Source organism: Stegostoma tigrinum, chromosome 36 (genome assembly GCF_030684315.1).
Source record: "Stegostoma tigrinum isolate sSteTig4 chromosome 36, sSteTig4.hap1, whole genome shotgun sequence".
Taxonomy (NCBI): domain Eukaryota; kingdom Metazoa; phylum Chordata; class Chondrichthyes; order Orectolobiformes; family Stegostomatidae; genus Stegostoma; species Stegostoma tigrinum.
The window spans coordinates 22,173,761-22,295,656 of record NC_081389.1 but is presented as its reverse complement, the minus strand read 5'-3'; the positions used below and the strand labels follow the sequence as shown (position 1 = coordinate 22,295,656).

Sequence of the window (121,896 nt, the reverse complement as noted above, 5' to 3'; positions counted from 1 at the left end):
AGTCCTCCATTTATCCCAAATCACCATCTTTATCTGGTCATTAATATATTGTGGACTTCTGAAGAAGGGTCACTAGACATGAAATGTCAACTCTATTTTCTCTCTGACAGACTTTCTCCAGCAATTTCTGTTTTTGTTTCACATTGTGGAAATTTCTTGTTAACACAAACTAGCTATAGCATTTTCAACAGCATTTCAAAAGTAGTTCACTAAACTGTGAGGCGCAGTGGATGTTTGGTGGTCAATATAAGTGCTATACAAATGCAATTCTCTTTCTCTAGTCTTTGGATAAATCAGGACAAGGGGCTTTGTTGGAACTACATGGTCCAATATCGTACAGACACTGGAGAAGGATAGCTAGTTGGTTGAGTTTTTGGCCCCAGCAAGAATCAACAGCTTCAGAGCAGGAAGACAGACATGTGTACGAATGAACAAATGAAGAGGCAGGGCTGGTGTACTGCAATGGTAGTGTCCCTTTCTCTGAGCCAGGAGGTTTGGAGTCAAATCCTATCTCCTCCAGGACTGTAACAGAACATTTATGAACAGTTTGATTAGAAATATCAACAAATTAGAAATATCTCCAAGTAAATTGGTCATTTTTCAAGTCGAGCTTCAGCCGCAGCTCCCAGACTAGGCCCAAGCGAAAGGCGGAACGATTCTTCAGCGATGACTATTACCACCGGAATACCAAGGTGTGGAGCCTTCACGCTGTTACCGCCGGGGCGGGATCGCGGCGGAGCTTCATGTGGCTCTCGGCGGCGGCTCAGAGAATCGTCCGGCTCCAGCCTCCGGCCCAGGTCCAGGCCGCCCGATCCCTGAGGGGCTCCAGAGGCGGCAGGGAGCCCGTGGCCGAAGGGAAGGAGTTGGAGGAAATAATCAGGTGAAAAGAGTTCATTCGTTAACTCTCATTAACTATTACATTAACTCGCACTGACTACTGCACCGTTAGTTTACTCTCATTAACTATTACACTAACTCACACTGACTACTGCAGCATTAGTTAACGCTCAATAACTATTACATTAACTCAGACTGACTACTGCAGCGTTAGTTTACTCTCAATAACCATTACATTAACTCGCACTGACTACTGCACCGTTAGTTTACTCTCAATAACCATTACATTAACTCACACTGACTACTGCAGCGTTAGTTTACTCTCATTAACTATTACATTAACTCGCACTGACTACTGCAGCATTAGTTTACTCTCAATAACCATTACATTAACTCGCACTGACTACTGCAGCGTTAGTTTACTCTCAATAACCATTACATTAACTCGCACTGACTACTGCACCGTTAGTTTACTCTCATTAACCATTACATTAACTCACACTGACTACTGCAGCGTTAGTTTACTCTCAATAACCATTACATTAACTCGCACTGACTACTGCAGCGTTAGTTTACTCTCAATAACCATTACATTAACTCAGACTGACTACTGCAGCGTTAGTTTACTCTCATTAACCATTACATTAACTCACACTGACTACTGCAGCATTAGTTTACTCTCATTAACCATTACATTAACTCGCACTGACTACTGCAGCGTTAGTTTACTCTCAATAACCATTACATTAACTCGCACTGACTACTGCAGCGTTAGTTTACTCTCAATAACCATTACATTAACTCAGACTGACTACTGCAGCGTTAGTTTACTCTCAATAACCATTACATTAACTCGCACTGACTACTGCAGCGTTAGTTTACTCTCATTAACTATTACACTAACTCACACTGACTACTGCAGCATTAGTTAACGCTCAATAACTATTACATTAACTCAGACTGACTACTGCAGCGTTAGTTTACTCTCAATAACCATTACATTAACTCACACTGACTACTGCAGCGTTAGTTTACTCTCAATAACCATTACATTAACTCAGACTGACTACTGCAGCGTTAGTTTACTCTCATTAACCATTACATTAACTCGCACTGACTACTGCAGCGTTAGTTTACTCTCAATAACCATTACATTAACTCGCACTGACTACTGCAGCGTTAGTTTACTCTCAATAACTATTACATTAACTCAGACTGACTACTGAAGCGTTAGTTTACTCTCATTAACCATTACATTAACTCAGACTGACTACTGCAGCGTTAGTTTACTCTCAATAACCATTACATTAACTCGCACTGACTACTGCAGCGTTAGTTTACTCTCATTAACTATTACATTAACTCGCACTGACTACTGCAGCGTTAGTTTACTCTCAATAACCATTACATTAACTCGCACTGACTACTGCACCGTTAGTTTACTCTCAATAACCATTACATTAACTCACACTGACTACTGCAGCGTTAGTTTACCCTCAATAACCATTACATTAACTCACACTGACTACTGCAGCGTTAGTTTACTCTCATTAACTATTACATTAACTCACACTGACTACTGCAGCGTTAGTTTACTCTCAATAACCATTACATTAACTCGCACTGACTACTGCAGCGTTAGTTTACTCTCAATAACCATTACATTAACTCGCACTGACTACTGCACCGTTAGTTTACTCTCATTAACTATTACATTAACTCGCACTGACTACTGCACCGTTAGTTTACTCTCAATAACCATTACATTAACTCGCACTGACTACTGCAGCATTAGTTTACTCTCAATAACTATTACATTAGCTCACACTGACTACTGCACCGTTAGTTTACTCTCAATAACCATTACATTAACTCGCACTGACTACTGCAGCGTTAGTTTACTCTCAATAACCATTACATTAACTCGCACTGACTACTGCACCGTTAGTTTACTCTCATTAACTATTACATTAACTCACACTGACTACTGCAGCATTAGTTTACTCTCAATAACCATTACATTAACTCGCACTGACTACTGCAGCATTAGTTTACTCTCAATAACTATTACATTAGCTCACACTGACTACTGCACCGTTAGTTTACTCTCAATAACCATTACATTAACTCACACTGACTACTGCAGCATTAGTTTACTCTCAATAACCATTACATTAACTCGCACTGACTACTGCACCGTTAGTTTACTCTCATTAACTATTACATTAACTCACACTGACTACTGCAGCATTAGTTTACTCTCAATAACCATTACATTAACTCGCACTGACTACTGCACCGTTAGTTTACTCTCATTAACTATTACATTAACTCACACTGACTACTGCAGCGTTAGTTTACTCTCAATAACCATTACATTAGCTCAGACTGACTACTGCAGCGTTAGTTTACTCTCAATAACCATTACATTAACTCGCACTGACTACTGCAGCGTTAGTTTACTCTCATTAACTATTACATTAACTCGCACTGACTACTGCAGCGTTAGTTTACGCTCAATAACTATTACATTAACTCACACTGACTACAGCGTTAATTTACTCTCAATAACTATTACATTAACTCGCACTGACTACTGCAGCGTTAGTTTACGCTCAATAACTATTACATTAACTCACACTGACTACTGCAGCGTTAGTTTACTCTCAATAACCATTACATTAGCTCAGACTGACTACTGCAGCGTTAGTTTACTCTCAATAACCATTACATTAACTCACACTGACTACTGGAGCGTTAGTTTACTCTCAATAACTATTACATTAGCTCAGTAACTATTGCAGCATTAGTTAATGCTCAATAACTATTACATTAACTCACTGACTACTGGAGCATTAGTTTACCTCAATAACTATTACATTAACTCACACTGACTACTGCAGCGATAGTTAAAAGTTGCATTGACAAATGGTAACCATAAGAACAGAATGTTCAAACATTTGAATAACCTCAGTTTAAACTGTTGTATGCTTTGTTAGTAATAGTTACCAAAGGTGTCCTTTGAGTTGCTGAAGTAGACTTTCGAAATTATTGCTCTGTTCCACCTCTCATGTACAGAGCTGAGAAACGGAAAACGAAAGCCATTAAGTATCGGAGAATTCGGGCAGAGTTGGGTCTTTCTGGTCCTCCCCCACGGACACTAACAACACAAGCAATGCAGCAGATGAGGTAAGAGTTAAAGCCAGGACTGTTAGCTCTAATTTTGACTGGTGTTTGTTAGTCTGTAAAGTCCACTGAAACAGTGAGAGGCTTGGTGACAACTATGACGAGTAAATGCCCTGCCTAAAACTGTAGGGAGCAGAGTGAAGAGGTACACCCCCCACCCCCACCCAAAAAGACTTTCCACATCAAGTACATGTTCACCTGCATATCCATTGTGGACTCCTCTACGTTGGGGAAACCAAGCAGAGGCTTGGGGTCTGCTTTGCGGAACACCTACGTTCGGTTTGCACTAAACAACTGCACCTCCTAATCATGAACCATTTCAACTCCCCCTCCCATTCTTTAGACGACATGTCCATCCTGGGAGTGCCACAACGATGCCACCCGAATGTTGCAGGAATAGCATCTCATTCCGCTTGGGAACCCTGCAGCCCAATGGTATCAATGTGGATTTCACAAGCTTCAAAATCTCCCCTCCCACTACTGCATCCCAAAACCAGCCCAGCTCATCCCCGCCTCTGTAACCTGTTCTTCCTCGCACCTATCCCCTCCTCCCACCTCAAGCTGCACCCCCATTTCCTACCTACTAGCCTCATCCCACCCCCTTAATCTGTCCGTCCTTCCTGGACTGACCTATCCCCTCCCTACCTTCCCACCTACACTCACCTCTACTGGTTCCCTCCCCGCCTCTTTAACTTTTCTGTCTCCTCTCCATCTATCTTCTCTATTCATCTTCGATCTGCCTCCCCGTCTCTCCCTATTTATTTCAGAACCCTCTCCCCCGCCCCCTTTTCTGATGAAGGGTCTAGGCCCAAAACGTCAGCTTAAGATGCTGCTTGGCCTGCTGTGTTCATCCAGCTCAACACTTTGTTATCTTGGATTCTGCAGTATCTGCAGTTCCCATTATCCCCAGAAAATTACTTGGGTCTCTGGTTTTAATGTTAATTAATTTGATTTCTAACGTGTTTCAGGTTTTTGAGGGCACAGTCTCCAGAAGAGTGGAGTGTGGCACAGCTGGCAGAGGGATTTTCAGTGAGTGAAGATGTTGTCTTGAGAGTACTGAGAAGCAAATTTACCCCTTCATTAAAGAGAAGAATGAAGCAGGATACAAATGTTCAAGGAGTGACTCTGACTCTCCTACAGGGAGCAAAGCAGCTGACTGCCAGTTCTCCAAATGTAAAAGCACTGATTGAATCTAAACCAATCACAGATCACGGTGTCCGGCCCAGACTCTTGTGGGACACAGTAACACTTCCTGCACAATCTAACCTAAATGGCAGAGTGCACAAAGCCATTGGAAAGGAACGTGGCAGAATGGATCTTGTCCAACAGAATGTCTACCAGAAGCGCCAATCTCAGAGCAATGCTGATGTAATGAAAGTCGGATTTGGAAAAAACGTGGCTGCTTGTGCTGAGAGGGAAGAATACAACGAAACCAGCAGGATGTCTGATGGGGAACAACCACTGGGTATCCCAGAGACTGATGAGGATTTGCAGGCGTTCAGCGCAAATGGGTCTGAAAACCAAATTAAAGTTGTACAGAAGGGTTGTGAGTTTTATGACCAGGAAGGCGACTTTCTGTATAGGGTTAACAACGTGGACTCCTTAAATAACCCTAAAGAGGAAAAATAATTTGTACAATAAAGTCACTCATGAATCTAAGATTTGCATTACTGTAGCACATTTCACCATTTCAGACACAAGCTCTTTCCAAACTATTCGAGTATTTGTGAAGTACAGTCACAGTCACTGTGTAGGAAACAGGGCAAGCAATTTGCACGTAGCAAGCTCCCACAGTCAGCAATATGACAATAATCAGATATATCTTTGTTATTTTCCTTTGTTGAAGAATAAATATGGATCAGGATACTTGACAGCACTTCTCATCCCTTCATATATTACTCGAGGATGCATTGTATCCACTTTAGGTTAGGTGTGGCTTCAGTTTCCTGTTAGTCCTGGAAGTGGCATCATTGACAATGCAGCACTCCCTCATTGGAGGGGTCACATTTTGCAGTTGGATCTCTGGAGTGGAATCTGAACCTGTGTCTCCCGAAACCTGAAGTATAGCCCAGTTTTTGCAGCCCACCTTTCTCTCATACGGCATTGAAACAAACCCTCCAGTCCAATTTATCTGTGCCAACTAGATATGCCAATCTGACCTAGTTCCACTTGCCAGCATTTGGCCCATATCCCTCTAAACCGCTCTGTTCATGTACTCTTATAGATGCCTTTTAAATGTTGTAATTGTACTCAGCTCCTCCACTTCCTCTGGCAGTTTGTTCCATACGTGCACCACCCTTTGCATGAAAAGTTTACCCCTTAGGTCCTTTTAAAATCTTTCCCCTCTCACCTTAAACCTGTGTCTTCTAGTTTTAGGGTGTGTGTGGTATTCTGATTTGTAGAGCTATTTGAAAGACAATTTCCGAAGATTATCTCTGTCATTAATGAGTTACCTTCCCCTAGGTTTCCTTTTAGAAAGACCAAGTAGTTGTTCATTAACTGTAGCAGATGTTTTCTTCAGCTAGTGGTTCATTTTGATCTTGGAATTCTGAATATTTCTGTGAGAAAATGGCTTTTCCTCTAATATAGCTTTTTGCTGTGTCACTTGGATGAAAACAACTGAGTGTACCGTTTTCAGCCTACGAAGCTTGACTGCTGCCTGACTGCCATTGGCTGGACTCCATCACTTCACTCAGGGAATGAGACTGTGCTAATTTCTGTTGAGCTTTTAGCTGCTACAGTTCATTTTGAGATTCAGCTTTAGACTTTGCCAAGGCATTCTGTGTCTCCAGGAGCTCAATAGTCTGGGCTTGTAGCCTTTGATGGAAAAAGCTCGCTAGAGTTTGTGTCTTCCTGATGGATTTCTCTTTCAAATGAACAATTTCTGTATGTGGACACAGTTTAAGGATCTCTCTTTCTCTGGCTAGTTTATCATCAGCTAAACATAATTGGCATGGAGCGATTGGACCGAAGGGTCTGTTTCCATGCTGTATGACTATATAATGTTTAAGAGACTTTTGGATAAGTTCATGAACAGGAAAAGTTTGGAGAGATATGGGCCAACTGCAGGCAGGTGGGACTAGTTTAGTTTGAGAACATGATCTGCATGGACTGGTTGGACCGAAGGGTCTGTTTCCATGCTGTATGACTATGACTATCTATTCCTCTACTTGGAAGTTGTTGTATTTCTTCTTGATGGGCTTTTGCTGGGAATTTTCTCTGAAGATGTCAAGCTCACGTTTATCTTCTCTGTATTGAAAAGATTTGTTGCGAATGATTGACTTCTGCCTACATTGGTGTGGCATCATCCATCCCGTCTCAAGTTTCAATAGTCTTGAATTTGTTTTGAACTTCTGAGGCGTCTTCCTTGCATGACTAGAAGATCTCATAATTTTATAAATCTGGATATTTCAGATTCTACGGTCACTTTAAAACTTTGAAGCATATTTGAGGCTTTGCTTGCTTTCCTTAATGTTTGAATTAGTAGGAGATTAATTCCTTGCTTCCCAACAGGGTCTGATCAGTGTATTCTGAGAGCTGTTGCTTCATCTAACTGTGACTGTAGTTGCTATCCCACCTTAGCAGATTCTGCGTGATAAGTAGACTACTTATTCATTCACTTTCTTCAAGAAACGACTGATTCTCCTCAGAAGAGACAGCTGGATTCTCAATGTCCCAAAGTACAGGAAGGTTGACAATCTTGGATTTCCTTCTCTGTGACTATGTTTTGAAAGACCATGTCCCTGACTTGTATGCCTACTTGTACTGGACACTGCTCTTTTTGGTGCCTTATTTTCCCACCATTTCCTGCTCATACTCTGAGAGAATTGGAGAATCTGCCCTCACCACCTTGTAATGCCAGGACTGGAGAGTCTTTGGAGTCTGCTAACTATAGAAATTGAAATCTATACAAGCAGCACTGCACAATAAAGAACTGTAATGACTAAGAACTACATGAGGTCTTAACCCTTTTTCCTTACTAACAAAGTGTAGCACATATCAGACCTCTTACTTTTGTGCTGCACTTTATTTATAAGACTATTAGACAGGAGCAGAAATTAGGCCATTCAGCCCATAGAACATAGAACAGTACAGCATAGTACAGGCTTTTCGGCCCACGATGTTGTGCTGATCTTTTTACCCTAATCCTAAGGTCTATCTAACCTTCACCCCTACCTTATACTATCATCCATATGCCTATCTATTAGCTGCTTAAATGTCCCTAATGAGGCCGACTCCACTACCCTCTCCGGCAATGCTTTCCATGGCCCTACCACTCTCTGAATAAAGAACCTACCTCTGATGTCTCCCCATGTCTACCTCCACTCACTGTAAAACTATGCCCCCTTGTAATAGCTACCTCCACCCTTGGAAAAAGTCTCTGGCTGTCCACTCTATCTATACCTCTGATCATTTTGTACACCTCTATCAAGTCAGTCTCCATTGAATCTACCCTGCTATTCGATCTTGGCTAATAGATTTCTCAACCCCGTTGTCCCACTTTCTGTAACTCTTGATCCCCCTTTCTCGCTTCCCTCAATAACCTGGGATAGATCCCATCAGGACAAGGGACTTGTCCACCTTAATGCCTTTTAGGACACCCAACACTTCCTCCCTCCTTATGCTGACTTGACCTCGAGTACGCAAACATCTATCCCTAACCTCAACATCTGTCATGTCCCTCTCCTTGGTGAATACCGATGCAAAGTACTCATTAAGAATGTCACCCATTTCCTCTGACTCAGCGCATAACTTTCCTTCTTTGTCCTTAAGTGGGCCAATCCTTTGTCTAGTTACTCTCTTGCTCTTTATACATGAACAATCAGACCCCCACCCCCTCCCATCCTTCTAAACTCCATTGAGTATGGACCCAGAGTCCTCAAATGTTCCTGATGTGATAAGCTTTCTGTGCTCCAAAGTTTAATGGAAGATATTCTGAGCGTTTTTGGTCTCAACTGTAACATAGCATTAATATGTCTCTCCAAAATCCAATTTAAAAGCAGATTCCCTGCAGTTACTTTAATCTTTGCCCCCCAGCAGTCAGAAATTCTTGCTGCCGTTTTGGCTGACTACTGTATTTACTTTAAGGATGAGGTTGAGAGTAAATGTGGTTAGTTGTGGGCAACATACAGGACTTGAACAATTTCCTTTGTGTCCTAACATTGGCTGAAGCTGGTCTTTGAACATGAGATTAGTTCTTCTTGGGCTGAGTAGTGAGATATCTGAAGATTCTACTATTTTATAATTGAAAGGAAACAGAAAATAAAATTCCCTTGATACTATCCCCATCAAATGCTCCTAGAACAGGACGACATTGAGTTAAATACAGGGTAAAGCTGCTTCTACTCTTTTAAATTGAAAGTAAAGCAGGCTCTGCACTATCCTCATCAAAAACTCCAAGTGGGGACAATTGGATTTAAAGACTGAGTAAAAATGTCTCTACTCTTTTAAACTGAAAGTAAAACTGCTCAACTCTTTTCAACAAAGCAAAGTTCTCTTGACACTATCTCCATCAAACATTCCCTGGAGAGAGACCAGCTGAAGATTCGAAGGTAACCTCCCTCAGCCATCTAAGGCTGCCTGACAAAACAGTAGCTGCGGTTCCTGTGTCAAATTTAAAGTGCGTGCAGAGGCTACTGATGGCAACATTTGGATTCTAGTGTTGTCCATCCTAGTCTATAACTTGGACATGAGTGAAAGTTTGTTGAGAAAATGTGCCTTTAAAAATGCGCGTCTTGTTCGGTCGTAATACAAGTTTCTGTAATGACCAAGGAGCCGTAGTTTGATTGCATATAACTATTTATGGGCTGGCAAGAGGGGACATCCTACCCGAAGCTTTACAGGATTCATTTCCATGTGATCTGAGGTTACTTGGCTCCCTTGGACATGCTCCACTTTGCAGAAGTAAAGGTACAATATAAGTTGACCCTTCACAGTTGAATAGCCTTTCTCTGGCATAAACTTTTGTATGTCTGTTATTTTGATATTTTGCTGGATATTCCAAACACACTGGAGATCTGAAACAAATGCACAAAACGCAGGAGAAACTCAGCAGGTCTGGCAGCATCTCTGAAGGAAGAAACAGAGTTAACGTTTTGGGTGAGATACGACTCTAGATGTATGCAGTAGTGAATCAGTCTCAAATATAAACATAAATAGACAGTGAAGAGTTTTCTAAGAAAGGGATCTTGATCAAATGGGTTAATGGGCTGAAAAATGGCCGATGGAGTTCAATATGGATAAATGTGAGGTCTTGCATTTTGGTATAACAAATAAGGATAAGACATACAATTAATGGTAGGGCCTTGCATAGTGCTATAGAACGTGGGGACCTAGATGATCAGGTACATAATTCTTTGAGTTTGCATCACATACAGGTAGGATGGTTAAAAAGGCACTTAGCACATTTGCCTTCATTAAATATAGGAGTGGGAAGTCATGTTGAGGTTGTGCGGAGTACGGGTGAGGCCTCTTCTGGAGTACAATATCTGGTTCTTGTTGCTCTATTATGGATAGATATTATTAAACTAGAGATGGTTCTGAGGAGATTTATCAGGATGTTGACAGGTATGGAAGATTTGAGTTATAAAGAAAGATGGATAGGCTGTGAGTTTTTTCACTGGAGTGTTGGGGTGACTTTATAGAGATGTATAAAACAATGAGGAGTACTGTCTTTTTTTCTAGACCAGGGGGCACATTTTTAAGGTGAGAGGAGAGAGATTTAAAAATGACATGAGGGGCAGTTGTTTTTACAGAGGGTGGTTCTGGTGTGGAATGAATTTCCCCAGGAAGTGGTATGCGTGCAATTACAACCTTTAAAAAAAACATTTGAATAAGTACGTGAGTGGAAAAGGTTTGAGGGATATGGGCCAGGAGCAGGCAGTTGGGACTAGTTCAGTTTGGGATTATGTTCGGCATGGACTGTTCGGACCGAAGGGTCTGTTTCTGTGCTGCAAGACTGTATGAGTGCAAACCAACTCCATAAGACCATAAGACATCGGAGTGGAAGTAAGGCCATTCGGCCCATCGAGTCCACTCCACATTAAACTCATACACTGTGCAAGGAAATGAGTACTGAAGAAGACAGTACTAGACTCAAAACATCATAATTTTGTCTCTCTACCCATAGATGCTGCTAGACCTGTTTCTATTGCTGCGTTTTCCTCTCTGAGTTGATTATTCTTGGTGTTTGTGTGTGAGGGTCTAATAATGAGGTTGTCCTCTTTAAGCTGTCCTTTGCCTGCAGTGTATTTCCCGGAGTTTGGGTGCTGTTTCTCGCACCCAGTGTTCCGTCTGGAACTCCCTGCTCTTTCTGGGAAGTGTATATTTTCTCTGCTCTGGCTCTAGCTGCAAATACGCCGCTTCGTTCTCGCTGATCCGGATGCGGAAGGTGAAATGAGTTCGGACGTGGAGCAGGTCCTGGAAGCTGCTGATTTTGCAGCAAACAAGCACAAAAATCAACGGCGTAAAGACCCAGAGGGGACCCCCTACATCAATCACCCGCTGGGTAAGGACGGCAAAGAACCCTGAGATCGGATCCCAACACCCAGCTCCAATCTCAAACCCAACAGGTTTCTGTAGTTGCACATTAAATATGGGAAAAACTCCATGAAAAAAAAGCACGTTCTATACATTAAAAAAAAATACTGGGTTAATCAAAGAAAAGAATTTGGACAAATTTTGTCTTAAAATCAAATGCGTTTGGGGGAATTCCCCCTTAAATAGCAGGGTGAGGGTGTGGAGCTAGTTACGAGCTGAATCGGGGGTCTCTAAAATTTAATTCATTAAAGAACTGGGCTTGTGTTAGAGGGCTGCCATCGCCCAACAGTGGACTAACACTTTACAACCTTCTGGGCTCAATATTTTGATTTCAACCCCTCCGAACTGTGAGCCCATTCCTTCTGTTTTAACTTTGCTTGTAACATTCTCTGTCACCATGTCCTCTCTCCCTTCCCCCTGTTCCAGTGGGACTGTCTGCTCTTTCCAGTCTGGCAATGAGACACACCATTGTTCACATTCTGACCACTTAGTCTGTTCTGTTAATATCCTTTCTCCCCCAGCACGTCCCCCCCCCCGCCCCCTCTATAGCATAAAGCTGTCCCCTCCACACTTCATTTCAGCTCTGATGAAGAGTCATCTATACTCGAAACATTAGCTCTCTCTGTCTCTCCATGGATGCTGCCTGACCTCCGAGATCTCCAGCATCTTTTGTTTTCAGTTGACCGACGCCGATTGACTGACTGGCAGAAATGCCAGAAGAATTTTGAATGCCAGTCCAAAGATGTAAAGGTTGGGTAATTGGCCATGTAAAATTGCCTACGGTGTCCAGGGATATGCAGATTAGGTGAATTTGCCATGGGAGGATCGGAGTGAACTCAATGAGCCAAATGACCTGCTTCCGCCACAGTAGGGATTCTATGAATGTTGTAATAGGAGAGGCTGTGATTTGAGAGTGGAAATGTAAAAGGGAATCAAACTTTGAACTGGTAGCAGGCATGAGAGCTGAGCTATAGGCTCATTGATGTGGTGCTTGTACATGGAAAATAGAAGCAAAAATTGTCTATTTGGCCCATCCAGCCTACTCTGCCATTCAACATGATTGTGGTTGAACCCCTGTCGTGATGCCATTCTGTCCTTGACACCTTTAGCCTCTAGAAATCTAACTATTTCTGAAACTGTGTAAATTGACTTGACCTCCTCAGCCTTTATGTGGTCGAGAATTCTACATGTTGTTACAAATAAAAAGGAAAAATAAGTCGGAATAAGTTTCTGCTAACTGTTGGCATTTATTGTACAAGGTCAGAGATCATATTGATAATTGAAATTTGTTAAAGTTTGTAAATGGAATTATTTTTCAAGCACTGAAGTACACAAGGCTATGGGCAAGTGCTAGATAATGGAATTAGAGTAGTTGGCTGCTTGTTTTTGACTGGCATGGACTCAGGGCCTTTTCTATGCCATAAACCTCTCTGACTTTAACATGTTAAGTCCATTCATTGCAAGGCTGTTGACTGCTGCCTCTGCTGCAATCCCAGAATCTTACAGCACAGAAGGTGGACATTTGGTCCATTGTTAATACGCCAGCCCAGTGAAACAGCAACCCAAATAGTGCCCACAACCTCCTGCCCCTTTCTCCATCACTTTGTACATTTTCATCCTTTGAGCATTTATCCAGTTTCCTTTTGAAAGTTCAGCTTCTCCCATCCTCTTGGGCAGTGCATTCCAGATCATCATAACTTGCTGATCCCTCAGGCCTTATCTTCTATTCTAAACTGGTGCTTATTTCTGTACCACCATCAGACATAAGTCACTACAACGAGCTGTTGCTGATTTCAAACAAGCTTTACAAAACCTTTTTTTCATCAGGCTACCTCTAAACATTCCTATCTCCTGTCAGCCTATTTCCATCATCTGTCTTATCCACTTGTGTTTCTTTATCCCCCTTCTGAAGTTTCTTGACACCAAAGATGTTACATAAATATATGTTATTGTTGTTGTATGCATGATGGACATTAGTTTTGCATTCACTTAGAACATAAGTACAAGGAGCATGAGTAGGCCATTCAGCCCCTCAACCCTGCTCTGCTATTTCAAAATCTCAGCTGATCTCAGCCTCAGCTCCACATTCCTGCCCCTTCCCATTATCCTTTAATCTGCTACAAATTGAAAATTGGTCTATCTCCTCCTTAAGTTTATTCAGTGGCCTGCTGACTGTCCTTTGATTCCTGACCCTCTGAGAGAAGTAATTCCTCTTCATCTTATGAGTGATAATGGGAACTGCAGATGCTGGAGAATCCAAGATAATAAAATGTGAGGCTGGATGAACACCGCAGGCCCAGCAGCATCTCAGGAGCACAAAAGCTGATGTTTCGGGCTCTTATCCCTGTTTTAAATCTGACACCCCTTAGCCTGAAACTATGACTTCTCTTTCTAGACTCGTAGAGTTGGAAACAGACCCTTTGGCCCGACTTGTCCATGCTGACCAAATAGCCTAAATTAATCTAGTCCCATTTGCCAGCATTTGGCCCATCCTCTCTATATCTATGTTGTTGCTTCCCTTTTAATATCTACACACCTCATTAGATCACCTTGCATTCTTCTAATGTTGATTGTGATAAGGATGTTGCTTAGTGGGATTTATTGTTTATCTGTTTGTTTAAAGGTGTTGCCCGAATTTTGGCCCACGAAGCTGGAATTACAGATGTGGTTGTCTTACAGGTAAATGGGGAAGGGGAGCACCATTGGTTAGCTCAGTTGATTGGATGGCTGATTTGTGATGCCACCCTGTTCCCACACTGCCTGAGGTCACCACGAAGGTGAGATCTTCTCAATCTCGCCCCTTGTCTGAAGCGTGGTGACCCTCAGGTTAAACCCTCTGAAATTATGGTCTGGGACAATGGGGACTTTACAGATTCTGCACAAAAAGATCATTAATTAAATCCTTGCTTTGTCTTAAAATAACGACATTGATTTTTAACATAATTTAAACAGAGCATCATTGCACTGTATTAACGTATCGGCTTTGGGTTTATAGCACAAAACCATGCTGTTCAGCATAACCATTCTGCCTGTGTTTATGATCTGTGCATATCGCCTTCCACTTTGCACAAAGTAAAATACTCCAAATGCTAGAGATCTGAGATAAGCATAGATAAACTGGAGAACCTCAGCAGGTCTGGCAGCATTGGTGAAGACAGAAATGGTTAACATTTCAGCTCAATGTCATTTCATCTTACTCCTACTCACCATTCCAGCACAGCATTCTAAAAATGTTCCTTTCACAAGGTTCAGTCAGGGCATTTGGAAAGGAATTAAATGGTTCTCTGAAACACAAGGTTGGGCACAATGATGGGCAAGTGGTAGGGGAATGGCATGAAGCGAGCTGTTCATTCGGAGAGCCAGTGCAGACACGATGGGCCAAATGACCCCCCTTTCAATCTGTAACAATTTTGTGATACATCATTATGAAAGACGCTGACCATGCTACACTCCCTCAGTCTCACCTTAGACTATGTATTCCAGTCCTAGGTGAAGTGTGAAAATTCAGAGCTGAGTATGTTAGTACATGGCTCATTGGGGCCAAAACAACAATTGAACTGTGATGTGTGGAACAACTGAGATTTATCTTTCTGTTTCTCACCTTTTGTCAAGGCCGCACTTCTGCACGACACTGTTGAAGATACGGACACTACGTTTACAGAGATTGCAGAGAGGTTTGGAGAGAAGGTGAGGAGTATTGTTGCTGAAGTGACAGACGATAAGTCTCTATCAAAGGAGAAACGGAAGGAGTTACAGATCCAACATGCCCCTCACTGCAGCTACGAAGCTAAACTAGTGAAACTGGCAGATAAACTGTACAACCTGAGGGATCTCAAACGCTGCACTCCAGCAGGTCAGCAATGCAGTCCTTTTTGTTTTTCTCCTACCAGGTTCCCAGCGCATGTATAATTGTTATTGTGTTCCCTGAGTCCTAGCAATTATTCTTTCATCATCTCTACAGGAAAGCACAGCCTGAGTTCCCAGTCCCTCCCTGCATGTTGGGTAAACCCCACTTCAGCATACAAACTAGACTGGCAATGCAGTGCAGAAGTGGAGGAATGCTGCACTGTCAGAGCTGTGAGCCTTAGGAAAGAGCCCTGCCTACCTATTATGGTGGCTCAGATATGGTAATTAGCTAAATCTATGAGGAGCCGTTGCCATTATGCTCTCATTGAGAGAGAAAAATGGTTTTATAGCATCAAGGCATGGGCTTAGGTCTCCATGAACTACCGCAGTTTCCAAGGAATTCAAGCTGTGCAGTTGGCACCATTCTGCACCACACTCTGAGTCATAGAGTTATAGACGTTTACAGCACGGAAACAGGCCATTTAGCCCAACTCATTCATGGTTTCTAACTAACAGAGCTAACCAAACCCCACAGTGGCTAAAGTAAATGTTGAATGATATTATTTGAAGAACCAAGATTAGCCCCAGGGTCTGGGCCGAGGAATAGAATGGGAAAGAACAGAGGGTTCGGGTACCTGTGGAGGGAATGGACTTGACTTTTGCTCTGCTGAATCCCTTTTCAGGATGGACAGAGAAACGCGTTGAACAATATTTCATCTGGGCTTCCCAAGTGGTTGCTGGACTTCGAGGAACGAATCAGATCCTTGAAAAGAGCCTGGATGCACTTTTCAAAGAAAGAAATATTCTTACTGGATAATGAGGTTTTGTTTGAAATTGATTACATTTTAAGATAGAAGATCGTGCAGTACTTTACCATTAGGTCTATCATTGTGGAATGAAGTTTTAAATGACAAGATAATAATCTCTAAATTTAAATATTCAAGAATGTCCTTGATGATCAGATTGAATGAATATATCAATGCTGCTCATTTACCTTGTGCTGTGAATCCCTCCCTGTTTTATTGTCTTTAAAATAAAACATTTTTGTTCTGTGGGTTACTATTCTTCTATCATCACATCTTTATTTTGATGCTAAATGATTGATTTTTGACACATTTTAAAATGTACCTTGTAATTTTCATCCATAAAGATCTTGATAGCAGGTACATTTTATATGGGAGGGTGTTTCTCAATTCTTTTCATCCAACACGTGCAAACCCAACTCCATGTTTGAGTCTTCACCCTGAACTATTAAGGAATCCACACAAAAAGAATTTCAGTTTGCCAGAGGTGACAACACATTAATTCAGTATGGAAACTGTACTTTGTATAAATTCAGAGAACTTAGGCACCCGTTTATAGATCCAAGGAGGTCCTCAACCAACACACAAGTACCTCAGGAGGTTAGAAAGGCCCAGCCAACTGATACAGAGGGCTGGTAAGCCTCCTGAAAACTGCTCCAACCAGACCTTCCCTACATATTATAGCATTGGCTTGCACAGTTCTGTGCAGGTAAGCTGCCATTGATTGGTTCACCAGGTTGAATTAACAACAAGTCTAATTAGTTGCTAATGTTCTGGAATGTCTGCCTGGCTCCCACAGAATCTCCAAATGCTTACGTATCTTCCTTAGCAAGGATATCTTCTCCTTACAGCATGGCAGCATGATGGCTTAGTGGTTAGCACTCCAGCCTCACAGCACCCAGGGACCCAGGTTCGATTCTGCCCTCAGCAACTGTCTATGTGGGTTTCCTCCCACAGTTCAAAGATGCACAGATTAGGTGGGTTAGCTATGGGAAATGCAGGGTTATGTGGATAGGGTAGGGGGTGATCAGGCTCAGTGTGGACTCTGGGCCAAATACTCTGCTTCCACACTGTAGGAATTTTATAATTCTAAGGATAGTGCTTAAATTAAGGACTGTTTGTTCAAGAAGTCCATTATTTTCATTGACTCAGGCACCCGTGGTTCACGGTAGCAGTTTGCAATTTGAGACAGTTTTCCTGTACTTCACCTCCATATGTTACTGTACAGCATCAGGGCCATTTTATGATAAGATCGGACCATTCCTCATTTAGTACATCCACATCGATAGCTGCAAGGATGGTGGAAGTGCAGTGAGGATCTTGCAACTGCTCCTGGGTTTGCAGGCTTAATTAAAATTTATTATAGTTTTGGTACAGGTGTTATATTTCACGATAAAATACATTTGGACAAGTCCGTGAATAGGAAAGATTTGGGGGTATATAAGCCTGGAGCAGACAGGTGGGACCAGCGTAGTTTGGTGATTATGTTTGGCATGGGCTGGTTGGACTAAAGGGTCTGTTTCCATACTGTATGACTCTGTGACTCTAAGAGTGGGAGTGGGCAACCTGAGGCAGCTGGCAGGAGCAAGAACAGGAACAGGCTGCAAGGTGGCAAGAGCTGGCAGTGCAGGTCAAGGTCGAGCCCTTGAGTACAAGCCCAGCATGGCCATGTACTTACAGACTGAGGTGTTGAACTGCAAACTGTGTTTCTTTGTTTTTCCACGTTTTAGTAAGAAGGATTGTAATGTTTATCTTTTTTTACTTTGTTTTTCTGCTTTGTAGCTAATTGTTTTTGTACTTAAGATAGTACCATTATGTTGACACTTGTAAACCTCATTGTGCTCATGTGAGTACGTGACAATAAATCTTTTTCAATTCAAGGCTAGCCCATACCACGACTATCATCTCTTTAAGGGATGTAATTGAAAAAGAAGATTCTCCAGCATCGGCAGTTCCTACTATCTCATTTAAAAAGAATGTTTTTTTCTCATGCAGACATGTCAAACCTTTTCCGCAATTAACTGGTGTTTTTTAGAAATGTGTAACACCCAGTAGTGTAAAACTTCATGGAGAGGATAAACTGATGAAGCATAACCTGCTAGGTTGGAATCAGGACACATCGGCGAGTCTCCTTAACTTGGTCGTAATGAAGAGTTACCAACATTGGGGAAATGTTAGGGATTGGGATGGAAAGATTGATGTAGAGTGAATGGAGTTGTGGTTTGTGTTCAGCTGTGAGTTTGATCTCCCCAGTTGGCTTACTGTGTAAACCCAGCAAAGTGGTGACCAGTTATAGAGATAATGGGAACTGCAGATGCTGGAGAATGGTCATGGTAAGGAGTGCTACAAAAAACATAACACTTCGTGTATTGCTCACTGTTATCAGAAAGTATCTGAGTGCAGGCTCCAGCTGAGCTGAGGTTTGGGCTCCAGTTTAAGCAGAAGCAGAACAATTGCCCCCCAGTTCCCCGGCTCTGGCTGTAAACAGTGACTCCATGTGAGGCCTACTGTTCCCGGGGAAGACTGCGCGCCGGTTGCTAGGAGACGCGGCGCCGGAAGCGCCAAACATGACCCCGGAAGCGGCTCCTTGGGATAAGATGGCGGGCCGCTGGGATGCTCCAGAGCTGCCGGATTTCGACGTCTTGAAAAGAATCGCCAGGGATCAACTCATTTACTTACTGGAGCAGGTGGGAGAAAGGCTGACATCTTCCGGGGAGGGGAGGGCGTGACATGCCGGGGTGGGTGATAAGTGACACGGCTAGAGGGGAAAGGAGGGTGTGACCCCCCCGGCCGTTTGGGAGGGAGACAGGGAGACGGTGACGCCGGTAGTGTAGTGTAGTGAGAGGCGGTTTATAGCCCATACGGTAATGTTTAGCGTGTGGGGGTGGGGGGAAGAAGCGATGGAGTGACCCCTGGTGGGATGAGTTGACCGATGGATAAGAAAAACGGACGGGTTGACCCTTGGGGGAGGGGTTATTGAGTGAATGTGATCTATATGGACTTCAGTAAGGCGTTTGATAAGGTTCCTCATGGTAAGCTGGCTAGCAAGGTTAGATCGCATGGACAACAGAGAGAACTGTCCACCGACTCCCACAGCTACCTAGAATACACCTCCTCCCACCCACCCTCCTGCAAAAATTCCATCCCCTATTCCCAATTCCTCCGCCTCCGCCTCATCTGCTCCCACGACAAGACATTCCACTCCCGCACATCCCAGATGTCCAAGTTCTTTAAGGACCGCAACTTTCCCCCCACAGTGATCGAGAACGCCCTTGACCGCGTCTCCCGTATTTCCCGCAACAAATCCCTCACACCCCGCCCCCGCCACAACCGCCCCAAGAGGATCCCCCTCGTTCTCACACACCACCCCACCAACCTCCGGATACAACGCATCATCCTCCGACACTTCCGCCATCTACAATCCGACCCCACCACCCAAGACATTTTTCCATCCCCACCCCTGTCTGCTTTCCGGAGAGACCACTCTCTCCGTGACTCCCTTGTTCGCTCCACACTGCCCTCCAACCCCACCACACCCGGCACCTTCCCCTGCAACCGCAGGAAATGCTACACTTGCTCCCTCCCTCCCTCACCCCTATCCCAGGCCCCAAGATGACATTCCACATTAAGCAGAGGTTCACCTGCACATCTGCCAATGTGGTATACTGCATCCACTGTACCCGGTGTGGCTTCCTCTACATTGGGGAAACCAAGCGGAGGCTTGGGGACCGCTTTGCAGAACACCTCCACTCAGTTCGCAACAAACAACTGCACCTCCCAGTCGCAAACCATTTCCACTCCCCCTCCCATTCTTTAGATGACATGTCCATCATGGGCCTCCTGCAGTGCCACAATGATGCCACCCGAAGGTTGCAGGAACAGCAACTCATATTCTGTCTGGGAACCCTGCAGCCTAATGGTATCAATGTGGACTTCACCAGTTTCAAAATCTCCCCTTCTCCCACCGCATCCCTAAACCAGCCCAGTTCGTTCCCCTCCCCCCACTGCACCTCACAACCAGCCCAGCTCTTCCCCTCCACCCACTGCATCCCAAAACCAGTCCAACCTGTCTCCGCCTCCCTAACCTGTTCTTCCTCTCACCCATCCCTTTCTCCCACCCCAAGCCGCACCCTCATCTACCTACTAACCTCATCCCACCTCCTTGACCTGTCTGTCTTCCCTGGACTGACCTATCCCCTCCCTACCTCTCCACCTATCTTCTTTTCTCTCCATCTTCGGTCCGCCTCCCCCTCTCTCCCTATTTATTCCAGAACCCTCACCCCATCCCCCTCTCTGATGAAGGGTCTAGGCCCGAAACGTCAGCTTTTGTGCTCCTGAGATGCTGCTTGGCCTGCTGTGTTCATCCAGCCTCACATTTTATTATCTTAGAGAGAACTAGCTGTTTGGATACAGAACTGGTTCAACAGTAAAAGACAGGGGGTCGTGGTGGACGGTTGCTTTTCAGACTGGAGGCCTGTGCCCAGGGATGTGCCACAAGGATTGGTGCTGGGTCCACTGCTTATCATCACTTATATAAATGATTTGGCTGTGAACATAGAAGGTATGTTTGTAACTTTGCAGATTATGCTAAAATTGATAGGGAAGAAAGTTACCTCCGAGTACAATGGGATCTTAATCAGATGGATCAATGAGTCAAGGAGTGGCAGATGGAGTTTAATTTAGATAAATCCTGAGGTGTTGCATTTTGGAAAGGCAAATCAGGTCAGGACTTATACACTTAATGGTAACGTCCTGGGGAGTGTTGCTGAATAAAGAGACGTAGGAGTGGAGGTTCATAGTTTCTTGAAAGTGGAGTTGTAAGTAGATAGTGAAGAAGGTATTTGGTATGCTTGCCTTTGTTGGTCAGTACGTTGAGTATAGGAGTTGGGAGGTCATGTTGCGGCTGCACAGGAGATTGGTTCAGCCACTTTTGGCAAATTGTGTGCAATTCTGGTCTCCCTCATATGGGAAGGACGTTGTGAAACTTGAAAGGACTTAGAAAAGATTTACAAGGATGTTGCCTGGTTTGGAGAGTTCGAGCTATAGGGAGAGGCTGAATAGGCTGGGGCTATTTTCCCTACAGCGTTAGAGACTGAGGGGTGACCTTACAGATGTTGATAAAACCATGAGGGGCTTGGCCAGGGTAAATAGGCAAGGTCTTTCCTGCAGGGTTGGGGAGTCCAAAACTAGAGGGCATAAGTTTAAGGTGAGAGGGGAAACATATAAACGGGACCTAAGGGACAACTTTTTCATGCAGAGGGTGGTGTGTATACAGAATGAGCTGTGAGAAGTGGTGGAATCTGGTACAATTATAACTTTTTAAAAGCATCCGGATGGTATATGAATAGGAAGGGTTTGGAGGGATTATGGGCCAAATGCTGATAAATGGGACTAAATTTAAATAGGATTTCTGGTCGGCTGGGACGAGCTGGCCCAAAGGGTCTGTTTCAATGCTGTGTATCTCTATGACTGTATGAATGATAAGAGGGACAGGCGAAAGTGATGGGCCGAGTGTTCATTTCCATATTGACTCTTGGAAGGACCAATGGAGTTGACTCTGTTATGATTGGAGCATTTTTCAATACACAGAAGTGGTATTTTAAGAAAATAAAAACACAGAGCTGTGACAGTTCCTCATTTCCATTCCTTCTCCTGTTTAATGGAATTTCTGTGTTGTTAGTTACCAGGAAAGAAGGATTTGTTTATTGAAGCTGATTTGATGAGCCCTCTGGACCGCATTGCAAATGTCTCCATCCTGAAGGTCAGTTAATACTTGCTTTAAAACTGTCCCCAACCTATCCTGCTAATTCAGCACCAATATATCCTTTGTCCAAGGCCATGGTGGGCATATTCCTCTCCCCGCCCTGAAACTCTGAACACAGAGGATCACATTCAGATGCTTTGAAGAATCAGCTAAGTGAGACTGCTCTGGATCCTATTATTAACTGCCTCATTGCCTTTGTTGGGGATCTATAGAATGCAATCTCTGTGGCTGCTACACTGTCAGCTCTCTTAATTCCTTAGGGTTCCTTCTTTATCCAGTATCCAAAGACTCAAGCTCAGTTTCAACTCTATCCTATTACTCAATCTTGCAACCATTCATTGAAGCCTATTGGAAGCCTGTCCAGCTGTTAACAAGTCGTGGCTGAGCAGGCATTTCCTGGCATTGGAAATTTGGGCTAAGTCATTCCTTGCAGCTGCTGCCAAAATTTCTTAAGGCTTCGCGTACCCATTGGATGCCATTTTTGGTTGCTCGCTCAGTTTGAATCTGTCTGCGGGTTCTCTTCAACCCGTGCTGAATTTAAAACCTTTCTTCCTATCCACTGCTAATACTTTGTTCCAGCCTTTCACTCTGAAGTGCGGCACTGAGGGAGCGCATGCAGTATCGTAGAAACCATAGAAACCCTACAGTGCAGATAAAGGCTATTCGACCCATCAAGTCTGCACTGACCCTCCAAAGAGCATCCACATGCATTTCCCACTGATCCACCTAACCTTCACCTTTTTTGACAGTGGGAGGAAACTCGGGCAGCACAAGGAAAATGTGCAAACTCCACCCAGTTGCCTGAGGCTGGAATTGTACCAGTGTTGCTGCTGACTGCTGTCTTTATGAACAACAGTGTTGCGTTCTCCACCTTTGTTAAAAGCATTTTGAGTGACCTGATACATATCTAGATGTGGAATTTAGTTACAGGGCTGTGGAGCCTATATTTCAGCAAATTACTTCACATTTGAGAGTCATCTCCATCTGAAATATTAAATCTCCTTTTTATTTCTGGATTTACTCAGTGTATCCAGTTTTATTTCAATATGAATTTAGTTTATTATTGACAATTCAATGCTAGTAGAATAAAATATGCAGCAAGAAAGACTGACAATCATAATTCTGCTTGTTTTACAGCAACATGACGTAGAGAAATTGTACAAATTGGAGAATAAAATGGTTCAGGGAGTGAGTGAACAGTAAGTATGACTCTGTGGGTATGGAGGAAGGTCATTATGTGTGGAAAAAGGAAAGGTAATGAGCTTTGCTCAGCAGTGAGGCAATGGATTTTGGGCAGTTGCCAGGGGATTGGAGTCTGTGGGAGATTGCCAGTGGGGGGACAGAATCTGCAGACGATTGAAAGGGGAATGGAGTCTGTGGGACTGTGATGTAATGTGAGTAATAATGAATTTTGAATTCTAACGATTAGTGAAAGGTTCCTGAGTCAGAAATCTCACAACACAAGGTTATAGTCCTCAACAGATTTATTTGAGGCTCTGAAAGCTTGTTTTTTCAAATAAACCTGTTGGACTATAACCTGGTGTCATGTGATTTATGACCTTGTCCACCCCAGCCCAACACCAGCACCTCCACACCATGATTCCTGAGTGTTTAACTCATGTTAATTTCCTGTTTCCTTTCACAGACTGTGTTTCCTGGTCCGACCCCGGATAGCCAGTGTGAAGCATGTTGCAGGTATGAGAGCTTACATGCTGTCTTGAGTATGTGTGAGAAAGTGATTTTACACAGTGCACTGATCTTGAGTCCAGATGTGTGCTTGACCACTAGCAAGTGTATAATGGTGTTAATCCCCACAGTTTTCTTTCACAATCTGCAGGGATGCATTTGGTAATTTCCTTAGTCACTTGAGTTTAGTTGTTGTCTTCAAAAAGTCAGATCTTCAAATTTACAACATGACCACAAGGTGGTGCAGCAAATTGCCAACTGAGTGCACTACATCAACTAGCCTCCACACACATTGAGCAATATACCTGCAAAGTCATCTCTCCCTTCTGAAAGGCTGATCTTTCTTGGGAGCATTGTTATCTCACAAGTCAGCATTTACAAAAATGATTCTCAAGGTGAAATAAATAAAGACCCACATGTGAGTTTGCTCGCTGAGCTGGAAGGTTAGTTTTCAGACGTTTCGTCACCATTCTAGGTAACATCATCAGTGAGCCTCCGACGAAGTGCTGGTGTTATGTCCCACTTTCTATTTATCTGGTTAGGTTTCCTTGGGTTGGTGATGTCATTTCCTGTTCTTTGTCTCAGGCGATGGTAGATTGACTTGGAGCCAATGTGTTTGTTGATGGAGTTCCGGTTGGAATGCCAAGCTTCTAGGAATTCTCATGCTTGTCTCTGTTTGGCTTGTCCTAGGATGGACGTGTTGTCCCAATCAAAGTGGTGTCCTTCCTCATCTGTATGTAAGGATACGAGTGATAGTGGGTCATGTCGTTTTGTGGCTAGTTGATGTTCATGTATTCTGGTGGCTAGCTTCCTGCCAGTTTGTTCAATGTAGTGTTTGTCACAGTTCAAAAAGAATGGGTACCCTATGAACACAGTCTGCCGATTCCTCAGCAATAAACCCAAACAAATAGACAAAATGGGCTCAGAAACCATAACCACTCTCCCCTACATCAAAGACATTTCCGAAATGACTGCCAGACTGCTCGGACCTCTTGGCATCAGAGTAGCCCACAAACCCACCAACGCACTAAAACAGCAGCTAATGAACTTAAAAGACCCCATACAGACAACAAGCAAAACAAATGTCATCTACAAAATACCTTGCAAGAACTGTGACAAACACTACATTGGACAAACTGGCAGAAAGCTAGCCACCAGGATACATGAACATCAACCAGCCACAAAACGACATGACCCACTATCACTAGTATCCTTACATATAGATGAGGAAGGACACCACTTTGATTGGGACAACACATCCATCCTGGGACAAGCCAAACAGAGACATGCACGAGAATTCCTAGAAGCATGGCATTCCAACCGGAACGCCACCAACAAACACATTGATTTGGAGCCAATCTACCACCCCCTGAGAAAAAGAACAGGAAATGACATCACCAACGCAGGAAATGACATCACCAACCCAAGGAAACCTAACCAGATAAATAGAAAGCGGACATAACACCAGCGCTTCGTCGGAGGCTCACTGATGATGTTACCTAGAATGGTGATGAAACATCTGAAAACGAACCTTCCAGCTCAGCGAGCAAACTCACATCCAGAACCTCAACCTGAGCTACAAATCTTTTCAAAATTCACTAAAGACCCACATGACCCAGAATTACACAAAAAGCTTCAGAAAGCGCAAATTTGTTTGAAATTTGTCAGAAAGCGCAATTTGTTCCAAATTGCTTTACAATGAATTGCTTGTGCCATGTTATTATGTAGGAAATGCAACAGCCACTTTTTGCGTGTCAGGGTTCAACAAAGAAAACAAGATAATGAACTTTTTTTAAAAAAAGAACTATGGATGCTGGAAATCTGAAACAGAAACTGCTGGAGAAACTCAGCATTTGTGCAGAGAAAGCAAAGCTAACATTTAAGGTCCGGTGACCCTTCTTCAGTCAGTTTCTCCAGCAATTTCTGTTCCAGAAACAGACTGAAGAAGGGTCACTGGACCCTAAATGTTAACTTTGCTTTCTCTCCACAAATGCTGAGTTTCTCCTGCAGTTTCTGTTTTTGACTGAGATTGGTGATAATGATAAATGATTTGTTATAGGTTATGTTTGAGGAATACTGGCTAGTTTGCTTAGTGAATACTCCTGCGTACTTCAGTTAGTACCATTGAATTTTTTTTTTAGAAACTCCTGATAGGCCCCTTTGGGCCTTGATATAACTTATTTTCTTCGTTTATTGTTTCAAATGGGACAAAGAGCCTTTCTCTTCCTTCAACACTGCACCCCCCCCCCCACCTCTTCCCCTGTAATACCTGTACAATTGTGGGGATTTGCTTGTCCCTATCTTTATAGACCCTATCATGCTGTTATGAATTGCATGTATGATTCTTTCCTCCGTTTAATTCCAGAAATCGTCAATGCAGACAAAGCTGGTGGCAGGCTGCGTAAATACAAAATCATATTCACTCCTCAAAAGGTGAGACGAAGGCACAGAGTCAACCCCATGGCTTTGGCAGAGCTGTGTATGATTGGGAAATGTTCAGACCACGGAACTCCAGGCTAAATTTCAGTGTTGACTCACTAATTTCAGCACCTTTGATGACCAGGGGTAAAAACCCAACCAGATACTTGCTCGTGGACATTTTTATTGTAGCATTGGGTCCCAAATTGCTGCTTTTTGTCATGGGTTGATGCTTCAAGTTGCATTGAGTGACAGTAGTATGGCCTGTTGGTACAGCCATCCCCTAGCCTCATTTATTTTCTTATTTTTGTACAGTTGAAGATGCAAGCCATGGTTGGTAAATCTGTAGTGCTTTCACAAGATATGTACACCATGGATCTTTGCAGAGAAAGTTAGTTTGGTTCACGCTTTCTATTTTTATTTACATTCAATCAATGGGCGTCAGTGCTACTAGCTGGGCCAGCATTCGCTGTCCATCCATTAGTTACCTGAGGGTGGTTGCCATTCAACCACATTGCTGTTGGCGTGTAGTCTTATGTATGCCAGACCAGGTAAAGACAGCAGATATCCTTCCTTGAAAGACATTAGTGAACTAACTGGGTTTTTTTTTAACAACAGTCAGCTGTGGTTATGTGGTCACCTTTAGGATAGCTTCTTACTTTTGATGTGAGGTTTGGAATTCTGTGACTTATTTGCTACGGACAGTCAGCTCCTGGAATGTGGGATTGGTGATAAATACCGGCCTTACCACTGAAACCCACGTGCTGAGAATATTTCTAATGTAATGACTCTGTTAGGAATGTGAAGCTGGTATGTGGAGAGGGAAGTAAACATGTATGAGCTAAACATGCATGATCTGATAGGCACTGTATGTTTAAAAGACCACAGAGGCTCTGACTTCAGTGTGGCAGGGGATTTTACATAATTGCATGACAGGAAAGGAGGGAAAGGAACCAGATTGACACTGTTAATTAAAAATAGCATTAGCTCGGTACTGAGATATTAATTTGAAAAATCAAATCACAGAATCAGTTTGGGTAGAGATGAAGAATAATGAAAGATAAAACGTGACTTGTTGTTAGGCCCCCTAACGTGAGCTTTTGAGTTTTTACATCGTGAGCTTCTATTTTGTGTAGTGACCTTTCTGGCATTATATCAGATGCCTTCTGGACATCTGAGATTAATAACATCACTGATTTCCCATTTATCCATGGCACATTACTTCCTCAAAGAACACTAAGAAATTGATTAAACATGATTTCCCTTTCACAAAACCCTATTGACTACTGTTCCTGAGTTCAAGTTCCTATATTCCTTGGTACTGTATAATCTCGTGGTCAAAGTTGTGCAGCATGGAAACAGACTCTTTGTGCTGACTCATCTGTGACGACCAGGTTTCAAAAACTGATCTAGTCCCATTTGCTAGCATTTAGCCCATATCCCTCTAGGCCCTTCCTGTTCATGTACGCATCCAGATACAATTACAACATTTAGAAGGTATCAGCTTGTTTCCATACACACACCACCCTCTGTGTGAAAAAGTTCCACCTCTAGTTCCTTTTAAATCTTTCTCCTCTTTCTTTCAGTTCTTTATGTGTGAGACTGTGCTTGAGGAAGAGGGAATCTTCGGAGGTAAGCACTTCCTCAACCTCCTTTGTTTTAGAAGTTCTGATGTGAAGCTTGTGGGTTCAGGCTCTTTGAGATCTAAGTTGACCCTCCAGTGCAGTACTGAGGGCGTTCTTCACTATCAAAGATGCTGCTTTTTTCCCTTGGGAGATATTAAACTGTGACCTAGTTTGACTGTTCCTATGATTCTGATTTCTGAATACAAATAATGGTGCTGAAAGAAGAATGAGCATTTCATCTTTATTCAAAACCACCCAAAGAAAACTCAATAAAAAATGTATGGTTGGTAATCTCCTTGATGTTTGAGATTGTGCAACTTGCTTACCCTAAGGTTAGAAATGTATTCTTGTGTGAAATGCTTGCAGTCTTTGAGTTTTGTGATCAATTGCTGCAGAAATGCAAATATTAACATGGTTTAAAAAGCTAGCTCAAGGAGGGAAATTTTGGAAACTCCGGACCTTGGTTCAGTTAGTCCCAAAGACTATCCCCTTGAAAACAACTACATTTTCTCTGGGGTGGAAAAATAAGAAAGTGAGACAAGAAATGATATTTGCATAGCACTTTTGAAGTGTACCATATGTTGCCGTGTAGACAAATTTAGAAGCCTGTGTGCCCACAGCAGTGAGGTAAATGACCACGAATCCTCCTTGATGTTGGTTGAGATGTAAAATTTGGTTAAGTCACTGGAGAGATACTCTTCAGCTCTTTCTTCAAGAAGACCCATGGAATATTTTCTGTACATCATGCATGAAGGCAGGGCCTTGGCTTAATATTTCATGTGAAAGACATCACTTTCTTACAATGCAGGACTTTGCAATTACCAGATTGGACATAGCTGTTCAATTTCTGGAGTGAGTTTGAACCCATAACCTCCTGACCTGGGAGGAAATGATCGAAGGCTGATATTTAATCCAGCTACTGTGTAAAGTCTCCCTGTCACCTTATTCCAATGTAAATTCTTATATCCACATTTGTTGTGCAGTGTCACTTCTGGTGGCAGGTTGCGAGTACAGCATGACACGTTTACATAGTTAATTCCACAGCTAATATGGTCAAAAGTAAAATAAGTTTTGATGTTCTTCAAAATGGGAATGGTATTGCATCTGCAGGCCCAATTTATTAATAAGTTGACCACAGTTTTACTTCCCCGATGACTGCAAATTGCGTCGCTCCGTGTGTGCAACATAACAGCTTAAGTTTAAAGATTACGAAAGCCCTGGCTTAGGGGCTTGGTACTGGGAAGATGGAGAATGGGTTACAGATTACTGTGTTGATTTGTACTGTCTTTGTTTGTGCTTTGTGTTGGGCAATTTCAGATGTAACCTTTGATGAGTGGACGTTTTACCTGTTGCCTTTGGATGATGACATCATCAGCATGGAGTTGCCTGAGTTTTTCCGTGACTATTTTTTGGTAAGTGACAGGCTTTGTGCTGAGGGCCAGCCAAGTCTCTCCAACAAATACCTGCCTCGATAACAACTTGCTTTTATGTACATAGGAACGAGGAGCAGGAGTAGCCCCTGAAGCTGGCTCCATTTGATCTAATTGTAACTACAAATCTACATTCCCACTAATGCCTGATAACACTTCACCCACTTTCACCCACCTCTGCCTTAAAAATATTCAAACATTCAGCTTCCACTGCCTTTTCAGGAATGTTCTCAACACGCAGAGACAACATAATTACCTAAGATAGTAGGAACTGCCGATGCTGGAGAATCTGAGATAACACAGTGTAGAGCTGGATGAACGCAGCAGGCCAAGAAGCATCAGAGAAGCAGGAATGCTGACGTTTCAGGTTGAGACCCTTCTTCGACCCAAAACTTTAGCTTTCCTGCTCCTCTAATGCTGCTTGGCCTGCTGTGTTCATCCAGCTCTACACCGTGTTATACCAAATAATTACCTAATCTCTGTTTCAAATGAGTGACCTCTGAGTTTTAAACAGTTATCCCTAGATGTAGATTCTCCTACAAGAGAAAACATCTGATTTACATCAATCCCGTCACTGTCTCTGTGTATTTCATTCAAGTAGCCTCTTACTCATTAAACCTCAGTTGATACAAGCCTCACCTGTGCAACCTTTCCTCATAAGACAACCTGCCTATTCCAGAAATTAATGTGGTGAACCTTGTTTGCACTGATTCCAACACATTAACGTCCTTACTTCAGTAAGGAGATCAATATTGTACACAACACTCCAGATGGGTCTCACTAGTACCCTGTATAACTGAAGCATCATCTCCCTATTTTTGTAATCCAAGTTCCCTGTGCAATAATTACTTGCTGTCCCCGCTGCATACTAATATTTTACTATTCATGTTGCAGGGCACCTGGATCCTTCATCTCAGAACTCTGAAATCTCTCACTATTTAGACAATTTGCTTTTTTATTCTTCTTGTCAAAATGGGCAATGACATATTTTCCCCAAATTCGCACCTTCAGCTTCACAGATTGTCCCAAGGCACAATACAGAAATGACATCAAACAAAGTCTGACACCAAGTAGCTGACAAAAAACTTAACCATTGAGGGGATTGGGGTTTAAGTAACCACTTAAAAGAGGGAATAAGGTCTTGAAATGGTTTTGTTTTATCTGCCTGAATGTAAGGAAGTGTATGAATTAATTGGTAAAATCACTGCCACATATGCTGCAGTGACTTACAGCCTGAAACATGCCATTTGGTAAGATTTTATGTTCTGATCAGGCCTTCTCCTACCCTCCATCTCAATTTATAAGTTCTGTGTTTTTTATTCCTTCTTCCCTCGTGGTCCCTAAACTGACCTCATAAGACACTCCATTATTAAATATAACAGTTCAAGGAGCTCCTCCACATTCTGAATGCAGTGAGGGGTGGGATATTAATATCATAGTCCAAGGTTGCATTTTAAGATGGCTATTGCAACAGGAGTCCAGTACTTTATATTTGCATGTGTTTGCCCCCAGGAGGGTGACCACCGATGGATCTGTACGGTGGCAAAGGCTCTACATGTGTTGTACTCCCTGTTTGGACCTTTCATAAAGACTTACGGAATTGGCAGATGTGCAAAGGTAATGGAACATGAAATGAGAATGAATTATTAATTGGGCAATTCATCTGATCACTGCTGTGGAACCATTAGTTTGCTGATGATGAAAAGATGTGGAAAAGTGGCTGGTTAGAATTACACAAGCCTATTCATCTTTTGAACCTTGTCATTGGTGTCACTGGACTGTATTGAATTGTTACAGCCATCCGTCAGCATTCCTTTTGAAATCAAGGTTGCAGGGATGAAAGGTCACAATGTAACGGAGTTTTACCCTTCCCAGGACACATGCACAGACTCGTCAGGGTTTGAGAATTGAACCAAGACTGAAGTGCATGTCCAGATAATATGCTTTATTCCTGCACAGACTATAAAAGGTAAAGGCACTGTCACTGAGTTAAGTAGACTGTGAGACCTTCCTTTTTTTGGGATATTGGCTGTAGCTCTAACTCAGCCTTCAGGAGGGAAGGTTTCCATATAATAGTTATAAGGATTCTGTATGAATTCATTTTGAATGTGGTCTGACCACTTCCTAGTGTTCCCCGGTCCACAGTACACAGCATCTTTAATTCAGTCGCGCAGACATTTCTGAGTGTGCAAAAGGGCCAGTTTTCATATTGTTCTGAACTTTTGGCTGAGTCTTATACAGACAAAACAAAGGAGCTTTTCTCTGTATCCATGTAGTGAATTATTTACTATTGGAATAACTGATGGATCAGTGTAAAAGGAGCTTTACTACCCATCTACTTCCATGCTGTACCTGCCCTGAGAATGTTTAATGGGCACATTTGTAGAGGGAATTTCTTTCTATATCTAACCCAGTGTTGTAACAGTTCCCCCCCCAGGCCGTACACAGGCACACCCGTTCCAGTGTTCCACACACGGTCATCAGTGCAGCACCCTGCTGGTGGCATTGACTTCCCATTCCAGAATTCACTGCAATATATGGGCCTCAGAGTCCTGTACAGCCAGTTAGAAAATTAAATAGAATGCTGGATGTACCTGTCCTGGAGTGTTTAATGAGATAGTGTAGAGGGATCTTTGCTCTATTTAACCTTGTGATGTATCTGCCCTGAAGTACTTTATACTCAGCACTGTCTTTCTCCCTTTTTAATAAATGCAAAATTGCTATCAAACATACAAAAGTACTGCTTTGTTTTCTGGTCATTTGTAGAGTTACACTTTAATCTCTTCTACCCTCTGGATTAGATGACCTACGAGCTGTGGAAGGAGATGGTGGAGGATTCAGAGAATGAAATTAAACCACGTCAGGCTGGGATTGGTCGAGTTTTCTTTCTTGACAGAGGTGCGGCAATGTAACAGAAATGAGTAGTGAACATGTAGCTTTGATTGACCAATTGCTCTGGGGCAACCTGCTTAGAGCCATGTGTCTTCCTGCCGACAAAGTGGGCACTGACCTTGGCTGGGACACAATTCCTCAAGCTGCCCTCTGATTTCTTACTCAGGGACGTTGCTTGGTTACGAGGGAAGGAAGATTGTCTCCCTGTAGTAAGAAAGCATCGCAGGCGCAGCAGACTTAGTATTCAGCCATTGTTCGCGCACACAGTGGCAAAGTAGTTAGCACTGCTGCCTCACAGTCAAGTCGCCAGGTTCAAATCCAGCCTTGGATGTCTGTGTGGAGTTTGCACATTCTCCCCGTGTCTGCATGGGTTTCCTCTCGGCGCCCTACCACAGTCCAAAGTTGTGCAGGTTGGGTGGGTTGGCCATGCTAAATTGCTCATAGTGTCCAGGGATGTGCAGGCTAGGTGGGTTAGCCATGGGAAATGCAAGGTTATAGGGATAGGGTGGGTTGGATCTGCGTGGGATGCTTTTCAGAGTGTTGGTGTGGACTCAATGGGCCAATCAGCCTGCTTCCACATGGTGGAGATTATATTATAAATAGATGACACAGTGCACAGCAAGGAAACAGACTGTTTTCTCAATTGGTCTGTGTTACTGTTTGCATTCCACAAGCCACCTCTCATGTTTTTTACACCTGACGGAAGGTGCATAACCTGCTTAATTTTCTGCATGAGTTGCTGGAAAATCATCAGGACCAGGAAATGTTGCTCCTTAGGGGCACCAAGCACAGTTGTAATATTACTAGTGTTTCAGTTAAAATCATCAAACTTGGAACATTACTAATTCCCTGACTTGTAAAGCTCCTTCACACAATATCTCAGGAGTTACTATCAACCAGAAACTGAACTGGATCAGCCACATGAATACTGTGGCTTCAAGAGCAAACCAAAAGCTGGGAATTCTGCAATGAGCAAGTCGCCTCCTGACTCTTCAATGGGTGTCTCCCTTTTACAAGAGACAAGTCAGGATGACTCCTTCCTTCTTGCCTAGATGAGTGAACCTCTGACAGTTCTCAACAAGCTCATCCAAAACAAAGCCATCTGCTTGAATGGCAGCCCACCTTCAACATTCAAACCAACCGTAGTGGCAGTAGTGTGTGCCATTTACAAAAGGCAGAGCAACAACTTGCCAACACTTCCTTACAAACTTGCTGCACCACTCATTCTGAAGAAGGGTCACCCAACCCAAAATGTTAACTTTTCTCTGCACAGGTGCTGCCGCACCTGAGTTTTTCCAACAGTTTAGTTTTTTGTTTCACTCTCCCAATTCACTAGAACAAGAGCAGCAGATGCATAGGGACACCACCACTACCCTGCAAGTTTCTTTTCAAGCTACACATCATACTGTCTTAGAACTATATCGCTGTCCCCTTCCCATCATTGGTTAAAAATCCTGGAACTTCCTTCATCTCAGCACTGAGTGTGTATCTGCACCCTGTGGTCTGCAGTGGTTCAAGAAAGGTTGCTAACCATCATTCTCAAGGGATTTGCAGATGGGCAACAAGGCTGGTCTGGCCAGTGACCCCCAATTCCCACAAAAATAATCAGTAGCGAGCATTTTTACCTGCTGAACCAGAATTAATACAGCTCCTGGGGTAGGCCTACCTGTAAATGTGTTGTGTATCAGTAAACCATGCTGTGCCTTGAATTTGAACCCATTTGCTTTTGTTTGCAGATGTGGATTATGTGACTCCTATGTGTTCTCAAGTTGTGTATGAAGGACTTGTGGATGATGTGTTCAGAATAAAATGTGGTGAGTGAGTCTCCACTTTGTTGCATTAATTGATGGTGTGTAAACAGTAAATGTCCTTTAGAATTGACTAGAGCTGATGACAGGCAGAATGGGAGTGGGTAGGTAGACAGTGGGATGTGTGTGAGCCATGTGCAGCCTTTTGCATCATCTTAAGAAGGTAACTGTGGTTTAATGCCTCACCAGAAAGGCTCTGACAGTGCAGCACTCCCTCATTGCAGTCCAATGGGTATTGCTATAAAAACAGTGTGTGTGGAAACTCGGAGATAATGGGAACTGCAGATGCTGGAGAATCCAAGACAACAAAATGTGAGGCTGGATGAACACAGCAGGCCAAGCAGCATCTCAGGAGCACAAAAGCTGACGTTTCGGGCCTAGACCCTTCATCAGAGAGGGGGATGGGGTGAGGGTTCTGGAACAAATAGGGAGAGAGGGGGAGGCGGACCGAAGATGGAGAGAAAAGAAGATAGGTGGAGAGAGTATAGGTGGGGAGGTAGGGAGGGGATAGGTCAGTCCAGGGAAGACGGACAGGTCAAGGAGGTGGGATGAGGTTAGTAGGTAGCTGGGGGTGCGGCTTGGGGTGGGAGGAAGGGATGGGTGAGAGGAAGAATAGGTTAGGGAGGCAGAGACAGGTTGGACTGGTTTTGGGATGCAGTGGGGGAGGGGACGAACTGGGCTGGTTTAGGGATGCAGTTGGGGAAGGGGAGATTTTGAAACTGGTGAAGTCCACATTGATACCATTAGGCTGCAGGGTTCCCAGGCGGAATATGAGTTGCTGTTCCTGCAACCTTCGGGTGGCATCATTGTGGCAGTGCAGGAGGCCCATGATGGACATGTCATCTAAAGAATGGGAGGGGGAGTGGAAATGGTTTGCGACTGGGAGGTGCAATAGTTTGTTGCGAACTGAGCGGAGGTGTTCTGCAAAGCGGTCTCCAAGCCTCCGCTTGGTTTCCCCAATGTAGAAGAAGCCACACCGGATACAGTGGATGCAGTATACCACTTTGGCAGATGTGCAGGTGAACCGCTGCTTAATGTGGAATGTCATCTTGGGGCCTGGGATAGGGGTGAGGTGGGGGCAAGTGTAGCATTTCCTGCGGTTGCAGGGGAAGGTGCTGGGTGTGGTGGGGTTGGAGGGCAGTGTGGAGCGAACAAGGGAGTCACGGAGAGAGTGGTCTCTCCGGAAAGCAGACAGGGGTGGGGCTGGAAAAAATGTCTTGGGTTGTGGGGTCGGATTGTAGATGGCAGAAGTGTCGGAGGATGATGCGTTGTATCCGGAGGTTGGTGGGGTGGTGTGTGAGAACGAGGGGGATCCTCTTTGGGCGGTTGTGGCGGGGGCGGGGTGTGAGGGACGTGTTGCGGGAGACGCTGTCGAGGGCGTTCTCGATCACTGTGGGGGGAAAGTTGCGGTCCTTGAAGAATTTGGACATCTGGGATGTGCGGGAGTGGAATGTCTTGTCGTGGGAGCGGATGCAGCGGAGGCGGAGGAATTGGGAATAGGGGATGGAATTTTTGCAGGAGGGTGGGTGGGAGGAGGTGTATTCTAGGTAGCCGTGGGAGTCGGTGGGCTTGAAATGGACATCAGTTACAAGCTGGTTGCCTGAGATGGAGACTGAGACTGTGTAGAAACTCAGTAGGTCTCGCATCATCTGTGGAGAGAGGAACAGTGTGAATGTTACAAGTTCGATGTGTCTGTTCTCTGAAACTGATGAGAAATTGAAGTGTGATAACAAGGTGTAGAGTTGGATGAACACAGCAGGCCAAGCAGCATAGAGGAGCAGGAAGGGCTGCTGTTTCGGGCCTAGACGCTTCTACTGTCTCAGAAATTGAAGTGTGATGGATTTTCAGAAAAGAGGATGATCGTTGGAAAAGAAGGAATATTGTGTGCTCAAATGTCCATTTTGGGGCTTGGACCTACGAGATTTGACTTATTTCAGAATGCTACACACTGAACCACTATGGTTGAACGTGCTGTTGACACTGTTGTCGTGATTATTGAAACACATATGATTCTGTGGGAACTTAGAGAGAATATTAGCATGACATTTCCACTTGTGGTAGAGATTGGAACTAGAGGGTACATTTTAGGTACAGCAAGATTTGTTCCAACTGGCATCTTATGGCGAGTTTTGAGAAGATTTGTAGCTCAGGTTGAGGTCCTGGATGTGAGTTTGCTCGCTGAGCTGGAAGATTAGTTTTCAGACGTTTCGTCACCATACTAGGTAACATCATCAGTGAGCCTCTGACGAAGCGCTGGTGTTATGTCCCGATTTCTATTTCTCTGGTTAGGTTACCAACGCAGGAACTGACATCACCAACCCAAGGAAATCTAACCAGATAAATAGAAAGCAGGACATAACACCAGCGCTTCACCGGAGGCTCACTGATGATGTTACCTAGAATGGTGACGAAACGTCTGCAAACTAACCTTCCAGCTCCGCGAGCAAACTCACATCCAGGCATCTTATGAACCAGCTCTCTGAATAAATCGGAAAAAATGATTTACTTCAAATACCAGAAGTTTACGGTATTGTCACCATCTCTGCGATGTGCGAGTGAGAAGGCTGCGTAAGATCGTGATCAAAGAACCCAATGAACAGGATCAGTGAGTGGCAGCAACGATGTAAGGTGAAATAGAATCCCAAAATCAAAGCTGAAAAGCAACCATTTTATTCAGAATTTAAGCATGCATTAACAATCTGACATTTGATTGTCAAGCAGTAGATTTTGTACAAAACCTGTTTTGCAGGATATCGGAGTTGGTTTAAACGTGCTAAATATTACCGGTTATTGTTGAGTGTTAACGGTTATTTTAATGACATTAGAATGTCTCTCTGGTTTGACTGCATAATTCAAAAGGTGTAGTTTTGTCTTGTTTTGGTCTTTATTCTTGTTATATTAGTCTTGTCATTTTCTAGGTTAGAATTTAAAGTTAGAAAAAACATCTGATGTTTTTTAGATAAAAGCCTGAGTTCCCGGAGGTTTTGATTGTGTGTGGTCTTTATTACTGTTGCTTGTTTAGTTAGTTTTATGGTTGAGTCCATCTGTGGGTTCTATTTATTATCATTCATTCGTTCGTTCGTTTGGTTTCATGGTCACACCTGTTGCTGTAGTGCTGTCAGTTTCATTCATTCAAGATCGTGTGGGTCTGGACATGGTGCCATTAGTTTCATTAGGTTAAAGGTTGTTTACATGCAATGCATAGCATTTGTTAGTTTTATTAGTGGGGTAAAGTTTTATATACATGTTGAATAAAAACTTGGGTCAAGAACCTGGTTACATAATATACAGGAAAAGTCTGCAGGGAAGTAACTTTAAAAGGATGAGGGCTATCCAATTATCACCTAAGACTGATACTTGGAGCTACTCTAGTTGGAGGGCGAAAATAAACGACTTGGTAATAGCAGCTATTCAGTTGGATTTTAATATCAAATAACTCTGTTTTTGATGTAGGTGTGCAAAAAGGTTCCATCCTGTACTGTCTGTGCAGTTTTGTTAGTCGTCACGCCTGATTGCACCTTTGAATGTAATGTCCACCTTGTGTAAATGGAGTTGCTTACATAGCACGTTATGGATGTGTGCACTTTCAAGTGGGGTATAGCCACAAATTGAAGTGGTTGTAACCTGATACAGTAGCAAGCCCCTGAATTAGTTTGCATGGGGACTAGCGAGTACATGGAAATCTGCAGTTAGTATTATAAACACGAACTAATGGATTAATCGACATGATTTATGGAGTTATATTAAAAGTTGTTAACACCTTTGAACTCTGACATATCAGCTATGTGCCATTAAGTTTTATTTAAGAAAAAGTTGCATTATTATTTAAGTGAATTATGCAGCAAATAAAGTCTGATAGTAATATATGCACTCCCTGCATTACTTTTCTATTACGTGGTGTGTATTTTTACAGTATGGATCTCTTGATCAACTGGAATATTTGATCAGCAGGCACACTCCTGGTTCCATTGCTGCCAGTTAATAAAATATTTGCTGTATTAAAAATCTCCCTTTTAAAATTGAGCTGAGAATTCTTTTCACTGAAGGTTATTAGAGTGTAGAACTCCATTCTCATTAAAGCACTGGAGGCTGGATAATTGATTTTATTCAAGCCAGAGGTCAGCAGATGTTTGGTAGACAAGGGAATCAAGGGTTATGTGGGACAGACACGATGGAGGAGTTGGGACAACAGTCAGATCTTTCATAAAGCAAAACTGCAAATGCTGGAAATGCTAATGAAACAAAAGCAGAAATTGCTGGAGAAACTCGGATCTTGCAGGACCTGTGGAGAAAAGGAGTTAATGTTTCAACTCTGAAGAAGGGTCACTGACTTGAAACATCATCTCTTTCTCTTTGCAGATGCTGCCAGATCTGCTGAGTTTCACCAGCAATTTCTGTAAGAACTGCCATGACCTTATTGAGTGATGAAGCAGGATTGAAGAGCGAAGTGTACTGACCCTGCTGCTAAGTCACGCCACACAAGATGAAGAATGATCATTCAGATAGCATACTAGGACTCTGCTGATTTGTGGAAAGCCGTATCATAGCCCAAAGTGGTTTTTCTGGAGTGCAGGAGTAAGGAAGATTGTGTGACTGAAGGTAATTGGTTAGAGTGAGACTATCAGGCCTTTTAATTGTTCAGTCATCATCCTTGATGCAGTTCCTCACTTTGACAGGACTGGCATGCTTCTTTGGAAAACTAACTGTGGGATCTGGTAAATTTCAGGAAGTGTGGACTTTGGCTCAGAAGTAACTTCGTCGAATAAAAGTGTCAAAGTGTTGCTGAACTCTCAGGATAAGGTGAGTGTAAAAGAAAGAGGACTCTTACAATAGTGAAAGAAATTCTCCAATCAAACTAACACCATCTCTACAGTTTCTATAGCCAGAGACTTTTCCCCAGGGCAGGATTGACTGCCACGAGGGGTCATAGTTTTAAGGTGTTAGGAGGAAGGTATAAAGGAGACATGAGAGGGAGGTTCTTCACCCAGGGAGTTGTGAGCACATGGAATAGTTTACCAGTGGTAGTCGTGGAAGCGGAGTCATTAGTGACATTTAAGCGACTGCTGAACATGCACATGGACAGCAGTGAATTGAGGGGCATGTAGGTTAGGCTATTTTAATTTTGGATTAGGATTATTCCACGGCACAACATCGTGGGCCGAAGTGCTGTACTTTTCTATGTTCTATGTTCATTTACCATTTGTCTACTATCTGAGCTGCTTTACTCCATATTAAACCAGAAGTTTTATTGTTTTGTAATATTGCAAAAAAACTGTAATCTTCTCATTTCCCAGATTCTTCCTTCACAGTTTACAAATGTGGCAAGCTGCACCTTGCATATTTGTAATGATTTCCCACTGTTAGTTTGTGCTGATGTTTAGCAATGGCTAATGTTAGTGCTGTTGCCTTGTGGGTACAGATCCTAAATAACTCCTCCAGCTTGTATCAGAAACTTGTAGCCCATGAGATGGCGTGGAGAGGATTTGATGGACTAGGGGTATCGTCACTAGATTATTAATCCAGAGATCCAGGTCGTGTTCTGAGGACCTGGGTTCGAAGTTCGAATCCTGCAGATGGTGGAGATTTGATTTGATTTTAAAATAAGTCTAGAATTAAGAGTCTAATGATGGAATCCCTGTTGATTGTTAGGAAAAAAAACTCCGATGGGCAATAAATTCTGTCCCTTGAATGAATAAAAAATCAAGTGTACACCTGAGCAGTTGCACAGGCTATTCACAATGGAGGATTTGAGATATAAAAATAGATTGGCGCGTAAGAGGTTGGGGCGTGGACTTACGGAGGTTTATAAAATCATGAGAGGCATAGATAAGGTGAATAGCAAGGGTCTTTTCCCTAAGGTGGGTAAGTTCAAAACTAGGTTGCATATTTTTATGGTGGGGGGGGAGTTTTGTTTCACACATGGAGTGATTTGTGTGTGGAATGAACTGCTAGAGGAATTGATGGATGCAGGTACAGTTACAGCATTTAAAAGTCATTTGGATATGTATGTGAATAGGAAAGGTTTGGAGAGATATGGGCTAAACACAGGCAGGTGGGATTAGTTTAGTTTGGGGACATGGTCTGCGTGGACTATTTGGACTGAAGGATCTGTTTCCATGCTGTAAGACTCTAGTCTCTGTGAAAGTATTGCTGCAGCTAGTAGTTTGAAGCAAAAATGGAAAATATTTGAAATACTTATCGACATATGCTAGCGGCATCCATGGGGAGAGAAACAAGTCCGTCAATTAATGAACGAAGTAATTCCAGCCAATGGAACGAACGGTATGAAAGCTGAAAGAGCACCACTGAACGTTGAACCCACAAGCAAATCCCCAGGCAATAATTTTCACATTTTGAACTGATGCTGAGCACATTCATGCTAATTTTAAGACATTTGGTAGGTTGTTTAATTAATATAATGTGTATTAATTATAGGACTGGTTTGGAAAAGGGCTGTCGACTGTTGGAACAAGTTGCCAACTGTTTTTTGTCAGTTGAGCTAAACACATTCTCTGTGGCTGCGATCACTGTGTGTAAATGGGAGATGGGGTATTCGGGTGATGCTCTTGCCCAGTCACACTCTTCTCAGAGAGCAAATATCTGTGCATTTATCTCTTCCAGAAGATTGCCTGAGGCTGAGGGATTGTGAGGAATAGGTTTAGATGGGCCAGTCCTTTGGGTGTGATGATGTTTTGCTGTTAGTTGTTTTTGCAGGTTTGTATTGACACAAGCAATGCAGTGACACTCAAAGTAGCAATCCCTAGATAAGTTGAAATATCCAAAGAGTGATTGAATTGAATCTTTAATTGTACAGGTCTATGGATTGTTTATACTTTTTGATGCTAAAATCCATTCCTTTTTGATGTCATCTTTCCATTATTTTTTATTACTTCTCTCTCTTCAGGCACTCACTAAATTAACTCGTGTACTCATTTATATTTCCAGCTTCAGTAACCTCTGACAAATTACTCATTAACTCTATTACCCCTCGGTTACCCTAAGATTGGGGTTCAGTAGCCAAGTGAGCTGAGTTGTCTGTCCCTATTCGTGTGTTTTAACTCTTGGAGGTAAATTGTTTGTCCTTTGTTTATATGTTGCTACTTTTACAGGTTTTCAAAGAGATTCGAAATGAGCATTTCTCCAATGTATTCAGTTTCTTAAGTCAAAAAGCAAGAAGGCTTCAGACACAATATGATGTGAGTATCAATGAAAGATAGCTCTTAACTGAAAGTAATACTATTCTGTGCAATGCACCTCTCACCTTTTGAGTAATTTTGTAGAGATTACAATTAGTAGTGTCCCTGCTAAATTATTTTAACTAAACACGTGAGTTAACACCTCCATGAAGAGTACATTGTGTTTACATGGGTGCGTTGCCTTTCATCAGATCAAATGATCTAGATGCCAAGCTGATTGGCTCAAGTAGCACTATCCCGTCAGTGATGCAGACTTACTGTCTGGTGATTCTTATGAACACACATTCAAGGAACAAGGGTAGGCTATTCATCCCTTCAAGTCTGCTTTACCATTCAATAAGATTGTGGCTGATCTAGTTTTAACCTCAACCCTACATTCCTGCATATCCCTAATCACCTTTCATCCCCTTGGTCATCAAGAATCTATCTACCTCTGCTTTTAAAAATATGTAAAGATTCTGCATGTTGCCTTCACAGGAAAGGAATTCCAAGACACTCAACCTTCTGAAAGATAAAGCAAATGTTTCCTCATCTGTCTTAAATGAGCGAGCCCTTATTTTTAAGCTATGACTTCTCAGTTCTAGATTCTTGCACAAGAGGCAATATCCTTCTGACATCCACCCGGTCAAGTCCCCTCAGGATCTTACATGTATCAGCCCAGTCATCGCTGACTCTTTAAAAACTCCAGGTGATACAGGCCCAGCCTGCATATCCTTTCCTGATAAGGCAATCTGCTCATTCCAGGTATTAGTCCTATAAAACCTCTCTGAACCACTTTCAACACATTAATGTCCTTCCATAAGTACATTGACCAGTGTACTCGGATGTGGTCTCACTAGTGTCCTGTATAATCTCTCTTCTTGAAATCAATTCCTCCGCAATAAAACACAGCATTCTGTTAGCTTTCCTGATTACTTGCCTTACTTGCAAACTAACTTTCTGTGATTCATGCACTTGCTAAGAGTCTGTTTTTTGAGGACAAAGTTGAGCTCAGCAATAATACCACTCAAAGTTCCAAACTCACTGACACATGGTGTTCAGGTTCACTCTTAAGAAGGGTCGATTTGTCTGCAGATCAGGAAGGCAGCTCCCCACCACCATCTTAAACGCAATTACAAATGGCAATAAAAGCTTCCCACACTGGTAATGCCGACATCCTGTTAACAATAGAGAGGTACCCATGGGTTGCTACTACAAAACTGCACCCCACAACAACTTTCATTTATCTAATGCCTCAACATATTTATTTCCCCCTGCCCCAGATATATCAGTGTTATAAAATATAATTTGACACTGAGATATTAGAGTAGGAATAGGGTGCACAGTGGCAAGTTTCAAGGAGCATCTTAAAGGTGAGAAACAGTTGAAAGAAGCAGGAAACTCTGCATCCACTGTCGATGAATGAGCACGGGAGTTGATCAGTGAATGGATCTTGGTGTGAGTTACCGCAGCAAGATTACACATTTTCAGGGGCGGAGCAGAAAAAATTGGCAAGAATAAGTGGCTAATTTCATTGTAAGTATTACAGATCTGTCTGTGAGTGACTCATTTCACAATTGCATGCAGAAACGCCAAGGGATGGACATTAAACAGATGAAGGATTTTGTATCTCAGGAATTAAAGAGCTTAAAGCAGGAGCATCGACTACTAAGTCTTCGTAAGTACCTGAGAGACTTGCCTAGAATTACATGCAAAGCGCATTGCTGCAGGTGATCAACTGTTGGTGGCATTAACACATCTGAGTCAGAACATTGTGGGCTACTGGAGTACTAAATTAGGATTGAAGCTCCATTAATTTTTTGAGGAAATGCTGCATCATCAGAGAAGAGGCATTAAACTCTGTTTACGAAGCCCCAGCTGCTCTATTTGGACTCTCTTTGGACCCTATTTGGACCAAAGGGAGTTTCAGCAGCTTCTTAAACATTTCTATTTATGTGACCTTGGTGTGCCCAAAATGGCTGCCCTGATTCCCACATGGTAATAGTCGCCAAGTTTCAAAGTGACTTGCATTTAAAGCATTTGGGGATGCTGAGAGACATGATAAAACACTGGTCCACGCTTTCCAAAGGCTGGATAATCATTTCAGCAGCATAGATTGGAGCTGCAGAATTCCTGATGTAGCAGCCTCTGAGGGAGTTGCCTGGAAAATTGATTCCGATGGGCATGTTCCATATCTAGAACCATGTAAGAGTACAGTTAAAATCAGCAAATTCAGAGTGTTAAAACAAAAACGTAGCCTAACTCTTCATGTGTAGAGTCAAAAGACACTCTATCCACCCCAAGTACATGACCACTGCATACCCCTGACCCCCCCCCCCCCCCCCCCCCCCCCGCCAAGCATGGAGACGCAAACAGACACACATGCAGAGACACTCTATCACTCTTTCTTTCTGTCTCTTTCCCCACTATTCCCGACCTCCCCCTTCACCCCCTCTCTCCCTCTGCCCCTGCCATTTCTCCATCCTTCCCTCTATCCCATCCTGTCTCCACCCACTCTTTCTCTTCCCTGTCTCGCCCCTGCCTCCCTCCCTCCACTCTCACCCTTCCTCTTCCCTGTCTCCTCCCGATCTTTCCATCTCAGGGTGTCTCTCTGTCCCCACCCCACCTCTTCTCTTTCATGTCCCCCCTCTTTCCTCACTCATTCCAATGTCCCTTTGGCCTCTTTCCCCTCCCATCCTATTCCCCACCGCCCCCTCACATTCCCTGTTTCTCCCCTCTTCCCACCCCCCCCACTTCAGACCCCCTTCCTCTTGCCACACCCCCATTTCTAGTGGGGCGCCCCCCCACTTCTTGCCCTCTCTCCCGCTTCTCACCATTCCCTCAAAACACTCTTTTCTCCTCTCCCCCCCCCCCCCCCCCCCAAGCAAATTTGCCCAGATCAAACAACCACCCTACACACACTGGGCCTGATATCCATGGCCTACCCAACATGTTTATCACTAACATCTCTTTTTATTTTCCAACTTGGCACTCGTAACCTTACAACTAATTCATGTACTTATCCTTTCGCAGGATCTATCAAATTGGCTGTGATGTTGTTTGTTTAAATAATAGATTACAGTAAGGACTGCTGTGACAAAGAGCTGTGGTTTCCTTCCCCAAATCATCTTGGTGTCTGAAGGATCTGCTCAATTTTAAATACATTTCATGATTCTGAAGGAGCCCTGGTTGGAAACTCCTTTCAGAAATGTGGAGCTTGCCCTTAACGTGCAGGAATAGTGGAGCGGCAGCCTGACCTTGGTTTCTACTGCTAGGAAGGTCCAGCCTAATATAAATACAGATTCTTTCCTTTACCACTTGTTGAATGCATTTTGAGGGCCTTTCCTGTCGGGCACTGATCAGATAGTATAGTAATGTCCTTGCTGCCATTAGTTCCTGGGATTCTGCTCAAGATTTCCAATACAAAATCTAGAAATGTTAAAAGTTTAAGTCATGATTAAACATTGTATGTTTGTAAGTAGCAAGTAATATTGAAAGTATGGTTTCCTCACCTACTCTGTAGACAAATCAATCAAGATTGATTGCTGTGATCAGTCATTAACTATTTATTTTTGTTACTACTAGGAAGGAGCGAGGTTAACTACATGAGCCGCATCATTTTTTTTGTCTTGGCATTCCTATGCTTAATTAAAGCTGCCTGATAGTGAGTGATAAGGAGACCCCAGGGCAAAATACAGTCATCCCTGAGTCTGTGCTGGATTGATGATCTCAGTTAGGGTGGGATGCTGTAATTAAAGGATTAGGCCAGACCTTCCCCACTGACAGCCCCCACCTACCCACCCTCCTAGTCAATTAGAAAGAAGCCTAGGAGAGCTGGACCAGCAGAACTATGATGTCCCTGAGGCGAATAGCTGCTGTCGGCCCTATCGCTTTAGCAGCGACAAAGAACAAATTAGCACAGGCTTAACGGTAGGGGCTACATGTGGCAAGCTATTGTAAATAATGACTTATGTCAGATGAATTAGGCCTTTTTGAGCTGTTTATAACATTCTGATTTTCTTTCTTCCCCCTAAACAATGGGACCTGTAAAACAGTTGATGGAATGACTACTTTTATAATAATGGAATTGCTAGGCTTTCACTATCCGATGATCACAGCAGACAATGTTAATGGGAGTTATTGACTAATTGCAGTGATCAGTGTCTATCAGTGAGCCTACATTAGATCCAGAAATGAGATGAGGAAAGTGCCCAGTGTTGGAGAAATTTGGGAAGAATAAGTTCAAAGCCACCTGCTCATCCTGAGCATGTTGCCCTGCCACACATCATAACTCAAATTGCTGATGTAATGGATCTCGATATTATTTTGTGCAAGAAATTAATCTAATTTTAATAAATCAATGCAAATTCCTTACGATGTGTCTCTAGGGAGACAGTTCCATGGATTAACAATCTGCTTGCTTAAATATTGTTCCTGCAGCTCGTATGCTGTTCTTCTGTTCCAGACAAACTCCAGGGGATTCTGTTGTATGTCAGTGACTAATACTTTATTGATTTATTTTTCTTTCAGATATTGGGGCATGTGAGTCAATTATGAAGAAGAAAACTAAACAAGACTTTCAGGAGCTGCTGAAGTCTGAACATGGTATGGATTACAGACAGTCCCCGCAGTAAATCAGTCACCACAGGACAGCTACTTAGTTGGAAATGAAGGAATCAAAATCAAATGGTGGGGTCCACAAAGTATTAAGATGTTGGCCAAAAAATAGAAAAGAAATGAACTAATTAAAGGAGCAGTGATTAGCGAACGAGCATTTTAAAACATTTAAAATTGTAAGTCAAAGATGAGATAGAGAAGGGTGAGGAATTCTGCAGTTTGAAGTTTCCAGACAAAGAATGTATTTCAGAAGGCAGTGTAATGAATTTTAATTTCCGCTCAAAATCACAGAAAATCTGAGAGAGAGATCACTGTGTTGAAATAATATTGTCAGTGCAAAGGGGCAAACCACATTTCACCTATTGGGACAATTCTGGGAATTTCTTTATTTCAGAAGTTGACAGCTTTTTAAAATTCCAATGGCAAATTGATCAGTTAATCATGGGAGGGACAACTTCCGATACCAGGAATGTCTTATTTCAGGAGGTAATACCAGGAAGCCAAACAGATGCCAGTGAAGACTTTTTATCATATGTCTGTGCCTCTTGCAAATATTCTGTTGTCGAGATGTACAGAGGTTTAACTTACCTTTTTGTTTGCTTCCTAGTTTGCTGAAATTCTTCCATGTGCTTTTTGTTATGTTTTGTTCATGGACTGACTTTTCCCCTACAGCACTATTGGAGGGATTTGAGATCCGAGAGAGCACCAGTTGTGTGGAGGAGCACATTAACCGGCAGGTATGTGGTTGTGTACATTAGTATAAGAGATTTTCAGTCACTCACTGGAGCTATTGAGATTGAGGTACTTGCGTTCACCATGTGCAAGAAATTATGTTTGCATAAAAGTGTATTGTAATAGTTGGAATGAGTAATATTAAGTAATCGTTGAAAAATACGCCAGTAAAGGGCAGGTGACTTCATTTGCGGAGGCTCTGTGGAACATGTTTCAGTAATGGCCATTCCTCACAGCCAAGTAGCTATGATACCTTGTTTTGTGGACTGTCTGTAATTGTTATTTCCACAGCGTGTACTCTTGGAAAGTGTCGTAAAAGTGTGTTATCAATCTCTTGGATAAGATCAAAACTTGCCTAAGAATATATTAGTAAAAGCATTGTTTAAGTGAACCGAACAGGCCGGCATGGTCCTAAGTTCAATTCCCATTCGGCTGGGAGTTACTGGGATGGGTGGTGAGAGTTGCATTGCCATTGGAGAAAAGTGAATCTGGTTGTGGTTTGCCCCACAGTCGGCTGAATACTCCTCACCCCTTGCTATTAAGACATACACACATGGACAAGCTACTAGACTGCAATTTGGTCGATACATGCTTAGTTGAGAGGCAAGAAAAGTGCTTTGCTGAAGATTAACAAACTTCTAAGCTGGGTGTTTTATGTTTCCAAATTTGACAGGCAACTGTTACCATGCAGATCCCGTTCATGCCTGAATCATTTTGATCTTTCAGATTTCACCACTTGAGAGTCTTCGACTAATGTGTCTCCTTTCACTGACAGAAAATGGTAAGTCTGGTGTTTGAAGCCTAAACGATTCCTTGAGTAGCAACCATGTCAGTCTGAGCCTCAACGACGCGTTAGAGTCTAAGCAAATTATTTTGAACTTTTTTTAAAAATTGCCACATAAGCTTCACTGCTCTACATAATTAGATTTTTTTTCTAATGGAAGATCCTTCCCTGAAGCATTCCCCTAACTGTTCTCTTATAAGATTCTGACAGGCTTTCAGGGCCATTTATATTTTCAATCTTTATTTCAGATTTTCAGTATTTGCTAATTTTCTTCTAATCATCCTTTGCGTTTTTATTTCCTGTTTTTCCCGTCAGGATTGATTTCTAAGGATTACCGTTCATTGAAAACTCAGTATCTGCAGGTAGGCAAAGAACTGATATAACAGTGATCATGAGTCGCGATTATATTTTTTCCTTGGGCTGTGGGCAACATTGAGACAGCAATGGTGGGCCTTCATCCTGTTGTCTTGCCGCTCAAGCGTCAGCTTGGATTATTTGTTCAAATCCCAGGAATTGCTGATCTTTGGTCCACAGCTGTGAGCGCTTCGCACTGAGGTATTTTTTGATGCTATGGACTGAGGGAAGAATATTTCCCAGGACACTGCTTAGATTCGCAACTTTGTATTTTGCCAGTTGTCCTTCCTTGGAGATTAGGAAGGGACTTCCACAAGCAGAGGAGAAACAGCCATGGATTAGGGGATTGGAGGAAAGCTAAAGATAGAGCGGTCACAGTGGTTGACAACTGGAGGGTGCGAAGCGATGAGGAAGGGAGTGGAAGAAGTCAGGATCAAATGTTGCTCAGCCTGTCCGTATATTGTCAGTCATATCCAAACAGACAGTGGTCTCTACCTCTGCATTTGTCCTGCTGTAGCAATAATGTAGGAAACCTTCCTTTAAAATTCAGGAGCCATTAATATTGCAATAGGATCTGCTTCAGGGCATCATGTTGACATAGTACTTAAATCTCAATTGTCTAATGTACATTATGTAGAACTGCTGTACTCTGTCAGTCCCATGGATTGACTTCTCACTATGCAGAGTTGCTCATTCATTTACTCATAGCTAACTGACACATTAAACCGAGGGTGAATGTGATATCCACACCTAGAGGCTCTGATTGACTGGTGCATTGTCAATGTTATAGTTGGATAGACAATGTGATCTGATACCCAACCCAGGCTTAATGTGATTGAAGCGAGCAGTGAATGTTACTCCACAGCCGACCTCCGTCACAATGTATTATTGATCACCCTGACATAGTGTAAATGTATGTCAGCTCAGACCATCTTGTCTTCATTGAATATAATGAAGCTGTTAGTTTTGCGATTCTTGATTTTAAAAACTAGGACATGGTCTTTTAATTACACAAATTCATCAAAACCTTCATGATTATGGGAAATTTGAATCCTGGTGTAATGCAGTGATTCCTGAAACCAGACTGAATGATGTCTGATTGTACAAGGGACAATTTCTGATTAAAGTCTTTGCGGAGTTTGTACCCTGACTGCCTGTTTTATTATTGTTGTGTGCAGTATGTCCAACCACAATTAACAGACTACTTCCCTTTAAAACTCTACCAGTCTGATCTGTAAACCTGTCGCATTTATTTTGCTCCAGAGTTATGGTTATGACCACATCCTTACGTTTGCCAACCTGAAACAAATTGGACTGCTAACAGAACAACAGCCTGGAGAGACACTGACTGCAGTAGAGAGCACCATGGGGAAGCTTGTGACAGACAAAGCAGTTGGTAAGGGGACACTGGAAACATAAGATGATATACTAGACATAGGTTTATTTGATTATATTCTGAACTCTAGAAGACTATACGAGGTTTACTCGCATGCAATGTACTATTCTAGCCAAGCAATGCTTGGTGTCAACAATGGGACGTTTAAAAATGGACTAAATTCTCAAAAATTAGACTTCTGTCACATCAAAGTGATCTGGTTTCTTTCCCCATCATTTTAAAAATGTTTTCTGATTATTCAGTTTTTGAGCAAACACAACCTAATGCAGAATTGACCAATGCATATCATACCCTTGGGATAGTGTTCCACTGTCTGACTTCAGCTGAGTGGAGGTAAATGTATTATGACACAATGGATTCCTGCTTCTCGGTGTGAAAGTTCTGGATAGCACGCGCACCTCTGAGTCAGGAGGTTCCATTTTCAAGCGCCACTCCAGAGGGTTAAGCATACACGTACACTGCAGTGCAATACTGAAGGAGTGCTGTATCATTGGAGGTGTTTTTGGATTAAGGATTAAACTAAGGCTCTGTCTGCCACCTTGGATGGATGTAAAAGATCCGTGATGTTATCTCAAAGAAGAGCTGAAAAATTGTTCCCAGAATCGGGGTCAATATTTATCCCTCAAGTCAGCATCAGTAAAAGAGACAATTCAAGCTTAGTCATGTTGCTGTTGAGGCCTATTCTGGCTTCCAGTTGCCTACATTTCAACAACAACTGAACTTTGAATATGTTTCAGTGACTGGAAAAATATCATGTAATCTCCTGAGCCATAAAATGCAACTATTTACTTTCTTCTAATGTATTGTTGGGGCAATTGGGTGAAGTTAGGGTTGAGCTTGTGGGTTGATTCTCATGATGAAATAACCTGCCGTCTCTCATGTTACACGTATTCTATAGCTGTCTGTCTCCTTGGATGTGAAATTCAATCTTGTCCATGGCTACAAAGCTGTCAATGGCTCAAGCTCAAGATTGCTGTCGTCATTGCGTCGTAGAAATCTACAGTATTCAGTCCTTCAAATCTGTGTTAGATTAAAAACGATCACCTAAAAGTGTCACTTGTATCACCAAACATTGCAATTCCAATGCTCTGCTCCATTTGATCCCATTTCCATTGCATGTATATTGCTGATTTGTTTCTGTGATAATTTTACATAATGACTGGAAATTAAACATGAATAATTTATTTTCAGGGAAATTGACCGATGCCTTTTCATCTCTGGCCAGGAAAAGCCATTTCAGGGCTTTGAGCAAACGACTGAATCTGGTAAGCACAAGAAGGTACTGTACAATAAAGGGGCAACAACACAATAATGTTTTTTTAAAATTCTCCATTGAAATTTCCTTTGGTAAACACTCCAGTGTGGAATTGTTATCAGTTCTGACAGCAGGTAACATTCTTACCTCTGTGAGACACAGTTTCTGGTTTGAGTCCAACTCTGGGTCTTGAGTCCAAAAGTTAAAGCTGACACTCAGTTTAGGGCTGAGGGGCTGTTTCCTGTTGGAGGTGTTGTGCTTTGTGTGGGGCATTAAACCAAAGCCCCACCTGCCTGTCAGGTCAACGTAAAAGATCCTGTGCACTGTTTCAAAGAACAGGGGCGGGGTCATTTCCCTGCATTTTTTAATGAATATTTATCCATCAATTAATATTCCAAAAATGTCTGGCCATAATTACGTAGCTGATTTATGAATTTCCTGTGTGCAAATTGGTTAAGTTTCCTAAATTACTATAGTGACTACACTTTAGAGTGCCTTATTGCCAGTTAAGTATTTTCAGAGGTTCACTGATTGTTTAAGATACTAAATAAACACAAGTCTTTCATTCTGTTCACTCAGGAACTGACCAATATTCTCAGTAGGATTGTATCTGGTTCAGTTTTAGTTGATTTCACTGAAGGCTGAGAAGGTCACTGATCACTATTCAACAATTCAATACACGTGAGGATAGGATTTGGCTTAGTTGTGATGCTTCCCATAGTGAAATAGCCTGACAGCATTCAGCATGATTTCTTACTCCTTTAACTCATTAAACGGATTGAGCAGATTTGATAGTGGTTGTGTTGTAGGGAGCTTATTTAATGAGTGCAATGACTATTTTCCAATTTGATATTTTAAATCTAGTTCAGATCATGCAGTGCAGCAATTATTGTGTTTATGTTTATTTGTTTTATTTCCATAAATTATTTAATCATTTATGGCCGGACTTCCACATTGTGGGAAATTAACTGTGTACTCCTCTTTATTGACTTTTGTCTCTATCTTTTCATGGGCTGTGGGTGTTGTAGGCAATGACAGCATCTGTTGCTCATCCCTGATTATCCTTAAAATGACATTAGTAGGACATTGTAGAGGACAGTTAATAGTCAGTTATCTTAGCTTGGATCTGGAGGCAGAGAAAGCTTCCGAAAGGACAGTGAACTATGCTTCTTAATAATGATGATCAATCGTAGGTGTCACAGTCATTGCTGTTAAGACTATCTTTATGTTCTAGATTTATTAATTTTAATTTGAATTTCATCAGCAGTAGCTAGGGGCTCTAGATTACCAGTCCAGTGATATTACTAATATGACACAATCTTTCACAAACTATGGCATAGAATGCATGGGCTAAGTGGGCTGTTTCACTGTTCTGCTGGAGGTCAGTTGAAATAATGGTTTAGCCCTGTTAGTCTGTTTGTAAACAGATCTCAAAAACTTAAAAAATTATATGTTTAATGAAACTTGGTACAGATACAAGGTGTGGCTGAAGAAAGAATTTATTAGATTTTGGTGAAGGTGGGCTTCCAGATTCTGGGAGATTTTTAATAGATCCATTAATGTTGGTAATTGGGGGAATTGACTTTTTAAAGAAAATTGTGAAGTGTTTAATTTAAATCCTGTAGGTTAGTTTGGAATGTTGTGGATTGTCTCAGATGCTGTGGAGGACATTTCCACAGCTGTCAAAATGTGAACAGTTTCAATGCAAATTGGTGGATGTGGATTTATGAAGCCTCCTCAGTGAAACGGAGGCTAGCAAAAAGAAATTTTCTTTCTTTGACTTTGTAGTTACGGAGAATATACTCAATATACTCAATCAGGGAAAAGGCTCAAGGAAGAGCAGAATAATTGTGGTAATAATAAACTAATGGACCATGATAGAGATGTGCGGTCTACTGAGGTCCATTTCACTTTTCCTCTTGTGTCCCCATGCCTTAGCATTTTCTGTCCCTTTCCAGATCCCCCGCACTGAAGAAGAGTATGATTTGAAGGTGCCGCGGGACATGGCCTATGTATTCAGTGGTGCATACATTCCATTAAGCTGTAAGATTATAGAACAGGTGAGTTCTATGCAGTATAACACATGACAGGGAGAATAAACCCACCTTGTCTTGTACTTAAGGGAGGCTACAATGAAAAATAATATTCTATTTAAATTTGTATGAAGCTGTGTATTTAAACCATTTATTTGGATGTTGTTAAATAAGTTGGTTTAGTAGTGTGTACATATATTTCCTGAACTTTGTTTACAACTTTTCTTGTTATAATCAATGAACTTATAGTTGTGTCTGTACTTTTTGTACGTGCTGATGATCATCCTATTGCTAAACTACTTTGCAACAGATCACAGCAATACCATCCTCAGCTTCTGCATCAAATACTTTCAACTCCAGTGTGCCTTTGATCAGAGGACTCTTCAACATGCTACATCTCTCCCACCTTTACCTCTGATGTTTAGTCACTTCCTTTACTTTTCTTAACATCTGACTAACATTTTGCTCTTGCTTTTATGATAATCCTTGGAGTATTTTGCTGTGATGCAGGTGCTATATAAATGCATGTCATGCTGTTTTTCTTTCTCTATCCCGTGTTCTGTGTGACAACTCTTTGTATTCCATCAGGTACTAGAGCGTGGCAGCTGGGCAGGAATGGAGGAGGTGTCACGGTTACTAAACAACAATGAGTTTATTACTATAGGTAAGACTGTGGTTCAGATTTGAGATTTGAAGGCATGCTAATGCTCTCTCCAGAGTGCCACAAGCAGTTGCATTGTCTGTCTTCCCCCACCATGTGGTCTCTTTTCTTTTCTTTTTCTATCCATTCATGGGATGTAGGAATTGTTGGTTTGGATCAACATTTATCACCCATCCCAAACCACACTGGAGAAGTTGGTGGTGAGCTGCCTATTTGAACTGGTGCACTGCATGTGGTGTAGGAAGACCCACATGCCTTAATGGCGGTAGCGACAGTGAAGGAACAATGATATATTTCCTTATCAGGATGTGTGGTTTAAAGGGGTACTTGAGTATTGGTGTCTTATGGACGTAGACAGCCTTGTAACAACTTGCTGATGCTTTGTGTATGGGAACAGCCATTTGACTGGATGTCTTGAGTACAGAATTGCATTTCCTCAACAGAAGAATAACCTTTACAATTTCCCCATCAAAGGTTGTGCAGAAATAATTAGTCATCTTTTTGTTCTTTCGTGGGATGTTGATGTTTGCTTCACACTGCTCATTGCTGTTGAACTAAGTGACTTCCTAAGAGTGAACCACTTTGTTTTGGACCTGGAGCCATTTAGAGGGGAAAAAATGGCAGACTTCCTTCCCCAATAGGAAGTTAGTTAAAGCAGATGGAGTTTTATAACAGTTGTGATAGTTGATATGGTCATGCCTACTGAGCTTTGTTTTATAATCAAGATTTTAAAAAATTAATTGAAGTCATGTCCACCAGCTGCTGTGGTGGGAATGAAACCCAAATTACCAGAGCATTAATCTGGGATTCTATTATTAGTCCATTGACAGTGGAATGGGCAAAGAGCCAGCAGATGAAATTCAGTACAGAGAAATGACAGGTGATTCATTTTAATAAGCTGAACATAGGCAGTCAACATAAACTAAAGGGCACAACTCTAAAGGGGAAGTAGGAGCATTTGTGCCTGGGTGTATATGCATAAGCCATTAAAGGTGGCTGGTCAGGTGGAAATAAAGCAAACACCACTGTAGGCATTACTAATAGCAGCTTAAATTTCAGTTGTGAAGATAGATCGGAGAAGTTAGGACTGTTTTCCTTAGAGAAGAACAGGCTGAGATGAGATCTGATAGGGGTATTCAAACGCAGAGGCCAGGACAGTGTAATTAAGGAGAAACTGTTCCTGCATGTGAACAGATCAAGGATGAGACAGAAGAGATTTTAAGTAAGTTGCAAAAGAAGCAAAATCAATTTTAGAAAATCTCTTTTTCTTGCAGTGAGAGATTAGTGTCTGCAATACATGGCTGAAAGTGTAGTTAATCAGCGATTCCTCAATACCACTATCTCCACTCCACTCCCCGATCTCTTGCCCCCCCAAAAAAAAACTAGTGTAACTTACTCAATGGAACTGTCAGGTATCAGAGGCAGTGTCAATTCCCATACCAGCTGAGATTACCATGAAGGTCCCACCTTCTCAATCTCACTTCTTGCCTTAAGTCTTGTGACCCTCAGGTTAACCATAAACCAATCATCTCTAATGAGAGAGCTGCTCTATCGTCCTTTGGGAACATAGCGACTTTATATTTTACGTTGGGAGCTGTAAGGGATTGGAGGAGAAATATACTTCGTAACATGTATTGTGATCGAATCCCAAATTGTTGCTCTGTTGATAATGTACTTAAAGTGCTGTCCTTGTGTTTTCTTCTAGAAAGGTCCTTGGATGCAGGGTATTCTTGCAGTGCGCAACGTATTATTCTTGTGGTGTTTCTTGGAGGCTGCACGTTTTCAGAAATTGCAGCGCTAAGGTTCCTGGGCAAAGAGAAAGGTAACACTAATTATCTGATAGCATGAATCATTCCTGCATTTCTTCCAGTGACATTATCATATGATTGTTCTCATGAAGCTTGTTTTTAACTTTTAACGCAAAAACAGAATGCTGCAGGCTCTGGCGCTCAGATTAAAAACAAACAGAAAATGCTGATAATAGAGAGGAGATTTCTGATGAAGGTCTTTGAGAGAAATGTTAACTCTTTTCTCTCTCTTCACTGTTGCCTCCACCAGCTGAGTATTTTCTGCTTTTATTTTCAAAATGTATTTAAAATAGCGTACTTCCATAATGGAGAAATGAGAGCCTTGTCAACCTGAAAGGAATATACTTAGCGCCAGGATTGTCAGCAAGACCAATAACTGAGCTGTCCTGTTAATGTGCTGCACTATAAGAACCAGAAACTTCTGGATTGAGTCTCTAGCTTGCGTAGAATGAATTCATTTCAGCAGGAAGAAGGATGTAATTGGCCATTTCCAGTGGTAGAGGCTCAGTTACCAGCAGGGCACAGATTAAAGATAATTGCCAAAAGAGCTAAAGACAACATAAGGGAATTTTATTTATATGTTGAGTTCTGAACGGTGGAGGTGAGGAAGCAGGTTCAGTAATACTGAAAAGTGAATAAGATAAATGTTAGATAAATGGGAAAGTTGATGGGAAGAAAAGATGCAGTAATTTGGGGAGAGTGGGGAGTGGGATTTAAGATCTAAGATCTAGAACAGACACAGTGAACCCAATGATCACTGTTCCTCTTCTGAAGTAAAATATGCCATGCTCCAACTCATGAAATACTGTCTGGTGCCTCACACCAGAAGATGTGCTGTGTGTATTGGGTGTGATATGTGCTTTGTCTGAGTGTATGAGGTGTGTGAGGGAGGGGCTAGCTTGCGCCTCACTTGCCCAGACGTCAAAAGTTAGCCTGTTAATACTTAGACTCATACATCACACGTGTCAGGCTGCTACAGGCAGTTTGCACTTTTGAAGTTTAGACTTCAGTCAGACCTGACTCAGAGCTTCAAGAAAGGAGCAGGAGAGCAAAATGGCATTTTCTAAGTCACTTGTAAAGAGGTAGATAATATTTGACTCCGACCAAACCATTCATTCTCTCTTTTCCCCCCACAGGATACAAGTTTGTTTTTGTTACCACAGCGATCACAAACAGTTTTCGGATGCTGGAATCGCTGTTAGAATCGTAAAAATGAAGCAGTATCATCAATATCAGAGCCACAGAGAGATGGAGCAAAATTAAATCGAGCAGAAAAGCCAAAAGAAGAACTTGCGTCGACCTTGCTGTAAATTAACTATCTGGAGTCTAATGGTGATAAGCAAGGAGTCACCAACATCTAATGAAAATATGGGCACATTCTGAGATTTAAACCTTTGCATGTGGCCAAGGTTTTTTGAGGTACTGAGCCTATAAAAATGGCTGTACGCAAAAAAGGAACTGCGTCTATCAAAATCCATCTCATGACTGCTTAGGCAGAGGAACTTGATTGTGGGGATAACTTTCATTTGGGGAGGGACAGAATGAATTCTAGCTTAAGAGGCAAATGTAAAGAATATACAACACATTTGCCTCAGCAAGAGCTGAATTCACGTTGTATTGAACCCGTTTTCAGAAGAAAGTTTTTTGAGTTTGTAGATTAGAGAGGAAGAACTTAGTTTTATGCAGCACTTTTCGTGTACCTGAAGCACTATTTTTTTCAGGTGATTACCTACTTTCAAACATTATCACTTGCTGCTTAGGCAGATGTGGCAATTAGTTTGTTGTGTAGCAAGCTCCCACAAAAAGTAATGAGATCATGACAAAATCATCTGGCCTGATATTGGGAATTCAACATTAGATTCACTTGTCCCCATGTCTAGTTCCTCAGATGGCCAAAAGTGTAAGAGGATGTTCATTGGACTTTCATTCAGACACCACCAGTTTGAGTAGAATGTACTCGGAGAACCAGAATTATTCTGAAGGAATTGTTAAATATTAAAATAGAAGAGTGAGGGTCTCAAGAGAAACAGAAGCTAGATTAATAAAAGTGGAAATGTCCAACCGATGCATCTGAAGAACAAAAAAGTAGGCTAATATTTTGCACTGAATGTGTGACAAAGGATCTCAAATGAAACATTCAGCCTTTTCTTTTGAAATTGGATATGAGGTTTGAAATGTCATAATTGTGAAGAAATGTTATTGTTTCTGCACAGAAGGAAAGCTGTGGTTTTGTGAATTGTGGAGAGTTAGTTTTAATGTAGTTTTATTATATGCCAAAGATTCCTGATCTGTCGGGCTGGAAGTATTCTGCCCTGTAAATACCAGTGATTTGTGTTTGGTATTTGAGGGAATGCAACTGAAGTATATTTTAGATCCTGAACTTTATTCTCTACTGATTCAAAAGCACTAATTCCTGTGTTCTGACTTGTTCCTTGATCTGTTGATGTGGGGGTCTCTTACACGTAACATCAAGTATGAGCATTTGAGGGGTGTAAATGAAAAGAATTACAGCAAAACCTAATAAACGCCTGTCTGCACTGACATATTTTACAGTAGGATTAATGAGACACGTATCAGCAGCAGACAGTCTGACTTTTTCTTTTCCTTTCCTGTGTCCTAGGGTGTTTGACATCAATGAGAATCCCCTCAGGTAATGTTCTGACTGTAATCAGATTACTCAATCTGAACATGGAAGCTGGCTGATTGTGTTGCAGAAAACCACAAAGGGAGAGGTTACTTGTTCCATCTCACTGGTACTCTTCAATTGAAGCATTTCCCTTTAGTTTAATTTTCCTGCCCCTTCCTTGTACAGTGTATATTTTTATGTTCCTCCATTTACAAGTTTTATGCAATTTAATTGTAACGTGGTATAATGTTGCTACTTTAGTAGTTAATGTCAGAAAGCCTTTTTGATTTGGACTGTTGCAGTTCATGGTAAGATCTTTAAGTAATGCTAACATTTGTTACTAGTAATATATGAAAGCTTTGGTTATTGAGGATGTGAAATCTCACCTGTACCGTTAGCCTTAGAATTGTGAAGCTGTGTTGTGCATTGAACTGTGTTTGTCTACGTAATGTATAATAAATCTGTTTTATAAAATGCACTTCTACAATTGTGGCTAATATCTGGAATTTATTTTTACATATATTTACAAGCATTTTTGTATGTTCCAAAGCCATGGAGTAGAAAAAGGCTGTTCAAATGTTGTGGGTCTTGTCTGATTTTACTTCCTCCTAGCAGGTGTCATGGCCTAATGAACCATCCAAAGGACGACATATTGAACACATGAAGCACTTGCTCAGTGCTATGTTGAAGCCTGGTTTCTGTGCTTAGCTCTCTAGAGTGAAACTTTCAATCATCTAACTCTGAGGCATAAATGTCAGCACTGAGCTGATGGCGCTTACCTGTGCCCTGTCTAACTTTCTCCTTGTGTACATTTCTATGAATGCTGGCTGCCCTCCTTTGCTCTCAGCAAAGACCTCAGTCTTCATATATTGGTCGAAACCATGGCTCTTGAGAGGCTATTCAACCACTGACCCTCAAATCACTCAAACACAAAGAATCAATTCTTTACAAAAATCAAAATGTTTTATGATGCATCTGCCATACTTTAGAGGACATAAAGACATCAAAAAATTACAATCAGATACTGGTTTCAGGAAAAAAAAGTTGAACAAAAACACAATCTTTCTGGTTGGTTTCTCTAGTCTGGAAATAACATGATCCCGCCCTGAGATGTTAGGCCAAAAACATAGCAATTTGAAACATCTTTTATAAACAACTTTAATTGCTGACTGTGCGTAAGTTCCCACATGCAATTTTTAAAAATTCACTTGTGGGACATGGGTATCGTTGGCTGGCCAGCACTTATTGCCCATCCCTAGTTGCCTTTGACTGGTAGAATAAAAAGAACAGCCAGGTTTATGAGCGATGCTCCTGTCAAGTCTCTCTATTTAAAAATTCATTTTTGGCACGTGAGCATCAATGTCAAGGCCACTATCCATTTCCCATCCCTTTTATTAAATGTGTCAGGTTTTGTTTAATTTTTTCTATTGAGTTCAGGGATTTGTGTTTGCATCGTTATGTATGTTATAAAGCACACTTGCAAGTTCTGATTCTGAGAATTATATTTCATGTCTGTAAACAACATAACCTAAGAAATAGAGATGTAAGTAGGTAATACAACACCCATTACATGTATAATGTATTCAAATTCTCTCCCTTGCAACCATCCTTGTTTTGTTCATTAATACCACAGTGGTCATTGTTTTTCTGAAATATCCTTACCATATTTCTCCAACAGTTTGTTCTACATATTCCTCATCTCTGTAATCTCATTGTGTTGAACTGAAGACATTGTATCATCTGGCATTCTTAATTTGTCTTATTCCAGTACCTTCCTTAAACATAGAAAATAGGAACAGGAATAGGTCATTTAAGCCCACTCCACCAATCAATATCATGTCAGATTTTCTACATCTATATCATAATCGTGTTCTTTTTCCCATCCCCTTTGACACCTTTTAGCCTCTAGAAATGTTTTTTTTTCTTAAATATACTCATTGACTTCACACCATTCTGTAACACAGAATTCCACAAGTTCATCACCTGACTGAAGAAATTTCTCCTCATCTCAGTCCAAAATGACCTGCTGCATATCCTGAGAAAGACTGTCAGTAAGGGGAAACATCATCCATGCATCCTGTCAGAATGTTACGTGTTTTGGTGAGATTCCGTCTCATTGTTTTAACCTGTGGGGGAATACAAACCCAGTCAACCCAATTTCTCCTCCTGTGACAAACTTATCAACTCAGGAACCAGTCTGGTGAATCTTAGCTGCATCCCTTCTGTGCCAAGACTATCTCTTGACTAAAGAGACCAAAACTGCAGACAATATTCCAAGGGAGGTTTTACCAAGACCCTATACAGCTGCAGTAAGACTTCCTTGCACCTGTACTCAAAATGCAATGAAGGCAAACATACCATTCACCTTCCTTCTGTTTGCTGAATCTATGTGCTTATTTCCAGTGACCAGTGTGCAAGGTTACCCAGGTCCCTTTGTCCATTAACATCTCCTCATCTGTCCCTAATTAAAAGAAAACAGAATGGCAGAGTATTATTTAAAAACAGTGAATTGAAGAACATTCCATTTATCTACATTGTACTGCATCTGCCATGTATTTTCGCACTCATTCAACTTACCTAAGTCATCTTGAAACCTTTCTGTATCATCCTTACCATTTACATTCCCACATAATTTGGTTTTCTGATCAAACTTGGAAATATTACATGTGATTCTCTCATCCAAATCATTTTTATATGTACAGTGAATAGCGGGAGCAAAAGCACTATACTCCAATAAAAACCAACTTCCATTAACCAATTCTCCATTCATGCCAGTAAATTACCGCCAATCTCAAGAACTTTGATTTTGCAACTAAACTTTATAAAGTTTTCTGAAAATCCAAATACATCACTTTAAAACCTCAAAACAATCCAGTGATTTGTCAAATTCCTTTTCATAAATTTATGTTGACTTTGTATAATCCCATATTTTTAAATGATCCTGCTATTGCATCTTTCTAATGGAATCCAGCATTTTCCCTACAATTGATGTTGCCTAGTCTTCTGGTCCCACTGAATGCTTTCCCTGCTTGTCATTCACGAAAAATTTCAGAACGTATCTCTCTCATCCAGCTATTCTCCTCCTGGTCTCCTTGAGGTTGAAGATGAATAAAAAACAAAAGAGCACCTTCCCCTCCCCTTCTCACTGAACTCCCCTTTTACCAAACTGTCAGTATTACCATTCTATACTAGAGCCGATCTTTTTCTTTATTCACTCACAGGATGAGGGTGTCACTGGCCAGGCAGCATTTATTGCCCATCCCTGATTGCCCAGAGGGCAGTTGAGAGTCAACCACATTGCCGTGGGTCTGGAGTCACGTGTAGACCAGACCAGATAAGGATGGCAGATTCCTTCCCTAAAGGGCATTAGGTTTTTCTGACAATGGGCAATGGGTTCACGATCATCATTAGATTGTTACTTCCAGATATTTATTGAATTCAAATTCCACCATCTGCTATTGGCAGGATTCGAACCCAATCCCCAGAACATTATCTGGGTCTCTGGATTAATAGTCCAGCAGTAATACTATCAGGCCAACTCATCAGGTTTGTAATTCCAAGTTTGGTGGCTTATAACAATTGAGTTATAATTTTTACCATCCTACTTTTCATCCTCTTAATAAAAAAAATTAAGGATGGAAAACATGGGGAGGGATGATATTTATTATTTTGAAAATATTACAGCACGATTAGATTTATTGCTTCTAAGGCTTTTTTTTTCGCTAAGGCTAAAGCTGTAATGAAGTTTTTTAGTTGAGGATTTTACACTGTAGGTTCAGATTTTACATTGAAACTACTGTGTGGTTTTGCTAGTTTGCAATAGCTTTGAAGTTGTCTCTACTTTCATTTTCATCATTAGTTTTCTACATCCTCTATGAGAATTGACACATATTTGTTTAAAAACAACTTTTAAACAAAACAAAGTGTCAGAATAGTGGGTTGACTATTTTGGGTTTAGGTGAAGAGAAATTTCTTCACTTGGAGGCTGATGAATCTTTGGAATTCTTCACCTGAAAGGGCTGTGGAGGTTCAGTTGTCAAGTGTGTTAGAGAGATTGATAGATTTCTAGAGTCACAGAGTCATACAGCACAGAAACAGACCTTCCAGTCCAACTAGTTCATGTCGACCGAATTTCTCAAACTGAACTAGTCCCAGTTGCCTGCATTTGGCCCGTATCCTTCTGAACCATTCTTTTTCTCATATGTATCCAAACGTCTTTTAAATGTTATAACTGTACCTGCTTCTACCACTTCCTCTGGCAGTTCATTCCACATGCTAACCACACTGTGTGAAAAAGGTGCCCCTTAGATCCCTTTTAAATCCTTTTCGTCTCAAACCTATGCCCCCTGGTTTTGATCATCCCACCCTATGGAAAAGACCTTTGCTATTCACCTTATCTATGCCCTTCGTGATTTTATAAACTTCAATAAAGTCACCACTCAACCTCCTATGCTTCAGTCAAACAAAGTCCCAGCCTATCCAGTCTATCCTTATAATTCAATTCATCTAAACATCCTGGTAATCTTTTCTGAACCCTCTTGAAATGAATACTATCCTTCCTATAGCAAGCAATCAGAACTGTACACAGTACTCAAAAAGTGGCCTCACTAACGTCCTGTACAACTTTTATAATCAATCGGTGGTCTGAGAAATGAAGGCAAGTGTTCAGAACCACCCTGTCTACTGTGACGCAAATTTCAAAGAACTATATGCCTGAACCTGTAGGTCTGTTTGTTCAACAACACTACCCAGAGCCTTACCATTAACTTTATAAATCCTGACCTTGTTTTACCAAATTGTAGCATCTCACACTTATCCAAAATAAACTTCATCTGCCACTCCTCAGCCCACAAGCCCAAATGATCAAGATCCCTTCGTAATCTTCGACATCCTACTTCATTGTCTACTACACCACCAATTTTGGTGTCATCCACAAACTTGCTAACCATGCCTCATCCAAATTACTTACAAAAATGACAAACAAAAGTAGTACCAGCACTGATCACCACAGAAAATTGCTGGTCACAGGCCTCCAGTCTGAAAAACAACCTTCCGCTTCCAACCTCTGTCTCCTACACTCAACCCAATTTTGTATCCAATTGGCAAGCTCTGCCAGAATCCCATGTGATGGTGCTTTACTAATTAGTCTACCATGCGAAACTTTGTAAAAGGCTTTATTAAAGCCCATGTCGACAATCTCCACCCTCATTGATCTTCTTTATTATGTCCTGAAAAAACGGAATCAAGTTTGTGAGTCAGACATCCCAAGTACAAAGTCACGCTGACTATCCCGAATAAGTCCTGGCCTCTCCAAATGCATGTAAATCCTATCTTTCAGAAACCTCTCCAACGAATTACCCACCGCCAATGTTAGACTCACAAGTGTATAGTTCCCACTTTTCTTCTTATAGCCTTCCTTAAATAAAGACACAACAGCCTCCAGTCATCCAGCACTTCACCCATGGCTGGAGATTATAATTTCTTCCCTAAATTCCGATGAGTCCTGGGATACACTTGATCAGGTCCTGGAAATTTATCCACCTTTATATTTTTAAGACCTCCAGCAATTCTTCTTTTGTAGAATGGACCATTTTCAAGACATCAAGATTTATTTCTCTGAGTTCCCTAGCCTCCATTTCTTTCTCCGCAGTGAAAACTGATGCAAAGTATTCATTTAGTATCTCTCCCATCTCCTGTGGTTCCAAATGTAGACAACCTTGTTGCTCTTTAGCGGGCCTAATTGTCTCCCTTTTGCTCTTAATGTACTTATAGAATCTCTTTGGATTTTCCTTAGCCTTATTGAGTTATGGAGGTGTACAGTTTGGAAACAGACCCTTTGGTCTAACTTGTCCATGCTGACCAGGCATTCTGAAATAATCTAGTCCCATTTTCCAGCATTTGGCCCATATCCTTCTAAACCCTTCCTATTGATCTATCGAGTACTTAATGCTGAAGGTGCTAACCCAACACTAGGAAAATCAGGATAATAAAATGTGAGGCTGGATGAACACAGCAGGCCAAGCAGCATCTCAGGAGCGCAAAAGCTGACGTTTCGGGCCTAGACCCTTCATCAGAGAGGGGGATGGGGAGAGGGAACTGGAATAAATAGGGAGAGAGGGGGAGGCGGACCGAAGATGGAGAGTACAAGAGAGTTGCAATGGGAGAGAGATTCCCTGAGGTTGGTCCGGAGGGAGGAGGGTAACTTCTTCAGGTTAGGCATCCCATTGCAACTCTCTTGTACTCTCCATCTTCGGTCCGCCTCCCCCTCTCTCCCTATTTATTCCAGTTCCCTCTCCCCATCCCCCTCTCTGATGAAGGGTCTAGGCCCGAAACGTCAGCTTTTGTGCTCCTGAGATGCTGCTTGGCCTGCTGTGTTCATCCAGCCTCACATTTTATTATCTTGGAATTCTCCAGCATCTGCAGTTCCCATTATCTCTGATACTATTTTAACCTCACTGCGAAGCCTCTTCCAGGGATGCCTAACCTGAAGAAGTTACCCTCCGGACCAACCTCAGGGAATCTCTCTCCCATTGCAACTCTCTTGTACTCTCCATCTTCGGTCCGCCTCCCCCTCTCTCCCTATTTATTCCAGTTCCCTCTCCCCATCCCCCTCTCTGATGAAGGGTCTAGGCCCGAAATGTCAGCTTTTGTGCTCCTGAGATGCTGCTTGGCCTGCTGTGTTCATCCAGCCTCACATTTTATTATCTTGGAATTCTCCAGCATCTGCAGTTCCCATTATCTCTGATACTAGGAAAATCAGATTGGGTAGTACTCTGAACGCTTAAATGTACAACTACAAGTCACCAAGATAACAAAGGCTTTTCACAACTTTTATGTTCTACCGCCTGTTGTGTATGTGCAGAATCAAAATGTTAATCAAATCAGAGTCTACATGAGCAGTGTCAAATCCAAATACAAAACAAGTGTCTCCTGCCAAATTCTTTTCCAAGGCAATAAATAATTACATCATAAATCCTCCTTTCCTGGGACAATAAAGAAATGGCTTGAACAGTTTCTTCATTTCACAGTACCAAATGATGTTTTCTGGAAAAAAAATTGAGTGAAAAGTCAGATAGTAAGCAGGATTATTAAGGTCATTAGATGCCACAGCCAAGATTGACCAAATCTTCACACTGGCACTTCCAACAATTATTAGAACGCTGCCTGAATGCTTTCTTAGCTTAAAAAAGAGGCACAGAGATCACTTTTCCAGAAAACACCAGCTTCCCCCTTATATCCCACTTCTCTCCAGCACTGCCAGCAAAAATGTAGCTTGGAAGCTTGTTCGGCAAATGAAATACTGATCAAGGCTGTTCAGAGATATCCACATATGAGGAGGTTCATGATTGTATCAATTTGCTAGTATGCACTTTATACAGACCTGAAACAGGCACATGATGTTACAGATCTTAATATCTTTGCAAAGTGAGTTGTGCTGCCAAAGCTTTTCGCTAGAACTCATCAGAACAAATACAAATTGGTAACCTGACTTGCTAACCTAATTACACCCTTTTTCCACTGTAGTATAAATCGTGGCGATACTTAGAAATTAGGAATTCTTGCATTATCCTTAATGAACACAAGACAAACTAAAATGCTGCTTGGCCTGCTGTGTTCATCCAGCTCCACACTTTGTTACCTTTAGCAACTTGTTTCTCTTTTCAGCGATACTCGAAAACTTCAAAATTTTCCTTGCCACCATATGCCAGAGGCAAGCAACCAACTTGCCACCAAGCCTCTGTCAATGACACACTTTTTATGTAAAGAGAACTTGGAAAGAAAGTAGGCCAGTCAGCACGTAAATATTTCACCTCTCCCTATCATTGTCTACGTCTGCCAAGGCCCTCGTATCCCCCTTTTTCCCTCTTGATTTCCCACACGGTAATGGCCCTACACCTCTTATACTCTTCAAAGGATTCACTTATGGATTAATACAGTGTGGAAAAGGCCCTTTGGCCCATTGAGACTGCACCAACATATCTACCACCAGAGATACCAAAGTGTGGAGCTGGATGAACACAGCAGGCCAAGCAGCATCTTGGGAGCACAAAAGCTGACGTTTTGGGCCTAGACCCTTCATTAGAAAAGGGGGATGGGGAAAGGATTCTGAAATAAATACGGAGAGAACCCCCTCTCTCCCAATTCCCCTTTTCTGATGAAGGGTCTAGGCCCGAAATGTACGCTTTTGTGCTCCTGAGATGCTGCTTGGCCTGCTGTGTTCATCCAGCTCCACACTTTGTTATCTCGGATTCTCCAGCATCTGCAGTTCCCATTATCTACCACCAGAGATGTGTTAATCCTAATTTCTTGCACTTGTCCCATATCCTTGAATGTTATGATATTTGATGTTCTTATTGAAATATTTTTTAAAGGTCTTAAGGATTCCAAGCTCAACTACCTAACCAGGCAGTGCACTCCAGACTCCCATCACCTGCTGAATGTTAATTTTTTTTTTCTCTGAGTCTCCTGCCCCCTAACTTAAAACTATGACCTCCCATGACTGACCTCCTCAACCAAGGGGAACAGTGCTGTCTATGCACCCTGTACAAACTTCTCATAATCTTATAAACCTCAATCATGAACCCCCTCAGTCTTCTCTGCTTTAAAGAAAGACATAAAGGATTAGGACAACAGTGTGTTAAAATGGCAGAGGTAGATCAATCATAAATGGAAGGAACTGAATGGTCTAGTCCTCTTATTTTCCGATGCTCCTGTTATTTTTTAATCAAAATCAGAGTACCTTTCATCGTACAGTCCGACTCTTCATAGCTGCAGCTGTACTGGTCTTGACGAGACCACACATGGAGTATTGTGTGCAGTTTTGGTTTCCTTACCTGAGAAAACATGTGCTTTCCTTGGAGGGAGTCAGAAAAGGTTCACTCAACTGATCCGTGGAAATTCCAAGATAATAAAATGTGAGGCTGGATGAACACAGCAGGCCAAGCAGCATCTCAGGAGCACAAAAGCTGACGTTTCGGGCCTAGACCCTTTATCAGAGAGGGGGATGGGGTGAGGGTTCTGGAATAAATAGGGAGAGAGGGGGAGGCGGACCGAAGATGGAGAGTAAAGAAGATAGGTGGAGAGAGTACAGGTGGGGAGGTAGGGAGGGGATAGGTCAGTCCAGGGAAGACGGACAGGTCAAGGAGGTGGGATGAGGTTAGTAGGTAGATGGGGGTGCGGCTTGGGGTGGGAGGAAGGGATGGGTGAGAGGAAGAACCGGTTACAGGTTTGACATGAGAGGAGAGATTGGTTGACTGACCGTGTATTCACTGGACTTTATAAGAATGAGAGGGGATCTTATTGAAACGAATAAAATCCTGACCATGGCTGGACAGAGTAGAGGTTATTTCGCCTGGCCTGGGGTGTCTATAACAAGAGTCATTGTCTCGTCATGTGGGGGGAGATAAATTTTGAACTGAGGAGGAAAATTTCTTAACTGCAGGTGGCGAACCTCTCGAATTCTCCGGCACAGAAGGCTGAAGGCTGTGTAGTTCCGAAATATTTTAACAAACTAGTTTTGTAGAGACTAAAGCGGTACGGAGAGAGGAGCTTTGGTGTTGAGATAAAAGATCAGTCACCTTCATGTTGAATGGTGGAACGGATCTGATGGGTCGAGTGGCCTATTCTTAATCCTAACTTCTATGTTTCCTATTTAGATGTAAACATGTCACTTCTGTCATTAAAGACAGGTAAGATCAGCGATGATCCGACTGAATGGCAGCACAGTCTCGAGAGACTGATTGGCCGCCTCCCACACGCATGCGCCGATTCGGTTGACGTTGTGATGCAACGTCGTCGTAGCCAATGGAAACTTTTAGCGGGCTGGCGGTTGGAAAATTTGAATCTAATGAGAATAACGGCCGCAACGGTCTTGGAGAGAGCGACTGGACACCCGGGGACAGGGAGTCCGAGACCGAGAGACACCGGGACCCCCGGGGACAGGGAGTCCGAGACCGAGAGACACCGGGACCCCCGGGGACAGGGAGTCCGAGTCCGAGACCGAGAGACATCGGGACCCCCGGGGACAGGGAGTCCGAGACCGAGAGACGCCGGGACCCCCGGGGACAGGGAGTCCGAGACCGAGAGACGCCGGGACCCCCGGGGACAGGGAGTCCGAGACCGAGAGACGCCGGGACCCCCGGGGACAGGGAGTCCGAGACCGAGAGACGCCGGGACCCCCGGGGACAGGGAGTCCGAGACCGAGAGACGCCGGGACCCCCGGGGACAGGGAGTCCGAGACCGAGAGACACCGGGACCCCCGGGGACAGGGAGTCCGAGAGACACACACACCGTGAAAGCGGACGGTCCGTGAGCTGGAGGGAGAGTGAGATCGGACACGGTGATTTCCCGTTAAACTGACCGGCAGTGAGGGAGCGGAGTCGCAGGATGGTGAGGAAAAGGTAAGGGGTGGGGAGGGTGCAGGTGGGTAGTGGGAGAGAGGGCAAGGAGCCAGTATCGCAACACTCTCAGCTCCCAAAGCCCCACAACCCCCCCCCCCCCGAACCCCCACAGCCCCCCCCAAACCCCCACAGCCCCCCCAAACCCCCACAGCCCCCCCAAACCCCCACAGCCCCCCCCAAAACTCGGATCACCCAGCGCCACTCCGCACCCCCCCCCCCAACCCAGCGCCCCTCCCCTCCCCTGTTGTGTAATTGACTAAACTTTGGGTGTGCCTCTCCAGCCAGCGATTGGCAATAAAATTTTTCAAATTCTGGAGCAACAAAGGTGTTGACTCATTTTAACTGTCTTTAGACTGACATTTTGCATTGTTTTACTTGTCATTTTTGCCGTTCAAACTTTTTAAATCAATAACAATTATTTGCGTTCCCATGCAACACTGATGTTAGGATGTTTCTTGTCCTTTCAAATGTAGAGCAATCTACAGGATTCTTGCACAGAAATCTGCAATTTTAAAATTCTCTTTCTAAGAATGAACATTTTGCAAAAAGTGAATTCTACACTAAGGACAAGGTCTAATGAAGCGATTTAACCGGCCCTAAATTAGATCTCAGGAACTGCTCTTGAACAAAGGAAGAGTGTTAGGAAGGGTAGAAGGAGGGGAGTAGAGGGTGAGTTGAGGGAAAGAGGCAGGTTAGTGTGGATTGGGGAGAGATGGGATGAAGGAGGAGTGGGTGGAATATAGGGATGGGTGTGACTGAATGGAAGAAAAACAGTGGTACTGAAAGGGGGAAGTGGGAGAAGAAAACGAACACAGGCTAGGCAGCAACAGAGGAGCAGGAAAGTTGACATTTTGGATCGGAGCCCTTCCTCAGAAAAAGGATACTGACCCAAAACAGCAACTTTATTGCTCCTTTGCTGCCTGGCCTACTGAGTTCCTCCAGCTCCACACTGTATTGTCTCTGGCTCCAACATCTACAGTTCTTGAGATCTGAGGAAAATGATGGTCCTGTGCATAGGAGAGGGGACTGGTGAGTTAGGTGCGAGGTAGAGGGGAGGGAGGGAAGAATGGAAAGGACAGGGTGAGAGAGCGTCTGGGAGAAGGTGAAGTATTGAATGGTGGAGCAGACCGATAGGTCAAGTGGTTTTTCTCCCCCATGTTTGTTTTTGTTTTTCTTTTGAAAAATCAGCAAAATTTCGTGTTTAACTTTAGACTTTAATCTACCGTTGTGATTGAACTCTTGGTCCTAATTGTATATCTAGTGATTTGGACTCTTCCATTATTTTGGCCATGCTTAATTTGGATGAATGTTCCATCCAGAGAGAGTGAAATTTCTTTCAAGAACGGTAGTGTCAGTAAAATAGTGCTGACCAAAGTCTGAGCTGTAGGCAACAGTATTTGCTTTTCTGACAAGAGTCCCGAGCAAACAATAATTAGCACTGTTTCATTTTTGTAACACCTTTGTGTGTGCTTTTCTGATGATGCTCTGATTTATTGGATTTTCTGTATTGATTTGAGATACAATCAATTTTACGCATAAGTTATTCTGGTATTTTGCTGCTCTGCAGTGATGCTCTGGCCACAGAGTCAGTGACCTGTCTCAATGGAGCACTTGCCCATCTCCGGAATATCTGGGAAGAGATCGGGATTCCAGAAGATCAACGATTACAAAGAACTGAAGTTGTTAAAAAGCATATTAAGGCAAGAGCAAAAAATTATCAGAATTAACTTGAGCTTTACTAAAACAGAAGATGCATCCCTTAATTGTTGAAACAAGTTTTTTTTAAATCTGTCTTTGCGTTCTAATTTCAGTATCGGTTTACCTTCCGACAGTGAGATACACAATCTCAGAATGGTCCTTCTGTGGTCTAAGCTAATTTTGTTATTCATTGTTAATTGTGTTTACGTGTGGGGCCCTTTCCAAATGCCGTTGAATATTAGCTGGAATGGCCCAGATAAAAGTTACACTAAACTCTTAAGCTACTGTTATTTTACAACAGCAAGTAAATGTCCAGAGTGCTTGGTGTTACCAAATATCTCTTGGTGGTTTCTGGGCTTGAAGAATGACTTATCCTCTGATCCTATTTGCTGCCCATAGTGAACTGTTCAATCTGCATGTATTTTTTTATTTTTAATACGTTGGGTGCATATCTTTAAATAAAAAACAATTCTGTCAAAATGAATTGAACCTTCATTATCTACAACCTTTTTCACCTCTGGTGCAAATTGCAGCATGTGACTTGTACTCCTTTTTCCATTTTCGCACAGGGGTTGTTGGATATGATGATTGCAGAGGAAGAAAACCTGAGGCAGCGGCTGAAAAAGAGCATTGATATGTGCCAGAAGGAACTCCATGCTGTGTGCCAGGAACTCAATTTGTCTGTTTGCATGGTGGGTCAAATTTTACTATAAATCACTTTTCCTTTTGAGCAAGGCTTTGGGGAAAAGGGAAGAAAAATAGCTATTTTCCCACTCTTAGTTCTAATCAATAGTTTAAACTTTTTATATGTCACAGCCCGAAGAAGATTGCACGATGCTGCAACTGGAGAAAGATCTGCGGACACGATTGGAGGTCCTTCTGAAGCAGAAGAAAGAGAGGATGCTGAAATTAAAGAGCCTTAAAGAACAAGATGAGGAGCTATGTGACATTCTCTGTACAACAGCCTACCCTATTGATCCTGACACAGTCCCTAGTCTTGAACGACTTGATGCATTTCATGAGCACATTGCTTCACTTAATGTAGAGAAGGTGAAGAGAAATTTAAGCTCTTGATGCAGATTTATCTCTGTGTAAAGTTTGAAAGTGGTTTCAGCCAGTTTATGAATGTCCTGTTAATTCCTATTGTTTTCAGTATAAATTAATTTATGCCATTGAGATCTGAACTATTTGCCTACTCAAACGGCTACAGATTAGATTAGATTCACTACTATGTGGAAGCAGGCCCTTTGGCCCAACAAGTCCACACTGCCCCTTGATATATCACCCCCAAACACCCCTGAATACTATGGGCAATTTAGCATGGCCGACCCACCTAGCCTGCACATTCTTGGACTGTGGGAGGAAACCGGAGCACCTGGAGGAAACCCGCGCAGACACAGGGAGAATGTGCAAACTTCCACACAAACAGTCGCCCGAGGCTGGAATCCAACCTGGGTCCCTGGTGTTTAGTCTGCAGTGCTAACCACTGTGCCACCCTCAGATGTTAAATCAATTTACTCTGCTCGTTTCGCAACAAACAACTGCACCTCACAGTTGTGAACCATTTTAACTCCCCCTCCCATTCCTCAGATGACATGTCCATCATGGGCCTCCTGCAGTGCCATAATGATGCCGCCCGAAGGTTGCAGGAACAGCAACTCATATTCCGCTTGGGAACCCTGCAGCCCAATGGTATCAATGTGAACTTCACCAGCTTCAAAATCTCCCCTTCCCCCACCGCATCCCAAAACCAGCCCAGCTTGTCCCCTCCCCCACTGCATCCCAAAACCAACCCAGCCTGTCTCTGCCTCCCTAACCTGTTCTTCCTCTCACACATCCCTTCCTTCCCACCTCAAGCTGCACCTCTATTTCCTACCTACTAACCTCATCCCGCCTCCTTGACCTGTCTGTCTTCCCTGGACTGACCTATCCCCTCCCTACCTCCCCACCTATACTCTCCTCTCCACCTATCTTCTTTTCTCTCCATCTTCAGTCCGCCTCCCCCTCTCTCCGTATTTATTCCAGAACCCTCACCCCATCCCCCTCTCTGATGAAGGGTCTAGGCCCGAAACGTCAGCTTTTGTGCTCCTGAGATGCTGCTTGGCCTGCTGTGTTCATCCAGCTCCACATTTTATTATCTTGGAATCTCCAGCATCTGCAGTTCCCATTATCACTAACTTGTTGACTAATTTTTTGCAAGTTCTTTGGTTTTGAAAGTTGCTGGCGAGACCAGAATTTATTTATTTTTCTTTTTATTCCTAATTGCCTCTGAGAAAGTGGATGGGGTGGCAGCAGGCAAATGAGTTCAGGAAGCATGGGAGGAGCAGGGGTTGCTTCAGGCATCTAAGCAGAGAGGAATAATGAGGGAAGCAGGTGAACAAGGTGGTGGTGGTGGCGGTGGCAGCGGGGGTGCAGCAGCACAAGGGCAGTGGTTGGGAACTGAGAGAATGCAATGTGTGAAACCAGGTGCACATCCACCAGTTCCCTCTTAAAATTTGCTATGCGAGTTAACCTTATGTACAAATTACTACTTGCCTACATCATATAAATAAAATTGTACTGGATGATATTTGGGCAGATGTGAAATCTTGCACTGTCATGTTCTATGATATACCTTTTTGGTTTTTTCTTTTGATTTTAGGGACGGAGAAGAGCTGAGTTTGTTGAAACAAAGAAAAAAATCATTCTTTGTATGGAGGAACTTGACCAACTGCCAGATACCAGTTTTGAGAGAGATATTGTGTGTGAGGATGAAGATGCCTTCTGTCTGTCCAACGAGAATATTATCGGTCTGAAAACACTTCTTCAACAGGTGTATAAATTAAATTGGTTGTCCAAAGATGTGGTTCTTTGGGTGTGCTCAGGACCAGGGGTTGCAGTATGATGATTCAGGGTAAACAGTTTAGGATAGATATGAGATGTTTCATCACCGAAAGAGTGGTGAACCTCTGGAATGCATTACCACAGGAAGTAGTTGATGCCAAAACATTGAATGTATTCAAGAGGCGACTAAATATAGAACTTGGGGCAAGCAGGATCAAAGGTTATTGGGAGAAAGCAGGATTAGGCTATTGAATTAGATGATCAGCCATGAAGAATGGTGGAGCAGGCTCGAAGAGCCAAATTACTACTCCTGCTCCTATCTTCTACATTTCTATATTTGTTTCATAACCTCTCGGTGCTTTAATTATTGATTGTGAACTGTTGAAAGATGGGGTTGCCCAAAGCCCATAAAGGAACATGATTTCCAGCATCTACAGTATTTTTATTTTTTTGGAGAAAATCAGCAGTTTGTGGAATGTTTGTTTAAAAATAATTGTGGACCAGTGCACTACCTCTTCCCCTGAGCTGTTCTTCATCTTTGTATCCAGTTTTTATTACTGCTGTCTTTTCTTCTTCCTCATTCTCATCAAGTTTGCTTTGCCGTTCAATATGACCATGGCTTTATACACAAAATGAATTGTTTCTACTCCCTAACCTATAGGGTCAACTCATTTGATAACATCGTAGACTGAAGGCCTTGACAACTTCAAGTTTATGTTGCACTACCTTCTAGAAGCCTAGCATTAGAATTTTTAAAGCATTCATTAATGAAATATGAATGTTGCTGTTGTTGTGCTTGTCACCTGTGCATGATTACATTTACCTTGTCTGTAGCTGGTTCTGATCTCAGCACTTACTAAGATTGTGTCTCCTGCTAACTGCAGTGTTTTTTGTGAACTGAACCTGGGATGTTTTCCATCTTTTCCCAGGCTTTCAGTTCCAAGGCATTCCCTAGTTCAATATCATTGGGTGCTGTGTTAACAATTTCTGCAGTTGCAAGAATGACTGACATATTAAATGAGACAGTAGAGCAATGCACTTGCTCTTAAGTTGAATTCTAGACACATTATCAAAATACCTTAATTCTGTGTATTTGAACTAGCAGCAATGCCCTTTGAACACACCACCAAAATGTTTATACAACTCACATTTTTGTATTTAACTTTCTGGCAGTGTTGTAGATGAGGCATTAAATATGGAAATGTTATCACCTATATATCTCTGCTATAGCTGACAGCTTTTCTTCTACACTGAAATCCAAATGATCTCAGTTGTGTCCTTGTGCCTGATAAGAATGTGCCAATAATTAATTGTGATGTATATTTTTCTAGTTGGAGATGAAGAGAGGTCAGAATGAGAGCAAATGCTTTGAGTTGAGAAATCAAATCGTTAACCTCTGGGACTGGCTGCAAATTTCCCAAGAAGACCGTGATACCTTTTCTGCAAATGTGGTTGGCTCCAGGGTTAAGACAATGCAGGCAGTAAGTATTATGTTTATGTGAGTGTGTGTGCATAGTTGGGGATTGAAATTATATTGAACGTAGAACTTGTATTTAAAGAAATTAGGCTAATGATGTTGTCTTACCCGTGTTTAAGTGCAAATGTTCAAAAGTTGCTTTGTGTTGTGCAACTTCATAAAAATGGCATATTGCTTTAAACCTTGCAGTAACTTAGCAATGTTCATGTTAACGGTATCTGCAAAGCAGACGTCAGTTAGACCTACCATGGGTATTTGCAGTTAGTAATTGTGGCCTTTTTAGTTGGAAATAATCACGTCAACCTCAAGTATATATACAAGTATACCTAATTCCTTCAAATTTTGAAGGTTTGAGAGATATTATAACAGTCAAATTTGAAATTCTTAAAATTCAGACTACATGCGCATTTCTTCTATAATTGATTTGCTGTTGAACACCCTCCTTCACTCTTTCTCTTTATAGTATTTCCTAATCCTTTAAATCTAATTCGTTGCACACAAGGACGTGTGCGCACTCGCTATTCCATTGCACCCAGGTATCTGTCTGGTGAACGATCGCCTCACTTGTTCAATAGCCACAATATCCTACCTCAGGCAAGGAGACCACAACTTATCACATTTTTATCCAATGCCCAATGTAGATTTAGCCATATATCCCTGCTCCTGTACGTTAATCCTCTCACTACCAAGGTGAACATACTATTTGCTGCCTTCATCAGTTACTACACCTGCATGCTTACTTCCTGTGACTGGCGGGCAAAGGTCTTGTTGTACCTCTTTTCTTTCCTAGTCTATTGCCTCTCGGATAATCTGCCTGTCTTCGCTACTACCTAAGTGGAAAACCTCATTTATCCACATTATACCGCATCTGCCATGTACTTGTCCAAGTCACCGTGAAGCTTTTCTGCATCCTTTTCACAGCTCGCTGTCCCACTCAGTTCTGTCTACTCCAAATATGGACACATCACATGTATTTCCTTATCTTTATTTACATGCGTAATATATAGTTATACACGTGTACACCATACATCTACACACATATAGTCACACACTCTGTGAATATTTAGGTTGCAAGCACAGATCCCTTCACTACCCCACCCATGAGTCACAGCCTGCTGTTCAGAAAAAGACATTTTATTCCTAGATTTTGCTTCTTGTCTGCCGGCCACTTCTTAACATATTTTGGTCCTATGCACTTTAATTTTGCATGATACTTTCTTATGTGGGGCCTCTGCTCTTATCAGACCTTATCGAAAGCCTTCTATAATCCAAGTAAACCACATGCACTTGCTCCTTCTTATTCACCCTACAGGTTACTTACACCCACAAAAATATTCTATCAGAAGCAGGATTGATTAAGAACAGTCAGTATGATTTTGTTAAGGAGAAATCATGTATGACCAACTTGATTGAGTTTTTTTAAAGAGTTGAGGGCAATGTGTTCAACATAGTCTGTTTTAGACTTCAGCAAGGTTCCACCTGGGAGATTGATAGCAAAGCTTAGCAAGAAAACTTTGACTAATCAGATCCAGAAATGGCTGAGTGGCAGGAAGCAGAGGGTGATGGTCAAGGGGTGTTTTTGTGACTGGAAGATTGTCTGGTGAAGTTCAACAGGAATCGGTGTTGGATCCTTGCTATTTTGTGATATGTATGAATGATTTAGACTTGAATCCAGGATAGTTTGCAGGCGATATGAAAATTGGGGTGGTAAGTTGTGAGAAGGATAGCCTTGATTACAGGAGAATATAATTGGGCTGATCAGTGGTGAATAGAATTCAATCCTGATAAGTGAGAAATGATATACTTGGTGCAGCATCATCAATGCAAGGGAATACATGAGATAACAAGGTGTAGAGTTGGATGAACACAGCAGGCTGAGCAGCATCTTAGGAGCAGGAAGGCTTACATTTCAGGCCTAGACCCTTTAGAAATGGGTCTAGGCCCGAAACTTCAGCTTTCCTGCTCCTGAGATGCTGCTCAGCCTGCTGTGTTCATCCAGCTCTACACCTTGTTATCTCAGATTCTCCAGCATCTGCAGTTCCTGCTAACTCTGAAGGGAATACACGATTGGTAGGACCTCCGGGAGTCACCGAGGATCAGAGGGACCTTGGCATGTGCAGCTATTGCCCCTTAGGCAGCAGACAGGTAGATGAAGTGGTTAAGAAAGTGAGTGGGATACTTACTTAGAGCACAGCTAGAGAATTGTATGCAATTCTGTAATCCACATTATAAAAAGGATGTGATTACTCTGGAGAAGTTGGAGAGGAGATTTACTGGGTTAACAAAGTGTGGAGCTGGATGAACACAGGCCTAGCAGCATCTTAGGAGCACAAAAGCTGACGTTTTGGGTCTAGACCCTTCATGAGAAAAGGGGGATGGAGAGAGGGGAGGCGGACCGAAGCGGGGGAGAGGAGAGTGTAGGTGGGGAGGTGGGGAGGGGGTAGGTCAGATTTACTGGGTGTTGCCTGGTCTAGAGGGTTTATGATGAGAGAATGGATAGACTTGGGTTGTTTTCCTTGGAACAGAGGAGGTAGAGGGCATGTATAAAATTGTGGGGCAAGACAGGGTAGACTGGAAGGAATTTTTCACCTTGATGGAAGAATCAATGACCTGGAGGCATAGATTCACGATAAGGGGCAGGAGGTTTGGAAAGAATGTGTGGACATTTCTTCCCGCGCGCCCACCCCACCCCCAGAGGGCAGTGGAAATCTGGAACACCCTGCCTGTAAGGATGGCAGAAGCAGAAACCCTCAACAGTTAAGAAATATATCCATATATATTTATGATGTCAAGGCATACATGCTTATGGGCCACATACTGGAAAATAGGATTAGAATAGTTAAGTGCTTGTTTCTGACTGATGCAGATTCAATGGACTGAAGGGCCTCATTTCAATGCTGTATATCTCTGATTAAGAGTTGTCAGGCATGTCTGACCTTTGTAAAACAGTGCTGACTCTGTCCACTCTAAGTGCTCCCCTATTTCATATTTTATAATGGATTCCAACATGTCTCCCCACTACTGAGATCAAGCTAACTGGTCTGTAATTCACTATTTTCTCTCTCTCTCCCTCCCTCCTTTCTTAAATCTTGGGGTTGCTTTAGTTACCCTCCAATTCATAGGAGCTACCCTGATTCAATAAAATTTTGGAGAAGCCCACTTAACTCATCTAGGATGAAGGTTATAAAGGCCCTCGGGATTTATCTGCCTTTAATCTTAGTTTCCTCAACACCGTTTCCCTACAATATTAACTAACTTGATTTCCTCCTTCCCATTTGGCCCTGTGAAGCCTCACATTTTTTTTTGCGACTTGTGCCTTCCTGTTTGAAGCCAGAACTAACGAATATTTAATTTCGTACATTCAGAAACCCTGCCCCAGTACAACAAAACCTAATCCTTTGGAATATGGATCCTTAATGTGCAGTAACTTCATTGGGGTGATTAGCTAGTTCCAAAAAAATGTTTAAAACTTTGAAAGAATTAAGTAAATAAATTGCAGATATATCAAATACTTGCATGTTGATCTATGCAGAACGAAATCTCAAATCTTTGTTTTTGACTTTATTTCAAATGCTCCCATTTAATGAACTTTTATCTGTATCATCTTTAATAGTATCCATCTGGGTTCACTGGAATGTAATCAGGATTGAGAGCATCTCTTCCTCTCTCAGCCTGCATTATTACACTGAATTATATGTGATCTTGCAAGATAATTGATCTACATTAAAAACTGCTTCTATCCTGTGATGGATACTCAATCTTCAAATCCCATTCCATGTTTTATTGAGGACCAATTCACATTGTTGAATTGAATCTGATGTTTATTTAATGTATTTTGTGGTGTAGTTGCAGACAGAGTTGGAACGTCTAGAGGTCCTTAAACAACAGAACATGAAAAATGTGATTGAATCAATCAGACGAGAGCTGGCAACGTATTGGGAGAAATGTTTCTTTAGTTCTTCACAACGGCAAGAATTTGCGCCATACCATGATGGTTTGTTTAAATTGTCACGTTTTCTCAAGTAAATAGGTTTAATACCATGGCAGGCACAGGTCTTTAGAATATTATAGTGCCTGACGTCTTTTCTGTTGGTGTTTCCATGAGCTGAGACTGTAATATTTCCGTTGATGTGGATGTGTACTGCCATACTTAGTAAAGATTGTTTTACTTTTCTTTGCTATTTGCTGTTTCTGTTTGAATTGTTCAGTTCTTAAGGTTTTTTGAGTGGTGATCAGAGGTAATTGCAGTCAGTCGAGTGGAGAGTAGACCTTCCACGTGATTAAGTTGTTAGAATCTGAATTAAGTGGTAGACTCCTTTTGACATTTGCATATTTCAGCAGCCCTGTAACCAGATTATTATTATTATTACTACTACTACTAAGTGGTCGGTTTTTGTGGATTTTTCCAAATTAATTAAGGCACTGACCTGTTTGGTTCTGTACATTTTAACATCACTTCCAGTTGGAACAGTGGCTGAAATACATAGAATGTAGGCCTGTTCCTGTGTTGTACTGTTCTTTCAGCCCACGATGTTGTGTGGAAAATGAAATTAAACTGATCCCTTCTGCTTGCTCTAGGTCTCTATCCCAACATTCTTTGCATATTCCAAAAGCCCCTTGAACACTCATTTGCACATTGTAAATTATGAGAAATTAATGTGATGAAGAGAAGGTGTGAGATTGTCCACTGATGTGGTAATATAAAATAATTTGGGGGTGGGGGGGTGAGAGGCTTGGAATTTGACCCTCATTCAATTTCAGTTGGAGTTAAGCAGGGCAGAGTTGACCTGAAGCTGCAGTGTCCCCAACTTTTAATTGGTGGGGAGAGAAAGAGGGGTCATGAATTAGGAATTACCAAATTTTTAAACTTTAGACTGTGTAATCAAGTTGAAACGGAATTCCAACACTTGAGTGGAAATTTATTTTAGGTTTATGTTTTAATCTATTTGCATTTGATTTGTATCTTGATTACAAAAAACTTGCTTTTCTCAAAAGACGACTACACGGAGGAGTTATTGCAGCTACATAACCTGGAGCTGAATCGACTAAAGGAGTACTACCAAGCACACCAGCAACTGTTTGAGGGTGTTTGGAAGTGGGAAGAAAATTGGAAGCTTTATCTGAGTTTCGAGGTGAGAAGTCAAAACTTTTAAACAGTAATACTTCTGTGATTCGAGAACATTATACTGTGATGCTGCTGGTGCTCAAACCCGACAACAGCCATGTTCTTGACCAAGGAACTAAATTAGGGATTAATTCAGCTCAAACCCATGGCTACCACTTTGAGTGGAGCAGACTATTTAACAACAATGTTGACATGGATAGCAAAACATATAAAAGTATTTTTAAATTTTTTTTTTTCAGAAGAAAGCAGCAGATCCAAACCGGTTCACCAACCGTGGGGGCAATCTGCTAAAAGAGGAGAAGCAAAGAACAAAGCTTTACAAAATGTTACCTAAAGTAAGTAACCTGATTTGTGTGTTTAATGTGACACATATAAAAGCCATAACACTCATGAATGTGTCATTAATGATACTATTGGCTCATTTTTTGTACTTGGTTTAGAATTGTTTGAGTCATGGTTTATTACACACCTGTGTAAAACCGTTTATGATTACGTTATCTACTAAATAAGCATGTTTATAGTTTAATATATTACAATAATATATAGTATTTATTTTGTTATTTCCAGACATCTAGGTAAAATTCTTTTCATCTGTCTGCAGTCTTTTTTAAAATTTTTTTTGAAGTATTTCATTTGTTCGCTGCTTTTTTTTGCGCTTACTGATTTCCTTCTTGGCCTAGCTTTACTTTCTGTGGTTGTTCCATCTTGATCTGGAGTACCTACTTGAATATTGTGCCCTTTTATCATTGTAAACACAATTAGATCATCTTCAACCATATAAACTCTGGATGACAGCAGCAGAGGTTCTGCAACCTGTCGTCCATAACTTCAATCCTTATAGTTTCAGTATTTAGCTAAATCTGATATAGCACCTCAGAGGCCAGTTTCTCCTTGTGAGGTGCCCATAACAGAATCCAATCCTTCACAAGGATTCTAAGCCTCTGTAAACTGAAGTAATTTTTTTTGTCTTCCAACTGAAATAATTCAGTTTGCCAGTCTTGAATATAAAGTAGTTTGCCTCATGATAAATTTGAATCCTAAGTTCAATAACAGAATCAGAAAGTGGAGGGGTGCTGGCACAGGGGATATTGTGTCCAATACTTCAAATGTAAATCTGTAAAAAGGAACTTTACGTTGCTTCTGAAATAAAATCACTGTGTTTTAGCTGGAGGAAGAGTTGAAAGTTCAAATTGCTACTTGGGAACAGGAGCATCATTCCCAGTTTCAGGTTAACGGACAGAACTTCATGGATTATGTGACAGAACAATGGGAACTGCACAAATTGGAGAAAGAGCGAGAGAAACAAGAGCGGGTGAGGTCAAGCTTCAAGTTAACTTTCCGTGGTTGTACTGAATTATGGATTGTTATCTGTTTAATACTAGGATCTATGTCAGTGTTATGACCTTAATTAATCTTTTAAGAAGGGCTGCAGAGGAACAGATTTCTCCTCCTTCTGCACAAATAAAATCTGAGTTAGTAAATTTGCAAAGATGTGACATGCTGATATACAAGTCTAGTGACAATGGCTAACAATTTTTGTCTTGTGCGTGTTCATTGGATTGATTTTTGAGCTGCCGGTGAAGCTCAAAAGGTTTCTTTTCACAAGGCAGTGTTTCTTTTTGATCTTATTTCATAGAGCACTCGGTTTTCAAAGGTGGAAAGAATCTGTCTGATGAGAATGTTTTCCCATTTGTCGTCCTTGGTTATATCTAGCCAAAAAATCAGATGATCAAATTGTGTAAAAGTTCTAATCAACAGTAGTTGTGTGATCGAGAGTTAAAGGGATGTTATTTGTATTGCAGCAACTGAAAAAGAACAAGTTAATTGAGGAGGAGATGCTGTATGGTAGTGCCCCCAAAACTCCAAACAAAAGAAGGCTTAATGCACTGAATACCCCAGGAAAATTACGAAAGGTAAGAGCATTTGGCTACTGTTGGAGACTGAATCCTGTTCCACACCACCCCACCCACACACTCATAAACCAAACAACTAAGAGTGCTGGAGTTCTGAAGCAAACTTGCTGTCGAAACTTTGCAGATCTGGAAGCATCTGAAGAAATGTCACCTGGACCTGAAACGTTAACTCTGCTTTCTCCCCACAGTGCAGTCAGACCTGCTGAATTTCACCAGCAAGTTTATGTTCATTCTCTCCGCCCCTCTCCCCATCCCCCAGTTGTCCAGGAGCACTGTTTGCTAATCTGCATTGCTTCTGCTGAGCTACAAATCTTAGCTTTGTGAATGTTTTTAATTGTACATTTCATGTTGTTACTAAAACCTAGTTTTGTGCTGTTGCTCTTTTTGCCCCAACAGACCCATGCATTAATATTTCCTCCTTTTTTCTGGCTTTGTCTTAGCTAAATGGTACGTCAATCGCCAATGCCACCCCAAACAGCACCCTTCGCTGTGCCATTGGTGGTAGTGTTTGTTACTCACCCATCTCCCGACCCCCACTATCAGGACGCAAGGTCAGTCACTAGTCTGCATTGTTTTTTATTCCCCTAAGCAAATATGCAATCAGTATCTTTATGGCTAAGCTTATAATTAAAGGAGTCATTCATTAGGATGTATCGTGATTGTTAAAAAATAAAATGGCGTCAATTCCAGAAGCTATTTTGTCACTTGTGCCCACTACTATTCTCTACATTAGATTCATGCACTTCAGTGGTATAGTTTTTCAGATACTAGCTAATTTTTTAATATAGTCTTTACTGAAAATTCCTGCCTGTATTAATTTAGGCCCCAGTTTTTCTCGTCCTGCTCCCAAAGGTGTTGATTTCTACTTGAATATTATTGATGGAGTCAGATTTTTAAGCATATAGCCTGAGTATTTTTCAATATGGAAGGCTGCTCACTAAGTGCTGGCTTGGTTGGAAGTCACAATCAAGTCTGGTTGAACTAACATTTTTAGATTGTAACATTGTAGCTATTAGATTCTCTTGGATGCTAGCTGAGCCATTGGAAGAATTCCACTTGAGGCAGTCATGACCTAGTAGTTATACCTTTAATCTTTCATGTAAAATCCATATAAAACTGACTTAAACTCGCATCTGGTCAAGTGTTATTGTACAAAACAGAGCAATAGTATAGGGATCGTGCAACTGCCTTTGGACATCCGTTTTCTTCTTTGTTACTAAATTTAATGACTCAAAGTTTCACTGAAGTATTGCTCATCTATCTTCAGTTAAATTGTTAGATTTTCATTTACTGTATCATGTGGCCTTGATAAAATGCTATTGATTCATTTTTAGTCCTTTTATTTGATATTAACCTATTTTGAAGTAAAATTATTCACTCCTTCAGTGTTTGTGCTGTCAGTGTTTCACCCTATTGTTACATCAGTTCAAAATAGTTTCCCCTGAATTTTGAAGGATAATTACAAGAGAAAAATATTCGTATAAAAACAATTGCTTTACTAGTGGCAATTTGAGTAACTGTGATAGTAATTGACTTCAGTATTTCCACTCTAATTCCTTTTTTCTTTAAAGCCAGGACAATCTGTGCGCACGCCAGGATATTCCACTACAAAGCCTCCACGCCTTGGCCTGGTTGAAAGGAACAAAGAGAATATTTCTCACCTCAATGCAACAGCAATGAGTGGTGCGTCCACCGTCTCCACCCCACGGCATAATCTCAGCATAAATTCAGTTGCCACCACTTATTCTGAGTTTGCGGTAATTTCATTTTTTTGCAGTCATCTACCAATCGCTGTGGCAGCACACAGTTAGCAAAAGAGGTCAAATTAGAATAAAGTTTTCCATTACACCTTTTTTTTTGATCAATATGTAAAGGATTTCCCCAATAAAATTTTTATTTGCATAATCACTATGAACCTAATAATTAATAACATTAGTTTTCACAGCTATTAGCTGATTATCTTGGCAGTGAATAATCTGGATTATTGCATGTTGTTTGTAGCATGTTCTTGGAGAATGGAAATGCATTGTCCATTTGACTACAGCTTCGGGGTAGTTTATTGTTTGTTTTCCCTACCTCAGAACTTCAGCTCTCTGACCAAAGTGCAACATGTTTCAGTAGTATTATGGAGTGATGTTAAATTGTTGCTGTATTTGTGCAGTAATTTGGTTTAAATCCCTGTTCGATAGTTTAATAATATATCAAATTAATATAATTTTCATTTATGGGGGAAACCTATTAATTTTTTAATTTCCTACATTTGTTTTAAGAAGTCCAGTTGTTGGCAAATGGTAGTGTACAATTTGTGACCTTATTGAGTTGAGAGACTTGGGAAGAAATTTATGCGTTCCTCTGAAAGCAGTAAACTACTCCATTATTTCCAATGTCAGTTACTCCAGGAATCTTGATAACTTATTTTATTCTGTGTTTGTAGATGGATTCAGCTCCACTGTAGGAGCCTGCACAAATATACAGCGTCACCTTTTCAGGTCGGTATGGTAACCCACTATTTGAGGATTCCAAACTCCATGTAGTGAGGGCTAGAGCTTTAATACAATGAGTTGAATAGTTTTCATAGCTCTCATTTCAATGTGCTCTGTGTTCGATGCAGTTAGAAAATGTACTTGAATTCAGATCCATAAAATTCTTCTTGAATTGAAGATCAGACTCCTCAACTTGAAACACTACTTGCAACTAGAAGCATAATACACTGAAAGTAACACTCAAAGTTATTCTGTGTAACAGCTATTCTGATGCTGTATTCTAAAACTTTTTAGTTAGAAACATGCTGATAAACCTTTTCAATTTCAAGTTTTATTTTCCTACATAATGTACTGAGTTCTCAAGTAGGACAGTTGAGTATTGGGTTAAAGTCCATAGTTCCTGACTGTGTGCTGCCATTTTGTTTTGTTTGCTGATTGTTTAAAGCATGCTCGCATGAAAGCAGTTTTCATTTGTATTGTTTGTATCTGCATATATAACTTAGCCACAGCACAAGGATGCTAAATTGGTAGCAATCCTTTTAAACTAATGTGCTGAAACAGTAGGAATAAATGTGCAGTAATAACAACCTGTCCTCCTTTTTCTTCCCCTTTTTATGTGCTTCCTATAATGGGAAGATAAGATATTCTGGTCCTGTTAATTGGTAATTGATGTGCAACACTGACAGAAGTGAAAATACACAACGAGTCTACAATTTTGTGCTGTGCATGTACCTTTACAAATTCCCCTCAAATTTGCATTTATGCTGCTCTTGGGATAAGAATATCTTTCTCCATACACATTTTATATCTAATATTTGTTTGTTTTTCCTCTTGATGGCAATGTTCTGTTTAACATAACTGAACTCTATGTATGAGCCAGGGTGATTCTTGATGTGTTTTGACTGAATGGCTTGTCATCTTGCATTCTTCCTTCTGATTTTTGTTTTGTGCTTTTCTTCACCTCAATGGATTGGTCATGTAGTGTGAGAGGAAATAATAGCTGTGCACTAATTAATCTAACCACACTAACAAATAGCTTTCTTTTGCCTTCACAGTGTCTCTCTCTCTTATTCTGCACTGAGCATGTTAAGTCAGCAAAACTTTTATTTAGATTTCTTATTTCAATTAAATCAATTCAAGTTTAGCATTTATCAAAAAAATTATGTTGGTACAACCATAATACTGTATTCTCAGGAAACACTACTCCCAGGGATTGGTAGATGGTACTGCTTTAATGGCCAGTTTGAACCCTTTGTTTGGTAAATTTTATGCACCTGTAAAGACGACTTTACTGTTTTTCAAAGTAGCTTCACAACTGAATTATTGCTGTCAGACCAATGCAAAGTGAATCCAGTATGGCAAATGATTTGAACTGCACTGTACCTCTAGGCAACTAAAGTGTTGTTGCTTAACATATTGCTCAAACACCACCTAGGAATGACTCTTTTGATTTTGTTTTTAATGTTTAGGATGCTCAAGTTAGTGAGTGACTAATGTATATACACCAGAAAGAGTATGGTTAGCTGATCTTGCTCAGCTTGGTGATCAGAGTGCTCTGTTGGTGGCAATCTTCCACTTTAGAATGTGGAAAACCAGCCGGGATTCCAACAGATGTGTATGAACATGATCGTGCACCCCTTCAAACCTGTTTCATCACTTAAAATCTCTCTCTCAACCCCATTTGGCTAACTTCCAGAGATTTCCAATAGCTTTTAATACACGAGAGAAACTGCTCACAGATTTCAACCCTGAAAGGGGGGAAAAAAGTTCCTCCTGTAATTTTTAAGATTGATTACTCCGTTGTTCTAAATTGCCTGATCAGAGGAAATGTCTCTCTTTGTATCTTATCCTTCAAACCTCCTCCTGCACACGCCCGCTCGCACGCCTCCCATTGTCATTCCTGAACCTAAAGGCACATCTCCTGTTTTGGAACTAACACAGTATGGAGCTGGAGGAAGCCAGGCAGCAGCAGAGGAGCAGGAACATTGAAGTTTCAAGCCAGGATCCCTCGTCAGAAATGGCTGCGTTCCTCCTGCTCCATACTGAGTTAGCTCTGACTCCAGCACCTGCAATCTCTTAAGTTTCGGAAACTTATCTGCATAACTTAGCCCCTAATAGAATTCTGTTTAATCTGCCTGGTTTTCCCCTTACAGAACATCCTGCTGTGTTTTGTCTTATCCCACACCTCCTTTAGTCATTTCAGCAAAGAACAGAAAGTGTAGAAAGAACAGCACAAGGGAGGGGATAAAAGATGTATTAGCATTATAATTGAAGTCTCTTTAATTACAACAATTCTGTTTTAGTTAAACAGATGTCACGTTTGGAACTTTGGGCTCACGTTTTTTTTTAACTTGTCAATGATTATATGTTTTCTTCCATACTGTTGTCCTGTTTGTTCTTGAGAAACTTGTAACCCTCTCGTCCGGTGTACAAAAAAGCGTTGAGGTCACTAAGTCTCGTCCTACCAGAAGGAAAACTTTCAATTGTTACATATTTTGCTTTGTTTTAAAAATTATCCCACATTTGCCATTGACCTGTCAGCTGTTCACTTGAATATCATTTACTCCCGTATGTTGCGATATTGGGTGTACTATTTCCCAAGTAATTGCTTTAGGTTAAGTAATGGAAATTTATGGGATTTTTTTTCAATATTTAAACAAAACTTAGTTACAAGCATTAATGATGTTGTCACACATGCTCAGTGCTAGAGCTTCTAAGATCACTCTTGGAAACTGACTGCCTGCAAATGAAGCTCTACCTAATCAGACATGTTTGTTTTTGGGACATGACGTTTGCTGTTCTGATCAAAAATTGCTATCCCCCACTTGTAATCACATTTTTCTAGCTTTTTTAACTTTTCTAATGCATGACATGAGTACTATCCAAGTGCCACCCCTCTATTGAAATGATGAATTCTGTTTAGCATAATTAGAGTGGTTTTGAGACTTCCTTTTTAGAAAAAAAAGTTGCTTGCTAAATGATTTATCTTAGAAATTTATCTGAGAATGATCTGTCCTCTGAGCATGTTGTTTGTTTCAATCTCACTTGCCTCTGCATTCCTTCTCTCCTTCTTCTAGCGAGAACTTTCAAAAGCTTCCAAATTTGATTGTCAATCACGAATTCTCAACTCTACAACCAGCAACATCCATCCCTGACCTGGCAGCAAGAAACCAGTGTGAACCTGGACTGCTCAGAAATTACACTTGCGTGTGCACAAAATGAAGTCTGCGTATACTGTATAATGTGTTGTGATAGAATTGGCATGTTCGGATGTATTAGACTGTAAATGCAGATTATGTGAAAAATGCTACAGGTGAACATGGGTAATGCGCATGCTTCCCTCGACTGTACATAGCTTAAATAAGTCATTTGCCAGATGGGGAATTAATGAACATTAGCACAATTTTTAGATGTACTTTAATGTGATGAATTTCAAATGCATTTTCCTATTGAACAGCCTTCATCCAGTGCACTACATTTCAAAGTAATCTCAAAATACCATGATTCCAGGTGTTCCTAGAAGTCACTTTCTGTAAAGAGAGGGAGGTCAAAGGATAAATGATTGAGATTTCAGGGCTCAACTGCAAAAGTATTTTTACCTTAAACTGTCCAATTTCTGTTTTAAGTACTGTACTAAAGTTGCATGCCAATGCCTTTTAAAATTAAAATGATCAACTTTTTGGTCATTGTTTGTTCTAATCCACTTAATTTGCAGTTTCAAAGTAGCCTGAAATGAGTTACCCTTGTTAATGGATGATGTAATTCCCTTGTTAATATTACAAGGAAAACCCAAACCCTTCACACTGGAACTTACCTATATTACTTTCCTAATTCAGTGTTGTGTGTAATGCCAAACTTAATGAAACCTCATCAAGAACTTGGAAGCAATCTCCAAGCAGGATCCCGTAAACATTTTCTGAATTTAATCTTTTGTATCACTGATAGCCAAAATGTTCCACAACAGTGTAATTGACAGTGCCAACCAAACAATGTGAATTAGTTTGTCTTTTTAATGGCAAATAATGACGTTGAAATTAATCTAAATGGGATCTAGCATTAATATTCTATATTGACATCTAATTGGCTGTTAATTCTTAGCATATCCCCCATTCCCTGTGCTTGCTTTTTTCACATAATCTATGGATTTTATGATCCTTTTGTACAGTTTAAAATAATTTTTGCAGATTTAAATTGTGTAAATATTCTTCTATTAAGCTAATCATGAAGTTTTGCACCTTTTTTATATTTCCATTTATTTATTCATATTAACCTTTCTTTTAATCATTTACAAATTTGCTGTAAAATAGTTCAGTGATGAGAAGAGTTTTTAAACACTAACCATAATATAGCTGTTACAGCTACAGACCTTTGTGACCAAATAGTGTAATATTCTCTGGGCTGGCAATAATTTATCTACTATTTGAGAAGATTCTTTTGTTTTTGGTATACATTACATTTGCTTCTCTGTAGCCGGTCACATTTGGTTCATTAGTGTAGGAACGATTTACTGAATCTTAGGAGTGAACAGACTTCTATCCTAGAGGTTTTAATGTTCAGTTGAGTTAGGGGAAGGAAAGCCTTGGTGGAGTTCTTTATATTGAAGTAATCTCTCACTTTAAGATTTGAAAAAAAAGTTAAAATCCATTTCTCTGCCAAGTTTTGATGGAACCACTCCTGGATATGCAAAGAAGCTTGCTGTTAGAAGTGATAGGCAAACTGATAGAAGACAGCCCTGATCCTGATGTGTCTTGAGGCTAAAAGAAGAATTTGGTTTTTTAAATGAACTGAGAAAGGCATAATGTCACACTTGTCAGTTGATGTGTATATTGCAAATTAGGTTGCCTCAAACAAAACATTTGTTTTGAATTCCATATTTTCTTAGCATTCCATTCAGGGCTGCAGACAGGTCACTAGCTTCAAAGTAACTTGACCTATATACTTTTGTCTTTCAATAGTGCAGTCTAACTAGAAAATTCAGAGCAGTTCCATCAGCACTAGCTTTTACCAAACAGCAAGCTGGGCTATTCACCAAGCCTTACTTTTCAGTTGCTGGTGAAGCTAAAAATTTATCCCATTGTGTTGTGTTGTAATTTATATATCACCATTATAGCAAGTATGCAAATCCTTTGAAAAATTATTCTCAATGTGTAAGTTCATGATTTGCTAGAAGTGAGTCCTGTGCTTTTTGTAAAAAAAAAGGTGACTTTGAGCAGTTTAATGATTTGAATATTCAAGTTCAGTGTTGACTGCCACAGACAGAAAGTGTAGGTAATATGGAGAAACAATGTTAGTGCTCCTTTTTTTTGGTTTTGGCAATATCTCCATGCATCTGGGAACCTTGTGTTTCTATTTTAGCCCAATGTCTACTGAACTTACAAATTGTTCAGATATTTTTCTGTCAGCCATAGAAATTTGTACAGCTCCTTTCTTTTAGTTTTGAAAAACCATAATGTCTTTCTGTAAAATATCCAGCATGGAAAGGTACCCAAGAAAATTATTAATGAAGTAGTGAAATCAAACTGGACTATAAGGTATGTGTGTGGCATCTAAGACCAGATTGTTGATGTAGAATAACCTGAGCTACAGCAGGTACTTTGGAACTCTATGCCTTTTAAGGGCAAGGTGTGAAATCTTTTTGGTGACTGACAGAACTCTAAATATTAGCATTGGATGCAATTGTGTCAACATAGTCTGACCATTGGTTTGAGCATGTCCCTAAAGTGTACAATGCCTTGAATAAACAGTTAAAACTGAAGCTCTTTGTTTACACATCTCAAGTCCAAGTGTACTATTAACAACTTGCCTTTTTTCACGTCAGTTGAAACCAAGTCAATTGGCTATTGCTCTTTTGTTATCCTAATTATCATGCTTATTGTAATAGTGTTAGTTATAAATAGACTTAAGTCTTAGACAAAATACTGTATCATTTGTAATATTGTCACTTGAGCTCTAATATATAATCTGGCGACATGCTTGCATTTGAATTCAATTCCAGGAGGCTACCCTGCTATACTTGAATTTCATTCAACATTTCCCATCATTACCCTAATTCCTGACAGGGTTAACTTTCATCACAAATTTTCAATGCAAAAGTGTATGAAAATTTGTTAATGAAATATATGGTGTCCTAATGGCCCTCATCTGTGTCATTCTGATGTGAATGTCAAATTATTCCTTCTCTTTTCAGCAAAGAGAATGTGTGTGAGAGCATGCAACTATTTAAAAGTTACAGTAATGCCGGGAAGGTATAGAGAAGTTCTCACAAGTATGTAGGGAATAAAATTGTATGTATTGCAAACCGCTTTAATATTTTCCTTCATGAGATGTGTACATTGCTGCCAATAGCAGGTATATATTGCCCCTGCCGAAATGCTTTTGAAATGGAATGAATGTGTGATCATCCTGAGTCATTGCAGTTTGATAACGGAAGGGAGTTTCAAAATCTGACCCAGTGATGAATTTATAGTTCCAATGCAGGATGAACAGGGGCTTTGTTGCCAGGTGGCTGCAGCCCTTTTTCTCTGGCCGGTAGAGATCATAGGTTTGGATGGTCCTGCCATATGACCCTTGAAGCTGTTGTAATGCGTCTTGTAGTTGGCGTTCACAATTGCTAGTGTGTTCCAGAGGTGTAAGGACTGAATGTTGAAGTTGTTGGGAAATGCCAGTCAAGTGAGCTGATTTATCATGGATGGTGTTCAGCTTCTTGATTGTTGTTAGAACTGTACTCACCCAGGCAAATGGAAATTATTCATCACATTACTGACTTGCAAGCTATCTATGAGGTACAAGCTCTGAAGAATCAGGTAGTGAGTTACTTGGTGTGGAATCCCCAACCCCTGACCTATCAGTTTAATAGTATTTGAGCTTCCTGACCAGAGAGAGTTGTTACACGCCAGGGTCTGGTTTACTGACGAGCTATATTTTGTTCAAGGTAAATTTGTTTTTTTTTCATTGTTGATTTGGTCTGACTATGTTCTTTCACCCTGTGGTTTTCAGATGGACCATCATGGAGTTAATCCTCTTCCTTTACCTTTCAACGGTTTTATTTGGCTGACTTTCTTGGTAGGATTTTAGCAGTCAGATACAAGAGATGTGCCCAAATAACAAAGCACTTGATCAAGGGGCAGCTGTTGTAGTAGTCATCTCCAAGTTGTATGAATGCTCATTTTATTAGGGCAAAAATCTCTGGAACTCAAAAGGAGACACCTTTTAGAGGCATCCAGCAACTCTAATGGTTTACTTTCCTTTCGTGGAATGGGTGTTACCCTGGTTTTCTGCATTCCTCTGTTTCCCAAACTAACATTCCCACTGCTCACATTATGCGTCTGTTTTCCTCAGCAGATTTGTTCACCATAGGCATCCCCATTTATTGTTAGCCCAACTTCAACATGGTGTGTGTGTGTGTAGAAATGTAAAGGGTATCTTAAATATTTACGCACTTTATTGCTGCTGTTTTATGGCTATCTGGGACAAGCTAAAAGCTTTATTCTTTGAGAGTGATCCTTCAGCAGTACGTGTGGCTGATGATTTTGGGCAATAATATGCTGAAAGGTTATCTGATCTTGGTAAGATAGGTGAAAAGGACCCAGATCTTGTTTAGTTTGCCGCCTTTGAATTGTAATCTGAAGCAATTTAAAGTTACATTGTGGCATACTGTTGGTAACTTTTTTAGTTAACCATGTTATTTCCTTTTAAAACCCCACACTTTTATCAGAGTTAGGATTTTAATGCTTTTGGCAACAGCATAGAAGACTGTTTTGTACTTAACTGAGGCAGGGTGGCAAAATCCATCCAATCAATCTTCTTTCAGGTGTTGTGAATGCAAGTTTGTTCAAAGCCTGCCGCAAAACAATCAACTACATTTTTCTGAAATAATGGGAACTGCAGATGCTGGAGAATTCCAAGATAATAAAATGTGAGGCTGGATGAACACAGCAGGCCAAGCAGCATCTCAGGAGCACAAAAGCTTGTGCTCCTGAGATGCTGCTTGGCCTGCTGTGTTCATCCAGCCTCACATTTTATTAACTACATTTTTCTTCTTGGTGTTGTCACTATGCAATTCTTGCATTGCTAAACTGAATATATGGACTAGGAGCAGGAGTTGGCAATTCAGTCCCTTAAGCCTGCTCTGCTACTTTAATATGACTCTAGCAGATCTCATCTTGTCCTGAACTCTACTTTCCTGCCTACTTTCAACCCATTACTAGAATCAGAATGGGTTTTAATGTCACATGCACAGCAGTACAATGAAAAGATTACAAGGTTGCCATTCACTGACATCCTAGGTACAATGTACCTGAACTTTATTTCTTATGTAGTGTTAAATAAATAAAAGGCTTTAAAAATTCTAAATTATGGTCTTCCTTTAGCTATAGGTGCTGTCACTGCTTGCTGGGCTTTCCCCATATGCGCTCCATTTCTCAAGTCCTGTGCTGACAACTGCTGGGACTGATCTTACCAGTCAACATGAACTAATCAGAGTCCCACTGTGGGTGCCCAGCTGCTTCCACGTTGCCACTGACTGCCCAAGTCCTTGCATTGGGTCCCTAGCTCTGCCATGGAGCAAGCACAGCAGCCGCTATGTCCAGAAGATAAGCAGAGAAAATAAAATTAAAAGATAAAAAGCAGTTGGAGCATTGCTCTGGTTCAGAAGATCTTCTCTACTGCCATCTTGAACTTGGTTACTAATTGTTGTCAAATTTACTCAATGTCCCAGCATCCACCACACCCTGAGGGAGTAAATTCCACATATGATCCTGAAAGAAATAATAATTCCTCCTTGCTGCTGCTTTAAATTTGCTACTCCTAATCATAAAGCAATGACTTCTTATACATTGCTCCACACAACAAAATATCCTCTCCACTTTGTCAAGCAACTTTATCATCTTCTGCCTTAATTAAATCTGAGGATCGCTGAATTTGCCATAGAGATAGACAGTATGGCCCATGCTGACCAGATATTCTAAATTAATCTAGTTCCATTTGCCAACATTTGGCCCAATCCCCCTCAACCTTGCCTGTTCATATCCCCATCTAGATGCCTTTTAAATGTTGTAATTGTATGAGCCTCCACAACTTCCCTGGCATTTCATTCCGTACACGACCCTAGGCATGAAAAAAATGTCTCCTAGGTTCGTTTTAAGTCTATCCCCTCTAACTTAAATCTATGCTCTCAAGTTTTGGATTCCTTTACACTGGTGAAAAGACCATTCAACTTATCTTTACCCTTCATGATTTTATAAACCTCTTTCAGGACCCCCCCACCCAGCCTCTGTTGCTCTGGAGAAAATAGCCCCAGTCTATTCAGCCTCTTCCTATAGCTCAACTGTTTAACCCTGGCAACATCCTGGTACTGGCGGCAGCAAAGCACTTGTGGAAGGGCATCATGGTGATATTGAGGTGACCCAGTCCAGAGAGATATTACTTATGTTAGTGGGCCTGGTGATGGTGGGGAAAAGTTGGTGCCTGAATAGCGGCAACTTCAAAGTTGGGAGGGGGTGGTGTAGATGGAGGTGATGCCCAGTCCCTCTCCCCTTCACTCCCCATATAATTGGACCAAGATTGTATACAATGCATCCTAGTTATTCACGCTATCCTGATTTGGACAGATACAAGCCACTGCATTGTCACTGGAGCAACATCTTGGAACTCTCCTTAACAGTACCACGGGTACATCTACACCACAGGGACTGCAACAAGTCAAGAAAATAACTTGTCACCACTTTCTCAAGGGCAGCAAATGACAGCCTTATCAGTGAAGCACCCAAGTTTTAAAACTTAAATTTTAAAACAATGCTAACATATCAGTTAAATCAACCCTTGAAGCAGCAGAAAGTTTCTGATAACATAAAATTATTTTGGTTAATAATGAAAGGTTTTCTTTTGCCATTTACCTACCAAAAAGTATTGTCTTTTGGCAGGGAGGAATGTCAATTTGCCATTATCTGTTTAGAAGTCAGCAAGACGAGTTGCCGTAGCAACTTAGTTACATTCATTGAATTGGGAAATGAATAAACTGGGTTTTAGATTCCTCATCTGTCGTAGCAGGAGCCAGGCAGCCTTGTACATTGACTAGTTCCTTTTGCATTATTGATATGGGGCTCAGTACACTGCATTGTACCTGGTCCAAGATTATAAAGCGATGAAGCTTGAGGGTCTGCTTGGTGCATTGTTCTCAGACTGAAAAACTCAAGAATGATTTGATGTGACTGAATTTAAAGTTATATTTTCAACGGGACTGGCTGCATCGATTAACCTGACATCCAGCTTAATGGGTTTCTTCACATTGTGTTCAGAGCTTTCTTTTTCTACTTGTTTTACAAGCAGATACATTCAGAATTTGGCTCTCAACAGTCAAGTGTGAAAGTATAAAGAAGACTGTATTCAATATACTGGTTTGATGGCCCTGAACCAGGGATTTTCTATTTCTGAGAGAAGTAATTACTATGTATGTTTTATTGTAAACTTGTTGACGTTGGGAGGAAGATCAGACTGGGGAGGTGAGGGGTTTCATGGTGTTGATATCTTTGGGAAAGAATGTTAGAACTGGGTGTGGCATGACTAATTTTAATGGGCAATACGACTTTTCAGTAAATTTCTGTCTTATAACCACTGTCATGAATGACACGTCTCTGAGTTTTGGTTCTACTCTCTTTTTTCAGGTGAAAAGTCCACCAATAATCACCTCTCTGACTCTGCAAATTGCTCCTCAGTATTTTTGGATGACCAACAATTGGAAGAGAGAATCGCTCCTGATTACTATACAACGACTTCCTGTTGAATTCACACATTGAACAAAGCAATTGACACTGGGCTATCATGCACCAGTTGGTTGAAAAATTCAGCAATACACATCAGCTAGTCCATGCTTGATGCTGGAGTCTGAACCAATATGCTGGAGGAGACCTTAGTGTGGCAATAGCACTTCCAAAGAGAGAAGAAAGGATAAGTTGAAAGAAGAGAAAAGAACAATTCAACTTAAACATTGCTGATGATAATTGTGTCTTGTTGTGACCCCAGAAAGTGGATGTGTGAAATCTGACCTGAGCTGAAGCAACCTAAAACTGAAGGAGCTGCGAGCTCCAGTCACTGTGAGAGACAGAGACAACCCTTCAATCAAAGGGAAAGCCACAAGTTTTCACTGAATAATAATAATTATTATTATTAATTTAGTAATTAAGACTGCCCTTACTTGATGAATGTAAGAAAAGTGACCATAAGTACAGACTATCTGGTTAAATTATTGCTGATGTTTTGTCAAATCCATATTAATCCAACCTGTGTTATCTGTTTTTCCTGCTGTGGTGAATCATTCTACTTTCAGGCTTTTCAAGGTGAGTAAACTGTCTATCAGATTCATCATTGAGGTAAAATACTGGAAATATTAATCATTGTTTCAGGGCAGTGACCTTTTGTCATAACTTATGGAGTTTTAAAGTCCTAAATCTAATTTCACAGTCTGTGAGCATTAACAGGTCTTGTTTAGGTTGGCTGTATGTGTATCAGAGGTGCCAGTTGTGCAATATCTAGTGGGCTATCTACATCTACCATTCAAGTACATTCCTCAACAAATTCATCCACACTGCTGGTGTCAGTGATCTTCCTTCCCAAATGCCGTGTTAAGAATCTCCAGTAACACCATTAGAATGGATTCAAGTGAGGATGTGTGATGGGGTGAATCAAGCCGCCAGCTATGCTGCCAACATTTTTCCCTCATCTGTCCTAAAGTTTATTCACATGCGACTTGACAGGAGAGATAGAAAACAGGTTACTGACTCACTAACAGCCAATTTATGCCGAGATCCTTTTTGATAGCCTCCTGTCTGTGACTTAAGCCATTTCCTCTTTCTTTCTTGTTTCCCCTTTTGAATGTTGTCAGCTCCAGAAGCTCATTCATTCCAATCTGTGGGAGTGAGCCGAGAACTTAGCAAGAGGCTCATTCCACGTATCTCCTGTTTGTTTAGGCAATGCATTCCAAATGAAATAATCAAACCTGGTTGTTTTAGCTTGAAATGCTTTATTTAAAGTGCTGATATCCTGCGCCTGAGTATGCACATGCTTGAAATGTCAACACTAGATCATTAAGTGGGTATACTGTCTCTATGCAGCTGCCGAACAGAAGATTGGAACTGGGATGATGTGAAACTTGTGGAGTAAGGGCAATATCCCCCTGGAAGGGGGGATAGTGGCAGCTATGTTGTCCCTCGTGGTCATCCTTTTGTTGGTGAGCCCACCCAGCAAAGGTAAGAGTTTGTGATTCAATGACCTTAACCAGATTCAACAAAGTACGATGTCACACAGGCTATTGTGATCAGAAATTACAATGTACATGGCGTTTATGTGTTCTTATATGTTTGTATACGTTTTTATATTGTTCACAAATATGTATTTTGTTTTAAAAGAGGTGAAATTTTGTGGCCAGCTCTGTTGGTTAAAAGATGGTTTGTAATTCTCTTTAACAGGTAGTGGTCTCTAAGAGGATCATCACACAGCAAACAAAGAGGGTGGTAAAACTGCGATGGGGCAATTGTAATCATGTAGAGGATTGTATGTCCTTTTGAAAAATGGGCTACTTCGTCAAGTTGACGATGATCAATTGGAAGTTGAAAGTGGCCCAGTAATGTTCTCACTTTGTTTCTCACTTAGTGCTCCTTGCTGAATGTTGAACTTTAAACTTGCAGGTAACAAGGTTAACATGTATGTGGAAGCGTTAAAGGATGTTGCACGTTTATTAGGAGGAGAAAACACAGAAGGGAGAATGGAATCGATCGCTGTCCATGGGAGAGCTGGTATCAAAAGTTCCCAAAACATCCATGCTGCCATCTCTAGACTGATTAGAGGTCTCAGAGCTTTGAACATTTTACCTCAAAGTAATCTGCCTGTTTTTCTTACCAAGCGTACGATAGACAGAAAGAGACTTTCTGCATTTCTCTACAACATCTCACTATATTTGCAAAGTAATGACCTCCAAGATCCAGCAGATGAAACCATCGTGTTGAATGTTCTTGACCCTGGAGAGCTGGAGGTTGACCCCCCTCCCAGGGCCATGCTGGAATTGAAGGACCTCTTCGTGTCACTGAGGGCCAGCAGGGACTTGGACAGTCTCATTGAGTTCCTGCAAATTATCTTAGATTTTTTCACAGAACATCAGCTTTTCACTTGGCTTTTCCAAAAGCAAAACTGGGAGAGCCTTGTTGGTCTGATTGAGACAGTTTTCCAAACATTACTAAGTGGAACGTATGAACAAGCCAGGGCTGACATTCAGGATCTAGTATGTTCATTAATGGGGCAGGGTGACTGTGCTTTTGAAATGGATTGGTTTGAAAGTCTAGGCAAGTTACTCGACCTGACTAATTGGAAACCAATGGTCAACCTCCAGTCCTACGGTCCACCGCATAGGACTGAAAGATTCCAACCGTGGAACGGATCTCCAGAGACTGGGAACAGTGGGAATCCTCACCCACAAAGCTTAAATTCAGCAAAGAGTGTCAACAGCATGCACAGTCTGCTTCAGATTCTTTCAAAGCCCAGTGGCAGGAGGAGTGTGTCAGAGGGGCTACGTTCAGCCAATCAATCCCATTCAATGTGGAGTGAGGAAGTCCTGTGGGATGGCCTGAAAGAACTCAAACAGAATATTTTACAAAAAGTCGGGGCATCGGTCTACACGAACTTTAAAAGGCAAGTGTCACGAATGAAAGGCTCTCTGGCAAAGGAAGTCGCGTCTGTTATTGGAATTCCTCAAGCAGACCACGATGGAAAATGTTCTGTTGGTGAGTGATGTTTTAGCAGAGCTTGTTTTGTCATGGAATGAACGCAATCTGTTCTGGGCATGTCCGTTACTCTGTCCCCAATTCCCTTTCTAAATGACTTGGTCTCTGCCTCAATAGCCTATTTTGAAAAAACACTCCATGTCCTAACATTTGAAAAATGTTTCTCTAATTTTCCTTGCCTATCTCCGATCTGTATCTGTAAAGCATCTCTTGTTACCACTTCAACCCTGTGATTTGGAATGTAGTTTTAATGAAGGGCTCTGAAACATTTCCCACCCACTGCATCCCAAAACCAGTCCAACCTGTCTCTGCCTCCCTAACCGGTTCTTCCTCTCACCCATCCCTTCCTCCCACCCCAAGCCGCACCCCCATCTACCTACTAACCTCATCCCACCTCCTTGACCTGTCCGTCTTCCCTGGACTGACCTATCCCCTCCCTACCTCCCCACCTATACCCTCTCCACCTATCTTCTTTTCTCTCCATCTTCGGTCCACCTCCCCCTCTCTCCCTATTTATTCCAGAACCCTCATCCCATCCCCCTCTCTGATGAAGGGTCTAGGCCCGAAACGTCAGCTTTTGTGCTCCTGAGATGCTGCTTGGCCTGCTGTGTTCATCCAGCCTCACATTTTATTATCTTGGATTCTCCAGCATCTGCAGTTCCCATTATCTCTGAAACGTTTACCTTGTTTCTGTCTCCACAAATGCTGCTGGATCTGTTGAGTTTTTCCACCTTCTGTTTTTAAATTTTGAGTACACTCGCTGTTGTTTATGGAAGAAGCAGAGCAGCCAGTTTCCTCACAGCAAGATCCCACAAGTGTGATAACAATAATCTGTTTTTGTGATGCTGCTTGAGTGATAAATTTGGGCTCGGCTACTGGGGAAGGCTCTCTTGTTCTTTGCAGTAGTGCTACAGGATGCTGTATGTCAAGCTGAGATGGGACCTCAGTTTTGGGCCTCATTTAAAAGATGGCACCAGTGGCAGTGTAACACGCCCTCAGTATTATGTTATGAGTATTGGCCTGGATAACAGACAAGCTTCTGATTTTCCTACATTTATGCCTCCTTGCCACTGGTTCACCAGGTGGCAGAAATAATCTATTATTGTTTGACCTCTCTGATCTCTAATAACATTTACTCAAAACCACCCTGTCCTTTCTGACCCTAATGTTTTGATCCATGCTTTGTCATTTCTCATTCCCAATATAATTCAAGTGAGTCCTTGTGGTCTCCTTAGCTCTGATGTTTCTCCTGTTTCAAAATGTCTTAACCATTGTACATTTGAATATTTAATGATCTTGGCAAGCACTGCAATTAAAGCTTCAAATTTCTTATTTTCTTTGCAGGGGATGTAAGACAGCTTCTTTTATGGTAAGGTTTCTTTTTACACTCAGTTTAATTTTTAAAACAGCCACATAAAGCTGACTTGAAATTTCTCCCAGGTACCTGTAACACTCCCTATATCTAAGTGTTTCACAGCAATTCTGAAGATAGAAATGTGGGATCTTTCTGAAGTGAGAAACTTGAAACACAAAATGGCATACCATAGGGATCTCCCTCTTTAATCTAGACCTGATGGGCTATACGGCCACCATCCTTATATTTCTGTTCTACCATCAGTCACAAATCTATTACACTTGATAGCCCTTGCAGTCTCAGATTCTACTTATAACCACTCACTACCTTCAAGAACTGCCTTGAAACCTGCCTTCCTTGAGCAATGTGGTTGACTCTTTAACTGACCTTGGAAATGACCACTCAACCTCAACTACAATTAGGGGAAAACAACAAATGCTGGTCTTGTCAGTGACATCCACAACCCATGAAGGAATAAAGAGAGGAGGAAGGGAGTAATTCTGTCAGACATCAGTCTTTCACAGTGTGGCAGGAGACAACACTCGGTTTCAAGAGGCAGGGGTCATAATCCTGTCCTCGGCGAGGAAATGATTTCAGGGGTTTTCACTTATACCCTCGACCAGTGGCTCAGAAGAAGTAGGTAAACTCCATGAACAGATCCTAAGTGTGCATCCAACGCCAATTTGATTGCTGTGTGTTGAGATCTTGATTTTGTTTTTGGTTGATATTTTAAGTTTGGAGTTGGTAAACATCTATGTGTGCTAACGTCCTTGGAGATTTATTGTTCTCCTAATAACATTTGCTTGTGAAAATTAATGCCAGTAGAATGCTCATTATGTCTCTTGGCTCTGACTTCATTGTATTCCTCTATTTCCATTGAGGCCACACCATTCACACCTTCCATTCATTTGTATTGAACCGTAGATGAATCCATTGTAAAAATGTCCCAGTGTGTTTCCTCTCAAAATGTAAGGACCTAGCTCCCAGCTTGTTTTTATTTTATTTCAAATGCAGGGGTATCAAGAACAACATCTCCTGGAACACTGCAGTCTTGGGATTCAGCTCACAAGGACTTTTGGCTGAAACACCTTTCCTAGACTGTAGCCGACTGAGTGACAAAGTCCGGGACATGCGAAGACATTCCCATACAGCGTCCAGGCGATCTGGGGAGACTGTTAAAGGTGACCATGATTTTCCCTACACTGGAACTCTGGAGGCTGTTTGTAACGACTCAATGCCCAGACTCCCAGGGATATCCAACTTCACTGTCTATCTCTACTGTAGCCTCTTCAACCAGACCACAGCTGTGAGCCAGGCCCCACCAGACCTCCAAGCTGCCTGCTCAGATGCTGCCTGGTATTTCTCTGCAGTTCAAGAGGACCTTTACTGGGTTCAGGTCTGTCGGCAGTTTTACACCTCAGAGTTCAACTCCACCGTCTGCAGCAATGTCTCCCTGTTGAGCCGGCAAGGCTTCAACCAGCTCTGTGCCAAGCTGCAGGGCGGGTCAAGGAAACATGGCACCTTAGCCAGGGATTGCGGCAGGTTGTCAACCAGAGCGAGTGTAAGCTCGGAGGAGATCCAGGCCTGTCTGCTGGCCAATGGGGCAGATTCTATCCACAAGCTTTGTTCAAATGAAACTTTCCTGACGAGTGCGACTAGAGACAAAAGGCTGATCAGAAATTTATGCAGGCAGCGAAACAGACTGAAAATGGAAGTGATCTCATTAATTGTGGGTGATCAGAATGGCACTGATTTGGTCAACCACTTCTGCTCCCAAATGACCATCTTGAAGAATTTCAGTGTGGCTGAGTCTTGGAATAACCCTGTCTGTTTGTGGCTAATTACTAACTCAGAAGAAGTAAACATTGTCAATAGCAAATGTGACCAAATGTTGCAGAATTCCAGTATGGAAAAGGATGAGGTTCAGGAGTGTATCCTTCGTCAGGGTGTTGAATGTATCAAGGAGGTCTGCTTCAACGGGACGTTCTTGAAGGACCTGTCTGGAGCTGGTGCATGGGGCAGCCTTCTCTGTGCACACATCATCAGTGGCTTAGAGGGGCTGCAACTTTCGGCCAGCAGCTGTCACCGAGGGTCTGGGGCTTCAAATGCCACCATCAGCGATTTGCAGGAATGCATCTTGGCAAGGGGCGCAGCTCACATCCACGATATCTGTGCCAATGGGACAGCTTTCAAAGTTGATGAGCGGACTGTGTCCTGGTTAATTTGTTTATGCGGCCTTCTCAATGAGTTGAGGGACGTGCTGAATTCTTTACCTGTTGAAGGCCGTCCATTAAAATGTGATTACAAGACATGGTCGGACAAGATGTTTATCGATGGCAGCCTTCTAGCGAGCTGTAAAGAACAGGACAATGAAGGCTTAAAGGAAATCATTTGCCAGAATGCCACTCTTTATGACATCATATCAACGCTCCACCCTTGGGTCATAAATTACTGTATGGCCTCCAAAGAGCCACAAGATGAGGAGTGTTTGGTAGGCCATTTACTCGACAACTTTCCAGTACCTTTGAACCTCAACACAACTCAACTGTGTCAAAATCCAACTGCTTTCCTGACTGACCACCTCAATCATTTCACCCAGTGTGATGACCAAGCCTTCAGCTGGATTTCCAACGCCAACTATATTCTTCGAGTCTTCAATTACATCCTGGATGTCTCCAGCCTCGATCACAGCGAGGAAGAAGTCCAAAGGGTTTTGAGTGAGGCCATCCTTCTCTCCAGCTTATTGGACAATGCTTCTTTCTGGGAAGCCTTCAATCCCAATGCTTCTGTCAGTATTTTACAGACCATTGACAGCTACTTAAGGGAAGAGACAGACAGAGCCCTTAAAAATGATCTTCTCAACTGTTTCAGCGTAAGCAATAAGTAAAGCAATATTAGCACCACCTCAAAAGGACTTTCCCTTTAAACTTCTTTGCTCTAAGGAGAACAATCCCAAGTCTTCTAGTTTCTCCACATCATTGAAGTCCCCCATCACAGCTAACATTCTTCTTTTGCAAAAAATATGCATTATTTATGAAATTTGTTTTTTAAAAAAATTGCAAAACAGTTATCCTTACAAATAGCAGCAGTCACAACAAAATTCAACCTGTCAAAATTCACTAACGTAGCTCAGAAATTCATTGGAGAAATGGGTTTCAATTCATGACACACAAGGACCGGTTCAGGTGAGAGAGAGATGTTCCCTAGGACTGTACAACTAGGGTTGGGGATAGGGCTAGGATTGAGGGAGTGGTCAACATAGGAAAATGTGAGTTCATACACGTTAATAGGCTGAATCAAACACAGATTTTTATTTAAATAGAGAGAGGCTCCAAAAAGTGCGGTGCAGCAGGATCTGACATGCTTGTGCATGAAAAGCAGAAAATAGGAAGAAATTAAGAATGGAATTTTTGGTCTTTATTGCTAGGAACTTGGAGTTTAAAAATAGGCAAGTCTTGCTGGTAGAGCTGGCACACGTAGAGTGTAAAATTGTGGTCCCCACATTTAAGAAAGAATGTGTTGACATTGAAGGCTGTTTGAAAGAGATTAACTAGGCTGATTCTTGTGTTGAAGGAGTTGATGTTTTAGAAATAGCTGAATAATAAGACCTTTATTCATTAGGATCTAGAACTGAAATATACAGGGTTTTGAGGGAGGGGGCTTCACAGGGTCGATGTTCAGAAGTTATTTCGACTAGTGAGGGAATCTCAAACTGGGAGCATAGTTACAGAGTAATGGAAAACTAATTTAAAACTGAAATCTAAAGGAATTTCTGGAATATCTGGAAATCTCTGTCCCTGAGATTTATGGAGGCTAGATCACTGAAAGTACTGAGAGGTGGTAGGTTTTTGAAAGATTGAGGAGTTGATGTCTGTGAGGAGCTGGCACAAAAGAGGAATTAAGGCCTGGGGCAGATCAAAAATGATTTTGTTGAAGGGTGGGACAGGATTGTGGATCCAAATGGCCTGCTTCTGCTCCTATTTCCAATGTTCTTATGTCTCCCTACAGCATGTTCCACTCTGACATGTCTCTATAAGGTTGGAATGCTTTCAATGCTCACAATCTACATTCCGTGACGGGCAAACACCATGAGCGCAAATCTTTCAAGTTGAAAGTAACGACAGTCTCTGAGAACATTCTGGTGTGTCTCTTCTTCAAGAACATCCATCATCCCATAGACTGGTGCCCGGAATTGAACGAGCTGAGACCTCACCCTTTTTGGGAGATATTTAGCAGAATTCTTGTAATGCTTCAAGTTGGACTCTTTTGAAAAGCATCTTTGGGTCAGGGTTCAACATTAAAGTAAAACAAGGAACTGTGGATGCTGAAACAAAAACAGAAATTGCCAGAGAATCCTGGCAGGTCTGGTAGCATGACTGGGGTTTAGACAGGTTTCTGGGCTCAAAATGTTAACTCTGTTTCTCTCTCCACAAATGCTGCCAGACCTGCTACATATCTCCAGCAATTCCTGTTTTTATTAGACTATAGTTCTTCAAACCCTAGCCAAGCAGATGTAGTAGCCTTGGAAGGTCAATCTTATTTTCATACTCATCCCTGATTAATTACCTTTCAATGTGGCGGTGCTGCTGCCTTATTGCCTCATAGTTACATTCTGAGAGATGGTTGGGCCAGACGCAGTAGGAATGTTGGGTTGGTCCTGGGCGCTAGCTTTTCGCAAGGACAATGCAGAGGAGATTTTCCAGGATTGAACCAAAGACATCCATCATACGGTACAATTGAGAAGCTGGGATTGTTCTCTTTGGAGCGGAGAAGGTTAAGGAAATGCTTAATATTATATAAGCTTACAAACTGCAAGCAGGAGGAGGCTGTTCATGTTTGACCTGATTATGGCTTCAAGTATCCCTTTGTGCCTGCTATTACCTGAAATAATATTTTCTCTGGCAAGAGGGCTTGTAACCAAAGGACACAGATTTGCTGTAATTGACAAAACGATTACAAGGGGATAGAATGAGAATTTTTATAATGCAGTGAATTATTGTGATCTGGCATCCATTATCTGAAAAGGTCATAGAAGCAGATTCAACCATAACTTTGGAAAAAGAATTGGATAAAGCCTGAGATAAGGAGAATGTTTGTTTTACTCAGAGGGTTGTGAACGTTTGGAATTCTTGAGCCCAGCGTGGTGTGGGAACCCAGCCTTTATTTTTAAGGCAGAGATTGATAGATTTCTGATTACCAGTGACATATAGGGGCATGGAGATGGGGTGGGTAAGAGACTGAAGTGTTTGATCAGCCATGATTGTATTGAAAGGCAAGGCAATCTCAATGGGCTGAATGGCATACTTCTGTTTATAGATATTTTCTAATCAACTGCTCGGTGGTGTTATTACACATCTCTGGAACAGGTGGGACTTAAATTCATGCCTCCTGATCCAGAGGTAAGGACACTTCCACTGTGCCACAAGAGCTGCCTCCCTTCTCCTGTTCTTGTGTTTCTATTAATACTTAACCCAGCAGATTTGGCTCGGGGGCAAAGAGCAGACGAAACAGACAAATCTTACAAAAACCTGAAGCAGCCACAATGGGCTGAAAAATCTGCTGCACTGTAAGGTTCTGTGAAATTTAGGCTCACAACCTGAAGATCGGTCAGTAGCAATGTGCAGAGATATTCCGGTGTTCCTCAACTTACCAATGCTCATATTTACAAACATGATCCGAAATGGGGGCCATAATTTTAAAGATCTGGCAACTCACCGTTTCCTGTGCTTCAGAGCAGCTGTTTTATACCATCCTGCATTTGTGTTCTGACTTGAATACAAGCCAACTCAGGAATGGGAAACATGCAGATCCCACTGACTTTCTGAACAGCAAGAAGAGTCAATAAAAGACTGTCTGTCAGTCCTCTGGGTCAGTGTTCAGCTGGTGGTGATGCTAACAGTAACTATAAGTGAGTCATCCATTACCATACATTTTCAAAAAGTTGTGAAGAATTTAGTGGAAACTGGTAAAGCTTGATGTAATTTATATTTCAGTGATCTATAGTAGCCTCAGTCTATTCACTGAATAATTACATATACATAAATGAATAATAAATAAGGGGAGGCAATGGCCGAGCGTATTATCGCTGGACTGTTCAACCAGAGACCCAGGTAACGCTGTAGGGACCCAGGTTCAAATCGTGCCATGGCAGATGGAGGCATTTGAATTCAAAAAAATAAATCTGGAATTAAGAGACTAATGATGACCATGAATCCATTGTTGATTGTCAGAAAAACCCATCTGGTTCACTAATGACCTTTAGGGAAGGAAACTGCCATCCTTACCTTGTCTGGCCTGCATGTGACTCCAGACCCACAGCGATGTGGTTGACTCTCAACTGCCCTCTGGTGGGGAAGTTAGGGATGGACAATAAATGCTGCCTGGCCAAGGATGCCCAAATCCTGTAAATGAATGAAAAAATATATATATCTTGTACCTCTCCACTAATTGGGCCACCTCTATGGGAGAAGCAATATACGATATCCTCAGAAGTGTACGATAATCTTGTACAATGTGTTAGAATTTAAATTAGTTGAAGGGATGATGGAATTTAAATTGATAATTTTCTGAGTTGTGACCCATTTAATGATGTCTCTCTTGTCCTACTCAAGTGTGTTATAAGTGCACACAAGAGCGAGGAAGAGAAGTTAACATTCATACAGCACCTGTACAGTCGCTGAGATACTTGGTGAAGTGTAGTCATTGTTGGAGGAAACGTGAACCGAATTGTGCACAGCAAGTCCCTGCAAACAGAAATGTGACAAAGAGCAGATAGTTTATTCTAATGATGCTGGTTGAATGTTAAATATTGGCTCCTGCCCTCCTTTGAAATATTGCAGTACAATTGTGTAGTTGTGAGGTCCCTTTAATATCCCTTGCACAGTTATTAACTCCCCTTCCTTCCAAAGGCGCTGAATCCCACTAGGGTCTCGGGATGCAGATCAGCCTGCAGCACTTGTCCTAAATGTTAATGTTTTGTCAATTGCAGTGACACATCTTACTGTGAAATTCAACCAAGGGAGGGTGGGGGCGATCAGTCTTGTCACATCTGACCTTTGCAGTGGACCTGCTTCTATGTGTGTGGCGTTGGTGAGGCTTCTGCAGCCAAATAGTCTGCTAATATTCACCACCTAGTCTCACACCTGATGAATGGGGTACCAGGAGATGGCCTGCAGATTAAAAAAAAGTGCACTGGGATGCATCAGTACCCATAAAGGACAAAAACAAAGGGGAGATGTTGCAATTACTGATTAAGGGTCAGGTAAATACTGACACAATCTTGTTCTGATTTAATATCCACATACAGCCAGTTCTCTGGGACATGTTACAGAATGAGGAGGACTCACCAGCCCTGAGAGATCTTTTACAGGTAAGAGAAAGAAAGAATTTGCACTTTTATAACCCCTGTCACAGCCTCAAGAAATTGCAAAGTCTTTTACAAGACATTGATGTCTGAAATGTCCACCTTGCTGTAATGAGGACATATCTAGCAAGGAGGAGCTTCACCCATCACCTTGGCTCGTCTGTTTTTCTGTTATTGATTTGGAGATAATTATGGCCATGACTGGGAAGAACACTCCTGTTCTTCAACATAGTGTCATGAGATATTTTACAATCACCCGATGGGGCCTTGTTAACATTTCACCTGAAAGACCAACTAGCGACAGTGCGACACTCCCTCTGTGGTCACCCCCCGACTGCACGGTGCTTCCTCAGTTCAGTGTGAGTCTAAGATTAATTATTTTGCATGAACTTAATTAAGTGAAAGCCTGACCTGGAGGTAAGAGTATTTGCTGCAGAAATTAGAATTGCAGTATCAACTGTTAATCAGTTAGCGTCATAAAGTCATAGAGCTGTACAGCATGGGAACAGACCCTTTGGTCCAACTTGTCCATGCCAACCAGATATCCAAAATTAAGTTAGTCCCAGTTGCCAGTATTTGGCCCATATCCCTCTAAACCCTTCCTATTCATGTACCCCTCCAGATGCCTTTTAAGTGTTGTAATTGTACCAGCCCCCACCAATTTCCCTGGCAGGTCGTTCCACACACGCACCACCCGCTGCATGAAAAAATTGCCCTTTGGGTCCCTTTTTAAATCTTTCCTCTCTCAGCTTAAACCATTGAACTGAGTTACTTGCCATTTCAGAGTGTAGTTAAAAAATTAGCCACATAGGGTGTGGGAACAGACCCTTCAGCCCAATTTCCAGTTTTCTACTGGAGACTTGGAGAAATTCAGCAAGTCTGGGAGCATCTGTAGAGATGGTAACAGTTAATCCAATGACTCTTCTTCCTTCAACAAAGTCATTTCCAACTTGAAAGGTGAGCTCTGTTTTTTGCCTCTCCACAGATGCTGCCAGACCTGCTGAGCTTCTTCAGCATTTTCAAGTATCAATAGAATTGCTTCATTAAGGAACTGACTAACAGACAAATCCAACTTCTGATTTCCTGCTGTGTTTTTCCAGCAATTCCAAGTTTTGTTTCCGAGCCAGGAAAACACAGGAAAAAACTCCTTAAGGAGATAAGAATTGTTTTCTCCGAGGATTGAGTGCCTGGGGAACTTTCTGCAGAAAAGCAATGGAGGATGCACCTTTGAAGAACTTCAGGGCAGACGTAGATCTATTCTTGACCAACTGCAGTGTCAGACACTAAAGAGAAGCTCAGGCTAAGCTCAGATCTGTCTTGATCTTATCAAATGACAGAGCGTTCTCAAGGGGTTGAATGGCTCAATCTGAGTTGTTTGTTCTAATTCTTGTTTGCACAGACCTTAATGAGAACTCCTTGGGGTTCAAACAGCCAGTAAAGTAATTGAATATCTGCTCATTTCATAAGACCCTAAGCTTTCACGTTCTAAATTTAATCGTCTCAAAACTGCGGTCTGCTGTGTGCATGGTCACAAACTTGAATTTTAAGGAGCTAGGAGAAACAGTGTGGTTTAAGAATAAAGCACTTGCATGAGAGGCGATGCTTAGTTTGCTGTGAGCTTCCATGAGCACTGTCACCTTAATCTTTTGAAGGAGTGCCGGGATTATTGGAGGCACGCTGTGATTCAGCGATCTTTGTTGGCTGTCACTCCTGATGAGGATGTCCCTTCAGGGTTTCCATCCACCTGAGAGACCAGACAGGGCCCTGATTTAGCGTCTCAGCATCCCTTGGTTGCAAACCGGCTGAATCAGCCTCAATTCCCAAACTCTCTGGAGCAGGATTTAACCGTCCAATTTGTGACTCAGATCATGTTTGGGGGTCAGGTTTCCAACATCCCATGGAGACAGGGAGCGAGGGGCAAGCAGTCTTTGGGCAGTGTTCCAATCCCTATAGTATCAAGTACAGGCGTGAAGATTGATGAAGCTGTCTCTGCGTATTTCCTTTTATTGATCCCAGGAATACCTGCTGATGCCCCGGGAGAATTTGCAGAAGATTCTAATGTCAGCTGAGAGCGACAGTGTCAAGAAACTGCTCTCTCATATGCACAAGACGTGGCAACAGCTCCAGGTGAGCACCGAGTCGGGCGATGGTGCACTGATTCCCAGGCTGGCAATATGCTTATTTTTACAATGCTCACCTTTACCTCAGCTGCCTCTGGTGTTGTCCCTCCCTCACTCTCCACCCTCCAGAATCACAGGTGTTTTACAGTGAAGAGCCTATTCAGCCCATCATGTCTGCACTGGCCATCTGAATGAGCATCATTACCTGGTGCCAATTTCCTCCCCTTTCCCCAAAGCCCTGCAACTTGTTTCTATTTATATAAACATCCAATGCCCCCCTGACTGGTTTCACCACAATCCCATGCAGTACGTTCCAGACCCAATCCACTGATGGTGTGAGAATATTTATTTTCTCACATCACATTTGCAAATCACTTAACATCTGTGCTGTTTCCCTTTTCATCTGTTTACAAATGGGAACAGTTTCTCTCTATCTGCTCAATCCAGTTCCCTCATACCATTATGGAAACCATAGAATTCCTACAGTGTGTAATCAAGCCATTTGGCCCATCAAGTTCACACTGACCCTCTGGAGAGCGTCCCACCCTGACCCACCCCCTACCCCATCGCTGCATTTCCTACCTTAGACATTACTGGCACTTTAGCACAGCCAATCCACCTAAATACACATCCCTGGACACTATGGGCACTTTAGAACAGCCAATCCACTCCAACCTGCACATCTTTGGACTGTGGGAGGAAATCGGAGCACCCAGAGGAAACACATGCAGACGCGGGGAGAATGTACAAACTCCAGACAGACAGTTGCCGGAGGCTGGAATCGAACCCGAGTTCCTTGTGCTGTGAGGCTGCACTGCTATGCACCATGCCATAGAGTTATACAGCAGGGTAAGAGATGTCTGGTCTAACTTGTCCATGCTGACCAGATATCGGTCCGTTTGTCAGCACTCGGCCCAGATCCCTCTGAATTCTTCCTGTTCACTTACCCATCCAGATACCTTTTAAATGTTGTAATTGTACCAGCCTCCACCCCTTCCTCTGGCAGCTCATTCCACACATGCACCGCCCTCTGCATGAAAGAGTTGCCCCTTAGGTCCCTTTTAAACCTTTCCCCTCTCACCTTAGACTTATGGTCTCCAGTTCTGCACTCCCTTAACCCCTCTGGGAAAAAGACCTTGGTTATTCAACCAATCCATGCCCCTCATGATTTTATCAACCTCTATAAGGTCACCCCTTAGCCTCCAATGCTCCCAGGAAAATAGCCCTAACCTATTCATCCTCTCCCTATATTTCAAACCTTCTAAGCCTTGTAAATATTTTCTGAGCCCTTTCAAGTTTAATAACATCGTTCTTATAGCAGAATTGAATGCGATATTCTAAATGTGGCCTAACCAATCTCCTGCACAGCCACATCACCACCCAACTCCTATACTCAGTGCACTGACCAACGAAGGAAAGCATACCAAATGCCATCTTCACCATCCTGTCTAACTGTGACTCTACCTTCAAGGAATTATTAACCTCACCCCAAGGTCTCTTTGTTCAGCAACACTCCCCAGACCTTGCTTTTGCCTTTCCAAAATGCAGCCCCTCACATTTACCTAAATTAAACTGCATCTGTTAATTCTTGGCCCATTGGCCCACCTGGTCAAGGTCCCATTGTACTCTGAGATAACCTTCTTCACTGCCCACTACACCACCTATTTTGGTGTCATCTGCAAATTTACTAACCACACCTCCTATGTTCACATCCAAATCGTTTTCATTAATGACAAAAAGCAGTTGAAAACTTGTTTCAAATTTCTTAACTGCCTTCTATTCGAAAAGAACAGATCCAACTTTTCCAATCTATCCTTGTTACTGAAATTTCTTATTGTGGGAATGAATCTGTAAATTCAACATGTTCACATCCTTCAATAGTATTAACACCCAGAAGTGTGCCCAATACTCCAGCTAAGGTCTGACCAGTGTCTTGTACAAGCTCAGCAAAACCTTCCTGCTCGTGTCTTCTATGTCCCTATAATAAAGCTGAGGACACTTGGAGGGATATGGGCCAGGAACAAACTGGTGGGATTATTTTAATTTGGGATTATCTTTGGTATGGACTGAAGGATCTGTTTCTGTGCTGTATGACCCCATGACACTGAGTGCTTTGTTACTGATTTCTCTCTCTGCCTGTCCTGCCACTTTTGATGTTGACTGTACATTTATACCCAGGGCACCCTGCACCTTTAGAATTGTTATCCTTATTTTGGGCTTTCTATCTTTGTTGTGTTTTTTTGTGTCAAAATGTATTGCCTCACAAGTCCTCACCTGCCACCTTCCTGCTCAGCTGTGACAGCCCCTGAGGTCAAAAAGCCTGCTGCAGGAGACGCAGTTTAAAAAGTAGGGGTTTTCATTGAAGATGGAGATGTGAAAGTTTTTCTGAGGCTGGAGCTCACTTCCACAGAAAGCAATGGGGGCTGTGCCATTGGACATTTGTGAGGCAAAGCTGGGCCGGTCTTTGACTTATAAGGGAGTTGAAAGGTACAGTGAGTAGGTGGAGGCTGTGACCTTATCAAATAGATGAGCAGACTTGAGGGGCTGAATGGCTTGCTTCTAGATTCTATGTTCACATCCCTGCTGGACAATTACCAGCAGTAGGACCTTGAGCTGACGTACCATTCCCTTGCGTAGAAATATTTACAAAGCCCCAAAAATGAATTGGAATTAGACTGAAGTGGTTTTCACTGTATCTTGTATTACCCCCGTCCAGTTCTCTGGATGTAGTTTGAAAAGTGTTTAATCCTTCTCTCCTCCAGGTTTCTCAGAGCAATCGACCTGCCCTGGAGACATTCACTGCTGCCTTTCTGCAGAAGATTCCCCAAGTAACCCCGGACCTCTTTGGGGACCTATCACAGTTCATTCCTTTCATGAGTGTGTCGGACATTCGGGGTTTCCCTGAGTCACTCCTTCTGAGCAACAGCGTGTGAGTTGATTAACAATTATGAAAAACCCACACATTTCCGGCTTCCTGCGATAGACTAAGCACTCGCGATCCAATTCCTTTTGGAATGTAGGCTGCTCAACGACTTGGGGTCTCACACAGTCTCAATGAGGGGTGCTCTCAGACTCGCACATGACATTAGTTCAGGTCCTACTTAGAAATGTAAACCCTTAATTCTCCAAATACACCCACTGTCAGCGATGAGGGGGCGCCGCACTGTCGGAGGGCCAGGGCTGAGGGGGCGCCGCGCAGCCAAACATAATGGCCTTTCGGTGAAATATTAACTGTGACCCCACATGCTGTCTGTTTTGCTGTCAATGAACACTCTTTCAAAGAGAAGGGGACGGGGGAGAGTGTGCTTCTCCCAATGCCCAGATCCAAATGAATCCATCATTCAGCATCACCAGGTCCTGATCTCCCCACTGATGTGGGAGCTTGCTGCTGTGTTTTTTTACCTTGCAGAGAGTTCATTACAGAAAAACAATGTGAGGGTATTTGAATATCCTGATGTTAGAAATGGCATTCTAAAGTGAAAATTTGTCATTCTTGTTGGACATGGTGCCCTTGCAATAAGCCAAGCCCCAATCTCCCCAGAGTCTGGGAGCCTGCTGCAGCCCAGTCACATGTTGGGTGTGGGAGCAGGGATTAAACCTTCCATCCTCACAGGGACCCCCCCCCCCCCCCCCCCGCCGTCTGGCTGTGGCAGTGACCTCAGCGGGAGCTAGGGGCTAGCGATGAGGATTTCCAACCCAAACACAAAACAGGAGGGTAAGTCAGCCGCCTTGCAACAAGGAGCAGTAGAAGGCCATTTGGCCCCTTAACCCTGCTGCACCATTCACTAAGCTTATCGGATTGTATCCTCAAATCCACATTCTCTCCCCTTTGGAAACTGTGGCACCAGTTTTGGGGCTCGAGTCCTGTACCCGCTGGCGAGGGGACACATGGTTTGCTTAGTCAGCTAGCCAGGGATAAGACCATCAAAAATATGAACAGGATTAGGCCATTCAACCCCTTGAAACCACTCGGCATTCAAAAGGATTGTGGCTTATCCGACATTCCTCATATCCACTTTCCTGCCCCCTTTCCCCATAACCCTCAATTTCCCGATTGATTGAGAATCTCTCTTTTCTGAAGTGTCAGCTTTCCTGCTCTTTTGACGCTGCTTCACCTGCTGTGTTCATCCAGCTCTACACCTTGTTATCTGAGAATTTCTCTGTCTCAGCCTTAAATATACACAAGGACTCCATCCCCACAGCTGTCTGTGGCAAGGAGTTCCAAAGACACACAGCCCTGAGAGAAGAAATCCCTCCTCATCTCTGTCTTAAATTGGTGCCCCTTTATGCTGAATTTGTGCCCGCTGGTCCTAGACTGTCAAGTGAGGGGGAAACATCATCTCAGCATTGAGCCTAACAAGTACCTTAAGAGTCCTCCCTCTGCCCAAGACTGAGTTGGCAGCAGGGCACTGGGGCCCACACCCAGGTGACCACATATCTCAGTCAAGTCATGCAGTGATTGTGCAATAAACGAAAGCTTGTTTAAGACAAGAGCCCTTTCCCGTTAGACCACTGAGTGCATTTCCTTCCACTACTTCCTCGGATCTTGTCACAGAAAGAGAATGGTGCAACCACAGCAGTTGGCAGTTTGTGGGCCAGAGCTGCTTCTGTCGATGGTTGTCTGTAGGCTCCAGACTGATAGCCAGCATCTCCTGCCTAATGGTGCAGGAGCAGGGGATTGGGTGATTTAGGAGGCCATAGTTACATACCCCACCGTGGAGATTGGCTGTTGGATTCACAAGGATATGTCCCTCAGGAACCTGCCCCAGCAAGAGGGGAATGGGATTACTGTGAAGTGGATCTTCCGAGTTTTGGGGGTGGTGGGGGGGAGGGGTTTTATTGAGATTGGCGCATGGTGCCATCCCTGCTGACTGTTGTTTCGTACTTGGCAGTTTGGCGACCCTCCGGAAGTGCAGCTCGGACATGACTGACCAACAGAAGAGGGCGTTTGCCAGGAGGCTGCTCAACAGCACCCGCTTCGGGGAGGTCAGCTCCTGGAGTCCGGGCTTCCTGAACTCTGTGCAGCATCTGCTGCCCTTCTTACCCATTGGGCACTTTCAGCAGCTGACCCCCGAGCAGGTTAGTGCCACCAGAGGTAGCTAATGGGGCCAGGAGGGGGTTGGGGGTGTTCCTGAGGCGTGGGGGAGGGGGATGTCTGATGGTGGTGCCGAAGGGGAGGGTCCCCTGTGTTTCACCCTCACCCTCTTCCTTCAGGTTTTGACTGACTCATCTCAACCCGGGGTCTTGAGGGTTGCAGAGAACTCAGTCCCTTTGCCTTGGCCTTGCCCTCAGCCTCGGTGCATGGCCTTCCTTCAGGATTACATGAGTCATCAGGTTTTTTGACCATAGGGTGCAGCCCCAAATTCTCATATGCAGTGGAACAGCAACAAGGAGTTGGGGGGTTCAGAACACCCGAATCGTGGCCAAACATTGCCCCTGGTTTGCAGTCCTGGTGTTATTCTGTCAGCTGGAAACAGTGTATCTGTGGACATGGGGAGGCAGGTGCGATGTCTGCTACAGTCAATGAGCATGTCAGCATAGTCTCACTGTGTTCAGATTTCGAACCTCTGAGGGGAAGACGAGGTGGTGGGAGACGGCATTAGTGAGGTTCTGGGTATACAGAAATGCATCTCTTTTCTGTTGCAGCTCCTTTCAATGCCTGATGGGTTTGGAAGCAGCAGCTTGGATCCAGCTCGGGGAAGGTATGCAATCCGCACCCTCCTAAACTCCAGTCAGGATCTCACTGCAGCGGATGTCAGAAGGTAATAGTTCCTGGGATAAGAGTTTTCTGTAAACCTGTGTTGATATTAGTGCCCCTCCACCCCTCCCTATCTCTGTTACCCATTCAGGCCCCGACACCCCTCCACCCCTCCCTATCTCTGTCACCCCTTTCAGCCCCTAAACCCCTCCCCCCTCCCTATCTCTGTCACCTCCTCTGGCCCCTACAGTCCTCCAGCCCTCCCTGTCATCACCTCCATCAGCATAGTGGCTCAGTGGTTAGCACTGCTGCCTATCGGTGCCAGGCACATGGGTTTAATTCTAGCCTCGGGCAACTCACCCCCCCCTAACTGTGTCAGTTTCCTCTGGGTGCTCCCCTCTCAAAGTCCAAAGTTAGGTGGATTTGCTATGGAAAATTGTCCTGAAATGTCCAGGGATGTGCCAGATAGGTGGATTAGTCATGGGAAATGCAGGTCACAGGAATGGAATAGATGTCTGGGTCTGGGTGGGATGGAGAGTCGGTGTGGACTCAATAACTGAATGACCTGTTTCTACACTGTAGGGATTCAATGATTGGATGATTGTCTACACCCTTCCCTATCTCTGTTGCCTTCTTCAGGTTCTACACCCTTCCCTTCCCTGTAAACACCTCCAAGCCTATATTCCTCCTTGGGTCTGAGATAATGGGAACTGCAGATGCTGGAGAATCCAAGATAATAATATGTGAGGCTGGATGAACACAGCAGGCCAAGCAGCATCTCAGGAGCACAAAAGCTGACATTTCGGGCCTAGACCCTTCTTCAGAGAGGGTGAGGGTTCTGGAATAAATAGGGAGAGAGGGGGAGGCGGACCGAAGATGGAGAGAAAAGAAGATAGGTGGAGAGAGTATAGGTGGGGAGGTAGGGAGGGGATAGGTCAGTGCAGGGAAGACAGACAGGTCAAGGAGGTGGGATGAGGTTAGTAGGTAGATGGGGGTGCGGCTTGGGGTGGGAGGAAGGGATGGGTGAGAGGAAGAACAGGTTAGGGAGGCAGAGACAGGTTGGACTGGTTTTGGGATGCAGTGGGTGGAGGGGAAGAGCTGGGCTGGTTGTGTGGTGCAGTGGGGGGAGGGGACGAACTGGGCTGGTTTAGGGATGCGGTGGGGCAAGGGGAGATTTTGAAACTGGCGAAGTCCACATTGATACCGTTAGGCTGCAGGGTTCCCAGGCGGAATATGAGTTGCTGTTCCTGCAACCTTCGGGTGGCATCATTGTGGCACTGCAGGAGGCTCCTTGGGTCTATTTTGTTTGGTCCGATGCCAGTGTCTAGCTGCCCTGTACTGTTACATATGCACACAGACTGGCAGCTGGCCTCTGTGCCCAAGTTGAGTCTTTGTAGCCAGTTCCTGTCGCATAGTCCCAGAGCCCTGCTGCTGATAGAAGGAGGATCCCATGTCCCAGTGGGAATTTCCTTCCAGAGAGGAGAAATCCCAGCTGGAAACCTCACCTTTTCCTAATCCTCACTTCCTTTTCAGACTGGGAAAGCTGATTTGTTTTGCGAGCGAAGAGAATCTCCAGCTACTGCTGGCTTCCCCGTCTCACTCGGACCATGTCTTTTCGGCTCTTTTGGGGTGTGTTTCCGACCGGACAATTGACATGGATGGACAGGTGAGTTCTCAGGATTCTGAGTGATTGGCAGCTTGGAGACTGTGTTCCCGACTCGGATAGAAATGATGACAGGTCAGTGAATTCAGTCGATAAAGCCTTGCTCTTTGTCATCTCTCCATCTGACTTTGCACCCTCTGCCTGGTATTGCCTCAGAGGCAGGAGGAAGCTGTCTGAGGCTAATGCTCTGCCATTGCAAGTGAGCCATGCCTGATGGACCAAACTATTCCTGTCCATCACTATCAAAAGTTTGAGTTTTTATCAGATACTGAGTCATTATTCACATAAGCCACTCAAAATGAACATGGTCCATTCTATGCCAGTGTAAGTGGAGGGACTTAATTGGGGTTAGTGTTGAGAGGATGTATCGAGACTTGATACAAATCAGGGGTGCTTCGGTTAGGAGGTAGGTACGTGAACAAAGACTGTAAGAACTGGGAACAGGAGTAAGCCATTCAGCTCCTCAAACCTGTTCCTCCCTTCAGTAGGATCACTTTCCTGCCCACTCTCCGAAACTCTCCAGCCCGTCGCTAATTCAAAATCTGTTTATCTCTCCCCTAAATTTAAATTTAGATGTTATAGGAAAGAGAAGCTAGGGAAGAGGGGGAGTGATGTTTTTGATTCGGAAAAATATTACTGCTGTACCTAAAAAGAATATCCTGGAGGGATTGCTCAATGAAGATATATGGGTGGAACTCGGGAATAAGAAGGGGCTGATCATCTTAATGGGACTGGACTACAGACCCCCCAGTAGTCAGGGGAAACCGAGGAGCAAATATGTGGAGAGATCTCAGATTTGTGTAAGAAGACTGAGTTGTGAAACGAATTTTATCTTTCTAAACATAGATTGGGACTGTCATAGTGTTAAGGGCTTGGATAAGGAGGAATTTAAGTGTTCAAGAAAATTTTCTTGATAAATATGTAGATGTTTCTACTGGGGAAGGAGCAAAACTTGACCTTCTCTTGGGAAATAAGGGAGGGCAAGTGACTGAAGTGTTAACAGGAGAACACTCTTTCAGGTCCGAAACATTAACTCTTAATTTTTTTTCACATGCTGCCAGACTTGCTGAGCTTTTCCAGCAACTTTTGTTTTTGTCCATGGAAAGGGACAGGCCTTGTATAAAAGCTAAAGTTCTCAAGTGAAATAAGGCTTGCCTTGATTATATGAGACAGGAACTTTCAAAAGTTGATTGCAACAGATTGTTCGCAGGTAAAGGAACAACTAGCAAGTGAGGCCTTCAAAAGTGAGATAGCGAGAATTCAGAGGCATTACATTCCTGTTAGAGTGAAGGATAAGGTTGGTATGAGTAGGGAACAATGGATGAATAAAGATATAGAGGCTTTAGTCAAGAATAAGAATGTTAGGTATACACAACTGAGATCAAGTCAATATCTTGAAGAGTATAAATACTGTAGGGACGTTCTTAAGAGGAAAATCAGAAGGGTTAGAAAGGATATGAGATAACCTTGGCAGATATGGATAAGGATAATCCAAAGAGATTCTATAAGTACATTTAGAGCAAACAATCAACCAGGGAAAGAATAAGGTTCCTGAAAGATCCACAGGGTCGTCTTTGTGTGGGACTACAGGAGGTGGGAAAAACATGAAACTAATGTTTTGCGTCAACATTTATTGTGGAGAAAGAAGTGGAGGCTATGGAATTCAAAATAAATATTGATAGTCCACATTACAGAAGAGGGAGTGCTGGATGTCTTAAAAAACATAAAGGTGGATAAATCTCTGGGATCTGATCAGGTGTATCGAGGACGTTGTGGAAGTTAGGGAAGAAATTGTGGGGCTTCTGGCAGAGATATTTGTATCATCTACAGCCACGGGCGACGTGCCATACGTTTGGAGAGTAGCTAATGTTGTGCCCTTATTTTAAAAAGACTGTAAGGAGAGACCTGGGAACTATAGACTGGTGAGTCTGACATCAGTGTTTTGTTCAGTTGTTGGATGGGATTCTGAGAGATAGGATCCACATGTATTTGGAGAAGTAATGACTGGTGGAGAATGGTCAACATGGCTTTGTCCACGGGAAATCGTGCCTGTCAAACTTGATTGAGATTTTTGAGGACATGACCAAAAAGATTGTTGAGAGCAGGTTAGTTGACGTTGTCCACATGGATCTCAGTAAAGCTTTTGACAAGGTTCAACATGGTAGACTGGTTAGTTGTTAGGCCACATGAGATCCAGAGAGTGCTTGCCAATTTGACACAAAATTGGCTTGACAGGAGACGGAGGGTGGTGGAGGAGAGTTACTTTTTGGGCTGGAGTCTTGTGACCAGTGGTCTTCTGCAGGGATCAGTGCTGGGTATACTGTTCTTTGTAATTAATATAAATGATTTGGATGAGAATTTAAGAGGTGCAACTAGATTTATTGCCTATCTCTAATTGCCCAGAGGGCAGTTCAGAGTCAACCACATTTCTGTGGGTGTGGAGTCACATGTAGGCCAGACCAAGTAAGAATGGCAGTTTCCTTCCCTAAAGGACATTAGTTGAATCAGATGCGTTTTTCCTGACAATCAGCAATGGATTCATGCTTATCATTATTGAATTCAAATTCCACCATCTGCCACGGCAGGATTTGAAACCAGATCCCCAGATTGTTTCTGGGTCTCTGGATTAACAGTTCAACAATAATTCCAGTAGGCCATCACCTCCCCTATCTAAGATTACAAAAGGATTTTGATCAAATTGTGCAGAGGACTGGCAGATGAAATTTAATTTGGAAAATGCAAGGTGTCGCATTTTGGTAAGACGAACAAGAGCAGGACCCATATAGTTAATGGCAGGTTCCTCTCACCTTAAAACTATGCCCCCTAGTATTGAACTCCATGACCCTAAGGAAAAAAGGGGTAATGTTGTCAAACAGACCTAAGGTTTCAGGTACATAGTTCTTTGAAAGTGGATTCACAGGTAGACAGCATAGTGAAGAAGGCATTTGGATGCTTGCCTTCATTGCTCAGACCATTGAGTACAGGGGTTAGGATGTCATGCTGAGGTTGTACAGCACATTGGTGTAGCCACTTTTGGAATACTGTGTATAGGAAGGATATCATTAAATTGGAGAAGGTGCTGACAAGGTTTACAAGTATATAAACTGGAGAGTTTGAGTAATAGGGAGAGGCTGGTTAGGCTGTGATTTTTTTGCCCTGGAGCGTAGGATGTGGAGGGTAGACCTTATACAGGTTTATAAAATCATGAGGAGCATGAAATAGTGAAGGTCTTTTCCTCAAAGTAGGGGAGTTCAAAACTAGGGGGCATACTTTTGAAGGCAAGAGGAGAAAGATTTAAAAGAGAACCGAGGGGTGTTTTCACACAGAGGTTGGTTTGTATGTGGAATGACCTACCAGAGGAAGTGGAGGGTGTAGATACATCATAACATTTAAAAGATATTTGGACAGGCATATGATAGGGAAGGTTTAGAGGGATATGGGCCAAACACAGGCCAATGGGATCAGTTTAGTTTGGGAACATATTGACAATTTGGATCAAAGGGTCTGTTTCCGAGCTGTAGGACCATGAGTCATAGAGTTAATGCTCCAGTATCCAACACACTGTAGGGGAGAGACTTCCATCGATTCACAATCCTTTGAGCGGAGTAATTTCTCCTCAGCTCGGTTCTAACTCTGTTACCTCTTATTCTAAAATGATGACCTCTTTCCAGGTTGTCCCACATGAGGAAACAATCTCTTTACGTCTACTTTGTCAAACCCCTTTTAACGTTTTACATCCCACAATTAAATCTCTCATTCTTCTAAGCCCCAGACAGTATAGTCCTAAACTGCTCAATCTCTTTTTATAAGGTAAACCCATCTTCTCTGAAATCAATCTAGTGAATGTCCTCAGAACTGCCTCCAGTACAACTACATCTCTCCTCACATAAGGGGACCAAAATTGAATGCAATACTCCAGATGTGGTCCCACTAATGCCTGGTGCAGTTGCAGAAACCCTGTCTATTTTAATGCTCTATTCCTTCAGCAATAACTGCTAATATTCCATTGATGTTCCTTATTCCCTTCTGTACCAGCATACCAGCTTTCTGTGACTCATGCACAAGGCACCCAGATCCCTCTGTATTGAAGCTCTCTAAAGTTTCTCTCTTTTGGAAAGTAAGTTGCCTTTCAATTCTTCCGATCAAAATCGATAGGCTCACACTTATAATTCAGAAGTTGAATTATTTCAGTCTGCAAATAAATGGATGACTGAGTTAAGAATTGCTGCTTGCATCATCTGACATCACTTGCTTTTGAGAACCAAACTGTCATCATTGGGATGTTTTTTCACATTCTCCTCACTCCAAAACACAACCTCAATGGAAACTGTCCGGTCTGGGATACAGAGTCCAGAATAGTGCAGTGTAACCTTAACATTAAACTGGACCAGTTAGGAACAATGTCAGGAAGCCTATGAAGGGGACTGGAAATGTGGAACACTCTCTCTTGCTAATGCTTGGTTTGAGGCTGGGGTTCGATTAAAATTTTCAAAATGGAGGGAATTTTCTTTTGTTAAATGGGGATACTAAGGTAACTGGGGCCAGTTAATGGGGTTGAGATAGTGATCAACCATGACCTGTGTCCTTATTGAGTGGAGAATGTATTCAATGGGGTTGAATGGCCTCCTCCTGTCTCCACGTCCTTCTCAGGAGCTCCTGATATAACACAGCTGGTCCCTCTCCAATTCCCACCCCATCCGAACATGCAGCCTCCCCATGTCTCAAACTACATACACAGTGCAAACTCTGAGGAATAATCAAAGAGAGAATTTGAATGCAGATCTTGGAGGTTAAAATGTGTTGAAACTCTTTGTAGACCCTCCATGCTTCACCCCACTCCTGTCTCAGCTAAGTGCAACTCAGATATATGTTTAAAGAAGCTGAAAAATGGCGAGTTGTGTAGTGCTCACTGCACTGAAGGTAGGCAGCGATGTATCACATCTACATGGAGTTAGACTGATGGCCCTTTCTCACCTTGTTTGTCTATATTCTGTGATTAGGTTGCATTTCTTTTGGCAACTCACCTGCGGAGACAGAGCATGAGCACCTTGACCCACTGGAATTTGGAGAGACTTGGCAGCCTCCTGCCCGTGCTTGGGGTCAACTTCCTGAGCATGCTGCCAGCTCATCAACAGGCAGTCGTCATCTCTAGCATCAGGTCTGTGCCATTCTCCAGTGCCCAGGTAGGTTCCTGTACCTTGGAGCTATAGGCAGTGGGTACAGCAGAGGGAGATGTCAACAGGAGGGAGGAAGAAATATGGCAAATTATTGGTCATAGCTGTACTTTAGGAAAGAAAGGAATGTGTCCGTGCATACAAGCTCCCACAGTTTGTTACTGGTGTTGGTTGAGGCATAACTGCGGGTCAGAATGTTGCCCTTGTTCATGTGATTTTCACAGGTTCTATTCCTTCCCCTAAGAGTCATAAGCACAGCCCAGGGCCATCATGTTGTCATGTTGCATTTGAAAGGCAGCACCAGGGGTGTCACTCTGCCTTGTCATGGATCTGGAGTGGGACCTGAAGCCATATTCTTCCATTCTGAGGGGAGGGTACCACTAACAAACCATTCCTGATCCTTGTGCGGAGATCACTCCCTGGGGTGGGGTTAAGCGAGTGTGTCTCTTGGTGGGAGGGTCTGTGTGTCAGTGGAAGCATGAGAGAGTGGGTGGCTGGGACCATGTGGTGGATGTATGTGTATATGTGGGAGTGCACATGTGTGTATGTGGGGGTGGGAGGGTGTGCATGTTTTGAGATGTGGGAGCGTGTGGGTGGGTGGGGTGGGGGTGCAGGGTGAGATATTGTTTGGGTGACTGTGTCTGCCCAGATATAGAGCTCCTCTAGTGGTCAAAGAGGTTACAACAGTTACAATCCATCCTTTCGCACAAACAAAAGCTGGGGTTGTGGGGGTCATCCAAACAGCTGCAAGCAACTGTGGAATTATCTTCTCTAACAGTCAGTACCTTCAGAGGGAGACGAGATATTGTGACATGATTAACAGCTAAATACCGGCTGAGAAATGAAAAGTATAATGATCAATTAATAACAAAAGTATTAATACCTTTTGCTCACCTTTTAAAGGTTCATCAACTTGTGACTGAGATTATCCAGGACCTTAATGTAAGTATGTTTCAATTTTGCATCAAACACTTGCAGGACAGAGACAGCACGGGGTTATATCCAGAGTAGAGCTCCCTCTGCACTGTCCCCATCAAACACTCCCAGGACAGGGACAGCACGGTGTTAGATACAGAGTAAAGTTCTCTCTATACAGTCCCCCATCAAATGCTCCCAGGGTAATGAAATTAAGGTCAGACAGTGTGTCTGATTAATAAATTGTTTATATGTTGATTTTGTTATATCCGTTTAAGTAGGCAGACTAAGAACTGTATGGAAAAGGCGTTCTTAGATATTCTGTACATTAGACCTGTAAGTCCAGGAGTTCCAGTAAGTGTCACCATGGACTGAAAGTAGTAAATATATTGTTAACATGGAATTTCCATAATAAAAGTAAAAGAATTTTTATGGAGAGATCCTCACAAAATATGACCAATGTGCAACTGTGGGTAATGTATGTGAGTTTTATATTTATAATATAGGTGCCAAAAATATGTTCCTAGGTGACTGAGGATATAATTTGCCACTATGCTCATTTTCTGCCTGGCTTCAGTCCCTCGGTCCTGAGAAATATTCCAGCTTCAGTTGTAGCCAATGCATGTCCATGCTTCACCCCATTCCT

The 121,896-nt window shown here is 42.2% G+C and overlaps 5 protein-coding genes and 1 long non-coding RNA gene across 12 annotated transcripts in view; 5 read left to right on the top strand and 1 right to left on the bottom strand.

Annotated features, from left to right (window-relative positions):
* The first annotated feature begins 594 nt into the window (after positions 1-594).
* Positions 595-5,682, top strand: ngrn (neugrin, neurite outgrowth associated). Its single transcript, XM_048520729.1, has 3 exons — positions 595-880; positions 3,916-4,026; positions 4,992-5,682. The coding sequence occupies exons 1-3, from the start codon at positions 744-746 to the stop codon at positions 5,650-5,652; spliced, it is 909 nt and encodes a 302-aa protein (XP_048376686.1). The 5' UTR covers positions 595-743; the 3' UTR covers positions 5,653-5,682.
* A 5,597-nt stretch (positions 5,683-11,279) lies between these two features.
* On the top strand, positions 11,280-16,467 carry hddc3 (HD domain containing 3). Its single transcript, XM_048520657.2, has 4 exons — positions 11,280-11,530; positions 14,186-14,241; positions 15,175-15,415; positions 16,092-16,467. Exons 1-4 carry the CDS (start codon positions 11,419-11,421, stop codon positions 16,223-16,225), a joined length of 543 nt encoding a protein of 180 aa, XP_048376614.1. The 5' UTR covers positions 11,280-11,418; the 3' UTR covers positions 16,226-16,467.
* A 2,299-nt stretch (positions 16,468-18,766) lies between these two features.
* On the top strand, positions 18,767-57,719 carry vps33b (VPS33B late endosome and lysosome associated). 2 transcript variants are annotated; one of them, XR_007246469.1, is made up of 24 exons: positions 18,767-18,898; positions 21,892-21,972; positions 23,113-23,174; positions 23,621-23,670; positions 26,027-26,094; positions 27,666-27,711; positions 29,022-29,116; positions 30,647-30,751; positions 31,936-32,032; positions 33,763-33,840; positions 38,561-38,634; positions 40,944-41,030; positions 42,597-42,687; positions 45,540-45,614; positions 46,299-46,363; positions 47,085-47,139; positions 47,458-47,504; positions 48,760-48,892; positions 50,084-50,157; positions 52,106-52,207; positions 52,769-52,844; positions 54,547-54,663; positions 55,786-56,068; positions 57,270-57,719. XR_007246469.1 is itself a non-coding variant. In XM_048520656.1 (23 exons), the coding sequence occupies exons 1-23, from the start codon at positions 18,779-18,781 to the stop codon at positions 55,857-55,859; spliced, it is 1,872 nt and encodes a 623-aa protein (XP_048376613.1). In that variant the 5' UTR covers positions 18,767-18,778; the 3' UTR covers positions 55,860-57,719. The 2 variants fall into 2 exon arrangements, 1 of the variants encoding a protein (XP_048376613.1); XM_048520656.1 differs by having other exon boundaries at positions 55,786-57,719.
* Positions 52,364-66,990, bottom strand: LOC125446810 (uncharacterized). 2 transcript variants are annotated; one of them, XR_007246470.2, is made up of 5 exons: positions 66,854-66,990; positions 59,634-59,736; positions 59,259-59,401; positions 58,938-59,050; positions 52,364-54,647 (listed from the first exon to the last, which is right to left on the bottom strand). It is a non-coding gene; the product is annotated as an uncharacterized LOC125446810 (long non-coding RNA). The 2 variants fall into 2 exon arrangements; XR_007246471.2 differs by lacking the exon at positions 66,854-66,990 and adding an exon at positions 66,110-66,206.
* Positions 66,991-67,132: 142 nt separating this feature from the next.
* prc1b (protein regulator of cytokinesis 1b) lies at positions 67,133-88,949 on the top strand. 5 transcript variants are annotated; one of them, XM_048520823.2, is made up of 15 exons: positions 67,133-67,675; positions 69,243-69,375; positions 69,943-70,065; positions 70,190-70,423; positions 72,015-72,185; positions 73,528-73,677; positions 77,520-77,667; positions 78,669-78,805; positions 79,038-79,133; positions 79,964-80,110; positions 80,601-80,711; positions 81,152-81,262; positions 82,283-82,394; positions 83,146-83,200; positions 86,272-88,949. In XM_048520823.2, the coding sequence occupies exons 1-15, from the start codon at positions 67,662-67,664 to the stop codon at positions 86,414-86,416; spliced, it is 1,887 nt and encodes a 628-aa protein (XP_048376780.1). In that variant the 5' UTR covers positions 67,133-67,661; the 3' UTR covers positions 86,417-88,949. The 5 variants fall into 5 exon arrangements, with proteins under 5 accessions (XP_048376780.1, XP_048376782.1, XP_048376783.1 ...); XM_048520825.2 differs by having other exon boundaries at positions 82,283-82,468; positions 86,272-86,385; XM_048520826.2 differs by lacking the exon at positions 81,152-81,262.
* A 7,002-nt stretch (positions 88,950-95,951) lies between these two features.
* Positions 95,952-121,896, top strand: part of LOC125446756 (stereocilin) — a 59,802-nt gene continuing 33,857 nt past the window's right edge. Inside the window, exons 1-12 of the mRNA XM_048520528.2 lie at positions 95,952-96,963; positions 98,308-98,332; positions 99,332-101,189; positions 105,624-105,686; positions 107,697-107,807; positions 110,563-110,729; positions 112,693-112,879; positions 113,447-113,562; positions 115,032-115,164; positions 120,162-120,344; positions 121,239-121,277; positions 121,778-121,896. The exon at positions 121,778-121,896 is cut by the window's right edge and continues 49 nt beyond it. Coding sequence (XP_048376485.2) covers positions 95,952-96,963; positions 98,308-98,332; positions 99,332-101,189; positions 105,624-105,686; positions 107,697-107,807; positions 110,563-110,729; positions 112,693-112,879; positions 113,447-113,562; positions 115,032-115,164; positions 120,162-120,344; positions 121,239-121,277; positions 121,778-121,896 — 4,013 coding nt within the window. The remainder of the gene's footprint in view (positions 96,964-98,307; positions 98,333-99,331; positions 101,190-105,623; positions 105,687-107,696; positions 107,808-110,562; positions 110,730-112,692; positions 112,880-113,446; positions 113,563-115,031; positions 115,165-120,161; positions 120,345-121,238; positions 121,278-121,777) is intronic.

What these genes read in the sequence shown, in the direction of transcription:
- ngrn (XM_048520729.1), top strand. Translation starts at nt 744, where the DNA reads ATGTGGCTCTCGGCGGCGGCTCAGAGAATCGTCCGGCTCCAGCCTCCG. An exon ending in GAGTTGGAGGAAATAATCAG is followed by an intron (nt 881 to 3,915) that starts GTGAAAAGAGTT and finishes TCTCATGTACAG; the next exon opens with AGCTGAGAAACGGAAAACGA. An exon ending in CAAGCAATGCAGCAGATGAG is followed by an intron (nt 4,027 to 4,991) that starts GTAAGAGTTAAA and finishes AACGTGTTTCAG; the next exon opens with GTTTTTGAGGGCACAGTCTC.
- hddc3 (XM_048520657.2), top strand. Translation starts at nt 11,419, where the DNA reads ATGAGTTCGGACGTGGAGCAGGTCCTGGAAGCTGCTGATTTTGCAGCA. An exon ending in CTACATCAATCACCCGCTGG is followed by an intron (nt 11,531 to 14,185) that starts GTAAGGACGGCA and finishes GTTTGTTTAAAG; the next exon opens with GTGTTGCCCGAATTTTGGCC. An exon ending in CAAACGCTGCACTCCAGCAG is followed by an intron (nt 15,416 to 16,091) that starts GTCAGCAATGCA and finishes ATCCCTTTTCAG; the next exon opens with GATGGACAGAGAAACGCGTT.
- vps33b (XM_048520656.1), top strand. Translation starts at nt 18,779, where the DNA reads ATGACCCCGGAAGCGGCTCCTTGGGATAAGATGGCGGGCCGCTGGGAT. An exon ending in TCATATTCACTCCTCAAAAG is followed by an intron (nt 26,095 to 27,665) that starts GTGAGACGAAGG and finishes TCTTTCTTTCAG; the next exon opens with TTCTTTATGTGTGAGACTGT. An exon ending in TGTGTTCAGAATAAAATGTG is followed by an intron (nt 33,841 to 38,560) that starts GTGAGTGAGTCT and finishes GGTAAATTTCAG; the next exon opens with GAAGTGTGGACTTTGGCTCA.
- prc1b (XM_048520823.2), top strand. An exon ending in CTTCACTTAATGTAGAGAAG is followed by an intron (nt 70,424 to 72,014) that starts GTGAAGAGAAAT and finishes TTTTGATTTTAG; the next exon opens with GGACGGAGAAGAGCTGAGTT. An exon ending in CCCCAGGAAAATTACGAAAG is followed by an intron (nt 80,712 to 81,151) that starts GTAAGAGCATTT and finishes GCTTTGTCTTAG; the next exon opens with CTAAATGGTACGTCAATCGC.